General features: G+C 45.4%; 1 long non-coding RNA gene across 1 annotated transcript; it reads right to left on the bottom strand.

The window, feature by feature from the left end:
- Positions 1–8,576: 8,576 nt before the first annotated feature.
- On the bottom strand, positions 8,577–105,940 carry LOC146844054 (uncharacterized). The gene is made up of 5 exons (XR_014981118.1): positions 105,848–105,940; positions 79,212–79,276; positions 77,315–77,407; positions 22,626–22,724; positions 8,577–9,181 (listed from the first exon to the last, which is right to left on the bottom strand). It is a non-coding gene; the product is annotated as an uncharacterized LOC146844054 (long non-coding RNA).
- Positions 105,941–144,179: the final 38,239 nt, after the last annotated feature.

Consider the following 144,179-nt stretch of genomic DNA (forward strand, 5'->3'; position numbering starts at 1 on the left):
TAGATCTACACAGTATTACAATGAGGACCATTATATTGAAGGCGAGAATGAAAGTCTTCATGCTAACTAGGACAACCATGGACAAAGTAAGGGAGTTGTGTCGATTCCAGTAGATCAGAATGGACCGTATGTTAATGTCACTACAATGGGTGTTTCAGAGCCATTTCTTTTAGATACTGGTACAATGAGAAGTTCTATCATTCATTCTAAACTCCCTGGGGCACCTTTGTCTGGCTTAACAAATGTATCTGTAGGATTTTCTGGCGCCCCGGTTCGTAATCCGGTCTCTAGCCTTTTGCCTATTTCAATTGGCCCTTATGATTTGGAAGCTCCGCTTCTGTTGACGAATGGTTGTGGTGAAAATCTGTTGGGTTTAGACTTGTTGAAGAGAAAGCATGCTACGATATATTGTTCTCCTTCTGGTGTACATCTCACTTTAGGACAGAAACTGACTTCTCCAATGTATTTGTCTAAAGACCAATTCCCACCAGAATTGTTTTCTTTGCCTGTAACGCTTTGGGCTACAGGTCCAAACGATGTTGGTTGTCTTGAGATTCCACCGTATGTTGTCACTCTCAAACCTAATGCTGAATTGCCACGTATTCCTCAGTATAGAATCTCTAGTGAGGGTGAAAAAGCGCTTTTGGAAATCATTCATGATTTGATTCAGAAGGGTGTGGTTGAAGAAACGAGAGGAAACATATGTAACATCCTATTCTTCCTGTTCTTAAACGCACTGATCCTTCTCAACCTCCTGTTTACCGTTTTGTAATTGATCTTCGAGAGGTAAACAAAATTGTTGTACCGCAGTTTCCTGTTGTCCCAGATATCACTGCTCTGTTGACAATGATACCTTCCACAGCAACTTGGTTTTCTGTTATCGATCTAAAGAATGCCTTCTTTAGTAGTCCTATTGCAGAAGAAAGTAGGGATATTTTTGGCTTCTCTCCTGGAGGCCGAAGTTTCCGGTTCAAGCGCGCACCACAAGGCTATTGTGAAAGTCCCTCTATCTATAGTCAAGCTTTAAAATGTCATCTTGATGCTTTTCATTTGCCGTCCGGTGCTGCTCTTATACAGTACATGGACGATTTGTTAATCGCTGCTGATTCAGAAGACATCTGCAAAGATGTGACTGTTGCATTATTACAACACCTGTTTGATCTGAATCATAAGGTTTCACCTTCCAAATTACAATATGTCCGCCGAGAGGTTACCTATTTGGGTCATCTCTTGTCAAAGGAGGGAAGGCGATTAACACCAGAACGAATCCAAGCGATTGCGCAAATGTCTGTGCCATCCACACAAAGGGAGGTACGTGCCTTTCTGGGCATTACTTCTTATTGTAGGCAGTGGATCCCAAATTTTTCTTTGTTGGCTAAACCCCTATTGGCACTTACTCTGAAAGATACACCTCAGCCCCTTCCATGGACTGACGAATGTCAGAAGAGTTTCACTGACTTACGTACTGCCTTATGTTCTGCTCCTGTGTTAGGTACCCCTGTCTACAGTAAGCCGTTCATGCTATATGTCCATGAAAGAGAGGGTTGTGCATTATCAGTATTAACGCAGCGTTTTGGAGATAAACAGCGGCCGTGTGCCTATTTCTCAGCTACATTAGATCCAGTAGCTAAAGCATTGCCTAGTTGTCTTAGAGCGACAGCAGCAGCTGCAATTTCTATTCGACAATCTGCTGGAGTGGTGTTAGATAACACTCTTATTGTTATGGTGCCACATGCAGTAGATACTTTATTAAACAGAACAAAAACACAACATTTGACTAGTGCTCGTTTGTCTGGATATGAGCTGACGCTTTTAGCTAGTCACGTACACATAAAACGATGTAACACTTTGAATCCAGCTACATTGTTGCCTCTTCCCGAAGAAAATAGTGTTCAAGAACAGCATGATTGTTACCTCCGTACTGAGGAAGAGACAAAAGGAAGGATTGACTTGAGAGATACACAGCTAGAAAATCCAGATGGAATTCTATGGGTGGAGGGTTCTTGTTTCAAGCTTCCTAATGGAGATACGGTTTCAGCCTATGCTGTTACTACTTTGCGAACAGTTGTAGAAATAGCACGTATTAGACACAATTCAGCTCAAGCAGCAGAATTAATAGCTTTGACAAGAGCATGTGTGTTGTCGAAAGAGAAAAGAGTGAACGTATATACTGACAGCCAGTATGCGTTTGGTGTGGCGTTCAATTTTGGACGCCTTTGGAAAGAAAGGGGATTCCTTACTTCACATGGCACTAAAATACAACATGGCGAGTTAGTAACTAATCTTCTTGAGTCACTTGCTTTACCTGCTCAGATAGCGATTGTGAAGTGTAGTGCACACACAAAGATTACAGATGATGTTGGCCGAGGAAATGCATTTGCAGATGAGGTAGCGAAAAAGACAGCGAGAGATGTGACGAGTCGAATGTATGTTGCAGGTCCTGCTAATTGGGTCAAAGAGAGAGGAATGTATGAGGATACAGTGGAAAGTGTGAAAGCGATTCAGGAAGAGGCTACAGAGAAAGAATTGAGCAAGTGGAAAGAAAGTACAGGGATGTTGGATGTGATGGGATGTTGGGTTGAGTTGTCAGAGCACCAACGTTGGCTGTTACCAGACGCCTATGTACTACCAGTAGTTACTATGGCGCATGGTCCAGCTCACCTAAGTGCAAAAGGTATATGCAAGCTTTTGGCTCCAGTATGGCAAAATGAAGGAATTCCAAAATGTGCAGAGAACATAGTGAAACATTGTATTGTCTATCTAATGTACAATCCAGGAAAGGGAACCCCAACTCCAGCAGGTCACTTTGCTCCTCCGACATATCCATTTGAAGTATTACAAATTGATTACATTCATATGGAAAGGTGTAATAACCTCAAATATGTTCTGGTGGTAGTTTGTGCTTTTTCAAGATGGATAGAGGCCTACCCTTTAAAAGACAATACAGCTTTATGAACTGCTAAAATTCTACTGCAGGAATTCTTTCCTATGTTTGGTTTGCCGCGCATTGTCTGGAGTGACAATGGGAGCAAATTTGTGGGCCAGGTTTTGCAAAAAGTTTGTGCGGGACTTGGCATAAAGCAAAAGTTCCATGCGGCAAACCATCCACAGTCATCAGGTTTAGTAGAATGCTACAATGGAACTCTAAAACTTAAGCTTGCAACGGTGCAGGCTAGTACAGGACTAAATTGGCCCGATGCTCTACCATTAGCTCTTCTATCCACCAGAACAGCAGTACATTGTCGTTTGGGGCTTAGCCCTTACGAGGTGGTTTTCGGGCGCCCAGCAAACATATGGGGAGTCTCTCGCCCTAAGAAATATTCAGACTTGCCATATCCAATGTTGGTTGATTACTTGCATGACCTGACGATTAAATTGCGTGTTCTCCATCAACAGGTTCAGAGTGCTTTGCCGGAGGCTTCCACAGACCCAGGTCATACCATCCAGCCAGGTGACTGGGTCTGTATATAGAATTTCCAAAGAACGAGGAATTTGGAGCCCACGTGGAGGGAACCTCGATTGGTCCTTTTGACCACGAGAACAGCGGTGAAAGTCGAAGGAAAGAAAAACTGGATTTACGGCGTGCATTGTAAGAAAGTGCCTTTGCCCTTACCATTTGATCAGTGGGTACGTAAGGGCATTAGTGACTGAGAAAGCGAGAAGGTTCCACGTTTTGTACCTTTTAGTGATGCACGCCTGAATGGAACGTTGTCAGAGAAAGAGGACGACGACATTCTCCAGGAAGCAATACCATCACATCGTTGTTTAAACACTACAAACCCACGAACATTGTTTCAAGAACAAACGGTCCCGAATAAAGAAAGATATAACCTGAGATCCCGGCTAAACAAGAACACTTAAGATTCTCTCTCCTATGTAGTCTTCTATCCCGGTTGCAGGGTCACGGTAGGAGTCTTAGTCGCGACCTGAGTAGTGGCAATAGGCCTGCAGGACTTGCAGTGTCATAGGACGGCAGACAATCGTGACTTAAGTGATTGAGGAAGATTGCCGTGAGCATCCATTTAGAAAGATGGAAGCTACATTAGGTGAAAGAGAGAGAAAGAATAAAATCAAAAAGAAACAATGTAAAATTATGTATAGTCGTCTTAGTATAACTTTATGTGTCTTTATATTATTATGTATTCTTTCGGCGTGTATTGTTTGGATTGTTCATGCCATGCAGCAAAAAGTTGTCCCTCCTTCTATCTCTTTGTCTTCTCCTGTCTCTCCGCATCTATTTCATACACTTCCTAATCATGAGCTCATTAGACGAACTGAGTATTATAATAATTCATTCATTCAATTATTTCATCAACACCAATTAGCGATAAATACATCCAACTGTTGGGTATGTGGACTCATGCCACATACCACAGAAAAAGGGATGCCATATTTGGTTCTTCCATTCTCCTATGAGGGTTCTGCTTGGGCTTACTTCGTTATATTCTCTAACGCTTATCAAAGAAAATTTAGGTGACCTGTTAGCTCATATATTGGTGGACCAGATTTCAGCCATAGTTCATTGATAAAGGGTATGGTGGCTATGGCTAAAATCATGGAAAATAGTAAAATTTCTATTGATGAAAGAAACGCATATACCAATTGGAACATCACGCATTATGTCACCAGCCTTAATGATAAGGTTAAACAGAGAAATTCATCACCAATATAGACTATACCTCATCAGGGCAATTTCTGTCTACAGATAAATGACCGGTCTGCTGACACCGAACACAGAAACAACTGTTCCTACACATACGTCTACTCTTCTCAGAATTCACCACCGTTAGTACCATCACAGGGCACGTATTTTATCTTCCACAATAGGGCTTACACGTGGTTGCCGACTGGTTGTTCTGGTACTTGTTATGTAGCTTTTCTTCTTCCCCCTACATATACTGCTTCTGCAAATCATCATCGGAACAGGTATGGCAGAGGGATTATTGATTCAAAAGACACAGCAGGACAAGAGGGAGGAGATTTTCCTCAAAGGATTTCTTCCTTTTTGGGGTCCTATGGCCAATAGCAGAAATATAAGGCAACTGGTTCGTGTCGTAGAAACCACCATAAACATCACTGTAGGAGCCTTAAGTAATATCACGGCAGAACTACAGGCGGATCGTCTTATGACTTTGCAAAACCGAGTTGCCTTAGACTTTATTCTTGCAGATCGCGGTGGAGTATGTAAATTGATCGGGTCAAGTTGCTGTATTTTCATACCTGATGACGCTCCGACAGTATACCTAGCCATTTCTAAGTTACATATAATCTCCGAGTCAATTCATCAGGACGAAGGAGAATGGTCAGTATTGGAATGGTTTTGGGGACTACTGTCCAAATGGGGTTGGAAAATATTGACGTTCCTTGGAGTAGTATTAGCCATCATATTCTCTTGTTGCCTTTGTATACACTGTGGGCCCGCCATCTGTGACCTTTGTGCTACCGTATGCATCCCTACACCCAAGCCACAAAGAACAAAGAATATTAAAATGATGCTACAGCAACAGCTGGATGACCTCATGGCCATCGATATTGACTCAGATTAACCTGAGTCTATGTATCTTGCCTGAGTTCTGGCAAAAGGAGGGTCTGAGGAAATTCGATTTTCGATCGTGATCGAATCGACCCGCCATTTTGTGCTCCGCCGCCATTTTGTGTTGTCCTCACTCAGGCAGCACGGCGAACGAAGTCATTTCTGCTTTTTCTGCAACATCGTGTCGAAATAAGCCTTCTGCCTCTGTTTACGAAGCTGGTGTCAGGGACCAGCCGAATGCACTAATCCCTGTCTGGTTTCCTTAATCTCAACTATCTATTGGTTTGCACCATTCTTTCCTGACTCTATCTTATCATCTGGCCTTCGCTATCTTCTGCTAGTATTCTCTCGTTTCACAACTGTCCTCTAAAACACACAAAGGTGTCTCGCCATCTGCAAGTCAGTTACAGACCCGGTTAATACCTTAACCTGTGGGAAGGGGTGACAAACACAGTTGGAGGAGTGGTTTCTTCGAGTTACATGATACTTTTGTTTTTCAACTCTTTCTATTGGCTCTGTTCTGTTTTCTGACTCTTCTTACTGGCTCTCGCTGTATGTTTTAGGTGTGTTCTTAGTTAATGTATATGTCACCTATGTACTATATAAGATTGTGTGCCACGGAGTGAAGTGGCAGTCTCCTGAGAACCTACCTTGTGTACTTCTGGGATAACTGTACTAGCTGCAGCTAAATAAATCCGATCTTTTACGCCTGACAGAGTGTCCCGTGTCTCTGTGTAGCTGAATAGGAGAACCCCGAAGATTAAGGCGTACCCTGCGCCGCCAGGCCCATAAGGTTCTGGTTCTTCAACCTAACCTAAGCGTTTATAGTGTGTGTGTGTGTTCTGCCATGAATCTCCATACTGGATGATCCAGCCCCATTATCTGATAGGAATTAATATAGACCCTGTCTTGGTCACGAGCTGGACTTATCAACAGACTTCTGGGCCAAAGCATCAATGTGTAGAGACCCTGCAAATAACTACAGAATGCTCCTCTGTCAACACCCGAAAATTGATGTTTTTTATAACAAAAGGCATCTTTGCCTTGGACTGAGATCTTGATCAGGCTGCATTGTTTGTATGTTATAGATAGGTATGTCACCAAATGTTCAAAAACAATAAGAACATGAATACAATGTGTGTATAAACCCTGTACATGGTGTCAAGGTAGCATGATAGTGTTCTTGTGAAGCTGATTCTGTAAGCAAGTATAAGCAAGTATAGTTTCCGAAAAACTAATTCAGAATTTCATGGATGCAAATTTGTGTCAGAAATCATAGTGTGAAAGTGAAGGAAATTCAGGAACTTCTATATGTAAAATGGCAGTATTTCCTTCCAGGCCTAACTAGGGGGCTGATAAGGATGGCGGGCGGACTTTAGTCCGCCCGCCATCCTCGCGGTGCTGGAACCAGCCACCAGACGTCTGGCAATCCTGCACCGCTAATTAGGATGCGACCGCCACCCTGGTGGTCGCATTCCGCATATTTGTCATTGCAGCGGGTGCTGCTGTAAGCAGCAACCGCCGCAATGCCAAAGTGCCTTGTTGTGCATTCCCATGGACAACGTGGATGGTGGTGACTGCCACCTTGGTCATGGCAATGTAGGGGGTACCATAGGTACCTCCCAATTGCAGTCGTCCACCCCCCAGCCGGCCAGGAGCCCTATAACAGGCCCCCAAAGCAGTTCTCTGCAATTCTCTGCCAGACATTCCATGGCGGCAAAGCGGCCATGGAAAGTCCTGTCAAACCCAGCCTCCTAATATGGATGGCGGTGCCTGCTCGGCACCGCCACCATTTTGAGGCCCAGGTCCGCCCAGCTGACAATCGGGACGATTGCCGACCAGCGGAAAAGTGGCGGACGGACTTTCTGTCTGCTGTGTTGCCCCCCGCCATTGTAATCTGGCGGTGGGTAAATCAGGTTACGATGGCGTGACGGTCGCCACCGCCGTGTTATGCCATCGTAATCGGCCCCTAGGACACATGACAGCACCCTTGCACCATGGTGCAAGGTGTCTCTGTTGCAGGGAGCATTGTTTTTGTGCCTGAAGGGGTACCTTCCCCCACAAACACAATCCTAAGAGGCGCATTCCTCTTTCTATGTGTGCTGCATAATGCAGCGCACATGGAAAGAGGAAAAAATTAGGCAAAATTAACATATTTCTCCTTGTCACACCTCACCTTGTAATGCGTATGGATTTGACGCTTCTGGAGGTTTACATCACTTTGTAAATCTAGGGCAGCATCAAATTCCTTGGGTGTTGCACAGGAAAACCCAACACGACGCCCATAGAACGTCTTCTGGGCGCAGAGTAAGACAACTCTGTGATTTGCGCTGCATCAACTTACTCATGATTTATGAGGGTGGCTTTCCATGGCTTCCAAATCTTTATGAGAGCCCTGCATCACACATGTACCACTTTACTATGTGCACACATGAAGCAGGGCTCTCATAAATAAGCCCCCGATTGTTCTCTCACCTTAAAGTGAAGCAAGGGAGCCACAGGTTGTTGGGCTCGAGTAATGCTAATTTATGGCAAATCTCCAAATCCTCCAAACCTTAACTATCACCCACATCCTATCCTTGCCCATTATTTAACTCAGGGATTAACAATGTGAACTGCGGTACCGCACAAGATAATGACACTTCCAATAGCACTAATGTTGGTGTGAATCTGAACAGATGCTCTAGGTTTGCATCATGGTAGTCAGTCTTTATATACTATGGGCATTCTTGGCACTTTGGTGCCCTGTCCTGCTATGATTATTGAACTAACATAATATTGGTAATTTGTAGTATTTTATAATAAACTGCTGGGAGAGGCTATGCTTATACTCAGTAATCCATCCATCAATTTATGGTCACCACTTTCACCCACCATGCATCCATGCAGTCACTTCTTCGAGAATTCATCTATGAATTAATTCATGCACTCACTCACAGGCTCTCAGTTAGATACTTATCCTTTGACACTTTCTTACATTTCCCACTCATCCATTCATTCAACCATGCTACCATGTTCAAATAGTCTGAATCAAGACAATGACTTTCTTTGCAGGTTAATAATGAGAGTTTAATCACAAAAGCTAAGTTTATGGAGAAAATATAATTTGGGGAAAAATACAAGTCCTATATTGTCTAAGCAACTGCGCAGTCAGAAAGAACTTTCAAGAGTTAAAACTGTTACAGAGAAGAAGCAGAAAAGAAGTGTAGAAAAATAATCATTCAAAATGATAGAATTGAAATTTGCAAATTTCAAGAAAACAAGCTGAGGGCTCTTTGAAGAAACATGCTAGATATATTGTTGACATCAGCTTTATCAGCATTATAAGGCTTTCTATCCCACTGAAAAGGAAATGCCAGGAATAATAATAATTACAGGAAAAAACAAGGGAATACTTATTCAACAACGTAATTTCTGTGACAAGGGAAAATAGATAATTGTATTCGTGACATGAGGGCAGAAATATATCGCACGCTTGAGTTAAACTCGGAGACCAACTTGTTGAACTGTTGTCGTTTGCTCCGAATCTATAATGGCTGTTACTTGGAAGTGCCTCTTTGCATCACCGTTTATCGTTGCACAAGTCACGAGAACAACACTTGGTGCGAAATGAACAATCTGCCCTCGTTCCGCAATTCTTCAAATCAACTGTAAAAAAATAACAATCTAATTAGTTCTATTTTCATTTGCTTCAACAAGGAAAGGACATGAATTGGGAATGAAATATGGTATTTCCTCCTCTTCTCCTCCCTCCTCCCATTGCTTACTTAATGAGTGAATGTGCCCATTCTCAAGTGCTGCTCACACTTCCTACAGCTGTTTTCTCTTTCTATCCCTGGAATAGGGATTTACCCATAAATTCATGGCTTTTCCCAGAACTGTTCTTTTGTTGTGCCCTTGTCAGTTCCTGAGGGCTGTGGGGCTTTGCAAGGGGGTACTGAGGGGTCGATTAGGATGGTGGAAGGACCGTCACCGCCAGCCATGCGGTGGCGGTCCTCCCATCTGTGAGTTTCCCCCGCCGCATTAGGATGGCGGGGGGAATCGTCTCCTGACCGCGGCGGACGGAAAGACCGTCCGCCACTTGTCTGCCATAAGCAATCATTCGAATTGCCTGGCGGACGGTCCAGGGACCATAAAATGGTGGCAGTGCCTAGCAGGCACCGTCCACCAAATTATGATGGTGGCAATTGCAGGTCTTTCTTGAAAGGCATGTAGGGATTACTTAGGGGGGTCCATTGCGGGCCACCATGTGTTGGGGGAGGTGAGGGTGCACTTGGGGGGTACCCATGGTACCCCCTACATTTCACAACACTACTTGGCAGGCACCGTGTGGTGCCTGTCACATAGTGCAATGAAATGCACAACATGGTTTTTCACTTTGCGGCGGGTCCTGCTGTGAGCAGCATCCGCCGCAATGTTAAAAACCATGGTGGCAGTCGCATCCTGATTTGGTATGCGGGACCGCCGCATGTATTGCGGACGGTCCCAGTTTACCAAAGGATGGCGGATGTACTCAAGTGCGTCCGCCATCCTAAAGAGCCCCTGAGTCCCCTATATCGCTGACATTGTTTAGTGGTAAGAATGTTCTATTTTATGTTGTTAAACTTTGCTCCTAATGTTTGTTAAGGGCTGGTTTAAATCTCCCCGCGGTGGCAGTACACCGGCTCATGGTTCAAGAGTCCTCTTCGCTCCCCTGCTGTGGCTCTGAGGGGATGGTGGGCTACAATCCGCTTCTCTTACTTATGTCAAATACAGCCTTCGTTCTTCTGGGAATTGTATAGTGGTGCTGCATTCTAGATAGTTTCTTGATAGCCAGGGGTGCCACGTAGTAGAACATACGTCTCGGTGCAGTGAGCAGAGGGGTAGTGTCTGAATATGTGGTCCCTATGGCTGATGTAGCTTCCTTTCTACTCTGTTAGAGTTCTAATATGCTCCTCTTGAAAAGAAAAAGTAAAGAAGGAAAGGGAGGGGAGGGGACGAGTAAAGACAGTTCAAATACAAATAAGCTTTATTTTGGTTACATGCGCAATCATACAAGTACATCAAAACATCTAGAGTTAAGAAAATAAAAGAAATAATCACAATTTGAACCATTGAGCAGCTACATTGCAAGAGCAAGGGTGATATATGGCACTAGAAAGTGACAGTGCATGAAAACTATAGTGAGCTAAACAGGATGAGCTATTCTACAAGATCAAGTTCTAAGGTGACATAAAATTATATCAATACAGTCACACCATTAAACCAGTACAATATACAGAATACATCATAAAGAAAGTGGCATCTTGGCAGCTAAAACAATATAGATTGCCTTTTTGCAAGTAAAAACTGTTAAAGGGTGAAACCTTGGCTTTGAGTGCTGGGCAGAATATATGCATCAGAGTAAACCCTGCCCATTGGGAACTTACAGAGTCTCTCTTTTAAGAGAAACCTTAGGGGTCTGGATGTTTGCGTGTCATTTAATATTGATCAAGCACTTGGTGGGCTTCTCAGTTATGGACCCAGGTGGGTATTGAAGTGGACTGTCTCACCGGTGCCTGCTTGTGGTTATAATGGGGAAGCATCTCAGGAAGTCTCCTGTCACTGAGAGATACCTACATTGAGTCAAGAACAGGGGCGAGGGATCTCGAGTTTCCTCTGTGTCTGATAAGGATCTGAAGAATATTTTGAGGTGCCTTTTTGAGACACATAAACGCTGCTGCAAGAAGATTTAATTGCCTTGGGATTCTCCTGTCTCATCGGAGATCCTGCTTCTAGGTCTGTTCTCCTGCTCCTTCTGGGCTCCTCCAGAGAATGATGAAGAAGTGGCAGGTTTTCTGGTTGATCTGTCTGATCCTAGATGGAAATGTATTTTGATAGAGAAGCTGAAGTCGGTGGTCTCCTACCTCTCTCACAATCTTCAGCTGCCTGTGGAGGAGGATAAGTGAAGCACAAGTGGGGAGCAGCTTCATCAATTCCAAAGGCCCACTTCTCCCAGGGTGCCTGTGATTACTAGTTTTTAAAATATCTTGAAGAGAGAATGGAGGGACCCTGCCAGAGTCTCAGTTCCCATATTCATGGGGGAAACCTGATCCTTTGGCAAAAGGAGAGACTATACTGCCTCAATGATGGGTGGTGGACCTCCTTCTAGCGTATGTATTGGGTAAGCCATCCCTACTCACTGAGAATTGTGGCCTTTCAAGCCCTGCAGATTCGAAGGCTGAGAGCGCAGGCAAGAGACTTCATACAGGTCTTAGTCTTGCTTTAAGTGTGGGGATCAGTTGGATATATGTCTCTTAATCCTTAGGCAAGGACTTTTAGTTTCTCTCGCTCATGCTGCATTCCAGCTGGTAAGGATTTCTCAAAGCTATTGGGAAAAATTGAGAACCAGTTCCATTTATTGTTGGATGTTATGCTTGACAACCTACGAGCATCGGTCATGGCTTTAGAAAGCTCAGTTGCTGCCAGGCATCAATTGCACCTTAGGAACTGGTAACAGCTCAAAAGAACTGTCTGTTGAGAATTCCCTTCTTGGGGATAAACTCTCTGATGGTAAGTGCTAGGAACTTCAGCTTAAATCATTTAAGAGTCAGAAGCAAATTACACCTTTTTGTCACAAACAGAAATCTTGGAAAAGAGGCAGGAAGAAATATGAGCATGAGTCAAAAGACTGACTTCTACCAGAATAAGAATTGTTTTCAGCCTAAGGAAAATCAATCAGCCGGGAGAGGCAAAAATAAACCACTGAGGTCCTGACTATACCGTAACCTCTACGGGGCCAGTGGGAGGTCATCTACAGTTTTGTTATCAAATATCAGGAGATTTAATATCATATATGCATATTCAGCAGCTTGTTTCTTAGTGATACTTCATAGAATTACTTCTAGATTTTTAAGTCCCCCATTTTGTTCAGACGGTTTTGCCCAGGAATATGATAAAGATGGAAGCCCTCTGGGACAGTATATCCTTTGTGCAGGTCAATGGAAGCAATTCACTCTGTCTCTGGATCTGGTTTGCTACCACAGGGCTTTGCTTGTTCAGAAGGCTTCAGGAGAATTCCGAATGATTATAAACTTGACATTGCTGAACCTGTATATCCTAACTATGAATTTCAAGACGAACACACTGAAACAGGTCAGTGCTCTCATATCCTGGGGTAATTTTCCTATACAAATCAACTTACAAGATGCCAACCTGCACATTCCCATAGCTCTGCCCCAAATAATGTTCCTCAGGTTTGCTGTCGGGAGCCATCACTGGCACTTTCAAGTGTTAAGTTTTGGGCTGAAGACCTGTCCCAGAGGTTTTACAGACGTTTTGGATCCTGTTTTATGTCATCCCCTTGCCCTGGGGTGGTAGCCCACCCATATCTGGATGCTCTTCTAATCTAATCTCCAACTCAGAGCCAGTCAATAAGGGACACCGAGTTAAAAGGCCAGATGGTGGACAACTTTGGGTTCCTAATAAAGTGGCAGAAGATGTCCCTCTGGCCATCTCAGAGGTTGGAGAATATAGGGATCTTATTCGACATGATCCACAGGATGGCATGTCTTCAGTAGTCCAGGAAAGTCAAACTCAGGAGCCTGCTGCAGATGTTGTTGAAGAGACAAAAAGCCTCAGCGAGAGTGTGGTTTCAAGTACAAGGAAATATAGTCAACTGTAATTTTCTTTTTTGTGATTTTCAGGAAAGTAGAGTTATGTATTTCTTTCTTTTCTTTTTTCCTTTCACAGGCAGCAACTCTAAGTGTTGCTCCTAAGGCACAACAACTCAGGTCGGTGGTGCTTCACATTCTCAATCACTGGTTGCCTCTCCAGGGACCTAATTCCAGTACCTCCTGCTGTCCAGGAGAATGTTGCATGGTGGATAATGTCAAAGGACACACAGATGATGGACGGAATGCATAGCAAATAAAACAGCAAAGCCCAGTTAAGAGCTATGTGTTAAATCCATCGTTCTTTTGCCCACCATGCCATCCCAGTTTAGACCCAGCCATATGCAAATCAGTCTTGACCCTGTGCCTCATGGGAACAGTCCAGCCTGAACGGCCAAACCAGGTCCTACCTGGACCGAAAAAAAGCATCCTGGGACCGGATTCAGGGCTTCACCCATCATCATCCAGGCTAGCTTGAATTCAGTGGCACAGTTAGCGCAGGACCCATGTCTCGGCATACCAGGCGTACTTAGGGCGAGAAAGCAAAAGACACGCAGATGATGGACGGAATGCAAAGCAAATCAAACACTCACCCCCAGTCAAGAGATCTGGGTTAAATCCATTGTTCTTTTGCTCACCATGTCACCCCAGTTTAGATCCAGCCATATACAAATCAGTCTTGACCCTGTGCTAATGGGAACAGTCCAGCTCGAACTGCTAGGCCACATCCTCCCTGGACCAAAAACAAGCATCCTGCGACTGGTTTTGGGGCATCTCTCATCAGTCAGGCTAACTTGAATCCAGTGGCACAGTGAGCCGGAGCCCCACATATGGGCATACCCGGCGCACTTAGGGCAAGAAAGCAAAATACACACAGATGATGGATGAAATGCAGAGCAAATCAAACATTCTCCCCCAGTCAAGAGATCTGGGTTAAATCCATTGTTCTTTTGCTCACCATGCCACCGCAGTTTAGACCCAGCCATATGCAAAACAGTCTTGACCCTGTGCCTCATGGGAACAGTCCAGCCCGAACTGCCAAGCCAGGTCCTCCCTGGACAGGAAACAACATCCTGTGACCGGTTTCAGGGCATCACCCCTCATCTGCCAGGCTAGCTTGAATGCAGTGGCACAGTGAGCCAGGGAACCGCGAATGGGCATACCAGGCCCACTTAGAGCGAGAAAGGAAAAGACACACAGATGAGGGATGGAATGCAGAGCAAATCAAACATACACCCACAGTCAAGAGAATCTGGGTTAAATCCATCGTTTTTTTGCTCACCATGCCACCCCAGTCTAGACCCAGCCATATGCAAATCAGTCTTGACCTTGTGCCTTACGGGAACAGTCCAGCTCAAACTCCAAACTGCCAAGCCAGGTCCTCCCTGGCCTGGAAACAAGCATCTTGGGACAGGTTTTGGGGCATCACCCCTCATAAGCCAGGCTAGTTTGAATTGAATGCCAGAGTGAGCCTGGGTCCCAGGTCTGGGCATACCCGGCGCACTTAGGGCGAGAAAGTCTGCAGCTTCGAACAGGGGATCTCTTTTTGCATACTCCAATCCAGTGGTTTCAGCAAGGTTCAAGGTAACAGCTTTTTCCAAGTTCTCTCCACTTTTTGCCCCCATTTGGACTATTAGCTGCTTGTTTTTTATATGAGACTGCACTGAGGCCTGCTAACCAGACCTCAGTGCCAGTATTCTAACTCTATACCAAAGATATGTTAAATTTGCTACACCCAATTTGATAGTACTGACTTACTTATAAGTCCCTAGTATGTGGTACCCAGGGTACCAAGGGCATGTAAGGCAGAGTGTTCACCCAGGGCTGCAGCATTGTCTGTACCACCCTGCACGTAACATATTAAAATGGACCCCAGACTTTCACTGCAGACTGAATGGGCAGTGTTTCACACTGCCAGTTCGACTTTGCCATTACACCTAATGACAAAGCCACCACTACCCTTAAGAGTACATGTTGCCTCCCGTAAAGTAGGCATATGAAGCCCATGGCAGGGAGCCATATATATTTAAGTAAGACATATGAGTTTTAATATGTCTTAACAGCAACATTTTTCAATTGTCCTTTTGCTTTTCACTCTGTACTCCAGCTAGTTCAGTGACCTCACAAGGGCCCTGACATTTAAACACATTACTGACCACCTGGGGAGATGTGTGAAGGACTCTCAGGCCCGGGAACAAAGGAAGCTGCTGCAGAGTGAGGTGTTACCTCCTCTCCCAGTATGACCAATCAGGGTGCTAACCCACAAAACAGGTTTAAAAGGTGAATGTGCCTTTGAAGGGCAGCTGGTAACAACATCCCTGACCAGGATGCCTTTTGATCTTACAGAGAATTAGGAGACAAAGCTAAGTAAGGGAAACATGTGTTCAAACCAGTTTTGCTCTGGAGCTTGCAGCCTTCTGGCAGCCACACCCCTAGGGTGGGCTTCCCTGTGACCCATGACATGGAAAGGGTCATGCCATTTTGAAAGGGTCCATAATGGGGTACTCGGAGATTGCCAGGTGCCACACATCACAGTAACTTGGTTACTAGAAAGGAAGGGAACCAGTAACCCATTAGCAAGTGACCATGTGGTCTTCTAGGTGCTTGTTTCTGGAATAAATATGGCACCCCTGGTACCCTGCTCCTCATTTACATTGGAAAAGAAGAGAGGAATGAAGACGGACTGCCCTGCTGCCCTAGAACCTCACAAAGAAAGGCTGCACCATCAAGATGACTGAACCTGCTGCACTTTTGAGCTAAGGAGAAGTGTGGCGCAGCAGCCAGTATGGCTGATTCTGGAGCACAGGGCTCACGGTTCGATCACCGACAGCAGCCCAGCACCATGTGACCCTGGGCAATAGCTCACTTAATTTCCCCCTATTCCCCCCCATCGCCTTGGGACCCTTAGGGGTGATTAGCTTTGTGCTTTACAAATACCGGATTATGTTTATTTTTTTTATGCCAGCAGCAGGCGTTGGTCAACAGTGGTGCAGGCTGAAAAACCCAGAGTCTTTGGCAGGGTTCAGTACTGGAAAGATGCTGCAACAGGGCGAATTAACAGATGTCTGTAGAGCAGGTCAGTGCTTTGCACGTGTGTCGAAGGGAAGAGCTCTGGTGGCTCATACTGCCAATACAGTGGCAATATCCTACTTGAACGGTCAGTTCGGTTTGGGTTTCATCTCTCTGAAACAGGTGGTGCAATAGATTTGCACATGGAAGGAGTTTAATCTACTTGATCTCAGAGCCATTTACATCATGGGATGTCCATAAACACTCAGGTGGATTACCTGCACAGAATGTTTCCAAGTTCCCGGGACTTTGTCCTCAGCACCATAATCTTCTGGCAGATTTCAGAAGGTGAGGGTGTCATATAAGTCACCTATTCGCAACTCATCACAATTCTCAACTCCTAAATTGCCTGTCAATGTTTCAGAATCATCCAACTATGGCAATAGATGCCCTGGACAGCCCTTGGCCCTTCTGTCCAATCCATTGTTTCCAAGCCAGCTGACAAGACTCCAGGGGGAATGATGTTCGTTCTGCCATTTCGGACAAGGAGACGGCTGTTTCCTCTCTTGAGGAGGTTGGCATTGGGGCATTAATGTATAATGCCATTGAGCACTGCTCCCCTGTTGCAGCCACAACTACCCCTGAATTCTCAGGCATAATTCTGTTTTTCTGGATAAGGAGAGGGAGGGTTATTGAATTAGGGCCTCTCTTTTTCTATTCCCAGATCAGTACAAGCTGCCAGAAGATGATTCTTCATGCAGAGAGACAGATGTTTCTCTCCAGTTAAGACTTCAGTTCCTATTATCCTCCAGTTCCTAGGGTGATTTGATGAGGAATGTCTGTGGCCACCCTCAGATTGCAATGATCTACAATAAAGTCATTTAGATGCCTGTGGAATGAGCTGTTTGCAGCTAAACCTTTAGTATCTAGGCTTTCTAAAGATGTTGATGTCATAACACAAGACTTTGAAACCCACATAGAGCGGAGTCTTACCGGAGAGGCGACAACCACCTGCAAGGGCCAGGGGGCTATGGAACATGCCTTCCGTAAAAGGAGATGTAGGATCGCTGCTACCGGTAAGGGCCTAAGGCCTGAGCTGGCCTCATCCAGGTATAGCCAAGCTGTCCAACAGGACATCCATTGGAGCTGTGCCTCTTGGAAGTATGCTTCAAGGCACTGGACCCAAAAGACTTTTTGGTCTACTGGCAGCTGCAATTTTGTCAGGGCAACATGCCAATGCCTGGATCCCCATGTTTACTGTACAGAGGAGAGTGCCCGTTCCCTGAAGAAGGAGCCGGGGAGTCTAACCTGGAGATTCACAAAGTAGTACAGAAGACAGGGCAGTATATCTATTTTCGCCAGGACGATTTTACCATTAGGTGCCTTTTGGAAGGGACTGCCAGAAGTGCAATTAGTACCGGATACCCACAAGGCCTTGTGGAGGTTCCCCCTAATAAGGGTCCAGGAGAGTGTGGTAGAGACAGACCTCCAAGTACTGCGTCGTCTGTGCGTACAAATTTAGGCAGGTGTCACCAAGGTATATGTCCTGAGGCGGTTGCCCATGGCTGTGCAGGTATATAGCTGACTTCACCCAGTTAACTCAAAGTCCAGCTGTGGTGGCATAGGCCACTAGCGTATCTCAGTGGGAAATTAAGTCGGCTGTTAGATCCTCAGGTATACGAGTAGATCATCTGCATATAAGGACACTGCATGTGTCCTACCAGCAAACGGAATGCCCAATTCCTGACCTCTCTCATTTAACTGCACAGCCAGAGACTCCAATACCAGCACAAATAGCAGGGGGAGAGGAGGCATCAGTACCTCGTCCCTCAACCCCCGGCAAGCAAGCTGATACAAAATGAACTAGGCGGATCTTGGACGTTGGTTGGGGTACACTAGTTTTGTTTAAGCTAAAAGCTAGGGTCTGATTCAATTGTGAGTGAGCACTGCAGACAGGTAATGCCAGGCCATGGTATCGAATGCCTTTTTTAAATCAACAATGAGGCAAGTCCCCCATGGGAACTACCCCCTTACCTGGTCCTTCAAATTGAGAGGCAGCGGATATTCTGAGAAGTGCTAAGGCCCGGAGTAAAGCAGTTTTGACTGGGGTCCACCAGCTCCTGGAGGATCTGAGCATATCGTTCAGCTAGAATTTGGCATAGGAGTTTAGAATCCACCCGCGAATCGCAATGGGCTGAAAGAAGCTAACTGTGTGGGTTCCCTGTCTGGCTTGGGGAGGGACAAAAGGATGGACTCACAAAGCGATGGAGGAAGATCCTCACCCCCTAGAACAGCCCTGCACATATCCCTCAGCCCGGGTGCCAGGAGTGATGAGAAAATATGGTAATACTCAAGGGGGAGGCTATCTAAGCGAGGTCCTTTGTTCCAGGCAAGGTCAGAGATCACTTTATTTCGGCCTTTGTTTTGATAGCCGTGTCCAAAGAGAGTCTTTTGAGGATCGAGATGCGAGGAGAACAATGCCCACCAGCAACATGTCCACGTGTTCTGCCGGAAGCGCTGGGGGTTCCCGGTAAATGGATGAGTAATACTCATAGAATGCTGGCAGCGTACCAGCCTGGTTGCGGACTGTAACACCTGAAAGATCGACCACTTCGGTTATGGGATGAGTCACTGACACCTGTCGGACTAGCGAAGCTAGGAGTCTGCCAGGTGTGTTGCCTTCCCGATGGACTTTACCTGCGTGTGCTGTGGCATTATAGTGCTGTAAGTTTTCAAGGAGAGCAGCGTATGCAATTTTCACGTCTACTAGCATGGGATCAGTGTCTATTGATTAACCTTGATCAGCTAGGGCCCACTCAGCTGCCCCTATGCCACTCTCCAAGGTCCTGTGGATTACTGCTATCTGCTGGATACAGGCTCCACACACCACCACCTTGAAGGCGCCCCATTCTGGACTAGTGGACGCTGTAATTGTGGTTTTCAGCAGAGTACTGCCTGATGCATACACCCTGCTCTTCCTGGAACACCGGGTCATTAAGACAGTCTCACAGCAGTTTCAAGTGGGTGTGGGAGGCGGGAGGGCAATTTGAGGTCCATGACATGCACGTAATGATCAGAGACTTTACTTCCCAGATAGTCCGCATACTGAATAAGGGGTAGGAGCTAAGGAGAGCCAAGGAAACGGTAAAGGTGCATGTGCCGGCTATGCGGAATGGAATGGAAGGAGTAAAGCCAGGATGTAGGAAGTCGGGAACACTATCCATCTGGAAGCACCCAGTGTAGTATCCAGGTTTGAAAATTATCCACCTGTACGTGTGGAGGGGATGCAGCTGGGGAGGATGGGATCTATCTAGTGCTAGGTCAAGAATGCAGTTATAATCTCCGCCAAACAACCATGGTGACTCAGTGGTATGGGCAAGTGCAGAGGAGAGAGTATCCCAGATGGCCCCTGCTCGGCCTTGGGCGCATAAACACTTCCAATTAGAACTGGCCGGCAATCTAGGTGGCCCTTGAGAAGGGCGTAATGCCAATCCCTGTCTACTGTCCTACTGGTTTCCTGATAGGGGACCCCAGGATGAATCCACATGGATACGCTGCATAGGTTGTGGTGGAAAAAAACCCCTTCAGTGCATGCTCAAATGGTCCAACTCCCCGGCCGTGACATGTGTCTCTCGAGTAAAATACCCTGCGCCTGCTAGCTTTTGATGTAGGAGCAGACAGCATAGCATTTTCTAGTGGTGTGTATGTCATGAATGTTTAAGGTGAGGGATCGGATGTCAGTGCTGTGAGCCATATTGATGCGCAGGTGGTGCGAGCACGGGGTGCCTATAGTCAGCCCCAGAACTGCCAGGTCCGAGCCCTGGGAACCATTTGACTTCTACATGCCAAAATGTTGTGGTTGTGAGAGAGGAGATGGTTAAGGGGAACTGTGTCAACTGGGGAGGGAGAAAATCTTAATGCTAAGAGCTTACCACAACAGGTGGTGCACCCAAACTGAGCATATAATTGTCACAGTGAATTTTAACTTCCATAGGAATCAAGAGATTTTTATCCATTACTTACCTCCAGATAATACCAATAAGGACCTTGGATGCATCTCCTGAATGTTTAAGTGCTATAAGAACTACCTTAAGAGATAGAATATGGGCTCTCTGATGCCCCCTTTATAAATTTCAAACCTGTTAAGAGAGGGGAAAAACAACTTCTTCCACTAAGGCACAATTGATATGATCAGTTTGCTCCACAGCTTATCTGGGTTGTGGGAAGATCACTGAGAAAATGAAAACTCAATCATCTAGTGGAATGATATCTTCCTGGGCTGAATGGGCAGAGGTTTATTTTAGAGAGGCAGCAACGTAGGCCAAACCTTCAACATATATTTTTCACGATAGATTGCATGTTAATCGTGACTCTGAGTTACACTTTGGGTTAAAGCTTATTTTGGGATCTATTTCAGCTTGTTGACATGTTTTGCTTTCCTTTTTTATGTTTGTTATGGTACCAGAGATCAGATAAATATTTGTACTCGACACAAATTTATGTATGACTCAAATGCATCAGGAGTATGGAATGGGTATTAAGGGGTCTATTATGACCCCTCAGGCAGATCGCCACCGCCCGCATGGCAGTGACGATCTGCCTGACAAAATCCCCCGCCCGCCTCTCATTTCCCTCGCCATATTATGATGGTGGGGGGTACCACGGCGGACGGGCAGACTGTCCACCGCTTTTCCGCCCCGTCGACAAGTCGACCGGGCGGAAAAGGGTTGAATATGGTGGAGGTGTCTGCTAGACACAGCCATCCATATCACAATTTGAGCGGGAAGCAGCCTTTCCGTGGCGGAAACGGCATGCGGATTCCACAGTTGGGGGCTCGTTGTGGGCCCCCAGGATATTGGTACCCCCTGTATAGGTACCCCCCTGCACTTGCATGGACGACATGGTCGGCACCGCGCTGTGCCTACCACATTGTGCCTGCAAATGCACAATGTGCAAGCAAAACTTTGTGGCGGGCGGTGCTGTGTGCACCGCCTGCCACAATGATGTGGATGGGGGATGCCACTGCCACCTTGGCGGTCGCATCCTAATTGCTGGTGCGGGACAGCCACATCACTGGCGGCCAGTCCCAGCACCGCTAGGGTGGCGAGCGGACGTCCTAATAGGCTCCTATGTAAGATTCTTCCAGCTTTATTCAGCTTTAATTCTTTTGTTTGTTCTTTTGACTGATGAATACTCGAATTACTTATGAGTAATCTTCATTACTATGATTCTCCCTTACTCATCCTATTGCTTACAAAACCTTCATCCCACCCTGGTGTACTTCATCTGCCTTTTTGGCTGAGGGCTTCATGGCAAACAGGCTATACTGGGAGGAAAAAGGGGATTTATGGGTAAATCATTATTCCAAGGATAGAAAGAGAAAACATCTTTTGGAAGTAGTTAGCAGTACTGGAGAACAGGCACGTTATATAAGTACTGGGATGAGTAGGAAAGAATTGGAGTAATGAAGATTACCAGTAAATAAGTTGAGCACTACATTGCATGGGAAGGAGAAGGAGTGTGTGTGTTACACAATTCATCTCTTCCTGGCTTTGCAGGCAAATTAACCAAGGCCACATTTGTATTTTCTAGTGACCTCTGCCTCTCAAAAATTATTTAGTATTCTTAGACTTCTTTTTTATTCTGTTGTGTGTTGCATGCACCATGAAATGGGAGGACAAGGGCTGGGGGCAGGAGTTTTTGCAGCCCCTATAGCATCACATAAGGCTCTGATTCCAGTGGATCCAGGAATTTACATGCCCAGTATTTTCAGATTCAGTAATATTAAGCTCCGAACCACCAGGATACTTAGAATGGACCATAGTGGTATCTAATTGAGTCATACTCCTCCAGACCTCTTGGAATGAGAGCCTTAGTGTAATTGTTAGATACACAGATGTCAATTAGGGGTAGTTCATGGTAGCAACTCCTACCCCTCGCCCTACCTTTCATATCCATGTTACTGCCATTGGTAATTCTTGCTTGGGGAAATGGAAGAGGTTCAAGTCCTTGCCCTCCTAGCAACAAATTGTAATATGTGTTGTAGCTGTGGGTGGGACATGTGGCCAATCCTGCAAAGGGAGCAGGATGTCACTTCTGACATTGTTTTGAACTGATGTTGACGATCTGATACTGAGGAAGTCTATGTCAAGGTGTACTTAATAAGTTTATTTCTTAAGCACGAGTGTATTGCGGAGCTCTTTCTGATCACACAGCTAAAGTCTTGAACCAACTCCCTCTGCTGGTTAGGTTTCAAACCAACCATATTATATTTAGGACACTTAAAAATGGGGCTATTCAAACAATATCCTTGCATTTGAGTATTTGGGGAATTTTTGTCTTTACAGCATTATCAGCTGTCTTAGCTTGTATCAATCAGTGTCAAGAGACCCTTCTGGTCGCTGTTTGTGCTTTATAAACTTTTCAAATAAATAAAATACATAAATACTCACTTCCCCAAAACTTGATGTGTAAACACCTATCCATCTTAGGATCACAATCCACGATCTTCTCTTTTCCCTGGCTGTAAGAGTAACATCTGAGGGCTCCACCTACAGGGGTGATGTGAGGAGAGAAGAGGCGAGGAGAGGAGAGGAGAGGAGAGGGAGAGGGGGAGGGGAGGGCATGGGACGGGATGGCATAGCAGGGCAGTGGAGTGGATTGGAGCAGAGAAGGAGACCAAAATGAGACATATGTCAACCTCGAATGAGTGTGAGAAATGGGAAGACATAAAGGAAGTGTGACAAAGAAGGATTCCCTACAGAGTAAGGAGAAGGAAGACTGAAAGATGTCAAGAACATTTTTGAAAGTGAGATAAACAGAGACAGAGAAAGTAACATATGAAGAAGACATTAAGGGGCCGATTCCGATCCTGAAAAAATTCTCCCCGTACGAATCGTATCCGGATTTTTTTCTGTACGAATCGTACAAGTACCGTACAAACTGCCAAGTATGATTCGTATGGGAAAAAGTCCATACGAATCGCATTGGGAAAATTCCCCAACATGTCCTGGGGTCGGAAAAAGTGTCCGACACGTCCCCGGACGATTTTCCGTACGAATCGGAAAACTGAAGTCCGAGCGCGCAAGTACGATCCGTCCTGTGCGTCCGAATGTACAACCGTATGGAAAAAACACCGTACGGAGTGAACCTCTATAGCAAGCATGGAGACATGTGCCTGCATACGCGCCGAACCCCCCCCCCAGCCCCCGTAAGTACGCGCCAAACCCCCAGCCCCCCGCGGATGGACGCGCCGAACCCCCACCCCACCAGTGTAGGTACGGAGAGTACCCCCACCCCACCAGTGTATGTACGGAGTGTACCCCCACCAGTGTATGTACGGAGCGTACCACCACCAGTGTATGTATGGAGCGTACCCCCACCCCACCCCACCAGTGTATGTATGGAGCGTACCCCCACCCCACCAGTGTCTGTACGGAGTGTACCCCCACCCCACCAGTGTATGTACGGAGCGTACCCCCACCCGTGTGAGGTTCCGTGTGGGACGGAACGACACTTTTGAGTGGTGACGAATATGGATGAGTTGGGTATCTACGAACCGCAAATGACGAGTATAGTGGGTGTACGCAGTTTCGCTACGCAACCACGTATGGTTCGTCTTATTTTTGGGTTTATTCATCTGAACCCTCGGGTTCCATTTTAGATACGGCATCCATTTTGTTTCTTGCCCTCAAGTAGCCAGCGAACGGACTTTTGTCCGCTTCGTGACCCTGGGACTCTTAAGCTTACACGAGAGACACGTGTTCCTTTGAGTATGACTTTTATGATGAGGGAAACGACACGACGAAGGCAGATGGCCCCGCTCGAGGCTCATCTTGCCGTGCCGGTCTATTGTTTCAGCCATGCATACATTAGACACGGTGTCTCTGATCCCGTTATCAAGTTTCCTTTATTACTCCTAACACTCTTCTTTAACCTGTTGTGCATCCTTGTTCTTTCTTTGCATCTGTTTTTGTCCCTTCTCCTAATGTGTTTACGATCAGGATGGAATGTGTTTTATTGCAGAGAAGATATGCTTTTACAGTTGGGAACTGGCAATACTGTGGTAATCATGTTCCGGCCTCCTGAAACATGAACGCGACCCTTTTGAAGTTTATTGTGGGAACTGAGTTGTAATCTTTGTTCACCATATTGTTCTATGGGAAAAACGTGTATAAAAGGAGCGATCCACTTTTGCAAATTGAAGCAGTCTCCGAGAACCTACACGCTGTGTACTTCTTGTGACCTCTGTATCCCTGCAGTAAAATAAACGCTGATCTCTGACGTCGCTGGAAGTGTCCCGTGTCTCTGTGTTTGGTACGCCAGAACAGGTAACCCACGAAGGTTTCAGGTGTTGTTCCCTGGCACCGCTGGGTCTTAGAAAAACCCAGTCCTTCACGTGTATGTACGGTGCGGACCCCCAGCGCATAGCGGGTCCGTACATACACTGGTGGGGTGGGGGTACGCTCCGTACATACACTGGTGGGGTGGGGGTACGCTCCGTACATACACTGGTGGGGGTACGCTCCGTACATACACTGGTGGGGTGGGGGTTTGGCGCGTCCATCCGCGGGGGGGCTGGGGGGGGTTCGGCCCGTACTTACGGGGGCTGGGGGGGTACGGCGCGTACCGGGCCCCCAATTCCGCTCGCATCACGACGAACTTCGCTTTTCCGGCACTTTTTGGGTGCCGTAAAAATATTGCCGTCTGGACTGCTGTTGGTACGAATCGTACTTCCTGGTTCGTGAAACGCAGCCTGAATGCGTCCCGACGTCACGTCGGCGCTGTCCCGGATCACATTGGTATGTATTTTTACAGTCGGTCTGTGTTTTTTCAGGATTCGTACGGAAATGGTGTTTCCGTACGAATCGTACTTGCAAGTTTGTAGGGTTTTTTTCCCGGGTACGAGTCGGACAGAGAAAACGCTCTGACCGACGGTTCGTACCCGGTTTTTCCAGGATCGGAATCGGCACCTATATATCCAGATCTATGAACTGAAAAGTAGGAATTACAAAAACAGGGTATGGCAAATAAAAGAGAAATTATTAATAAATACATTTTTCATCCAGAATTTTTAGCTCCTTCTTTAACATACTCTTCACCTCTCCACTTTCCTTTCACTGATGAACCAGGATAAATTATGTTGGGAGATGGAGTTGTTGATTAACATATCAAACACCCTTCTGAATTAGCTACAATGATCATCATCCAAAAATACATTATTTTGGTCATAAACCTTAAAAAGTTATTAATAAATAAAACATACAAGAACACATAATTTGTTTTTGTAGTATTAATAAAGTGCACCATAGCATGGGGTCAGAAGAAGAGAAACTCCACATTAAATTGGTTCAGAGCACAGTCCAGTGATAAAAACCTAAAATCGGTCCACTAGTCATCTGACTGAGTTTAAAAATCTACCGATAGAACCTGTAGATCTAGTGTTGTAGAGGCCACCACTCGCGTGCACAAACATATGTGTATAATAGGCAGTCAGTAATGATGCACCGAGTTGCACACAGCACAAATAAAATACAATGAGGAACATCAGACAGTACATTCACAATCTAAACTAATATGCACATAACAAAAAATAAATTAAATAAAACATCACTTCAATGGCATCAGCATATGCTAAAAAGATTTAAAACGTTTTACCTTTCCTCTTTCCAATTTAGAATACAATATGCAAAAATCTGCTCAGGCCAAAAACAATATAAGGGGAAGAATTGGTCAAAAATATTTCAAAAGCTGGTTGAAAATTGTGGAAACCCAAGGTAAGGCACAGAGGTCCAATCTATTTGCGTCATACATTGGATCGAAAAATAAAACATCTTTGATATTTTCAATAGCGTAATTAGTCCACAGTTCACATAAGGCCCCATTATCGTACCCCTATTTCTACTTGGCTGTATGCATATTGATTTAAGGACTCCAAAACAAAACTTTATAAACAAGGACCTTGCCAATGTGTAAGGGGGATGTCCATGAATTAGGGAATTAAAAGTGTTTTCTGGGGAAGATTACTTAATGACCGCATGAAATTATTTTTTTGAACAGCTAGATGGTTTACAGATAAGTATCCCCAGATTTCAGTCCCACAAATATTTTGCCTTTGGCTCATTAGACCTCAACGGCCAGTAAATGGCCCTAGATGTGGCTGCCTTAAAAAATGTAAAATAGCAGCTTACCTATGTGTGAGTGTGGCCTTGCTCCTCTCTTGATGTTGTCGCCAACAAAGTCTGTCATCAAGCTTGGTTACCAGATACTTTGACCTAGCAGCATTGTCTAGCATCTTATCTCTCAGTCTCATTTACCCCTTCCAGCTCATATGGGGGTTGAAGATCATTATCCTTGACTTAAAGATGTTTATTTGCAAACCCTTAATTATACAATGGGATTGAAAAGAGGCCAATACATATGTCCAGGTTACTAGGGGATCTGGAGATCAGGATTGTATCACCGGCGAACAATAACACCGGAACAGTTAGCCCATTTAACTTAGGTGAATCATTGACGCAGCCATTATGCTGGTCAAATACATAATTTTTATATAATGTACAAAAGCGTAAGGGCCAGAACACACCCTTTTCTCACCCTTCTTCTAAAAGGGATGTATTGCGAAAGTTCACCATTGCTGCCCCATCTGTCCTGGGCATCATTTTCCACGTGAAGCCTCACTATGATGTTAAAAAGGCAAGGTGGAACTCCTATAGACTGAAGTGTTTCCCACTGGAGAGTTCTCGGTACAAGATCGAATGCTGATCTCAGGTCCATGAGGGCAATGTATAAATGATCATTAGTTAGTTTAGTATGATTCCATAAAATGTATGTAGAGCGAAGACCAGTCGACCGTCAATATTGTTACTTTAAAGTCTGTTTAAAAGGGTGACAATGTGCTGTTTTGAAATATCAAATCCTCCAATTCATTAAGGATCTGGTGAGCGAAGAAGGTTATCAAGAAGGCTTATGGTCTTATGGTTCAAGGGATGCCCTATGCTCCTTTTTTTATCGACTGGAATTATTTCAGTCCCTAACCAAGATTATGTTTCTGGAGATCTTTGGATAAAATAATTTCCACAAATGTTTCTATAATTCATCAAATATTTGCTTGTTAAGCTTAACTAATTGGATCTGGTCAACTGGACTATTAATTTAAAGTTCAAAAAGATTGTTAAAGCTTTGGTACATTAAAGCTACCGTGGTCTGATTTCCTACAATTCTAGGCCACTTGACAAACGTATGGTTATTCTCAACCTGAGTGACAGGGTGAACAATCCTAGAGGAATTTAATTATCTTTCTAGCATGGGGTAAGACAACTGCAAGTTCAAACGGATAATGATCACTGTCGGACCTAACATCGACTTTAAAATCAATCAATTCATGCCAGATAGAAATATCAAATAAAATATAATCTTGCAGACTAAAATACAAGCCTCTGATAAATATAAGTTATCCTTCATGGTCAGACAATGACCTTCCTTTATAGGCACATAGGCCATGTTGCAAAGTTAAAGAAAGTAATTGACTGGCTTTGAAGGTATGGGGAATGCATGAGTTGGAGTTAATAATAGTAATGCCCCTCTGTTCATCTTCCTCGTCTGATATTGGTTACATACATTCAAGGGGTTTGAAAGTTATAGTAAAATCAACCCCTGTAAGGCAAGTGGGCTTAATTACACTATTCTTTAAATAATAATCCAAGGTTACAAGAACAGGAGATGTCTTAAGGCTCACTGGTGGACAATTGTACAGATTACATTTTTGTACAGTTTCTTGCCCAATCCGCACTAGTGATATACCCAAAATGTCCTTACTGATAAGTGATAGTTATTTAAAGTTAAATTTTGAAAAGATCTAAGCCCAGATCAATAATCCTCCAGACCCTCTGCCAGAGGTGAAAAGCTCAGCTGTAGATAAAATAATTTTAAAAAAGTAGTGGGGCAGAATGCTGAATGAGTTAGTCAAGTCTCTTGAACAAGTCATGTGTGGAAATCATTCACATAGGTGAGCCAACCCGGTTCATTTAAAGGTTCGCCCACCTCTGTAACAGTAATAAAAAGAGTACTCTGGGCACTGTATAAAGTTACTCTAGATGGAGTTGGACCCATCTGTAATTTGAAGTCCTGTTCAAGTATTGGACTAGATTCAATGCCAATCAAATGGGAACGATTATTGTGTTTATCTGGCTGGTGGTAGAATCAGCTGCTTGGACAAGACAATCCTCGCTGCTGTGTTTCCTTATGTTAACATTGACAAGCCAATCAATATTGTTTAAGCCTACCAGCGGTGCTGAACAATTTTAATCCTCTTTCAGACTCTGGACTAATTTCCTCTCTCTATGCAGGAAGTCGGATACAAAAAAACAAGCAGTAGGACACCATTATTTGATCTTATTCCTACATTGGTTTACAATGTAACGTACCAAATCATGATGTTTACAAATTATAATAACACAATCTCCAGGAACACTATTCTTGGCATACCCAATCCACCCCACTCTCCTAGCCATCAAATGTCATTCCAATCCCTTTTGTTAAAGTTGGCAAGATGAATTAGCCAATGTCATATCTATTTTTAAGTTGTGCAGGTGACTCGCTCACATTGGTACACAAGGATGGAGCATTGCAAGTATAACTACACATGTGTAAGCATCGGGAGGCAACTTAATGGTGTCACAAGACTTATTCCTTAAGGGCCTAACTTTTATAGCGGTTTCTAAAAGTCACCCCTTACCAGCATTCCCTATCTGATTGCTAACGCTACTGCTAGGTTAGTTTTTGCCTCCAGCTTGAAAACTCTGTGCACATCATTTGGCAGGGGCAGAAGTGGGAGCTCTGTATGAAGAGCAGCCTCTACTGAACCCTCTCAACAGCCAGACCAGAATAAGGGAAACAAGTGGGGCAGGACAACCAGGACGAACAAATGGAGTGGGAATTATTTTTTAAACGCCTCTCTAAACCCATGAGGTCCTCCCCTAGGGTAGAAAGTTCAGCCAATTCTTTCTCAAGCGCACCTGTGCGCTCAAATAGAAGGATAAAGGAAGTTTCAAGCAGAGATTTAAGACTAGTGTATAACACATGCCAGTTCTGGTTAACACGATCCTATGCACACGTTCTTATTATTCTACCTTTAGTTAGTTCTATAGTAAATAAACTGGTTATGGTATCAGACATGCAGACAAAACAGGTTTATATCACAAGTCGTAGTCTTGGAGTTTGTTCTTTTGTTCTTTTATTTTGATGGTTTGCCCAGCCAACACATGTTTCGTCGTGGGTGAGTGCCCGCTCGACTTCTTCAGGGCTGTCTAGCAAGTGAAGACCTTTTCTATTGTTCTCCCCGCCGGTTTTACTTCCGTCCCGGCTGTCTTAAATCTGTCCTTGTTCTGTTTGAAATCTCGTTCCCCAGTGTGATGGTGAATTCTTGTATTCGGTCATCATTTCCTAAGTTTCAAAGAATGGCCGCAGGTGGTCTCCTGTTGTAGGTTTCTCCGCGTGTGCGCTTCGGATCCCCACCATTTCGATTTCTCCTGATGACTTGAGCATGTGTAATAGTTCCATGTCTGTGGCTAGGGTACAGGAACAAACAGCATCAGTGCAATGGAAATATGATTTCTTTTATCAGGCGTTAAATTGGCGCGGTATAAGATATAGAGTTGTATTAATTTGAAACAGGCATTGTCAGACACAATGTCCCAATGTCTATGCATTGCAGTGAGAGGAAGGGCTGTGTGTGTGCATAAGGCACTGGCCAACCAATGGGTCTGAAGGACATTCATACCTAAAACACGTAAATATTGAATGACAAGATGCTGCGGGGATTCCAGCTGTATCTCACCCCATGACTGGCTCAGCACACCAATAACAGAGGCGTGTTTTAATAAAAAGATATAATTAAAAAAAACAGAGGCGTGTAATAACAACTGTCTAGGCGAGAGCTTAAAGTCAACTAGTAAGTCCTCCATTGAGAGGAGGGTTCCATCAGGATATAGGCCGTCCACACTGTGTAAACCCGCTAAACGCCAGGATGTTAATTCCTGAAGGGAAGTAGACACGCATTCAAAGGGCATACCAAGAAGCGGAAATGGTGGAGCGTAGAGTAGCATCGATGAGGTAATAAACAAGGCCCGATTAATGCATCGGTAACCAACCTGGAAAAGAGACGCCCTCAGCTGCAAAGCCTTAGCGAGGGGATGGAAAGTGGCACGTATCTGGTCAAAGTCCCAAAAAGGGAGAAGTGTTGATGTATTCGTTAAATTGCCACCCGCAAACCAGTGTGACACCCATTGGAGTTGGGAAACCAAATATTAATGTTCAAGATTGGGAACATTGAGCTCTCGACTCTCTGTTGGAAGATAAAAATTGAGCAGCGCTACTCTGTGATTTGTTTTGCACCAGATACGATCACCGGTGCAGAGACAGAATATCGAGTTGGAAATGTCGATTTGCACTAATATCGAGTTGGAAATGTCGACTTGCACTAATATCGAGTTGGAAATATCGTGACACAGAAATATCAACAGCAAGATTATCGTGGTCAAGAATATCAACTTTCAGGTAAGAAATAGCGTTTGAAAAAATACCGGTCATTAATATAATTTGCAAAAATATAGTTGTGTAAAATATCGATTTTTAAAACAGTGTTTTTGTAAAAGTATTGCTTTTGTTTCTGAATATATGTGTACATTTTTTAGTAGTTATTAATTTTATTTTAATTCAATGTTGCGTTTTTTAGTTCTGTAGCAGGTTGTGGGTTTATATGGGAATAGGATGGGAAGTAATTTAATTATCAGAAATAAATTATTATGTTTTATTTATTAGTATTTATTTAATTTAGATTATATAGTGTTAATTGTGAGAATTAATTTAAAAATAATTAATTATTAATTGATTGTTAATTATTAATAAGTAATCGCTTAGTTATGTTATTTGTGTCATTTTTTAAAGAGCAGGTTGTGTGTTTATAGAGGAATAGGGTGGGAAGTAATTGAATTACTATACATTTATTAATATTTCTTATTTATTAATATTAATCGACTATAGATTTAATAGTGTTAATTTTGGGAATAAATGTATTGATAGCTATTTATTCATTGGTTGCTAATTATTATTAATTATTTAATTTGTAATTGTGTCATTTTTTTTAGGAGCGATTTGTGGGTTTATGGGGGAATAGGGTGAGAAGTAATTTAATTATAATACATTTATTAATATTGTTAATTTATTTAATTTATATTTTATAATGTTAATTTTGGGAATTAATTCATTAATAATTATTTATTAATGTATTGTTATTTTAATTGATTGGTAATTATGTCAATTAAGTCATTTGTTTTAGGAGGGGGTGGTGGGGTTTATAGGGGTAAAGGGTGGGAAATAATTTATTTTTAATAATTATTAGTTAATTAATGCTAATTAATTAATTAGAATTTAAATTTAGCAATTGTGTAATTAATTTTAGATGTGAATTGTGGGGTTTATAGTGGTAAAGGGTGTGTAGTAAATTCTTTTTAATTCATTAATAAGTTGTTGTTAATTGATATTAATTTATAAATGTAAAATCAAATATGGAAATTGAGTAATGATTTTTAGGTGTGTGTTGTGGTGTTTTTTGGGGTATAGGGTGGAAAGTAATTTATGTTTATGTTTAATTAATTAATAATTAGTTGATGATTAATATTAATTCATCAATTGATAATTAATTAGGGCAATTGTTTATTTTTATTTTGTGCATGGATTTTGGTTTTAGAGGGGTAAAGTTTGGGGAGTAAATTAATTTTCATTTGTTTTAATTTGTTTTTTGATTTATACATTTTTTAATTGATAATTATGTTAATTACGGAGGTACTTTTTTTAAAATTTACATGTGTGTTGTGAATTGTGTGGTGTTTTAAGGTAGGAAATAAAAAAGATTACATTTATGTAATAATTAATGTTTTTCTTTATATATAATTTTCTATTTAAAAATAGTTATTTGTTTGTAAAATACTTTGTAAATGTTTCAATATAATCATTGTAGGTATTTGTTATACCTAGTTAATATTATAATATGTTTCTATCTTTTGTAAATTTTATCTTTCTATATATGTTTTATTTTTTTGTTTTTAAAAATTGTTTGTGTTGTTGTTGATATTTTGTTTGTTATTCATTTTGTACTGACTCCAGTGGATATATTATTTTTTACGTCTCTGCTATCCAACACTTTCTCTACTGTTGCACTAACTGGAGTGGGAATAGTCATTTTTACCCCTCCGCTATCCAACACTTTCCCTACTGTTGCGCTCACTGGAGTGGGAATATTAAGTTCCACCACTCCGCTATCCAACACTTTCCCTACTGTTTCACTAACTGGAGTGGGAATGTAATTTTTACCCCTCCTCTATCCAACACTTTCTGTACTGTTGCACCCATTGGAGTGGGAACAGTAATTTTTACCCCTCTGCTATCCAACATTTTCCCTACTGTTGCACATACTGGAGTGGGCATATTAAGTTTTTCCTCTCTGCTATCCAACACTTTCCCTACTTTTGCACTCACTTTATTGGGAATAGTAATTTCTACCCCTCCGCTATCCAACACTTTCCTTACTTTTGCACTCACTGGAGTGGGATTAGTCAATTTTACTAGTCTGCTATCCAACATTTTTAATACTCAAGTGCAAAAATTTACTTTGAGGACTATTAAATATGTTAATGTTTTAATTTATAATATATTGTTTTTGTTATATTCTAAGTGTATGTAAAAATTTATTTTAGTTTTGTATATTTTTATATATTTATAAAATTATAAAATAGATTACAATTAATAGTTTATTAATTGTTTTAAAGTATATATATGTATGTTTAAATGTTTTTTTAATTGAATGTATTTTTTATATTTGTTAAAATGTATATTAGGGTGCCGATTCCGATCCTGTAAAATTTTTCCCCGTACGAATTGTATCCGTATTTTTTTACGTACGAATCGTACAAGTGCCGTACAAACTGGCAAGTACGATTCGTATGTGAAAAAGTCCATACGAATTGTATTGGGAAAATTCCCCCACACGCCCTCGGGTCGGGAAATGTGTCCGACACGTCCCCAGACATTTTTACGTACGAATCGGAAAACTGAAGTCCGAGCACGCAAGTACGATCCGTCCCGTCCGTCCGAATGTACAACCGTATGGAAAAAACAACGTACGGAGCGAACATCAATAGCAACCATGGAGACGTCCAAACATGTGCCCGCATACATGCCGTACACCCCCCCAGCCCCCTGTCTGTACGCGCCGTACCCCCAGCCCCCCCGTATGTACGGTGCGTACCCCCAGCCCCACCCCCGTATGTACGGTGCCACCCCCAGCCCCACCCCCGTATGAACGGTGCGTACCCCCACCCCCGTATGGACTGTGCGTACCCCCAGGCCCCCGTGTATGTACGGAGCGTACCCCCAGCCCCCGTGTATGGACGTAGCGTACCCCCACCCGTGTATGGACGGAGCCTACACCCAGCCCCCCGTGTATGTACGGAGCGTACCCCCAGCCCCCGTGTATGGACGGAGCGTACCCCCACCCGTGTATGTACGGAGCGTACACCCAGCCCCCGTGTATGTACGGAGCGTACCCCCAGCCCCCGTGTATGGACAGAGCGTACCCCCACCCGTGTATGTACAGAGCGTACACCCAGCCCCCGTGTATGGACGGAGCGTACCTCCACCCATGTATGTACGGAGCATACCCCCAGCCCCTTGTATGGACAGAGCGTACCTCCACCCATGTATGTACGGAGCATACCCCCAGCCCCCGTGTATGTACGGAGCGTACCCCCAGCCCCCCATGTATGTACAGAGCGTACCCCCAACCCCCGTGTATGGACGGAGCGTACCTCCACCCATGTATGGACGGAGCATACACCCAGCCCCCCGTGTATGGAAGGAGCGTACCCCCAACCGTGTATGGAAGGAGCGTACCCCCAGCCCCCCGTGTATAGACGGAGCATACCCCCACCACCTATGGACGTTGCAGACCACCACCCTGCCCGTGTCTGTACGAACCCTACCCCAGGCCCCTACACCTGCACCCTCACCCAGCATCGTGCATGTACGAGTCGTACCAAGCCATAGCAAATGTCAGCACTGTACAAGAACAGGGCCTATGTACGCACCTTACAGACGCCAAAAACACACGTACTGAACCAGGACACTGCAAAACAACACAAGGAGAGTCAATTCGAATCGCACAACATCACTAAACATGTCCAACAAGCCAAAATACATCCAATACACTGACCTGTAACAGCCAAACAGGTAAACAGAGGCCCATACCACAACCACTCCTCATAACACACCCACCCAAAGTTCAAACACAGCACACCCACAAATGGACCAATAAAAAGGGCCCACACACACAAACCATGAGCCTTTGCAACAGATCCACTGCTGCCAGACCCCAGAGACAACGCACTGCACCATTCTTCAACCTTCAATACACATTACACTTGCACACCTTCACACAACCACATTCACAAACACCCCCTCATCACATTCACACACACACCTTCACAACCACACCCACACACCCACAACCATCCACACCCACACCCCACACCATGCCCACAAACAAGAATCCAAAGTTCACAAGGGAGGAGCTGGACATCCTTGTCAACGAAATCATCAGAGTCGAGCCACGGCTCTATGGAACATTGGTCAGACAGACCAGCATAGCAGAGAAATCTGCCATGTGGGAGAGGATCGTCAATAATGTGAATGCTGTTGGGGCCACCAGAATGACCAGGCATGAATGCCAAGCCAGGTGGTATGATCTGCGGAGGACGGTCCGCCGAAAAATGACAGATGAATATAACCAGACCAACATCACTGGAGGAGGGCCGCCCCGCAGACCTGTACACTACCATCCCTGGGAGGAAAACGTGATGCGCACGCTGCCGCCGGTGGGAGTACACGGAGTAGAAGGAGTCGCCGAGCCTGGTGAGTACACAAACAACACACCTCACATGGGGGGAACGCCATCCACAACCCAACTCCCAATTATGCACGCAACTACCCCAAAGCCATCACCGGACACAATCACACTCCAAAAACACGCACATGCCACTAGCGGCTCCATGCCCCATGCACCAAGCAAGGCCATGCCAAGTCACAGGCCACACAAAACACCAACACAAGACAGGATGTCCCTGATGTCGGGAGGGTGGCCCTCAAAAAACACATTGTGCAACTCAGAAGCAGACATCAATGCCCTCAGCCCATATGGCCTAGGGCAGAGCTATACAAACAGTGTGTCCCCACACAGTACTGTGTCGCCTGCAAATGGTGGCCGCGTCACAGGATGACATGGGTAGGAAGGCCCAATTTGCACATAACAGCAGCTAATGAAGAGGCATCACATTGAAAGAGTGTCAGCACACACCGCCGCAGCAGCGCACACTCAGACACTCCGCACAATGGGGGCCGGGAGATTCTAAACAAAGCCACATGAACAAGCCGATGGCCTTTGAAAGACCTGCAAAGTGTGTGTGCCCAGGAAGCTGGGCTGAGGTGACAGAGGGTGACAGACAGAGGGAGGGAGAGGGAGAGAGAGGGAGGGAGACAGAGGGCGACAGAGGGGGACAGAGGGAGACAGACAGAGGGAGGAGGGTGACAGAGGGAGGGAGAGAGGGAGACAGAGGGAGACCAAATCACCCGTGGGTGGTGTGGGCATGTCCGCTCGTCAACAGGTGGACTGTGTGCATGTAGACAAGGTTTGGCAGTGCGTTAACCACCCCTTTTTAGGTCTCGCCTGACCCAGCGCATGTGCCGGTCTGGCGAGACTTATTGAGAGGGCTCCAAAAAGTGCTAGCAGGCCAGCCTAGTGCCACAGTGCATGTGCGCGGGCGCGCGCGCCGCGCTTCACCGCGATTACTTTCACTTTCGCAGCCGCGCGGCCGCTTTGATGTTTGATCGCAATCGCGATCACTTTCACTTTCGCGGCCAGACGGTCTCGCTTTTTGGACCTTATAAGTATTTAGTCATACAACTGTTGCATGGGTAAACACTAATAAGGTCCCAAAGGCGATACCTATTGGCTATGCCAATGCTTGTTCGTTTTGAAATCACTGGGCCATGTGTCAATCTGTACACGAGTAGATCCTTGCTGCAGGCACAAACCTAACCTTACACCCAGTATACCCAATCACTGTGTTTGTTAGAACCCAGTCACAAATGCATAAGTTACCTACCTGCATTCTCAAATAGATATTAAAAAGCAACATTTGCCCCCGTACAGTGCAACACGTAAGGCCGTTCTGCATCGCTTGCTACGCCCGCTCGCTACACTGCTTACTGCATTCCAAAATGATGCATCAACAAAGAGTGTGTCACACATAGGAAAAGCGTTGAAAGCTGTGGCCAAGGGACATACCCATGCACAAGTGCACTGTGAGAGGAATGCTAGACATATCCAACTACCCAGAGGAAATGTGCCAACTTGAATATGTATGAAACATGGATGTCGCATGTAACACAATTAACATTGTCTCACTCTCACACACAGGGCAACGTCGTCGATCTCCCCCCAACACTGGGGGGGAAGAATCACAGGACCAGTCTCCACGTGAAGATGATCCCACCGGCAGCGACGACTCTCACCACTCCGTGGATGACCCCGACCAACCTGGCCCCTCTGGTGCTCAAGCACCTGCAGCACCTGCGTCAGGTACAACTGTGCCAACCACCACCCCCATTCCTGCCACATCCCAGGATACACCCAGGAGCCCTGCTCGCACACAACAATGCAGCCAGTCTGACCAGGAGGGACAAGGTACTCCGGGCACCCAGGAGGAGGCAGGCGAACCCGCAAATGCCATCCCTCAGGGGTCCCGGAGACCCGATGTGCCCACAACGGCAGGCCAGGCTCAAGTGGGCACGGGTGGTGGGAGTGGAGGACAGCGGAGGCGCGAACCTGACCAGCCAGCTGAGGAACCGGTAATGTCACACGTCCGCAACATCCTGGACACATACCGGCGTGACACCAGGGGCATCAGCCAGGTAGTGGAGACCCTCAACGAGATGAAGACCCTGGAGGCCGAGCAATATGCCAGTCAACAGCGACACCAAGGACGGATGGAGGACAGACTGGCTGAGCTCGAGGTGGTGCAAACGGACATGAGCCGTTCACTCCGTTGGATTGCCGAAAACATGGGCAACCCTTCCTGTGCTACCAGGCGAAGATCACCACCAGCCACAGGGAGGGATCAGGAGGAGGAGGATTCATCCGACGGAGCATCACAGACATCGTCACGGCCTGCTTCTGAGGGTCCCCGGAGGAAGGTGGGTCGTCCACGCAAAATACAGTGAGAGTCAGCGGAACATCACCATCTCCCAGGTCACCTGGCCTGGCACCTGGCCCTCTGGCCCAACAGCAGCACATCATCAAATGACATTCTCTGCCACATGGACTTGCTGGTCACTGTCTGACCAATGTTGACAAAGACTGTGGCCTGGACTCTGATGACTTCCAATGCAAGGATACCAAATCCCCCAGTGAACTTTGGATTATAGACACCCGGCGAGCACCTCTTTTCATCCCCCCGAACACGTACAACACCACTAATAAAAATCATCACAATCACGAGATGATGCCGTCATATTGCATTATTCCATGACATGTGTGTGTTGTAATATCAAACCATGCCTGAGTGTTGAAGTAACTCCAACCATCCATACCCTGAGGTCTGAGTCTGGCACAGGACACACATGGGTCACAATGTATCATCCAATACAGACATGGAGCACCATACTTACCCGTGATGTGCAAAACCAGCTGAGGGGGTGCCTGCACAACTGTGCGGACAGACCTATTTCGAAGAGCAACAGTCATGCGCAGAGGTCAGGGCTCATGTGGAGTGTCCTGGGGTGGGAGTCCCAGGTATGTGTAGACAGGTGGCAGAACTATGTCCTGCATGCTTGAGTCAGGTGGATGTGGAGAATGGTGGCCAGACCAGGGTTGGATGCATGGAGATGGCACAATGGGGTCTTGGATGACAGTGCCACAAGGTTGTGTTGGGGTCGTGGTCGTGGGCTGCATCCTGAGTGTGGGCGTGGATTGTGAAGGTCATCCTGCAGCTGGCAGTGATCCATTGCAGCTATCTCTGTTGGACGGTGATGTGGCTGGGTCGCCGGATATAGAAGCTGAGCTGTGCAGATGCACCCTGGATGTGGACAAGTATCATGGGAGTTGTAATGTACTTGTCCGTAGAGTGCAGGGTAGGATTAGACACGGATGTTGTAGTTGACCTGGGGGATGGTCTGTCTTGCCTTGAGGTGGATCGAACTGTGGATCTTGTGCATAATGCAGAGTGTGCTGCAGCCTGAGGTACAGATGCTGGTGATCAGCATAGCACATGTGAGCAAGCAATCCATGATGAACACCAGCTCATGTGCGTGGACACTGTGTGCCTGTGCAGGGCCCTTGCAGGTGGGACACAAGCAGTTGAGCCACCTGTAAGGGGACAATCCGCAGATGAACACCTCAGTCCTGTACAAGTCTAGCATCAGGTGGCTGATGTTCAGCCATCTGCCAATGGATAACATGCATTATTGAATATGAGAACTGGCAAGGACTGCGTCTTTGGGGAGGGTGAGGAGCACCGGGCTGTCAATGGGGCACCAGATGATGATGAGATGCAGTGCGCATGTCATGGTGTAGAGGGGGATCCTGGACACATTGTAGACTGACACGCTGAGACATGATAGCTGTGCCATGTGTACCACAACGTCACCATACTACATACAGAGGCCTGGAGTACCACTCCCTTGGCCTAGTAGGGGTACAGAGCCGGTGGGGAGTAGGAGGGACATGACCTGGTTGTTGTGACAGGGCCTGGAAGGCATGCCAGTGCTGTGTAGCCAGTTGGAGTTGCACACTCATTATGCAAAGGTGTTGTGTGGCCGATTAGTGCATGCCTGAGTGCATGCAAACAGATGTATTGGATGGTCATTGCTTGGTGGGTGGCCTCAACATCATGGTGTAGCGTGATGTGGCACATGCAAGGACATCAGGCACGTGCAATGCGCACGTAGCATGTGTAGACGGTCCAGCCTGTGCCACCGCAACTGTGTCACACACAAGCAGATTACACCCAAATCAATGGGTGGAGGGAGGAAGGGGGGTGCGTCTTAGAGGCGTGTGTGTGAGGCTAAATATAGAAACTCTGTGTGCCCTTGCTGCAGGGCCTGCAGCAGCAGGCGCCATGTCCAGAAAACCATGCCACAAGTTGCACACAAAGACAAGGATGTCAGAAAGGAACCATGCAAAAGGTGTATGTTAAGGAATGAGTGTCTGGTTCAACATGGCACACACACAGACAATGGATGCACATGCAGCACAGTGGCCGTCGTGGAGACTGACATGGCTAAATACCTACACAGCCATGTACATCATGCACAATACATTTTATAATCCCTGACAAACAGCTTGCAACTTGCTACTCTACACATAGACTCATATGCACAATCTCTGATAACTATGCCAGACATGCCGCATGCACAGTGGCAAGAGACCAACATTGACAGAGATGAGGCACCTTGGAGGCTGAGGGACACCTTTATTATTCATGTGTGCCGGAAGGCAAATGCATCTATATTAACAGATGCACAGGTCATGTGGATGAACATGTGGGACCGATACTGGCACCCCCCTTTGCACCACAGATGCTGGAAATCCATAGAACTGGCACACAAGTGACGGGTTTGAGCTAAACACCCCCTGCTGCTCACGGAGAGGCTGCTATTCACCATTGAGCCCCTAATGGGGATGTCCCACACTATGTCAACCCGGTGCATCCCGTATGTTTCCGAGGGCAGTGTCACACACATTGATGCCTTCATCACAATCCACTATCCCATTACAGATGACTGTCACCAAGTGTGACTATCAATTCAGGTGAATCCTGCTCCATGTCATGTGGCCCATGGTGATTCTACATGTATGCAAAGTAAACAAACAGGAACAGGAGCAGTGCACACACATTCCAAAAAAATACCACACCCAAAAAGACGTGCTGCATCCCTTACCCTAAGGAGAATTTTCAACATGTCCGTGCATGTAACGCTGAATCTGCACACGTTGCTGTGTCCATGAGGAATAGCAGGAGCCCAACAATGCCACCAGCAGACAGCATTTGTAAATAGCTGGGGATGAGAGACACACAAGAAGTCAGCCAAAAGAAGCACATCCGCATGCATTGGCATGTACTTGACACGTATAAGGTTGTCAACATGCTAGGTGAAAATGATGTGTCAGGAAAGACATTCTTCTATTGCACCATCACTCGAGTGACACATCCAAACACACCTCTGACTCACTTGGCATACATGTTGATGGACACACACATTGCAACACATGCCACACAAGGCTCAATGCGTGCACACTCAGACACTGGAACTCACCACTAAGCAAAGAAGTTGCGAATGAGCCGACTCCGGATGTCCTCTTCCTCCTCCTCCTCCACATCACTTGCCTCGTCACCAAGCCCTTCATCCTCCACGGGTGGATGTTCCTGCTCATCCGGATCCAGGATGAGTGGCACAGCTTTCTCCACTGCCATGTTGTGCAGCATGCAGCAGACGATGACGATTTTGCAGACCTTCACCAGTGCATATGGGAGTGCGCTGCCGGTCTTGTGGAGGCAACAGAATCGGCTCTTCAGGAGGACAAAAGTCCTCTCTATCACTTGCCTGGTCTGCCCATGGGCGTTGTTGTAGCGGTGATCAGCAGCCGTTCTGGGGTTGCGGAGAGGCATGATCAGCCATGGCATGTTGGGATAGCCAGAGTCCCCTAAATGGAAACATCATGGGCAGAAGTGGGTCAGGAGAAGCAGTAAGACATAAAGATGACGCTAAATACAGGACTGACAGAGTATACCCACCAACAATACATGCTCGTTCGTTGCGCAGCTGCAGCATCATTTCAGGCACCCTGCTACGCCTCATGATGTAGGCATCGTGTGCTGATCCTGGAAAACGAGCACAGACATGGGAAATCACCATGTTGGCAAGACACACCACAAGGGCATTAATGGAGTGGTAAAGTTTTCTGTTCCTATAGGCTACCTCCTGTGCCTGTGGTGGTACCAAAGCCACATGTGTCCCATCAATGGACCCAATGACATGGGGCATCCCTCCCAGGGCATAGAACTCACCCTTGACACCTGTCAACTGCTCAGGAGTTGGAAAATGGATGAACTCATCCAGGTGAACCAACATGGCCTCTAAAAAATCATGCAGGACACGGCTGAACATGGTCTGGGACATGCCACCAACATGAGCTATGGTATATTGAAACGTACCCGTGGCAAAGAAATGGAGGGCTGCCATCACCTTCATCTTGGGTGTCAGTTCAGTAGGATACCTGTGTAGTGGTTGGAGGTGTGGTGCCAGCCTTGCGGTCAAGTTCTCAATCAACGGTCGGCTGAAGCGGTAGCGGCATATACAGTCACGTTCCCTCAGGTCAGCCAAGTCTGGCATTGTTCGGGGGAGAGGCGGAGCCCTGCAGTAATTTGGAAGGGACAACGAAGAGTGAGTACAGTACAACAACAATGTCAATGTACTGAGCACATGTTCAGCAGGCAATACACATATGCTACATACAGAGTCCGGTCTGTGCAATATATCCTGGACACGTGTGGCAGGCAGGTGACACTCCTACCAAGAGCCATCTACAAACGTGGCTTCTGAAGCTCAACCTGACATGCCATGAAACTAGGTGTGGGCCAGTGTAAGTGAACAGGCAGACGCATTACAGGAGTTAGAGACATCCACATATGTGCAAAAGAAGGATGTTTATCATACAGACAGGTTGCGGAACACTAGAGGCACAAGTCACATGTCCTTGAAAAAAGGACAGACCACACACCTTGCCATGAAGGGGTACATGTCAAGACTGATCACACATACATTGAGACTACGCAGATATGTCCTTGTCTCGCAAGTCCCTGTTCGATGCATACATACACACCTTACGTCTGATTCCACATATGGCCTGGTGTGCGTAATTGTGTGCCATGCCCATCTACACACAGACACATGTTGGATGCAGCAACTGCAGATACATTTGACGGAACAACAACAGCAAGCTTATGGGAACACATGACACACACATGACATAGTCACATCGTGCAACGCTGGTAGTGACATGTCAGGTGTAATCATCCGTGTACCTGGCATCAGGGGACAGTTGCGGGTGTTGGTGACTGTGCCATGCCAGTGACGCATTGCTCAACAAGTCTGTACTACATGCACACATGTCCAAGGAGTGAAGGGGATGTGTGACACATAGTGCACCATCACACATGGCATGTGTACACAGCTCATCACACATCTATTGGCTTCAAACATGAGGAGATATGTGCCACATCACAGCCTGACACACCTAGGCCCGAGACAGGTAGGACTGCACTGACAATGCCTTGATGTCCAGCCTTGGCCAAGTATGACAGCTCAATTCCTTTCTGTGTGCCGCATGTCACCAGTGTAAGGTGTGAAACACACCTTACACACGCTCTGAGGCCGTGTGTACGGTCCCTATCACTATGGAAGTGCTGCCGTAGGCGTACGCCATAGTAATACGGACCGTACACACGTGTGTACGGTCCCTATCACTATGGGAGTGCTGCCGTAGGCGTACGCCATAGTAATAAGGACCGTACACGCGTGTGTAGGGTCCCTATCAATATGGGAGTGCTGGCGTAGGCGTAAGCCATAGTAATACGGACCGTACACGCATGTGTAGGGTCCCTATCACTATGGGAGTGCTGGCGTAGGCGTACACCATAGTAATATGGACCGTACACGCGTGTGTACGGTCCCTATCACTATGGGAGTGCTGCCGTAGGCGTACGCCATAGTAATATGTGTAGGGTCCCTATCACTATGGGAGTGCTGGCGTAGGCGTACGCCATAGTAATACGGACCGTACACGCGTGTGTACGGTCCCTATCACTATGGGAGTGCTGCCGTAGGCGTACGCCATAGTAATACGGACCGTACACGCATGTGTACGGTCCCTATCACTATGGGAGTACTGCCGTAGGCGTACGCCATAGTAATACGGACCGTACACGCATGTGTACGGTCCCTATCACTATGGGAGTGCTGCCGTAGGCGTACGCCATAGTGATAGGGACCGTACACACGCATGTACGGTCCGTATTACTATGGCGTACGCCTACGCCAGCACTCGCATAGTGATAGGGACCGTACACACGCGTGTACGGTCCGTATTACTATGGCGTACGCCTACGCCAGCACTCCCATAGTGATAGGGACCATACACACGCGTGTACGGTCCGTATCCCTATGGCGTATGCCTACGGCAGCACTCCCATAGTGATAGGGACCGTACACACGCATGTACGGTCCGTATCACTGGAGTAGTGGTGCCCTAGGGCCGTGGAACACACCGTACCTGTGAGTGAATAGTGAAATTACATAGGGGACACATGAGGGACAAGTATAAGGCCCTAAATGCATGCTGATTGTCATGGAGACCGAGTTTCAAGTTCAAATTTTTTGATCAGGTGGCCAGCAAAAGTCGGTTGGAGACAATATACTATGTTGCAAAGTGGTTGTTGACTTGACATCATGCTCAATTTTGAAACCATGCACACACTGGGGTAGGTTTAAAGGGATTGGAGGAAACGTAGGATGCAAATGAGATTGACCAATCACTCTGTACTCCTGTAAATGAAACAGGCCAGCAAGGTAGATATAAGGCAGCCAGGCCCCATGAGAGAGCACTTGCCTACACAACCTTTCATTCCACACCACTGCTGCTGCTCGTGATTCCTCTGGCACCATGTCCAGGTCTGTGTAGAGGGCCCAGCCATTCACACAGGAGGAGAACCATGCCCTGCTGGATGTGATCCTCCCACAGTACCCCAGCCTGTATGGGAGACCAGGGGAGCAGGTGAGTGCTGAGTCCACTAGCTTAAACTGTGCCCCTTTTTTGTGACTGTCACTTCTGGCAATGTGTCCAGGTGTGACAGACATGCAATGTACTTTACAGTGGGTCCCAGGGGGGGGGATGCCTCATGTCTCCCATGCAGAGCATGCTGTAGTGCATGTCTGCTCTCCTCACTTGCATAGTGCTTACTGTGACAATCACTGCATGGTGCATGCCACATTCAGCCTGGCTAATCCTCTTGGGAATGTTGTTTCTACAGTCCTGATGTGATTCTGTGGTCCCCCCAGTGTGACAGGTGACTGTACCCACAGATGTGTGTGAGTTGAGTGTACCTGTGGTGAGAGTGTCCAAATGATGTGTTCGTCCCCTGGACATTGGTGTGTGTGAGTCCCCTATCATGTGGGTGAGTGTCTATGTTGAGTGTTGCACCCCAGCTGCATGAGGGATGCATATACCCTACCCATCTGATGTGAGCAGGGAGCAGTGCTGTGTGTCTGCCGTGCTGAGCCAGCCCCACACCTGTGACACCCCCAATCTAGTGGCACATGTGCAGAGTGAGGTTTGTACCCGCAGTTGCCAATGGCAGGTGATTGTCCTGTGCCTGTGTGTGTCTGTGTACCCTGCAGAGGTTGCGTCCGTGGCCTGGGGCATGTGACTGCTTTGAGGTGCTGTACATAATCATGGTGTAGCTTGTGATGCACAGTGTGAGCCGGGATCAGTGATTGTGTTGCACCCCTCATGCCACCTGTGTACTTTCAATGCCATGTAGTGCATTTGGCCTTCCCCAGAGGATAATGTCACTATGACAAAGGTGCAATGAGTTAGCTGCATACTATGCCCTGTTCAAACCAGCAACATTGTTCAAATGTGTGTCTGTGTGACATGTAGCAGGTGTATTGATGTTGTCTCACTTTTTCATCCTCACAGGTAGGCCCCTATGCCAAGGGGGTGATCTGGAAGGAAGCCGTCAGTGCCGTGAGGTCGGTGGAGGGTCAGAAGCGGCGCCTGGCCCAGGTGAGGAAACGCTGGCAGTACATGCGGTGCTGGATGAGGAGGATTGCCCGGGTCCTACTGGGGGACTCACCAGAGAGCCACAAGAACCGTAGGCGCCGGCACCTGACCCACATCATGAAGCGTGTGCTGGCGGTGGTCTTCCCTGGCTTGGATAGGCGCCTACAGGAGAAGCAGCAGCAGGAAGGGGGTAGGTACATGTGTGTTTGTTGTGTGTCACCAGCTTTTGGAAGTGCACAGTTGCATGGATAGACTGCCAGGGTTTATATGTGCACCGCAGATCCTGTTCCCCAAAGTCAACCCGTGCAGTTCTTCCTCCCTTCCCCTCCTTGACATGTGTTCCCTGGTCTGTGTGTAGTCACTCTTGCACAAGATAATCTAGGCTGCCAGTTTATCCAAGCGCCCAATGATTGCAGCATCATGTGTGAGGGTGGTGTGTAACATGTTTTGGGACCTTGCCTGTGCCCTGTCCTGTTCAGTCATTGTGGGGTACATGTTAGTTGGCACTGATGCTGAGTCCCGACATAGGAGTGTGTCTTAAAAGTGTACTGCCTTACAGCATGCATGACCAATGTTGTGCCCTCAGACATGATGTGCTTGAGTGTGAGATATGCATAGTGCAGGGACGGTGGCTTCTGTTGCAGTCATATCCATACAGGACCATGGAGGAGTGTGGCCACTACAGTCCCCTGGGGCACCTTTTCATAGGTATCATGTGTGTCAGCCAACAATGTGGTCATTCTCTGTGTCTTCAGCATAGGTTGCGCTCTGTGGCATTGTACCCTGGCCTAATTAGTATTTACGTGAAGTGTGCTACATGTGTCCACTGTACAGGGTGACCCAATTTGGCTTGTGCCTACTCACAGTGGCCAGTGCCTGTGTGTTTTGGTACAACTATCTGATGATGGTTGTTTGTCAATTATATGTGTGGACAGGCGCACGGGGGGTAGTTCGTGTACATTCAGGTTTCATCGAAGGGCATTTTAGTAATCCCTGAGTAAGAGGTGTACGTACTTCCTCTGTCTCAATCACATTGTCTCAGGTAGGGGGGGGTTTGTGCAGGCAAGGCCTACATGTCCAAACCGTATGTCTCCTTGACAGTTCTGGCCTGTGTGTGATGATTGTCTGAACATACACTCAACATGCAGTGAGCCAGTCATGTCGGGCATGGTTTAATGTATTTGCTGAGCAGCATGTGCCAAAAGTTAAAATACATGGTTCCTGCTCATCCCTTGTTTGGCTATAGTGTGTGGTCCACATGCTGTGCTCGACGGTCCCCAGAGACTAGCTCCTCTGTCTAATTTTATATCAAGTTATTTGCTGTTGTGTCATGCTCTCCATTGTTTCTCTGTGGCATGGTGGGTCAACCAACTGTGTGGTGCAGGGCCTACATATGTGCCTTGTATTGTAGATGTTACTCATGTTGCTTTTCATGCTATGCACTGTGACCTATGTATTTTTGAATCATGTGTCATATGTATACAGGTGTCTGATTATTTCCTGTCTCTTCACCTTGCCCACAGCATCGTTGGGGGACACCGAGGGAGACACTGGCATGGACCTTGAGGAGGGATCCAGCAGCGGTGCCACCAGTTCGGGGGAGTCTAGCTCAGCGAGTGGCACGGAGGCCGAGCGGCGTGAGGCAAAGGACCTGTCCAGTCCCACCACAGACTATGACGCTGACGGGTCCGAGGCTGAGCTCCAAGAGGGGGCGGAGGCTGCTCCCAGAGCTGAAAGCAGCACTCTATCTCTACCCGCCCCCTCCATTCCCATCACCGGCCTCCCACTTGCTCGGGTCCCTTACGTCCGTGCTAGGCGACCACATGTCTCCTTCGTGCCAGGTACCACACCTCCTGCCCCTGTCTCCCCTGCTGCCGTCAATACAGAGTCTGTGGACATCCTGTGGCAGTTGCAGGTTGGTCAGACATCGCAGCTTAATGTCCTCCATGGCCACACCAGACTGCTGACACAGATGGTGTCGTACATGGAGGGCATGTCAGCTGCGATGTCTGACAAACACATGTTGCTGAAGTCCATAGACTCGTCACTGACTGCAGCAGTGGGTCTCCTGCAGCGCTCCGTCCCCCCCCTACCCCTGCACCATTCACACTTCCCACTCGCATGCCTGTCCCAAGCACACCCAGACGTCCCCATGCACGCACCCCACCAGACGCAGACAGCACACCACCAGGGAAGGCCAAACGCACACCTCCTGTCACGCACGCACATGGTGAAGTAGGCACACCCACTGGGTCGGGGGGCAAACGGAAGACACGCAGCCACAGTGGGAGTCCGCAGTCCTCACGCCCCACTTCCTCCAAATCCACTCCCCTCAGCTCTCCTGCCCAACAGTCGGACAAGGAGTCCTTCCTGGCCAGTCTGTCCATCAGCCCAAGTGTGGCACCACTCCGCAAGCAGTGGAGGCAGGACCCGCCCGGGCAGGGTAGTTGAGTCCCCCCCCTGTCCACACCCTCCCCCAGTAGCGCTGCAACCCATCCCTCCAACCCCCCCCTCCTTGGGGCCTGTCGTTCCTTTGGGTGCAGGGGAGACGCTGGGGGACCTAGCAACCGTGTGCAGCGCCATCCTAACCACCACCTTTGGTGCTGCCCCACCCCCTGTGGTGGAGTCCTCCGTCCCTGCACCCAAAACGCCTACCCTTGCCCCTCCTGTCCCTGCGGTGCCTGTTCCTTCCCCCCCTCATGATGCCCCCCCCCCTGTGGATGAAAAGGAACTCTGAACTGTGCAGGCAAGCTAGGGGACACACGTCCCAATGTGTCCCCCACCAGGATTTCTAATATGGACTGGCCTATGGGCCTTGTAAATAGTGTACATTTCCAATCCTATCATTTTTAATGCTGAATAAAGCCTTTTGTTTTCATTTTCACACTAATGCTTTTCTGGTATTGCTGGTGGTGGTGCTGCTCCATGGTTTTGGGTGGTGATAATGTGTTAGGTCTCTGGGAAATGTAATAGTGTGCTGCTCATGGGGTGGACCCTGGTATCTCTGTGCCATCACAAGGTCTCTGCAAATAATCTTTGGTCATGTACGCTCTTACTGTATGGTGCCATTGTCCCAAGATGTGTTCCTTCCTCTGTGGACCCTGACATCTTCCCTGCAGTATGTTTCCCAATTGTTGTGCTGAGCTGTGTCTACATTTCCTGGGTGTGTGACGGATCCCTTCAACTTTGGCCATGCATGCTCAGCAATGTCTCCACCTGCATCATTTGTGGCATCCTTGATGGTCACTGTACTTGTGTATGGAGTATATTGACATGACTTCATGTGAACATGTTCCCTTTTACGCACTATGCATGTGTGTACTCCCAGCCTCGCACACATGTGTTACGTGTTCTGCAGGGTCTTAGGTCACCTGACTGACAATTGTGGCCATTGTATCTGTGGGTACTCCACCCTTTTCCTGCCATGGGAGACATCAGCTTGTTGGCTGCCCCAGCACCTGTACATTCCTATGAGTCCTGGAATGTGCGTGACAGTATGTGTTCCCTTTGGGTCTCTTAGTTTAGTAGGGTGGCACATGAATATACAGTCTTGTTGCATGCTCTGATTGTGTGTATTGTGCTGCCAGCGGCTGGGGTGGGTATGCATGTGTAATTGGTCATCACACCCACATGCGGTTTGTCATGCAGTGGGGGATGGACATCCACCCTCATGGGAGTAGGACACTGCTGTCAGTGATGTGTTGGCATGCCACTCTCAATATAGTCGCACTTTGTGTATGCCTTCATGCACCCATGGAGTTTTGCTAATTGTAGGATGGTGTATACACCACCATGTCTCTGTCCACTGCTGGGGGGCCTCTGCACCCACCCCTCCTATGTCAGGGCACTGCTGGGGGGACTCTGCACCCACCCCTCCTGTGTCTGGGCACTGCTGGGAGTGATAGGCACCCACCCCTCCTATGTCTGGGCACTGCTGGGGGACTCTGCACCCACCCCTCCTATGTCTGGGCACTGCTGGTAGTGATAGCCACCCACCCCTCCTATGACTGGGCACTGCTGGGAGTGATAGGCACCCACCCCTCCTATGTCTGGGCACTGCTGGGGGGATTCTGCACCCACCCCTCCTGTGTCTGGGCACTGCTGGGAGTGATAGGCACCCACCCCTCCTATGTCTGGGCACTGCTGGGAGTGATAGGCACCCACCCCTCCTATGTCTGGGCACTGCTGGGGGGCCTCTGCACCCACCCCTCCTATCTCTGGGCACTGCGGGGAGTGATAGGCACCCACCCCTCCTATGTCTGGGCACTGCTGGGGGGACTCTGCACCCACCCCTCCTATGTCTGGGCACTGCTGGTAGTGATAGGCACCCACCCCTCCTATGTCTGGGCACTGCTGGGGGGACTCTGCACCCACCCCTCCTGTGTCTGGGCACTGCTGGGAGTGATAGGCACCCACCCCTCCTATGTCTGGGCACTGCTGGGGGGACTCTGCACCCACCCCTCCTGTGTCTGGGCACTGCTGGGAGTGATAGGCACCCACCCCTCCTATGTCTGGGCACTGCTGGGAGTGATAGGCACCCACCCCTCCTATGTTTGGGCACTGCTGGGGGGACTCTGCACCCACCCCTCCTATGTCTGGGCACTGCTGGGAGTGATAGGCACCCACCCCTCCTATGTCTGGGCACTGCTGGTAGTGATAGGCACCCACCCCGCCTATGTCTGGGCACTGCTGGGGGGACTCTGCACCCATCCCTCCTGTGTCTGGGCACTGCTGGGAGTGATAGGCACCCACCCCTAGAAGGTCTGGGCACTGCTGAGAGTGATAGGCACCACAACAATGGCGGTACTGCCCGTACCCATGCCTGTGGGACGTGGGTACGGTCCGTACCACCATTGTTGGGGTGCCGTAGGGGTACGGCTCGTACCCATGCCTCTAGGACATGGGTACGGGTCGTACCGCCATTGTTGGGGTGACGTAGGGGTAGCCATGGTACGACCCGTACCCAAGTACCAAAGGCATGGGTACGGTCCGTACCCCTACGGCACCCCAACAATGGCGGTACGGCCCGTACCCATGCCTGTGGGACGTGGGTACGGTCTGTACCGCCATTGTTGGTGTGCCGTTATATGTATGGCCCGTACCCATGCCTTTGGGATGTGGGTACGGGCCGTACCGCCATTGTTGGGGTGCTGTAGGGGTATGGACCGTACCCATGCCTCTAGGACGTGGGTACGAGTCGTACCACGCCCACCCCTACGTCACCCCAACAATGGCGGTACGGCCGTACCCACGTCCCAAAGGCAAGGGTACGGGTCGTACCGCCATTGTTTGGGTGACGTAGGGGTGGGCGTGGTACGACCCGTACCCACGCTCTTAAGGCGTGGGTACGGTACGTACCACGATTGTTGTGTTGCCGGTTCGCGTCCATGTCGACTTCCGTTGTTGCGGACACAGGCCTTGGTGGACACGCCCCCACCCCCGAAGTGACCAGGCCCTGGGTGTCAGGTATGTACAGGGCATGTATGATTTGTGACTTGGGTGGGGGTTAAGTTTCCTGCCCCTACCCCCCCTTTGCCCCTGGGTTTTGTTCTGACCTTCTGCGGCGTCTGCGGCAGTTCCTGTACACCAGATGGACTGCTATGAGCGCCAGGATGACACGTAGGTTGGGGTCCATGGCCGTCCGTCACGTACAGGTGCTCCTTCTGCACGTCGTCCTGATTTCCCGGCAGTTTTTGGCTGCCGGAAAATATAATCCGTGCGGAGTGACGTCGGTACGAATCGTACTTCCTGGTTCGTGAAACGCAGCCTGACTCCGTCCGGAAGTCACGTCCGCGGTGTCCCGGATCAGAATTGTGGCAATGTTATTGTGGGTCGGTGATTTTTGCGATTCGTACGGAAATGGTGTTTCCGTACGAATCGTACTTGCATGTTTGTAATGTTTTTTTACCGGGTACGAGTCGGACGGAGAAAACGCTCCGTCCGACGGTACGTACCCGGTTTCTCCAGGATCGGAATCTACACCTAAATGTAAATAATTTTTTAACATAATTTTATTATTTAATATATTTAATATTATGTTTGATATAAATTACAAATTCTATATTTTGTACATCTATATTTTTACATCGATATTAAAAAAAAAAAAGAATTATACTTACAATTATAAATATAGGATGTTGATATTTTTGATATTGGTATTTCTGTCTCGATATTTGTGTATGGGGATATTTTGGGGGTCGATATTTTTGTCAGTGACCGCGATCACCTACCGTGCGTTCAAAAGAATGAAAGAATGGCTAGTGTATAAAAAGAGGAAGATTGACAAAAGAACATAATAGCCTCCACAAGACCACCATTTTCGTTAGAATCACCCTTATGCCACCAACAGTGGAGTGGTTTGCAAAACAACATTTGTGAATGCAACACAGAGATCACACAAACCAGATTAGACTCCAGAGGGTCCTCAGGTTTGTGGTAAATACATATCCCCAAGTAAAGAAATATGGATAGCTGCCATGTAAGTTGGAAGCCATGCATACTAAACTGCGAGTTTGGAGTTTCAGTGCTGAAAGGGAAGAGACAGGGCTTAGTCCAGCTCCATAAACGGTGGAAAAGTCTGGCAACAAGCTAGTAGTAGTGGGAGGTATAGACCAAGCATCATTAAGACAGAGCAGCATGTCATCTACATAAAGGTAGCCAGAGTGTAGACAGTTTCATAATAGCATCCCCCAGGGCACACAGACAATGTGCCAAATGTTCCAGAGCCAAATTAAAAAGTAGAGGAGACAACGGGCATTCCTGTCGGGTACCTCTTTATGTTGCAACAGGATCTGAGATATGGAAACCAATTTTAACTCTGCCCGTGGGATTAGTGTAAATAATTTAATCAGTCGTAGAAAGCGAGGTTCCAGTCTATATCAGCCAAGCACTTGAAATGAAAAATGCCATTTCAGAGAATCAAAAGACTTGTGCAAATCCAGGACTAGGCATCTTGAGAGAGGATATTGCTGTGGAGCATGTGCAAGAACCCGAAAAAGACAGCGGAGCATCAAGCAGGTATTTCTGTTAGGTAAACAAACATTTTGATCTTAGTAAACCAGCAGCGGATCCATGGGGGCTAGTCGATCCACCAGAACCTTTGTCAGAATTTTGTAATCAGTATTTAGCAATGCAAGTGGTCTGTAGGATCCTAGGTCAAGCAGATCCCTATCCGGTTTAGGCAATGAGATGAGTAGGTCATCACAATGCGAGGGCGGCAAGGCCACTGCAGTAAGTGAAGTGTCATACAACATTGTCAGATGTGGTGCCGGTAATGGTGCATATACTTTTTAAAATTCAGACTGTAACCCATCAGGCCCCGGGGTTTTGCTTGTGACAAGTGCACGTATCACTTCAGGCATCAGTGATTTCTTCATTGAGTTCCTCCCTGCACTGCAGCGAGAACTGTGGCAGGACCACATCAGTCAAAAAGTTGCTTATGGCTCTCAAGACAGACACGGATGTATGCAACAGGGTGTAATGACATGTAAAAGCAGAAAGTATATCCCTCTGTGTGTGGAGTAACTACCCTTCATCTGAACGAATACACAGGAGAGAACGTCTGACCACTTCCTGATGGCTCAGCAATGCCAGCAGCATACCCGGATAGTTTGCATCAACATGCGTTCTTTTAATGTGTTCAACATAATTAAGACAGCATAACCTTTCCAATAGTGTAAGATGTTCACACTGAGACTGATGGAATCATGCCAGGGCAGAGTTATAAGACCGAGCCAGCTCCTCATGGCCCATCATGTCCAATTAACCGGGAAATGTCTTTAGTAAGATGAGAACTCATATTAAGGGCGTTACCTAAACATTGCCCTCAAATAGATACGTTGAATGCATCCCATTCTATCAAGGGAGATGAGGCTGAACCAGTGCTAACATTGAAGTATTCTGTAATATTATCAGTGATGGAAGCAGGAAACGAGGGTCCTCAAATGTGAGGCTTGTAGTCTCCAAGTAGGTATAGGTGCAAATGGAGCCGGTTATGGCCACATTGTGTTTGGCCGAGATAGTCTATACGTGTTATATGTGGAACAATGCCCTGCGTAAAAAAAAACCTTTCAAGGTGGACATGAAGTCCATGTGCACGTGAATAGTAGGAATACACTCTGGTATTGGGATGTCGGAGGTGCCATACATCTAGTGAGTCCCAGTGTTTTAAGCATATAGTGAGGATAAGGGCATTGGAAGTGGACAAAGTGCGAGGTCAATCCAGGGCCAAGCATCTTTAGGGTCAGCGAAAAATGACTTTGTGCCATCGATCTGGACAGAGAGATGGACAGGGAAGAGAAGTGCATATTGGATCTGATGTTCCCTCAGCTTGTGTTCAACCTCAAGGATAGTACAACATTTCCGCCGAACCACTAGAGTGTAGTCCAGGAACACCATTACTCTGACACTGTCAACTATCATGTTTCCCTGCTTCTGTGCCTCATTCAAGACAATGTCTGTCTCTGTAATGAAACAGGTATGCTGTCAATGAATGGAGTGGGGCTCCAGGACAGAGACTTCACTCGGGACCCTATGTTCCACAGAAATTAAACTGAATATCCAGGTATCTATAAATGTCTCCACATCATTGCCCTCAACTCCCTCAAGACAGCCCACCACTCTAATTATATTATGCCTAGACCTGCCTTTGACGTCCTTAGCACAATCGTCCAGGATGTGGACCTTCTCCTGTAAAGTGGCGAGATGGGATTGCAAGTCCAAAGTTTACGGTTCAAGAGCTGCTGCTGCTTACTTCTGCAGACCATACCCTTTCCGATATTTTCCGATGGTCATCTTGCAGTAGGGAGAGGTCTGTGGTGATGGCATCAATATTCGACTCCAGAGTTATGCAAGACAGTTCAATGGCAGCAAGTATCCCAACCAGTTTGCCAGTAACTGACTGTGCAGCCTGGACGGTCAGTGGCTTGCTGAGAGCCCGGTGGTGGTGTGGATGGGCATGAGCGTGCGGAAGAAGCACCAGTTCTAGGGTGCACCATTGTGACATTTCCCTTTTAGGAGGGGTGCAATAAAGGGGTCAGTATGTTACGATTATGAGCTCACTTGTGAGTGCCAAAGCAAACCACAACAGCTTACAGAACGAGCAGCCCAGTATGGAGGACAAACAGCAAGATATAGGGAAGAGCACAGAGTAAGTAAACTTTTGCACGAGTGGTGCCACATATCCCGAAAGGAATAGCAGGCAAAGTCAAACAAGGAAAGTGCCAGGTGTGGTAAGTCTCATGACTGAGAATAGCAATGCAGGCAGTCAAGGGAGATTCTTAAGAAAAGTGTGGCGACACCGCTTTACAGGACACAGCAGCGGATTGTGCACACTGGCGAGACAGCACTCATGAAGTTCATGGGAAATTCAGAGACCTGAATGTGGTGGTATTGTACATGGCACAAAGTCAGCATATAACAGTTCTAATACACGAAGAGAAACCCAAGGATGTGGGCACTGGAGTCGGAGCACCTAGGTGACAGGAACAGCCAGCATGTGATTTAGCAGACAACAAAATGCGTTGCTTTACCATCAGCGCATCCAGCCCACAGTGCAAGGGTCCCCAAATTAAAGTCACAGATGGCACACATCAACAATGAGAGCGCTAGGGTCAGCAACTAGCAGGGGGTAACTAAGGCAGGAAGGGAAGTAGGAAAGTCCGTGCAGAGGGATTGCTTGGTCGTCTCGGAGCCATGCTGATTTCCAGTAGGGAGGCAAGCTGTATGTGGTGCATGCCCCCAGGTCTCAGCAAATCATATAGACAAATCCATCAAGTTACCAAATTCTCTAATGGGCATATCCACTCCGGTCTGCAGCGATGCCAGAGTAGACATGAGGCCCCCAGAGAGTCAGTGTCCTCCAGTGTAGCAGCCAAAGCGGGCCTCTAATGGTAGGTCTCCCTCGCTGGGCCAGTAGTGTACTGAGGTCCGGAGGGCAGCCCCACAAGCTTAACGCCTCCTGTCAGGTTCAATCACTTTGGGGACCGAGGGCTCCGTGCAGCAGCAAGTTCGGCTTATGCACCATAAATCCCAGGATCTAGAGCGAGGCATTGATGGAGGCAAGTCTCCCACGACCCGGCAGTGTCCAGAGTCGACCAAGATGGCTCCCAGCAGAGCCCCCAGAGATGATGGAAAGCCAGCGGACTCAATGATCGCACAATGAAAGACAGTGATCAGGGCCTCATGGTCCCATATTCTTTATCATAGTCACTAAAGCAAAAAAACAATAACAGGTATCTCTAGGGCCCCAGCAATGTATGAAGGTCAGTTGAGCGGTGTCACAGACTCACCACCGATTGTCGAACTCAGGCTCACTGTCGTCCAAAGACTTCGTTCAGTGGTAGCGTCAGGCTTAGTATGAGCACCGTGTGGCCCAGCATGGGGCACCAATGAAAGTACGGACCCTGGAGCCCAGCAGCTCCCCAAAGCAGCTGAGCCTGGTACCTGGCAGTTCCTTCAGTAACAGTAGGAAGTTGGGGGTCCAGATGGCCACCCTCCGATGTGTATTGGTCAGAATGACGGAAATGCGGTGCAGAGCTCATTCAGCTCGTGTCTGCCATCTTGGCATCCTCAGCCATGCCCCCATGTACTCAAATCTAATTATCCTGTATTCCAAGACAAGACAAACTATCCTGCATTCTAAGATCAAAACAGCCAAGAAAAATGATCAGAATCATAAATCTCACAATGCAATACAAACATTTGAAAGGTTGTTTAAGAATTTCAAAGTTTCATGGACTCATACTTCAAACGTGGTTGATAATTTAAGAATTACATTTAAAAATGGAGAACACTGAAAAAGGTATGTCAAATCAAGTGACACAAAAAAAGTGCAAGAATCAGCTTCCTTTGACTGTGACCACCTTTGGCTTTGAGGTGACTGGGTAATATGTTTTTAAGACTAAAACAGGTTTCTGGCTCCTGAGCCTTATGCTCAATCCTCATGGTATTGACAAACAGCTAAAGCTAAAAGAATGATTCTGCTTGATCTCTCTGCGGCCTTTGATACGGTTAGCCATGAGATCCTAGTAGACCGGCTCCAGAACCTGGGGATAAAAGACACAGCAATAAATCTCCTGAAATAGTTTCCGCCAAATCTACAACAAAATATGGCAATGGCCAATTTTGTTTCCAGGCAGTTTTCTCTACTGTGCGGAGTTCCACAGGGATCAGCAGTGAGCCCAACGCTTATTACCCTCTATGTTACGCCACTTATGTCAATCATCAAAAATGCCAGTTTTATCTTGGCATCATATGCAGATGACACCCAAATTGTGGTGTCACTACCTAATGGTTAGTGACACCTCAGCACCTTGGTTTAATACCGAACTCCGGATGGAAAAAAGCCATTGCAAAAAGCTGGAGCGTACCTGGAGAAAAGACTATGAAACTTCAGCTAAAGAGATTTACAAGGCAGCACTGAGGAAATTTCACACCCTCAAACGTAGGACCATGAGAGACTTTATGGCAAAACAAATTGCGGAGGCAGAAAACTCTCCAAGGGAGATCTTTAAGATAGTGGAGAGTTTCATGAAACCTCAGTCTCTAAAAAGTACTGTCCCGACGTCTCTCTCGTTGTGTGAAGAACTGGTTTTGTTCTTCCACGATAAGATTATGACCATTTATTCTACCTTCCCCAGTACTGATAAGCAGGCTGTGCCATTGGATGGCATTTCAGGTAAATGGTCAGACTTTCGCCGGTTTGAGAAGGAAGCTTCCTTGATGGAATTAATGAAAGTCAAGTCTGGTTGCCCTTCTGATCCTTGCCCGGCCAGAGTTCTTAAACTCCTAGCCCCTGTAGTTAATAACACTCTGAACTATGTCTGGAATACCTCCCTGGTTACGGGAATCTTCCCAACTGACTGGAAGAAAGCCTTTGTTCGTCCTATCCTTAAAAAAGAGGATGCAGATCCGACAGAGCTGAAAAATTTCAGACCTATCTCTCTGCTCCCGGCCCCAGCAAAATTTTTAGAAAAAGAGGTCCAGAGGCAGCTCTCAGATTTTCTAGAATCTAATAATCACCTGCATGACTCTCAGTCGGGCTTTAGGGCAGGTTACAGCACAGAGACGGCTCTTCTAGAGGTTGCAGAGTCAATACGGGAAACGATGGATAAGGGAAACTGCGCCATGCTCGTGCTGCTCGTGCTGCTTTCGGCGGCTTTTGACACGGTCTCCCATAAGATCCTTCTTAATAGGCTCCACCTACTAGGAGTTACAGGGACCGTGTTACGTTGGTTTCAGTCGTTTCTGGAAGACAGATCACAACAAGTCTTCCTCCATCCCCATGTCTCCAGTTCTAGGGCAATGCTACAAGGGGTCCCACAGGGCTCCGCTCTGAGCCCGTCATTGTTTAATGTGTATTTGGCCCCTCTGGCATCTATTGTGGAAAGATCAGGTGTCCGTGTCGTCTCGTACGCTGACGACACTCAACTTATTTTTTCCTTCAAAGAGCAGAGCAAGAATGCCTTCACTAATTTCAGGCAGTGTCTTCTGAATATCTCATCTTGGATGACAGATAACTGCCTGAAACTTAATACTGACAAGACCGAGATACTATTTTTTAATCAGCCTTTCCCCCCTCAATCTGAGCTCTGGTGACCAGTAGAATTAAACCCTCCTCCAATTCCGGTCAACTCAGCCAGGAATTTGGGTTTTAGATTTGACATCCAACTAACATGTAAGGCCCAAATATCGCACATCTCTTCACAGTGCTTCTGGAAACTGAAGGCACTGCGCAGATGTCTTCACTTCCTTCCTATGGATTGCAGGAAGACGGTGGTCTATGCTCTCATCACCGCTCAGCTTGATTATGCCAACAGCCTCTTCATTGGTCTCCCAGACTATCTCATGAGGAGACTTCAACGGATCCAAAATGCAGCAGCCAGACTAATTAGAAATGTGCCCCTACGATATCACATCACCCCCCACTTGCAAAGCCTGCATTGGCTGCCGGTGAGGAAGAGAGTGATGTTCAAGGTTCTGGTCCTAGCCCACAAAGCTCTAAGAGAGGTCGGCCCACTTTATCTGAGGCGTAGGCTCCAGAAATACCAGAACGCCAGAACTCTCAGATCCAGCAACCTGAACCTCCTGGTTATTCCGCGCTTTAGAAAAGCGAGGACGGGAGGGCGTGCCTTCTCTGTGAGAACGGCTACGCTGTGGAATATGATGCCCAATTCCCTGCGTCAGATAAGGGCGGAATTACCTTTTAGGAAGGCCCTTAAAACGTGGCTGTTTGGCCTCTCTAATACTGTCTAACACTGTAGGCCTCTCTCTCGGTCCTCCCCCCTCACTGGATGGATGCTAGCGCCGGGACACCTCCGTTGGAGGTAGCTGTTGCGCTCTACAAATGCTAATAATAATAATAATAATAATAATAATAATGGTGATAACAATCCAGGTGAGGCATTCAGCTCATGTATGAGCAAGGTAAGCAACTGGATGGTTTGCAATTGCCTGAAGCAGAATGCCTCAAAGACTGAGGTCATCGTCTTCGTCAATAAACCCTCTCTCTGGACACCGGATTGGTGGCCGCCTGAGCTGGACTCACTACCTACACCCTCAACCAAGGTTAAGAACCTAGGAGTAATGTTAGACAGTGAACTGACATTCAAAGTTAATAAAATTACATCTGCATTCTTTTGCTCTATAAGGTTGATAAGAAAAATTGAAAAAGACCTGCCCCCAGAACTTTTAAAAACAGTGACCATGGCTATGGTCCTTATGAGGATTGATTAATGTAATAGCCTCTACCTCACTCTAACTTCAGGCCTTATGAATAGACTCCAGATTTTGCAAATTGCTGCTGCCCGTTTCATCTCTAAAATTCCCAAATACGAATCAGCGAGAAAAGCTATTAGAAAACTGCACTGGTTTACAGTCAGACAATGTTGCAAGTTCAAGACCCTCTGACTGGCATTTAACTCTCTGCACATACTCGGGCCTGACCAGTTTAAGAAAAAACTTAAATGGTACATACCTGCAAGAGCATTACACGCAGGCTCCGCCAGGAACATGTTGGTCTCCCCCTTTAAAAAGGCCACCTGGGGGGAGGAGTTTTTACAGGACCACCAAAACGCCCTGGAATAATTTGCCATTGACTCTAAAAACTTTTCCTTGCCTACTCAGCTTCAGAAAAGCCTTAAAAACCTGACTTTTGATACAGGATCGATAAAAGCACCTTTACCCCTTTGCTTTACCCGTATTGGCTGTTTCTGTTACCCTAGATCAGACTCTATAGCGCCAAGATGCCCCTGGGCATGAGCTGCGCTTTATACATTACATTTACATTTCATTACTGGATTTCCTAATTATTGCAATATTAATTGTATACAGAAATCTTGGAAAATGACTAAATCACATATAAATAAATGTGCACGGTTTGAGAAATTCTGTTCATAAAGTTTAAAAGGGGGGGCCAAGTCGTGGTTTACTTTTTTTGGTAAGTACTAAATTAGGGTTTAATAGGGAAATAAATATTGATGAATTCCATATATTTCCTTATGGTTTAACTTCTGTTTTACTAAGACTATTGCTTTTCGCAATAGTTACTTATAATCAATTTGGCCTCTTCATAAAGGCAGTTTAAAACTTGAGTAAATCTTCATGTGTACATTTACTCTTAAACGTTGTAGTAACGTTACTACTTTTAACTATTCACCACTTCTAAGTCTAAAGACACTAGCACAGTGATTCTTAACCGTTTAACGGTCTATGGACCCACACTGAGTCATTATTGGAATCCAGGGACCCCCACTGAATCATTGTTGGGATCTGGGGACCCACACTGAGTAATTACTGGAAGCCAGGGACTCCTGCCTAAGCATGTTCGATGATTTCAATCAATCATGGTTTATAAAGCGCGACTACTCACCCGTGAGAGTCTCAAGGTGCTGAGGGGGGAGGGCTGCTGATCCTTCTGAGCACTGGGGTTCAGTCAAAGAGCCAGGTCTAGAGATCCTTCCTGAATTGGGTCAGTGACGGGGCTAACCTGAAGTGGAGGCAGGGTGTTTTAGGTTTTTGTTACATGGTAAGTGAAAAATCTTCCTCCGGTCCTGGTCTTGGTCTTGCTGATCCGTGGGACTGTGGACAAGGACACTTGGGTGGAGTGGAGGTGTCTGGTGGGTACGTGAAATGAGAGGCGTTGGTTCAGATATGCTGGTCCTCCTGGGTGGCTTTGTAGGCGTGTGTGAGGAGGTTGAAAGTGACTCTTTTGTTGACTGGGAGCCAGTGGAGTTCTCGCAGGAATTCAGTGGTGGGCTGCATCGGGGGATGTTGAGGACCAGTCTAGCCGCGGCGGTTTGAACGTTCTGTAGTTTCCTGAGTATTTTCTGGGTGACACCTGCATGGAGTGTGTTGATGTAGCCGAGTGTGCTGCTCAAGTGCGTGGTGACAATCTTTCTGGATTCTGTGAGGATCCATCTGAAGGTCTTTCGAAGCAGGCAAAGTGTGTGGAAGCATGATGAGGAGACAGAGTTGGTCTGATAATTCATTGTGCTTGAGAAGTCCAGTGTGATGCAGAGGTTTTGTGTGTGGTCCGTGGGTGTGAGGTGTGTTCCTAGTGTGGTCGGCCACCAGGAGTCATCCCAAGCAGAGCGGATAGGCCCCAGGAGGAGGACTTCGGTCTTGCCCAAGTTAAGTTTGAGGCAACTCTCATCCAGGTGGCGACGGCCTTCATACCTTTGCGGAAGTTGTTTCTGGCGGCTGTGGGTTCGTTGGTGAGGGAGAGATTCGGGTGGTTGTCATCTGTGGTTCCTGACAAGGGCTTTGAATGGGGCCATGGAGACGTTGAAGAGGGTAGGGCTGAGAGAGGAGCCCTGGGGCACTACGCAGCTGATCTCTGTGGGTTCTAAGAGGAATGGTGGTAGTCTGACTTGCTATGGTCGACCGGTAAGGAAGGAGCAGAGGGCAGTCCAGGGATTTGTGGCAGATGCTGGCGTCATGGAATCTCGTGCTTAGGGCGGGTGGGAGACGGTGTCAAAGGCAGCCGAGAGGTCCAGGAGGATGAGGGCTGCTGCTTCGCCCCATTCGAGGAGGAAACAGATGTCGTCGGTGGCGGCGAGGAGGGCGATCTCAGTGCTATGGTTGCTTTGGAATCCAAATTTGGAGATGTCCTGGAGGTGGATGGCTTCGATGAACTTGGAGTGTTGGGTGTTGATGGCCTTCTCGATGACCTTGGCTGAGAAGGGGAGCAGGCAGATGGGTCTGAAGTTCTTACGGTCTGTTGGCAGAGGGCTTCTTCAGAAGAGGGTTGATCTCGGCATTTTTCCAGTTGTCGGAGAAGGTGGCAGTCTCAATGGAGTATTTGATGGTGCGGGTAGTTTCGGGACGATGGAGGTGGCAGCAATGTGGAAAAAGTCGTGCTGGCAGGGGACCGAGGGAGCCTCTGAGTGGATGATCTTTTTGGTTTTGAGGGTGTCATCCGTGGTGAACAGGGTCCAGTTGAGCAGGGTGTCGTCATTGGGTGCAGTGCTTGTGGGTATGGTGGGAGCTTCTTGGGTCTCAAAGCTGGCGGAGATCGACTTGATCTTGTGGTGGAAAAAGGTGCCAAGTTTGTTGCAGAGGTCTTGGGAGGGTGGGACGTCTGTGGTCTGACTGTTGGGTTTTGCAAACTCCTTGAAGATGGCAAAGAGTTCTTTGCTTTTGTGTGCATTGGCGTTGATGCTGTTGTGGAGGGCCATTTTTTTGAAGTTTTGAGAAGGAGGTGGTGTGCGGTGACATCAGCTTTGACGGCGGCGTGGGCTACCAGAGTTTTGTTGTTCCTCCGTCTCTTCTCTAGCTGTCTACAGGTGCATCTGAACTAACCCATAAATAATTTGCACACAATACAGACACAAGCTTTACTCAAACAGACATACATATTATTAAATATTTTATTCAAGTCACAAATAAATTCATAAAAAAAATAAAATTCCAATTTTATTAGGAAGATTGGAGCTTTTCTAAATTAAGTTGAGGATACTCATCGTCCATGCTTTATTCTGTTTGATGCCCCTGCACAGCTCCCACAAATCAATCTGAGGATACTAACCTAATTTTAGCCTCAATTTTTAAACATCCTTCACATTTACAGCACAGTTTAACATTTTCAATTGTACATGATGCTTCTTTAATTATATACACTTTATTAATCTGCTAATATTCATAATTTTTTTAAGCAGTCGCAGATCCCCCTGAGCAGACTTCACAGACCCCAAGGAGTCCCCAGACAACAGGATAAGAATTACTGCTATAGAAAGTGTAGATTTACATGTTTCCGCCCCCTGAACTGAGGAGGGTTGAGCCTAATTTCTGAATGCAAAGCTACTATTGGGAAGTTTTTACATGTAGGTGAGGTCTCGGCCACCAGGGAAGAGATCTCCATATGATAAAGAGCAGGGAAATTGAAAATCGTTTATTAACCGTAAAACAAAACAAAATGTAGCATATTAATATAAATCAATTTTATATATTTATTTTAAATGTAGAAGAAAATAACAAATGTCACAGCACTATTAAATTATTTCTGAATTACATGTTTGATTGATGTAAATATATGACTTAAAAATATTTCTAAAAAGTTATAAAACAAAAACACACCTACATTAAAATGTTTATATTTATTCATTATGTATTTAAAATTACTAAATCTTCTGTATTTTCAGTTATGTTTGAAGAAATAAAATTGCATTTATTTTTAAATAAAAAACATTTAACATAAAATATTATTTCCAGTTTTCATAAAACAGCATGTCCCTCCCTAAAACCCTTCTTACATGTCTCTAAACCCATACCTACACCTTTCCTAAGTCCTCGTATTTAGTAGATTTTCCAGCTACTTCCCTTGTCCCTCCCACATTTACTTCTAAAACCTAAGTGTATATGTGCATAGATCTCTGTAGTTGGGGATTTAATCTCTGCACAGAAAAGATAAGAGAGGCGGAGACCTCCGCACATAGGTTAGGGAATGGCATTTTGTATAACGTGAGTAGTACTACTGTAGTCATACTAAACATACTACAAATGCGGTTTGTAACAAGAGACCAATCTGTACATGCCACCATTTACTTTTAAGTGTAACGTGATGCGGAATTCAATTTTGAATTAGATTGATACTCTAGTAGTGAGGTATCCTAAAACATTTGAGTTGATTACTGGCAACTTTGTTGAATGCATGCTTTATGAACCAGCTATATTTGGTTTATTGCGATTCACCAGATTATTGATATAAGATTCCACCTGTTTGTCATCAAAGTAAAAGGGCTTTTAATAAATGCATTTGTGTGTTTTTATATGAATTGGTTGTGATCCTTAAATTGAAATCTGACCATTGAGTGCAATGTACACATTTTCCTTTGGTTCAAGTATAGTAGTTCACTATTAACGTAAACATTACTGATTTTTGTTTATGTGAAGATTTTGAACTAATACCGCAAGCTGCAATCAAATATTGCCCTCAAAATACAAAAAAACTAGGGAACACAAATTACTTCAGAATATATGTTGTTCCATACGTGACACGAATATAGTAATTAAAGATAAAAGAATATGTTAGAATACTTACTTGTTAAAATAATTTGTTCATTTATGGTCTCAAAAAGTTGCATAAGACCACATTATAATATATTGTAGTAACTTGCATGATAAATCTACATCTTTTGGAGCACTTTATGTCAGTATTAAGTTATCTGATATCTCACCTTAGTAGAAATAAACTTCACAATAAATATCATTTCATGCTTCTTACAAAGAAATGTTTGGCTACAAGATTACTTCTAAAATTTTTAAAACTACAAGCCACTAATTTACAAGATCTATAAATAAAGCAGTTGGAAGAAAGATGGAAAAACCTTATTTTAATTTGAAACAAAGAAGATCAAATCTGGTGTGATCTAATTGATTCCAAAACATTCAAGGATTCTCACAGATTCCCTCTGGTTGGATTTGTAACTAACAATTTAAAAATGTCATAAACTTACCATAGTTCTTATAAAGGGTGGTACTTTCTCATTGCAGATTTATATGCTGCTTGTCACAGTCCATCATTTAAATTGTTAAGATATGAGCCCTTCTTTATTAAAATTTCCATAGACAATGTTTTCGCATTAATTTAAAGCTCCTGTCCTTCATAAGCTCCTGGTCCTAATGGTATTGTTTTATCTGTCCTAAAAGCATATCTCCATGAATGGAGTTAAACATTGAGCTTATTGTCTACAAAATTATTTATAACTAGGATAATTGCATCATCCTGGAATGGCTCACTTTAACAACCTATGTACAAATGAAATTCATTGTCTGATCCCAGAAACTATCATTGACTGCCATTCGGGGATTCAGGTGGCATGTTGTTTGCCAATATAATGTTGCAAAAATGGGCATAGTTAGAAATGAACACATTTTACATGGTATTCCTCCAGATTTTCACCTTCATACCTTATTTCTTTGCTGAACTTGTTTTGTTGGCATTAAGATTCTGTTCAGTTTACTCCCGCTATGCAGTGGTAAAGTGCTTGTTCTGTCCCTTTCAAACATAGTAAGATTGGTCTACACCCAATTGGCACAATTAATTTAACTATACATCCTAGTAAATTATACTATATATACACCCAAGACCTTTAAATGAAATGCTGCATGTAGGTTGCAGCACTCATTGTACCACCCACTGAAGTAGTACTGTAGAACATGTCTCATGCCTGCCACTACAGCCTGTGGTGCATTTATATAGATGTTATTTCATTCTGACATGATAAATCTTATGCCATGACTAAACCTTCCTTTTTAATACTTATATGCCACCCATGAGGTAGGCCCTAGTAGCTAACAGGGTAGTCTGTATAGTATTTAAAAAGTAGGGCATGCACACTTTAGTTTTCCATGTCATGGCAGTGAAAAACTCTCAAAGTCATTTTTTACTGTAGCAAGGCAAGATCTCCCAGACATTACACTTGGTTGCTTTATTACACTTAATAGGTGATTGCTTTGGAAGCAGATTTCTCTATCTGCTCCGAAGCAGTTTGGGATCAGATTGAGAAATGTGTATTCCACTCATTTTTTATTGTAACTAAAAATCCTCTTTAATGGTAAAGATGAAAAAAAAAAAGGTAAAGTTGCATTTTAGGTGAATGTGCAGAAAATGCCACTGTTAAAAATTGAGTTTCTGTTTGGCAGAGGTATGCTCCCTTTCCAAGCAGGAACCACAATCCTAGTCAGAGTGAGTCACAACACACCCTAAATTATGCTGTGCTCTCTCTCTGGTAGCAGTCAGGTTTAAGTTAAGAGTCAATGTGTAAAGTATTTGTGCAACACTTCAAACAGTAACACAGTGAAAACACCACAAAAAGACTCCACAACAGGTTGAAAAAATAAAGCTTAATTGTATAACCAAAACAGGACCAAACAACAAAAATCCGACAAGTAGACGTTGAGATGTGTGAATTTTTAAAGAATGCATGTAAAGTAGCACTTAGAACAAAAGGTGGTTAAATGAGATATCTGGTCATGCCGGACCAGGCCAAAGTCGAATGTTCAAGCTCACCGCGATGGAGTGCAGACTGGATACAAGGACCCACTTAGGCCAGCTGAACAACAGTACCTCGATCTAGGCCTGTGTCGACATCAAAGAAGATGAAAGCTGCAGCCAAAGTGATGCGTCGGTGTCGAGCCATGCAATGGGTAAGATACGTCGAGATTCTGCACGCAATGGTGGCGATGCGTTGGTTGCAATTGCGAGGTGCAGGTTCCGAAGGCGATGTGTTGCTACTGTTTCCACAGCATGCAATGCGTCAATTCCGAATGCGATGGGCTGGTTCCGATTGCAATGCACCGGTTCTGTTCCACGATTCAATGAGGATGCGCTGGTTTGAATCCTTGCAAAGATGTGCCAGCTCTAATGAAGATTAGAGTGTTCTGGTTGTAGTAGCACTGTCGGCTTAAATTCTAAGGGTCCAAGGCTGGGGTGGCACCACTTAGGAGTACAGACTCACAGCTTGTAGAGTTCATTTGAAGGTGCAGGTAGTTGAAGTATTTGATATCTCTGAGACTTAGCACAGGAAGCAAGCCAGCAAGCCATTGTAGTCACTCTAAGTTCAAGTGATGCAGGTCCAGTTCTTCTCACCCAGCCAGGAGAATAAGAGGTGGCAGGGCAGCTCAGGAAGGCAAGAGCACAGCAAGCAGCAGCCTAGCAGATTGGCAGTCCTTGCAGTAGCACAGCAGTTATTCTTCCTGGCAGAGTGGTCACAGGTCCAGAAGTGTACTGAAGACTTGGTGTCAGAGGTCCAGTACTTATATCAAGTTGTGCCTTTGAAGTGGGGAGGCTTCAAAGAAAGCTTTAAAGTACACAGAGGTCCTCCCTTCCTGTTATGGCTCCAGACTCACTACAGTTGATATGTAGCCCTTTGTATGAGGCCAGGACACAGCCTATTCAGGTGTGTTAGCTCCTCCCTCCCATCCTGCCCGGAATGGCCAATCAGGATGTAGATGGTCCATCAGTCACACCTAATCTCCATTTGTGTGTGGCTGTCTAGAGGTAATACACAAAGCCCAACTTCAACCCACCCTAGACGTGTAGTCAGAGACAAGCAGCAGGTAAATACAGGCTAAAGTGAGTAAAAACACAATCTTTCCTAAAGTGCCATTTTCAGACGTGCAACTGAAAATCTAATTTCACCATCATGTGATTTTAAATTGTGAGTCTAGAGGCACCAAACTTGAAAAACCACTCTCTTCCCAGTTAGGAATCACACTTAAAAGATGCAATACGGTAACCTCAATGTTATTCTATGGGAGATATAGTCCTTGCAGTAGTGAAAAAAGACATTGGGAGTTTTTAATTACCAGAAAATTTTAAACTTAAAAGTGCATTTCCTGTATTTTCAATACATTCCACCCTGCCCAGTGAGTCATCCAGGGCCTACCTTAGGGGTGATGTATATTTATAAAAAGAGAAGGTTTAGGCCTGGGAAGTGCTTTATCTTGATGGGTCAAAGTGGCAGTGCAAAACTGCACATGCAGGCTCTGCAATGGCAGGCCTGAGTCACGGTTAGAGGGCTACTTAAGTGGGTGGCACAATCAGTGCTGTAGGCCCACTAGTAGCATTTACTGCACTTTACTAGGAGCTTATAAGTATATTAAAAAAGCCAATTGGGGTTAAACCAATATTACCATGTTTAGGGGAGGGAGCTCAAACACTTTGGCACTGGTGAGTAGTGGTAAAGTACACATAGTCCTAAAGCTAGCAAAATCGAGGTCAGAAACTGGAGTGAGACAGGCAAAACGTTGGGGAAGACCACCCTAAGGCTATCAAGTCTCACAACCACTTTTAGAAAGTTGGCATTTTTCTGCCCTAACCAAATGTGCCTTTTTGCCAGTGTCCTTGGTAACAGTTCTATTAATTACCGTCCTGTAGTGTGACGTGTAGTCCTTCAAAACAGGTGTCAAAAGGACCTTGGGTTTGTTAAGGGGTGTTCTTTCCCTGAGCTGGATGGCCTGGGGGTTATGCTCAGCCCTTCCTGAGATTCAAAGTGTAGCTTAAGGCTGTGCTCATCCCCTTCCTGGCTTCTTATTCTGCCTGTACTGTCACTGGCATATGCAACACACACGTGGGCCTGCCTGCCCTTTGTTACCCTAGACAGATTGGAATTAAACCTATTGAAGGGGTAGAACTGACCAGAACCATTTAGGGGTAGGCAAAAGGGGCGACCCACAACACTCAGGCTGGCACTGGGTATAAAAGTAGCACCCTCAGGACCTCTCATTAGAACACTCCTGGACCAGTGGAGAATCGAAAGAAGGACTACCCTGCTTTCTGAAGCCTGAAGGAAGAGTGGACCTGCTTGCATTGAACCCGGAATCTCAGAAGTGCCCCAAAGGGTCAGCTGGCTGATCTTTCTTTTTGAGCTAAAGTGACACAACAAGCTTCCGGAGGCCTCCCCTGCAACTGACCAGATGATCAGCACCAACTGAGCCTGCCTGGACCCTGCTGCTAACTTTTGCTGGAGTGAGTCCTGACTACCCCAAGAGGTGCCTCCCCAGCTCCTGGAGCCTTGGAGGGTTATTTATGAGAGCCTTTTGCACCACGTAAAGTGGTACATGGGTGACGCAGGGCTCTGAATCAGATTTATAAAGCCCCTCAAAGCCACCCTGTGTGGCATTGAGTGACCTCATATATCTTGCGTGAGGCGACGCAGCTCAAATCGCCGCATCGCTTTACTCTGCACTCAGGAGGTGTTCCTTGGGCATTGCGGTGGTTGCTTCCACAACACTCCCATGGATTTTGACGCTGCCCCAGGTTTACAAAATCACGTAAACCTGGAGAATTCTTTTGCCTCCTTAGATGAGGCATAACGAGGAGAAATACCTTTATTTCTCTTTGTTTTTCCTCTTTCTATGTGTGCTACATTCTGCAGCACACATAGAAAAAGGAAAATGTTTCTTAGGATTGTTTCCGTGCAGGAAGGTGCCCCTTCCTGAGCAAAAACAATCCTGCATGCAGTTGAGGCACTCTAGCACCATGGTGCAAGGGTGCCTACATTGGTGCTAAGTGGCCGAAATGGTCCCAGCACTTGGAGACTGGACAGGAATGAACTGTACTGCAAAATACGGTGCATTCCTGACCTTTCACTTTGGCGTAGGGCAGCGCGCAAGGTGACTTGCTGCGCAACACTATGCCAAATCCCTGTAAATTAGGGCCTTCGAGTGTACTCCTTCTGCCTCACATCTGCAAAAACTGAACTCCAGCTTAAAATCTAGAGGTCCTTCAGTCATTGGTTTGGTAAAGAATCATCCCCTGTCTCTTCGTGAACTTAGATGGATTTCACTGAGGCCAATATGGGACCAGCATACGATGGGCAACAGACTCCGAATTCACTTACAGCGTGCTCTTCACATTACCAACAACTGTCCATGATTCCCACCACTCTGAAGCTCTAACCAGCAACCAGCTCTTTGCACCAAAAGTGATCCCCTCACTGTCAAACATTGACTGGTGACCGATTGCGCCACCATTGCAAAGCTCTCGCTGAATCTCCTCACATGGAAGTGGACTAGATGGTAATCTTTCCGCTGGGATAAACCTGCTCGATCACGCTCGGTCTGAACTACTGACTCGGACGTGGACTAGCTTGACCAGATAGCTGTGATTGGCACTTTTTTCTTCTTGGTGCTATATTTACATAAAAGTTTAAAATGCACAAATCTGGTTGGATTTTTGTTGCTTTGGTGTGGTTTTATTTATTAAAACGTGCTCTATATTTCTAAATTGGTTTGGACTTGTGCATGTATTGTGCTTTCACTTTATTACTGTTTGAGTGTGGCATAAATATTTTTCAAATTGCCTCTAAGTTTAGCCTAGCTACGTTTGTGACTAGCTACCAGAGGGTTAAGCACAGGTTTATTTAGCCACTTTTTTAGTTCACCCTGACAAGGACTGAGTTTATTATTTGAGTGGGGCTCTCACTCCTCAACTAACAGCCCAGTTACTTACTGGCCTTACACTAGAAACTATTACAAATGTTCTCAAAGGGGCTTCATGGCTAATTGGTCCACATTGGATGAGCGCCCTGACTGCTTTAGCAAGCAAAGCACTGGATAGAAGTGGCCACAAGCTTTGTGCTTGTAATAACAGCTAGTTTACAGCTTTTTATAAAGTTGACGGGAACCGCCACTGGCCAAATTGTACTCATGGGGAATTAACCGTTTCTTGCTCCAATTGTAATTAGAATTTTATGGTGATACTTGGGTGCAAGTGAAATTATTAAATGGAAATGGCCTAACACCTAAAATACAAAAAGAACACAAAATGAACTGAAACAGAGATATATGATATATATCTTAGCTGTGTTTTATGGGTTTTTTATATGGCAGATTTGCTTGGTTCTTTGCATCCATTGAACGATCCTGCTCTGGAGCTTGGTGGGGTGAGGATCACAGACCTGGCAGGTTCTGAGGACCTGATTATTTAATCAATGACCCAAATTGTCCTTCAAAACAACTAAATCATTTGTGCAAATATAATATTGCTAATGTTCTTCAAATCAAATTACCTAAAAGAAATATATGGCCTTTGGATCCCGTACACCAGCACTCAAATGGGTAATAAACCCTTCTCCTACTCATTATGCCACCAACTATTAATATCTAGGCAATATAATAAATCACAAAATGTGTTGGAATACCAATGTCTCTAAATTAAAAAATAGATGTTTGTGAGTCAATTATGCCATTAAAACTGTATAAAATAATTATGGGAACGAGCAACTGGTCCTACCAAGGTGGTTCCTCATTTTTAATTAGTTCCTATTTAGTTGTATGGCTTTCAATTGTTCTCAGCCAACAATTATTTCTGTCTTTCTTTGCAATCTCAGTTCTGCCGTCTGAAAACTTAGGGGGTTATTTAAAAGACCCTTGCGCCGCCGGTACATCACTTTTTCCCATGTCAAAAGTGGCTCACCGGCGGCGCAAGGGGCTTGTAAATAAGAGCTGCTTGATTGAAGAAGAACATTTTTGCCAGTACTTTATTAGAAGCCATTTTGTTCTCTTTGAATAGTTGATATCCGTTTAATGGCTGTATTGTAAAATTCTTTAGATTAGCTTTTTATTCACTTACAATTGACAAACAAATCATTATGAATGTACATGTTTATGGTGAATTGTTCTGTTGCTGTGTGGTTTTGTTGTGTACATGTATGATGTGATCACTGGAGCTGTGGCCATAATCTCTTGTAATTATGGATATAGTATTTATTGTGGTTTTTTGTTAACCTTCAGAATATACATTCTTCAGCCATTGATTGTTTGACAAGTTCCATCACAGTTTGTATCAGTTCACAGGGGTATTCTGCAGTGTTTGCAATGGTAGTTTTACATTGATGGGTCCAAATGGCTTGGGATCTGTTTCATTTGTGGCTATCTCTGGTCAGAGCGAGGGGTGGCTTGTTACAGCTACTCTGCAAGCTGTAGTTGCAGCAACAGATAGCGGCAGGTTGCTGAGAAAGAGACCTTTTTGCATGTTCTCCAACTAGCCCTGGAGTTCACCACTCAGCTGTTCATGCCAGAGTGTAGAACAAGCTGGGTGCTGATTATTAGATGGAGGATGATAGAGATGGAGGTGGCCTGCTGGATGCTGACTAGTACATGGAGGACGATAGAGATGAAGGTGGCCTTCTGGGTGCTGACTAGAAGATGGAGGATGATAGAGATGAAAGTGGCCTGCTGGATGCTGACTAGTACATGGAGGACGATAGAGATGAAGGTGGCTTGCTGGATATTGACTAGTAGATGAAGGACGATAGAGATGAAGGTGGGCCTGCTGAGTGCTGACTAGCAGATAGAGGATGATAGAGATAAAGGTGGGCCTGCTGGATGCTGACTAGTACATGGAGGACGATAGAGATGAAGGTGGCCTGCTGGGTGCTGACTAGAAGATGGAGGACGATAGAGATGAAGGTGGCCTGCTGGGTGCTGACTAGAAAATGGAGGACGATAGAGATGAAGGTGGCCTGCTGGGTGCTGACTAGAAGATGGAGGACGATAGAGATGAAGGTGGCCTGCTGGGTGCTGACTAGAAGATGGAGGATGATAGAGATGAACGTGGCCTGCTAGGTGCTGACTAGAAGATGGAGGACGATAGAGATGAAGGTGGCCTGCTGGGTGCTGACTAGAAGATGGAGGACGATAGAGATGAAGGTGGCCTGCTGGATGCTGACTAGCAGATAGAGGATGATAGAGATAAAGGTGGGCCTGCTGGAGGTTGACTAGTACATGGAGGACGATAGAGATGAAGGTGACCTGCAGCATTTTTCAGGACCAGCCAGTGAGGTCGAGCTATATATAGAAGGTAAGTGAGTTGCGTTTATATCATAGTGCTAGTAAACATGTTTTATATAAAATGTTCATTGGGCTTGGGGAAATGTTATTTCTTTTTATGCTCTTTCCTCTTCTAATATTCAGCTTAATCTAACTTTGACAAGGAAGTGACAGAGCAGCTGCAGGTGGGCTGGCAGCATGCAAGTCACAAGACAGCAGATGGCCTTCAGATCACATACAACAGGAGTTGTATTGATTTTGCATGGTACCTGTCATTCCTTGTCAGGCTCGTCTCCAATCTGCTGCATGCAGCACCTTTTCGCTCGCTCATCTTTCTCTACCTTTGTGATGCATTGATGAAGTCAAGCTGCCCTACCAGACCTCATCAGCTGCCCTACAAAGAAAAAAATAATTAAATTCAACTGACAGAGTGGCTTCTCTGTAAGCGTGTTCGTCTACCTTTGCTGCACATGGATGTTATATACATTAAATGCCAGTATTGCGTTTACTCAACACCAACATAAGTCAAATCTGTGCCCGTGCATGTCATTAATAGGACTATGGAAGCCACTCATAAAGAGAACTTACTGTAAATAATTATCACATTTGAACTAAACCTGTTGGATTTGTCTTTTAAGATGATTAGGGAATAAAGGTCAAATGATAATATTATTAGAGCACAAGGAGTAAAACATTTAGTGATAATCTCAAATAAATCTATTTGTGAGTGTACTGGGCTAAAGTGCAGCTTAATAAATGAATGAATGATATTAGACTTATATAGCGCATGGCTACCCTGAGGCCTCCCAGCGCTGCAGACGTGCAAATAAGGATAGTGGTCAGAAAGCTTAAGGGGAGTCCTTAAAGAGGTAGGTTTTCCAAAGTTTCCAAAAAGTCGATAGACTTGGCTCCGTCCGAAGATTGTGCGGAAGGGCATTCCAGAGATTAGAAGCATTGAAAGAGAAAGAACGACCACCCCATCTAGATCTTCGTATTTTGACAGCAACAGACAACAAAGAGGAACTTGAACGAAGATTACGCAACGGATGGTAAGGAGTGATGAGAGAATGGATAATGGCCGGGCCCTTACGCCAAAAGGCTTTGTGTGCCAAGCACATGGCCTTGAATTGTATTCGTGCTCTGAGAGGGAGCCAATGAAGGCTCCTCAATACGGGTTCAGTCGATTGCCTGCGAGGGATCTGAAGAAGCAGGCGAGCCGCACAGTTCTGGATCACCTGGAGCTTATGTGAGGTAAAATGAGGAGATCCCAGGTAAAGGGCATTACCATAGTCCAGGCGAGAGAGAATCAGGGCATGGACCATAATCCTCCTCACGTGGAAGGGAAGAAGAGGAAGTATCTTACGCAATAGCCTCATAAGGCCAAAACAGGTGGCTGAAAGCTTAGTGACCTGGAAATCAAAACTAAGAGCACTATCAAGCCATAACCCCAGGCTCTTAATCTGGGATGTAGGATCTGGGGCGGGACCAAGACAGTCCGGCCAGAAAGAAACAGGGTTGATGGAGAGGGAGCTGCCGAGAAACATGAGCTCGGTCTTATCCCCGTTGAGCTTGAGGTAAGAAAGTTCCATCCATCCGGCAACTGCATCTAGGCATGGACCCAGAGAGCCCGATGACCTCTTGGGGTGGTTTAATGCCACCACGAGCTGAGTGTCATCTGCATAGGTGACCATTTTTATGCCGAAAGGATGGACAATCTCAGCTAGGGTGCTCATATAAACATTAAACAACGTGGGCCTCGGGGACGAGCCCTGAGGTACCCTGCAGCTTAACGGCAGCTGGTTAGACACTACGATCAGTAAGAAAGGATCGAAACCAAGCTAAGGCCTAGCCGGAATTACCAAGGTGTTTAAGACGGCACATCAGAATGTTATGATTGACAGTGTTGAATGCGGCACTAAGGTCAAGAAGAATAATTGCTGCCGTGCTGCCCCGATCTACAATCTTCCTCGCCTCCACAGTTACAGCTAAAAGGGCAGTCTCCGTCCCCAACTGAGGACGAAAGCCAGTTTGAGAGCAGTGAAGAAGATGATTGGACTCCAAGTACTCTACTAACATGGTGTTCACATGTTTCTCAAGCAACTTGCTCAACCAAGGAACAAGAGATATGGGACGGTAATTGGTCAGATTGGACTGATCAAGAGAAGTTTTTTTAAAAGCGCCTTCACCCGGGCACATTTCCAAGTAGGAGGGACCACACCAGAAGAGATAGATAAATTTAGTATATCAAGGATGACGGGACGAATAGTGTTAGTGACCAGGGCAAGTGACTGAGGACGAGAAGGATCAATGGGAGAGCCAGAAGTTACCTTGGACATGATCAGGTCAAGTGAGGTGAAATCTAGGAGAGGAAATTGCTCTAATGAAAACTGAGGTTCCTCGACCAATTCTGCCATTTGACAGGCACTTGAGTCATTATGAAAAACTGGAAAAGATAGATAGATATTCAGAATTTTTTGATGGAAAAATTCCGCAAGATTGTTACGGCGGGTTTGTGCCCCCTCTAAGATTTGGGCTTTCTGAGGTAGAGTTACTAAGGTTTTAGCAATTTGGAAGCTCTCCTTAGGAGAGTTTGAGGCTGAGGTAATTTTCTCCTCATAGAAAATGCTGTCACATTTTACAATAGGGGAGGCGCAAAAGAAGAATATTCCTATTTATCCTGATGTGAGATGTCAGCAGGCTTCAAAGTGCATCTGGTAGCTGATTATTGCTTCCTCTGACTTTCTAGCGATCTGAGGTATTACACACCCTTTGCTGAGTTCAGAGGACCCTCCAGGAACGATTTAATTCATTGTCACGAAGTAATGACCTGAGTACTGCTCCATTTGTGCTGTCTTTCGAGGGACATCTAGTAGGGATGTGTGGTACAGCACCTGTGTGCAGCTGCAGCAAGTGTGGGATGGAGCAGATACATAAATCGCTGAGGGCGAAAGACGGGGATGGGTGTAGTGGTAATGGCATACACACTGCTGGGATCATTTAGAGCTGGAAGGGGAGCTCCCTTACTCTGCCTCCACCTCCATGCCCCTCGCAAAGGACATCACATCCTCTTTAGGTGAGCTCCACCTTGTTGGGGTCTCTCTGCCTAAAGTTTTTCCATCTGTGATTGAGAAAACTGTAAGGCAAAATATCGAGTTTATTATTGTACTATTAAAATACTATAGCAATAATATAGACAAACAAAATGTAAAGAAGGTGAATATGTTTCAGGTAAGTCTAGATTTACTATGCTTATCTCTAAATCTGTGTTCTTTGGAGAGATATATCATCAAGGAATACTGACAGAGAGTAAAAATGAGCACACATATTCTTAGCCATCTACTCTTCTCTTGGTGTTTTGGTGATTCATAATTTTGATACAATATTAAGGTAGCACGAAATTAAAGACTCAACATTCTGGGACCATACCGCTTGGGATGCACCATCCTGCTCCTTGTGGGCCAGTGGGTTTCATCATCCTTCGGGACAGATCTTTGGTAGTCGTCTCATACCAGAGCTCAAGAAGCGGTGGAAGGGAGCTTGTGGGCGGCGTAATCAAGTGTTCCTTTCCAGGATACATTGCCACATTCACATGCAGCATATCTAGAAGTGTTGCTGGTGTTCTATGGTGTTTCATATTAACAGCAGGGGGTGAGGGAGATGTAGCAATAAGCCTACTTTCTACCACTCCATGGGAGTTCAAAGAAGAGTGTTGAGTTGTCTGCAGGTGAAATCAGGCTCTAGGCCATGTTGTGAATTTCTCTTCCCTTTATTAATGTACATTTAGCAAAATATTCAAGTTTCAGTACATTTCAAACTCCTGCTCAGGTAGATTAATGGTAAAGTGAAACTCATGTTTCCAAAAGGAGGCTTATTTTAGTTCTTTGATCACGTGGTCAAGCCAGGCCGAATTAGCCATGCAGTGATTCTTGTTTGGATTCTGCATGTGGTGAAGGTACCAGGGAAAATGATAGATTTAGCACTTTAATTTGAAAGGAAAAGAGAGGCTTTGAGTTCAGACATACCTCATGCTGCCCTGCAGTGGATAGAACATAGAAAACAATTTGTGTGCCAGTCCGTAATGTTTGTTCACCTAGAGTGGAAGAGATTCTGACGATAGATAGGTAGCAAGGAATCTCCTGGTGCTGGCACAAGAGGTTCCCATGAAAGAGAGATAGGTGATGTAGCAACACATAAAATGATGGACGGAATGCTGAACATTTTCAGACATTCATCCTAAGTCACAGATCTGCATTAAATTCATCTTTTTTTTGCTCGCCATGCCACCACAGTTTGGACCCAGCCATATGCAAATCAGTCGGACCCTGCTCCCCCATGCCTACAGTCCAGCCCGAACTGCCAAGCTAGGTCCTTCCTGGGCCAGAAAATAAGCATCCTGGGACCAGTCGTCCTCAGTGGCAAGGCTGTGCCAAGAAATGGGTCACATGCTCGCTATGCCACTGGATTCAAGCTAGTCTGACTGATGAGGGGTGATAGTCCTAAACTGGTCCCGGAATGCTTTTTGTCCCAGGAGGACCTGGCCTGGTAGTTCATGGTGGACTGGATGGTTCTCATGGTGAGCAGGGCCAAGAATGATTTGCATTTGGATGGATTCAAACTGGGGTGGTGTGGCGCGCAAAAGAATGATGGATTAAACCCAGATCTATGACGGGGTGAATGCTCGACAATGTTCAGCATTCCGCCTATCTATGTTGCTAGATAGGTGATGTAACCATCTCATCCTGTGTGTTTACCACAGATTTGAGATACTGTTGGGCACATGTCCTCCACATTAAACAGTTTAAAAGATGAATGATGTCCTTGTATTCAAATGCCATTAAAAATGTCCCTGGCGGAATGGAAAGTGGTTTCCGTTTGATTCTTTGACAGATTCCTTTGTTGAAATTAATAGCATACTCTATATCTGCCAGAAAGCCTCCTGTACACTGTTTTCTTAAATGTGTCTTAAACATCATGCACATAAGACAGAGACTGTGTTTCAAGTTCCTAATATTGTAATTAGCCCTGGTTATGTACAGCTCTATTAATAATGGCTTTGTGCAGTGATGAGCTATAATTTATATCAGCAATCCCCCTTGCTACTCAAACAGGATTACGGACCATCTCAATACCACACCTTGTTCACCCCTATCCTTTGACCTCAATGTGTCCAAAATACTGTTGCACATATGTTTGTACAATGGCGTTTGAGCAGAAAATAACACTCAAAACATACCAAGTAGGCAATGAATTAAGGTGTGTTTGGACAGTCAAAATTCTAATGACTGGCCAAGTATTTTCCAAATTATCCATTGAATTCCCACAGCTGTAATTACCCAAACCCTATCGGAAGCACACAATTTACGATTGACAGATAAAAACTGTACTTGAAAAACAATAGTTTTGCATCAAACTTACATGAGCACACATAGACTCCAAGGAACAGAAGAAGAATAGCAGACTTCATTGTTGTGTTGTGGGTGTTTATTCTGGTTCTTCACAACTGAAACCCTGAAAACAGAATAACAAACATTTTGATGCTCTATGTGCATACTTCTTGGTAAAAATGATAGTAAGAAAGCTAGCAGGGTCAGATTAATTAGAATTCTTCAGTATGTCAAGACCATTCAGTCTGAAGTCTGCTCCCTATTCTTTCTGACTCTGTTATCTGCGTTTCTTAATTTAAACTCTTGCCGCAAATGGAAGACCCAGTCACCAGAATGTGGTAAACTATGCTTTGAAAGTCCTCCCATGTCATGATCACATGCTCAAGCATGCTACAGTCTTCCACTTTTTAAGGAGCTCAGAACAAGAATAAGCACAATTCCAAGACACCAATTTTGAGTACATATCCATAAAGAGAAGGGCTGCAATTTAAATAGACTGTGTCACTGGTGAGATTGCGTCATACAGGGTGGATGTACTTTGCCATTCCATTGAGAGTGAATTCACTGTACTTGGCACTCGGAGGAGCATGTTTTTCCTTCTTTCAAAAGTAGCCATACTCCTCTTCACATTGCCGCACAGCAATGTTGATGAGGAATGGGAATTTTCAAGAACAACAAAAAATTAAAACATATTTCATTCTAGTTTGTCTCTGCGTAGAACACTGTCTTTTATGAAATGAAATGAAAAAAGCATTTTTTAAACGCACTTCTACCCGGGGGTGTCTAGGCGCTGGACCAAAAAGGAGTAGAGCAAAACTACTCAATAGAAGATGATAGGTGAAGATCAGTGTTTCTATTGGTTAAAAAGCGAAGTTTTAGTGCCTTCCAAAATGCCAAAAGATCAATGGTACTTTTAAGGTTGAGGGGCAGAGTGTTCCACAGTCTGGCCATGCAGACTATAAAACTGCTCACACCCTAGGAGGATCTCTTAAACCTGGGAATCACAAGGATATGAGAGGATGCCGATCGCATATATAGAAGGGATATAGGAAAGAAATGTGTTTTTGAGTTATATAGGGCCAGTATCATGTAAGGACTTAAATGCAATGCATACCTGATCGGAAGCTAGTGCAGCTGTTTTAGAGATTGCGATACTGAGTTATATTTTAGAATACCCAGCAGTACTATAACACAAAAACTCCTTGGGTCTAAGCTTACGATGTGTGTTTGAAGTGACAGATTATGTTAAGGTATCGACTCTCACTAAAGGAGAGAAATCCCTTTAGGACGATTACCCTCACTCACCAATGCTTCATCATTTGGGAATCTCCTCTCAGTGGAAAAACCTAGTTCCACTAAGGGCTACACAACCCCCTCACTGTGAGGGAGGAGCTCAGGGATGTTTTAAAGTAGAAGCTGCTACACTCTCTGGGATCCTAAAGTCCCGTGGTGAATAAGGTAAAATGCAAAAAATCGCAGCGCAAAGTAAAAAATAAATGTGATTTAAAACGACCTAGTGAGTAGCAAATGGATTTAAATTTATCGGCTTGCTCCCACTGGCAGGCATAAAAAGCAGTGCAACAGCAGTATGGAAATTAGACTGCTGATTGTGAACACACGGTCAACATGTTTCCGCCCCTCTGATCAGAAAAGTATCCGGGTTTTCGTCAGGGCCATAGAAATATACAAAGCTGCTGCTTAAGTGAAAAAAACAGTAAAGGTGCGAAAACAAAATATTGTTGTGATACTAAACCATTTTCCAGTGTATTCTTCAGTAATACTGGAAATACCTAAAAGAACAGAAATTAGGCATCTGTCCGGTCAATAACCCATAATTTGTGAATAACAACACACAACAAAATAAGTTGATAAAGGGCCTTATTACATGTCCCTTACATCACCAATTTCAAAGGTGGAAAATAACTCACCCAATCTGATGGATATTTATAGCCTCACCTCAACCTGGCGACAGCTCAGGGAAGAGGGCCGCGCTCTACAAAAAGAAAAGTATAGAACTCTGTGTCATGTGTCTGACTCATCAAGTGCCAACAGATTTATACATAAAAAAAATAATAATAAAAAACATAAGAAGACACGTACTGCTCAAGTTCCTGAAACAAAACATTATCTGCAGACTGAAGATAATGGCACAGAAGTGTATTCTTAAATTTCTGTTCAAATCTCTCTCTTCATATGGCTCATTTTAGGAAGTCATAACTCCCTTCTTAAGCACGAGGTAAGGTCATGTTGCAATACAAATTGCCACAGGTATCGATAAGCCTATGTAATATCATGCTTAAACCTATTGTAATATCAAACAAAAGTAGAGCAATAAAAGTTGTATCTCTACCCTAGGTAGATACACAAAGTAAAGGACCCGTGGCCCAACAGACGCTCAAATATAGTAACAACAAAAACAGAGAGTGGAGGGTCCAAGGGACTGAATTTAAAGACCTGGAAGGAGGGTGTCCCCTGCTTACAATATACTATAACACAGTATGTTGTAAGTAGGGGACACTATATTTCAGCGGCTGTTGGGCCGCAGGTCTTTTACTTTGTGTATCTACCTAGGGTAGGGATACAAATTTTATTGCTCTACTTTTTGACAGAGGTCCACTTGCTGCTCGTTTTTGTTAGGATTCATTACTCTGCAGATGTGGTGCTATACTAACATGGCAGAAATACAAGGCCTAGCCTTCGATGAGGCATGGCCCATGATATATTGACTACACCCAGCATTTTAGACAGTACATCCAGTATAGTACATAGAATGCCTACTTATGTACAAGACACCAAGGACCTATTACGCCTTTTGGCAGAAACATCTTTTGATATTGAATGGGACTATTTAGTCTTGTTCGATGCCGAATCTTTATACACCTGTATACCACAAGATAAGACTCTGTCAACGATTGAGAAACTGCTCAAGAACACCACCATGGATAGTATAACACCGGTACATTTTATCATGGCCTGTGCCACACTGGCCATGAAGGAGAATTTCTTCAAATTTGAAGAAGAATTGTTTCTCCAAACCTCTGGTACTTCCTTGGGCAGTGTTTTCGCTTCCAGTTTGGCTAATCTCTATGTACACAATTTTGAACAAACAGAGATATTGCAAGAGAAAAATCCCTATGTACAACATATCTAAATATGTAAGCGTTATATCGATGACATTTTTGTGGTCTGGAGGGGTCCTCCGAACTCATTATATCATTCCATCAATGGTTGAACACAAGGAAGAGTTTCTTAAATTTACTTTTGAATTCTCCAGGACTAGTCTACCCTTTTTAGATGTGCGGATCGTCCCAGAATTAAACAATCTGGGCACTGAACTTTATCGCAGGCCTACGGCACGTAATTCACTACTTTCATATCTGAGCTTTCATCCAAAAGCTCTCCGTGAGAATTTGTACTTTGGGCAATTCTTACGTGTTCGACGCAACTGCACATCCTTGACGAAGTATGAGGAACATTCTAAAGAACTAGTTCTTCAACTGAAGGAAAGGAACTATCCGGCAAGAACCATTCGTAACTCAAAAAAAAGAGCAGCCAATAACAACAGGCAAGATCTAATTGAGATTATTCCACCCAAAGAAGAACAAAAGAGACTTACGTGTTAATACTTATAGTGGGAATTCCAATGACACAAAGAAGAGCATTCTGAAACATTAGAAAATTCTCAATATTGGGTTCTCTCCTACACCACCACCTCTATTTGGTTTTAAAAGAAGCTCCAATATTAAGGATCAGATTGTACACACAAGACCCACATTGAGAAAGACATGATACCAAACAGCACTATGGGATTTACCTCCTGTACGGGGGCATTTCCTTTGTGGTTCCTGTGCTACGTGTGTACAAACTAGACACAGTACTGAAATAGACATTGGGACTGACCGACCATGGATACTGTCAAAGCACTCTAATTGTAACAGTGAAAAATTGGTTTACATGATCACATGCCCATGTGGCTTGCACTACGTGGGTGTGACTACACGTAAAGTGAAAACGAGAATTCGTGAGCATAAAAGTACTATCTGCTGCAAGAAAAGGTCAACAAAAATGACCAATCACTTTATAGATCTTAACCCCTTGTATGCCCATGACGAGCTGGACTCGTCATGGAGCACAGTCGCGCTGTGCCCATGACGAGTCAAGCTCGTCATGAGTCATGAGGCATACCCTAGGGAATCCCTCTGGTACGGGCACCAGAGGGATTCCCTTTCTGCACAAATAGCCTCGGGAGCTGGGGAAGAGCTTCCCCAGCACTCGAGGCCCCCCCTTCCCTTTCACTGCAATGACGATCGGCGCGCACGTCGCGCCGACGTCATTATAGTGAAAGTGAAACTGAAATGAGCCAAGAGGCTCATTTCAGGTTTCACTTTGTACGTGCTCAGGGGGCTATCTCAGCCCCATGAGCACGTACAAAGACGGGAGAGGTATCGTTGGAAAGGGGAGAATCTCCCCTTTATAATGGTACCCCTCCCCAGTGAATCCCTGCTTGGGGATCACCACAGGAGGGCGATCCCCAAGCAGGGATCCACCCACTAGACACCAGGGAGGGGGGAGCGGCCCCTTGGGCAAGAACCTTTGCTCCCCCCTGTGTATTTTTGGGCATTTTAGTCTTTTTGCCCCCCCTGGGGGGCAGATGGGGCATCAGCCCCCAATCAGCCCCCCCGGGGTGGCAAAAAGCCCGCTAGACACCAGGGAATTGTAAAAAAAAGAAAATAGGGGTGGGGGCTGCCCAAAACGGACAGGCCCATCCCCCCACCCCCCCCAATTACTACAGTCTTTTTGCCCCCCGGGGGGCATATGGGGCATTGGCCCCTAATCTGCCTCTTCGGGGGGGCAGAAAGCCCACTAAACACCAGGGATTCGTTTTTATTTTTATTTTTAGGGTGGGGGCTGCCCGCAACGGGCACGCCAATGCCCCCACCCACCCACCACCATTACAGCCTTTCTGCCCCCCCTGGGAAGCAGATGGGGCATCGGCCCCCAATCTGCCCCCCCGGGGGGGGGCAAAAAGCCCACTAGACACCAGGGAATTGTTAAAAAAAAAAAATAGGGGTGGGGGCTGCCCAAAACGGGCAGGCCCATACCCCCACCCCACCCCACCCCACCCCCCAATTATTACAGTCTTTCTGCCCCCCCAGGGGGCGGATGGGGCATTGGCCCCTAATCTGCCCTTTCGGGGGGGACAGAGAGCCCACTAAACACCAGGGATTTTTTGGGCACAATTGTTTTTAGGGTGTGGGCTGCCCGAAACGGGCACGCCAATGCCCCCACTCTCCCCCCCACAAAAATGTCAGTCTTTCTGCCCCCCAGGAGGCAGATGGGAGCTGTAGCCCCCAATCTGCCCCCCCAGGGGGCGCAGAATGCGACTAGAAACCATGGATTTTTTTGTTTTATTAGTGTAGGGGTAGGGGCTCCCCAAAATGGGCAGAACAATACCCCACCCCACCCCCAGAGTAATTCCAGTCTTTCTCGCCCCCCGGGAGGGCAGATGGTGGCAGTGGCCCCTGATCTGCCCCCTGGGGGGGGGCAGAAAGCCCAGTAGGCGCCAGCGAGTAAGCAGGTTTTTTTTATGCGTGGGAGTGGGGGCTACCCAAAATGGTCATACCAATGCCCCCACCCCCACAAAAAATAGCCACAGTCTTTCTGCCCCTTTAGGGGCATATCAGGATGAAACCCCCTTCCCCGATTCCCCCCCAGGGCGGCAGAAAGCCCACTGGGCTCCGATTTTTTTTTTTAGCAATGTGCATACCTCTGGATTTTGGGCCCTAGCGCAGTTGGCACGTAGGCAAACCTAGCAAAACTGTACATTCTTTAAAACTAGACACCGAGGGGAATCCTGGATGGGGTGACTTCACTGGCTCTCACCAGGTTCTGTTACCCAGAATCCATTGCAAACCTAAAAATTTGTTCAAAATTACACTTTTTCCTCACATTTCTTTGTCGGAAAGTTCTGGAATCTGCGTGGGTCCACAAAATTCCACCTACCCTGCGTTCCCCAAAGTCTTCAGAGAAAAATGGTACCTCACTTGCGAGGGTAGGCATAGTGCCCGCGTCAGGCAAGGGCCCAAAACCTATTGAGGAGACATCAAAATTACCTATCACAAAACAACATGGTTTTGCAAAGGGGGTCCTATGAGTTTTTGGCCCCCACACGAGTGAGGCACCGTTTTTATCGGGAGACCCGGGGGAACGCTAGGTGGTAGGAAATTTGTGTCAGCCCGGTGATGCCACAACTTTCCCACACAAAAATGTGTGAAAAAGGTGATTTTTTCAGCAAAATTTGAGGTTTGCAGGGCATTCTGGGCAAGGAAACGTTGGGGATCCACGCAAGCCATACCTCCCTGGAATCCCCCGGGTGTCTAGTTTTCAGAAATGTGTGGGTTTGGTAGGTTCCCCTAGGTGGCCGCCGAGCACGGGGCCAAAAACCCAGGTGACCCCCCTTGCAAAACCAGGTCGTTTTGAGGTAGACAATTTTCATGTCGCCTCAATACGTTTTGGGCCCTTGCTTGTCGCGGGTTCTTGGGCCTCCCACACGAGTGAGGCACCGTTTTGATCGGGAGACATGGGAGAACGCTGGGTGGTAGGAAATTTGTGTCAGCCCGGTGATGCCTCAACTTTCCCACACAAAAATGTGTGAACGAGGTGATGTTTTCAGCTAAATTTGAGGTTTGCAGGGCATTCTGGGTGAGGAAACGTAGGGGGATCCACGCAAGCCATACCTCCCTGGAATCCCCAGGGTGTCTAGTTTTCAGAAATGTGTGGGTTTGGTAGGTTCCCCTAGGTGGCCGCTGAGCACCGGGCCAAAAACCCAGGTGACCCCCCTTGCAAAACCAGGTCGTTTTGAGGTAGGCAATTTTAATGTCGCCTCAATACGTTTTGGGGCCTTGCCTGACGCGGGTACTTGGGCCTCCCACACGAGTGAGGCACCATTTTTATCGGGAGACCCGGGGGAACGCTGGGTGGTAGGAAATTTGTGTCAGCCCGGTGATGCCTCAACTTTCCCACACAATAATGTGTGAAAAAGGTGATGTTTTCAGCTAAATTTGAGGTTTGCAGGGCATTCTGGGTAAGGAAACGTTGGGGGATCCACGCAAGCCATACCTCCCTGGAATCCCCGGGTGTCTAGTTTTCAGAAATGTGTGGGATTGGTAGGGTCCCCTAGGTGGCCGCTGAGCACCGGGCCAAAAACCCAGGTGACCCCGCTTGCAAAACCAGGTCGTTTTGAGGTAGCCAATTTTCATGTTGCCTCAATACGTTTTGGGGCCTTGCCTGTCGCGGGTACTTGGGCCTCCCACACGAGTGAGGCACCGTTTTTATCGAGAGACCCGGGGTAACGCTGGGTGGTAGGAAATTTGTGTCAGCCCGGTGATACCTCAACTTTCCCACACAAAAATGTGTGAAAAAGGTGATGTTTTCAGCTAAATTTGATGTTTGCAGGGCATTCTGGGTAAGGAAACGTTGGGGGATCCACGCAAGCCATACCTCCTTGGAATCCCCCGGGTGTCTAGTTTTCAGAAATGTGTGGGTTCGGTAGGTTCCCCTAGGTGGCCGCTGAGCACCGGGCCAAAAACCCAGGTGACCCCCCTTGCAAAACCAGGTCGTTTTAAGGTAGGCAATTTTCATGTCGCCTCAATACGTTTTGGGGCCTTGCCTGTCGCGGGTACTTGGGCCTCCCACACGAGTGAGGCACCGTTTTTATCAGGAGACCTGGGGGAACGCTGGGTGGTAGGAAATTTGTGTCAGCTCGGTGATGCCACAACTTTCCCACACAAAAATGTGTGAAAAAGGTGATTTTTTCAGCTAAATTTGAGGTTTGCAGGGCATTCTGGGTAAGGAAACGTTGGGAGATCCACGCAAACCATGCCTCCCTGGAATCCCCCGGGTGTCTAGTTTTCAGAAATGTGTGGGTTTGGTAGGTTCCCCTAGGTGGCCGCCGAGCACGGGGCCAAAAACCCAGGTGACCCCCCTTGCAAAACCAGGTCGTTTTGAGGTAGGCAATTTTCATGTCGCCTCAATACGTTTTGGGGCCTTGCCTGTCGCGGGTACTTGGGCCTCCCACACGAGTGAGGCACCGTTTTTATCGGTAGACCCGGGGGAACACTGGGTGGTAGGAAATTTGTGTCAGCCTGGTGATGCCACAACTTTCCCACACAAAAATGTGTGAAAAAGGTGAGTTTTTCAGCTAAATTTGAGGTTTGCAGGGCATTCTGGGTAAGGAAAGGTTGGGGGATCCACGCAAGCCATACTTCCCTGGAATCCCCCGGGTGTCTAGTTTTCAGAAATGTGTGGGTTTGGTAGGTTCCCCTAGGTGGCCGCAGAGCACCGGGCCAAAAACCCAGGTGACCCCCCTTGCGAAACCAGGTCGTTTTGAGGTAGGCAATTTTCATGTCGCCTCAATACGTTTTGGGGCCTTGCCAGTCGCTGGTACTTGGGCCTCCCACACGAGTGATGCACCGTTTTTATCGGGAGACCCGGGGGAACGCTGGGTGGCAGGAAATTTGTGTCAGCCCGGTGATGCCTCAACTTTCCCACACAAAAATATGTGAAAAATGTGATTTTTTCAGCTAAAATTGAGGTTTGCAGGGGATTCTGGGTAAGGAAACGTTGGGGGATCCACGCAAGCCATGCCTCCCTGGAAGCACACGGGTGTCTAGCTTTTAAAAATGTATAGGTTTGCTAGGTTTCCCAAGGTGCCCGCAGAGCTAGGGTTCAAAAACTACTGCTAGACATTTTGCCAAAAAAGGGTCATTTTTTACTGCGAAATTGAGGTGTGACCACGTTGCGTTTTGCACCGTTTCCTGTCGCGGGCGCTAGGCCGACCCACACAAGTGAGGTACCGTTTTTCTCATAAGACTTTGGGGAACGCGGGGTGGGTGGAAATTTGTGGATCCACGCAGATTCCGGAACTTTCCACCACAGAAATGTGGGGAAAATTTGTTTTTTTTGTCAATTTTTTAGGTTTGCAAGGGATTCTGGGTAACAGACCCTGGTGGGAGGCCGTCAAGTCACCCCATCCTGGATTCCCCTGGGTGTCTAGTTTTCAAAAATGTATAGGTTTGCTAGGTTTCCCGAGGTGCCCGTAGAGCTAGGGTTCAAAAACTAGAGCTAGGCACTTTGCCAAAAAAGGGTAAAATTTCACTGCGATATTGAGTTGTGACCACGTTGCGTTTTGCGCCGTTTCCTGTCGCGGGCACTATGCCTACCCACACAAGTGAGGTACCATTTTTATCGGGAGACTTAGGGTAATTCAGTTTTTGTAAAGGAACTGTTATTATCTATTGACTTTCGATGCATTTCTGCCTTCCAAATGAAAGATATTGTGTAAAAAAGAAGTCATTCTAAAAAATGACTGATAATTCTCATTCTAGTATGAGTATCCCCAATTTCAGAAATGTGCAAATATCTACTGTTTCTAAACTCAATATTTTGTTCCCATTTCAGAAATACATAGGTGTCTTTCATACCGATTTTTCCATGTACACATTTTTACAGAATAATTACTATATACCCGGTACATAATAAAAAACCATTGCAAGTTGCTGCTCAGTTTTTGGCTCTGGGTTCGTCGGGTTCTTGGTGAACCTACAAGTCCTATATATCCCCACAACCAGTAATGTCCAGCGGATGTAATGGTATATTGCTTTCAAAGAGCTGTCATAATTAGAAGAAGTTACAGGTGAAACGTTGACACAAAAGGCTTTTTTTTTCAACTAATTTTCAATTTATCCTATATTTAACTGTTAGTTTCTATAAAAAAACCTTGATGGATCTACACAAATGACCCCTTGCTGAATTCAGAATTTTGTCTTCTTCTCGAAAATGTATAGCTTTCCAGGATCCATTATTGCTTTTGTACCCATTTCTGCCATTAACTGGAAGGAGGTCAAAAGTACAAAAAATAGCAAAATTAGGCTATGTCCCAGAAAAATGCCAAAACTGTGTAAAAAATGTTGGGTTTCTGACAAAAGTCTGGTATCCCCGAAAATCTGGGAAAATGGTGATTCCAACCCCACAAACCCTTTTTTGATAACATTTGCAGGGAAAAACCCAGATGCTTTCATTTGCAGCCCGTTTTTCAAATTTTTCCAAAAAAACCCAAAATTTTGCTGTATTTTGGCTCATTTCTGTGACTCCGCTGGGAGAATCCACAAATCCTGAGTACCTTTAAAATCCCCATGATGTTGGAAGAAAAGGACGCAAATTTGGCGTGGATACCTTATGTGGTCAAAAAGTTACAGGGGTCTAAGCGCGCACTACCCCAAATAGCCAAAAAAGGGCGTGGCACAGGAGGGGAAAAAGCCTGGCAGCGAAGGGGTTAATCATTCAGACACTGATTTGAGCTGGGTAGTCCTCGAGCAACCTTACATTCCACAACATATTATGGAGTTTTCCAAATTTTTGCTCAATCGTGAACAACGCTGGGGGTTTAGGCTTCATACTTATACTAGAGGCCTGAATGATGATATTCCCTACTATCTATAGCCAACAAGTGTTACTTCTACTAATAGAGGGCTATATAGGTTCTTGCCTTTTAGGGTTGTATTCATTATTGGGGCATAGGGAAGCCAAATTTGTAACACTGACAAAATGTTACAATTTAAATCATGGTGTTTTATTATCAATTTACAAATCAACTGAGGTATGTTTAACACGCTTGTCTGGCCATGAAAGTGATCCCTCCATTTTCATCTTAGGACTGAATTCTGGACTTCATGCAATATGTTAATTGTGCTAATGGTTATTGAGCAATCCTGCACAGGCACGTAGAGATCAGTGTTTGGTATCAACATAAACTGCGCTCATGATATGTAGTGTTTATTAATATGTTTTTGATCAATCATGTTTTTTAGACAGCTCACTCGCGGTCCATGTTTTTAAACCATTGTACGATTTTCAATTGGACGCGACATGATAAAAAAATAATAATAATTCCCCCTGAAATTGACTGCACATGCGCGCGATGATCAGCATTAGCAGGCCGCGCAGACGCATATATGTCTAACTTCCCCCTTCTTTTGATCAGGCACCTCACGAACTACTATGGGGTCCTTTACCTGCTACGGGGATGGAGCAGCAGTTTGCAAACACTTTAAATTCGAGCGGCGCCTTCTGATCGGTGCCTCCGGTCACAGCCTCAGTCTGCGACGGGTTACCGATGGATAGGTGAGTACACGCTGCTTAATTGTTTAGGTGTTCTCATAGCACATACTACCGTGCAAGTATGGTTGATTTGTGGCGCTAGGAACACTCAGTAATTTTTTAGCAAGTGGGACATTTGCTTGATATTACAATAGGTTTAAGCATGATATTACATAGGTTTAGCAATACCTGTGGCAATTGGTATTGCAACATGACCTTACCTCGTGCTTAAGAAGAGAGTTATGACTTCCTAAAATGAGCCATATGAAGAGAGAGATTTGAAAAGAAATTTAAGAATACACTTCTATGCCATTATCTTCAGTCTGCAGACAATGTTTTGTTTCAGGAACTTGAGCAGTACGTGTCTTCCTATCTTTTTTAAAGTTTTTTTTTAATGTATAAATCTGTGGGCACTTGATGAGTCAGACACATGACACAGAGTGCTATACTTTTCTTTTTGTAGAGTGCGGCCCTCTTCCCTGAACTGTCGCCAGGTTGAGGTGAGGCTATAAATATCCATCAGATTGGGTGAGTTATTTTCCACCTTTGAAAGTGGTGATGTAAGGGACATCTAATAAGGCCCTTTATCAACTTATTTTGTTGTGTGTTGTTGTTCACAAATTATGGGTTACTGACAGGACAGATGCCTAATTTCTGTTCTTTTAGGTATTTCCAGTATTACTGAAGAATACACTGGAAAATGGTTTAGTATCACAACAATATTTTGTTTTCGCACCTTTATGGGTTTTTTCACTTAACCAGCAGCTTTGTATATTTCTATGGTCCTGACAAAAGCCCGGATACTTTTCTGATCAGAGGGGCTGAAACATGTTGACCGTGTGTTCACAATCAGCAGTCTAATTTCCATACTGCTGTTGCACTTTTTTTTTATGCCTGCCAGTGGGAGCAAGCCAATAAAGTTAGATCCATTTGCTACTCACTAGGTAGTTTTAAATCACATTTATTTTTTACTTTGTGCTGCGATTTTTTGCATTTTACCTTATTCATCACGGGACCAGAGAGTGTAGCAGCTTCTACTTTAAAACATCCCTGAGCTCCTCCCTCACTGTGAGGAGGTTGTAGCCCTCAGTGGAACTAGGTTTTTCCACTGAGAGGAGATTCCCAAATGATGAAGCATGTCACCTTTGGTGAGTGAGGGTAATCATCCTAAAGGGATATCTCTCCTTTAGTGAGAGTCGATACCTTAACATAATCTGTCACTTCAAACACACGTCGTAAGCTTAGACCCAAGGAGTTTTTGTGTTATAGTATGTTGTAAGCAGGGGACACCCTCCTTGCAGGTCTTTAAATTCAGTCCCTTGGACCCTCCACACTCTGTTTTTGTTGTTACTACAATACCAGCAGCAGCCTAACACCTGCGTTATGAATGGCCTGTAGCGTTTACAGAATTCTTTTCTGAATGTTGATAAGGTGTTGCAGGGATTCTGCTTATACACAGAACTATGCGTAGAACCCCAGGACCTCAGTGAGTTGTGGTGTACCAGAAACTCACCTCAGAACCCAGAACTCAGTATCCGGCTAGCATAAGTGTCCCATTCGTTATCCGAGATTTAGCTCGGCGGTCCCAATGAAAAGACAACCCAGAACAAGCGACTCAGTGTACTCTCAGGAATGGTGGGAATCGGAAATACCTGTTCGTATATTATTCTCACATCAGTCCACAACAAGAATCAACAGAGACACGGTGAAAATAAAAAGAGTTTATTTTTATAGACCACGTGTCCTAATATGCAGTACTTTGGCTAATACAAGCAGACAAATGATTAAAATTAAAACCATCAACATAGTTACAATTCCATAGAATATAAAAGGGGTAATCATGTTATAATGACAGTGGATACTACCACTTTCCCTTTACTAAGAAGCTAATATTATTATTATGCTAATAGAAGGTCTCTTAGGCTTGAATAGGGGACCCCATACCTCAAAGATCAGCTTAGTGAAATCACATCACAGGAGCATCAGGAGTCTTCTCGCAGGAAGGCTCGTCTTCGGTCTGAATAATAAACATGATGTCTGTGATATTAAAAGCACCAACTTTCAGGTATGTGCAGCTGCTCGTGTGTTATGACTAAATAGTGGGTCGATCAACCTAGAGTGGAAAACATGCATTGTCTAACAACTCAGACTGTTTGTCACATCGTGTGCAGACCAAGGTCGCTGCGCAGAGCTCGGGATGGTAACAACAGATTGCTCTCGTGTGAGGCAAAACTCGAGTCAGCAGTTTGTTTAAGCAATAACATGTGAATGCAGTGTCGTGTGCAAAGGCAGCAAGATGGCTTTCTAACTTCTAACGTGGTTATGCTAACTTAACAATGTATTTACGTATTAAGGGAGTCCTTACTACATGCCCCCTTGATCGAAGCACTACTTAGTATGCAAGAAAAGAGAGAACGCAGAGCTCAAGCGCGACAGAGCAGAACAAGGCGTATCCAATTTAAAAAACACTGACCAGTTCAGGCAAAGTCCGCATAGGAAAAAAACCAAAGGTGGAAAGAAAAAACAAAAAACCTCAAACGTGCCGTGGGGGGTGAAAAAATGAAAAAACGCCTCACCGGGCAGAAGTGCTGTCGTACAAGGACCATTCAAGACACGTGAGGAAAACACAGTGGACGATAGTTCACTCAATCCATGAAAGTATATGCAGCATATGTGGCCACTGCTTCCAGCAGAAAATCATTGGCACGGCCACTGAAGGTTTCAGCCATCCAGTTAATCAAAGAAAAGGAACATACATGTTCTTCTATTAGCGGAGCCTCTAGCACCATCAGAGGGCAACCAGCGTGTACTTCCAAATAACACATATCCAAGAAGTCATATGCCGCTCTCACGATGTCCCAATTACCCAGGATACCATGCGCCGCACAGCAGGCCATAATCCGAACACCAGAACAGGCAGACTCGTGAGACACTAAGGGCCTCATCAGTCGATCATAATCCGGGTCCGGAGACACCATGTTGGTTAAGCACAAATCCATAGGCCATTCAAAGGGACAATCTAGGCAGTGGAAGACAGGTTGCACGCAGGTGAAGTAGGAATACCGGAAGGATAATCCATATGCCAGGCTCAAAGTCGCCAACGGCAGGACACCATATTAATCAAGCATCCTGTCACGAAGAAGCTGCAGGCAGGACAGGCTGTCGTGTGGCACAGAAAGAGCATCCATTCCGCAAGATGAAAAGTAAAAGTAGCACACCTGCCACTAGCGCCAGAATTAACGGGACACCTCCAAAGACGCTCGAGAAAATAGAATGAAAAAATGCCGGAATCACACCAAAAATAGTTTGGAAAGAGGTCACGAGGCCCGAGCCCACAAGTTTAAAAAAATGAGCCAGGCCAGTCGTGGACGAGGCATTGAAAATTGTTTGGATCAAAGCTCCAAAATGCAGGGGGAGGTCAGTATTCAAAAGTGCCTGTACCTCAGTGCGCGTATTTGCTACGTGAAGGACAAATGTTTCCCGGGAGGAAGTCAATGGCACCTCCTTTTGGGACAATAGCGCTCTTATTCTGCTCATCTTGTTGAACTCTGCTTTCAAGGTTGGAATCGAAGGCCAGATAGAAGCAACTAGCCTCCCATGCGGGGGTGGAAACAGAACGTTATTGCAGCAGACAACCCTCTGTGTAACAGTTACTATATACGGGATCCCTATTAACATCCCGCAGCAAGCTTCATTATTTAAAATTAAATAACTACCGTTTGCAAGCAGCGTGAAAGATGGCGTAATCACTGGTACCGGGATACCTTTGAGGACGCAGGCCAAATTCGGGGCGTGTACATTGCAAGCTCCGTGCAACTGAATGTGCTTACATACAACAGAATGATCAGGTGACGTTGTACATTCTTCACCCTTCAGATAAACCTCAGTACCGTCCCTTGTACATCTATACGTAAAGGGGAGGGACCAGACTTCATGTATGAAAGCGGTACCCAGCTGTTCATATCTACCCAGAGCATAGTGTTTCATACAAGAGGTAAATTTAAAAAGTGCGAACGGTAGAGTTATCAATCCGTGTAAGAGCCACACAGCGGAATCGACTTCCGCAACAGAGAAAGGTAACGGCTCCAATTTTTCAATATGCAGCAAGGAATATGTAGCATCCTTCATGGACATGAACTGCTGTTTGTCAGTAAGGTTAAAGGGAAGAAATAAAGATGTTGTATTCAGATAGTCCCAAGGGACCTTCCCTGCCTTCAATGTTTGTAATGTCCATGCAAACAGCATAACAGAACGCAACTGGTTTTGACCATGATACAACACAGACATATCATCCTGCACAATGTCCACAATTGAAGAAACAATATTATCTAATGTATAAATGCGAGAAGACAGAGTGCTAATGCTGTTATCAATAACTGCCAATACTTTTTCCATATTAGCCTGATCAATAGCTCTCAATCTTGAAGCTGCCTCAACTTGCGACAGTTTCCATACTTCGTTGTAAATAGCATACGCCCATCTCCTGGATCTGCCACCCACAGGACCTTTAACAAAATCATTCAAATCTATTTTGTCATGTAATTTTGATAAATGAACTTTGACAGATGCCAAGGTGGAATGTCGCAGCCAGGACTGACACAATTTCCCTACAGAGTATGTAGTTACTGTATGTGACGACTCAAACCGGGGGTCCACGCGATCTTGAGTAAACCCCGGTTTTAGTCCTAGAAAACGACGTTGACAGGTATCAGAACTGCTTTGCCAAATTAACCATCCCTCACTATTAAATTTCGAAATATTGAAAGATGAATTAGAAACTAATAACTGCAAAGCAGGAAGGGACAGATCTGTGTGATTATTCCAATTAGGGTAAGCACCCAGATCCGGCACAGAAGGCGAATTTAGTTTTTTAGAAGTGGCCAATCCGAAACAGGTGGTTTGGAAGATGGTTGCATTTAAAAACAACATATGATTTGGTACTAGACAGGCACGGTGTAAAGCTTCAGTTCCCTGAACCTGCCACGGTTTGGAACCCCAAACCGACTTAAGATCAATAGTAGCCTTCCATAGATCATAACCTTTGATTGACAACTCATCCATAAAGGACTTAGAATATAGCAATTTGGTGTGTGTCAGTCGAACCTTAGAGGCAGACTCAGGCATAACTTTAAAATAAAAGGATGCCGGGGCTGAAACACTGAAATCAGTAAAATAAGTAAACTTATCAACTAATGTATGTGAACTGCCAAACGAGGGGGTGGGACAGTGTTCCCACTGGGTAAAATTTACAAAATTTCTAAATGTATTCGCTTTATGCAGGAAGTGATTGCCATAATGTTGAAAACAATACTGTTCCGCATAATTAGCCGCATTCTCATACAAATCTTCAGCATCAAAGGCGGCATAATATTTCAAATCTGAAAACAGTGCTTCAATGACGTGTACATCCCAATAGTCAGAACGTATGTTCTGTTTAACTACATCACCCATAGAAACACGAAATACATTAGGCACATTAATGACCTCTGTAGGCCCATGAATTTGAAATTTCACTGCATCCCATGCGATTCCATCCATGACGGGCCAGGCAGTAATATTCACAAAAGTCTGGTCCCTTTTCATGAAGTGGGAAGAGGAGTGGGGGGCCAAAGTTCCATTGATAAGTCTAATTGTCGATCTCTCTTTGAGATAATGGCCATCCACCAAACGGAAGAAAACTACAACAAATCCAATGGACATGAACAAAAAAATACTGAAAAGCAGCAACCAGATGTATGTCCAAGGGGCTATCAAAAAATGTCTCTTAAACCAACTTACAAAAACAGCAATGTTCGATGTGGGAGTTGCGGGCAAAGAGTTAGTGTCAAAGGAAAAACGGGACTGGTCAAGTGCCGTAGATTGTAAAACAGGCGAGGGTCCACGTGTAGGATAAGCATACTCAGTCTCTTCGGGCAAACCACCAGCCGGTGCTATCAGCAAGGGATCAGTAACTGAATGCATCTCGATGGCAACATCAGACAAGGTGTTAGAAGCAGGAACCAACATTGAATCTCTTTGTATTGTCTGGCATGAAACTGCCGGAGTCACACTAAGAAGTATCGGCCACTCGCTGAAGTTTGACATTGTCAATAGAGATGTACCTGTTTTCTTTGCGACCAGGAAGTGGAGGTAAAATGACTGTTCTTGTACCCTGCACTCCAAGCACTGGAACCGGTGCACGATAAGAGGGGCTGAACTCCTTCTTGTTCTCCACCTTCTCACGGACCAGATCTCCAACTCGGGGTAGCCAGCCGACTACCGGAATCTGAACCTCAGCTTCAGATGTGGAGGGCAAATGTTCTTTCGAAAGAGAGTCTCTGGCTTCTTGTAGAGTCTGCAAAACAGCACAGTGATCATCTACGTCAAAGGGTGCGGTCGACGCCGCAATGTCTAGACCATCAAGGTCTGGAACAAACATTCTGATTCCGAAGAGCATCATGTACGGGGTCCGCCCACCCAGAGACCTTCTAGGGAGATTATTAAGTGCACGTTGAACGTTATACAAATGGGCTAGCCAGTTCCGGCCTGTGCCTAAAACACGTGCTGTCAATGATTGCTTTAAGTCACGGTTCATTCGCTCCACCACACTATTACCCTCAGGTCGGTAGGGAGACGAAAATTTGACTAGGACCCCCAAATTTCTCATAGCCTCCTTGTAAGCCTTAGAGGCGAACGCAGGGCCCTGGTCAGAATGGAAGGTACCACACGCAAAAGTTCCCACAAAGACACGCAAATCCCTGATGACAGTCCGCGAGTCAGCACTCCTTTGTGGCCATACCCATAGAAAACGTGTGCACGAATCCACTGCAACCAAGATATACTTGTACGCAGTATCAGAAGAAAAAGGACCGCAGTGATCTAAATAAACACAACCAAATGGCTTATTAGAGATGTACAGCTGTGTCTGTGGCGGGCGCGCAACAGTAGAAGGTTTAATCTGTTGGCAAATGTCACAATCAAGAACATAAGCGCGCGCTTGTTTATATAAACCAAACCACCAGTAACGTTGTTGTAGCAGAGATATTGTAGCTGACACACCGGCGTGGGCTGACGCCAACCCCTCGTGCGCAGCTAGGATCAGTGCTGGTCTGCAGTCCGCGTTGGGAATAATTCTGTCACCAACGTCGTTAATCCTCACTAATGGGACGTTATCAGGACTTAAATGATAAATATACCGAGAGGGAAAACCCTTCGGGTAATCACCTCCCTTCTCTGTAGCAGCAATAGCTGCCAAGATGTCATCATCAATCCTACTTTTGGATCTTGTAACCGCTGCCACTAAGTATGTAGCCACTGCTGTTTTCGCTGCCTCGTCAGCTAAGCTGTTGCCGACAGCATGGACACCAAGCCGCTGGTGACCAAGAGTGTGAATAACACTCACGAGAGGGAGACTTTCTTTAAAGTCTGCCACTCGAACCCATAGCGTTTTATGCTTAATTGTGCTACCTTTCGTGTCTCGATAATCATTCTGAGACCAGAAGTGTAAATTGTCATTGTAGGACTGGACACAGTAGAAGGAATCACTAACAATAAGAGTAGTGACTCGGGGATCAGCAAACTCCAGTGCAAGCACCAGAGCCCGGAGCTCCGCTAATTGCGCGATACAATCACCCAATGACTGCGTATGCACTGCATCAGATTGGAATTCACCATTTACGAATGTACCTACGACAATTGCGCAAGCCGCTGAATAAGCGTGCTTCGATCCAATTGCGGGTTGCGCAGACCCGTCAGTGTATATGACACAATGGTATTCTTCGAGCGGGCGCAAAGACAGAGGTGCCGGATGAACGAATTCATACTGCAAGTACTCTTGAGTCTGTAATGAGGCATCAAAGATGTAAGTGACATCTGGCGACGTCAGTGTTGTGGCCCATTGTATCCACCGTGGATGCAAAGCTTTAGAATTTGGTACACTTGCTTTAGTCACTGCCTCTAAAGCAGGATATGGTGTTACAACCAGAATCTGTTTCCCATGCGACAGTGCGCGTTCCTTGAGGATCGCCATCTGCACAGCAGTCAGAACTTTTTCGACCGTGGAAAAACGTAATTCAGCAGAGGTGTACAAGTGGGATTTGTACGCAATGGGGACTGTGTCGCCCTCATTAAACGTTAAGTACGTGAACCCCACCGCGCCTGGTACTATCCTTATTACCAGGTTAGTGCGGTTATCACGTGTCAGCAAGTATTGTGAAGCAAGAAGGTCAGCCTGTAAAGACTGTAAAATTGCAGAGTGTTCTAGCTGCCAGCTAGACCTCGAAAACGAAGGTTGTACCAAGGCGTAAAGCGGCTTGATACGCTGGGCATAATCACGAATGTACGTACGGCCGAAATTCAGAAAACCCAGCAGAGATTGTAATTTCTTCAGTGTCGTAGGAGCACTTAAGCGTGCACACTTCTCCAGAAAGGGGGGGGCTAACCCCTTACCTTCATTGTTGAGCTCGTAGCCCAAAAACAACACCGTATATTCTGCGATGTGTGACTTCGCAAAATTAAATTTGTAGCCATAGTCTGCAAAACTCACGATAATATTGTCGACCCGAGACAGATGTGGCTTAAGCTCATCATCCGTAAGATAGATATCGTCAACATAGGAGTATGCTTCGGGGTCTATTCTTTCTAAGAGAGAAACCACGCGAGCAGAAAAGACGCCAGGGCTATTCTTGTAACCCATGGCCAATCTTGTAAACTGTTTTTGTTTGCCGCCCGAAGTAAACGCCGTCCACTGGCTACTCAGTGTGGACAGGTTGTGGCTAAAAAAGCCATTGGAAATGTCAAGTGTCGTTTTAAACCTTTTACGCACGAGACTGTCGACCAAAGCCGAGCTATGTGTATTTTGTACCGCGCAGGTCCGGCAATGGGAGTTTAGGTGCCGGTAATCCAAAACTAAACGGTACGAGCCGTCAGGCTTCGTTACAGTGAATAAAGGGTTATTCATAGGGGACACACATGTTTCAATAACACCCTGATATTCCAATTGTTCAAGGATTGCCGCGACGTGGGGTCTCGCTTCACGACGCATAGGATATTGAGGTTGAGGCTGGGGCATAGACCGCAATGGAATCTCATGGCAGGGGGACAATCTGTCCCATCCCACCTGAGTACGATACACCGCCGGCGCAAGCGCAAGCGCCCACTCCTCAGCATACACTTCAGCTTGGTCCTTAGGCACTGTGTGCGCAAAGGATGGGAGGATTACTTCCTCCCCTCTAGGAGCCTCTAAAATGAAAGCTGGGGGCCAATCTGCCTCCGCCAGGAGGATATCATGGGTGGTGGTCAGATTATCCCAAAAAATCCCCTTTATTGTACGTTGTATGTCACCCTCAATTAATAAGACTATTTCATAAAGTCTGTCAGGGGGTGCCACTCTGGTGTCAGCTGTTTCAACAGTAACCGATATATCAGTTGCTGTCACCGCCAGAAATGGACGCAGAGCTTGACGGACTATGGTAATTTCCGCTGCGCTGTCCAGGAGCGTCAGCGCCCATGTCCGGTTCCGAAGCTGTGTCCGCACTATCTGAGGCATACCTTGCCGTCAGAGCCGCCACTTTCTTCTTCTGAAACGGGGGTCTTTGTCTTGCAAATTCGTCCTGCTTGCCTTTACCTTCAGTCTGTCGGGGTTGGTCACGCTGTTGTGGAGCACCCCGACCTTTGCCACCGCCTCCGCCACCGGACTGTGTAGCCGATGTTTCCTGTGAAGAACGAGGAGAGCGCTGTTCAGAAACCTGAAATCTATCAGGAGACTTTATAGTAGCACGATCGCGCAGATCATAAGTGCGTTCACTACTTGACTGTACGGGAGAGGCAGGCCGAGAGCCCTGTTTCTGTTGCTGCTGCTTTCCCTGTTGTTTAAACTGCCATTTTTGTTTTGGAAAAATGGGTCGTTCGTCCTTACCAGACGTTTCTGCCTTACCCTGCTGTTTTAGATCGGGATTCTTTATGACAGGCTTAACTCCTAAAGAGCTACGACCTAAATCCCGATATGCCTCTGCGATTATTTTCGCAAATTCCTGCGGTTTGTCCTCCTCGGCAACTCGCTTCAGTTCATTACGAACCTGGAAATGCAAAGCATCCCCCTTTAGGTTTCCAATTATCATGGTAGCCACCAGGTCAAATTGACCGAGGAGCCGCATCCCTAACTCTATCGCAGACTCCGCACCATGGTTCTCTTGAACTCTTTTGATAACGGAGGGCAGCTGCAACATAGACGGAGTGCCAAAGCACTGCGCGTACGTCGCTGCAAAGACCTTGCCCCAATTTACACAATCGTCTATGTGGGGGACTAAGTCTTTAGGCAAACTAATGGTGAGGATCCTGTGTTTCTCCACAGGAGTAGTATTCGGGTATACCGCTTCTATTTGGTCAAATTTTTCAGCAAGCCAAAAGGGGAAATCATCCCTATTTTGGGGGCGCTTGCCCATAACAGAATTAACCATAACAGGACTAATGACCACCGCGTGGTGATCAGTAGGCTGCCCCGCAACAGCAGGTGCCCCGCCTGCACATTGCGCGACACGTACTGCACCAACGCCCTATATACCGTAATTAGGGCAGTGTGCAGTACACGCAACTCAGCCACCGTCACTGTGAGGTAACGGGGATGAGGCGTAAATCCGGCTAGTACCGGCCAAGTGGCCCCCGCAATTGATAAAGGGCCCATTCTCGGCGGTATAACCACATGGGGAAGGGAGCCATTAAACCAAATAAGATGCTGCCAAGCAGATATTGGTATTTCCTGTGTCCTATACGGCGCATAGTTCGCTGGCACGGCAGCGGCAGTGTAAGAATGAAAGGTGTTATCATCCCCTACCGCCGGAATCGTCACCCATGAGTAGAACAACTCATAGGGATGAGCCGCATCGGCTCCCACCACAAAGATGACGTCCATACCAGTGTCCGGCACCCCATACTGCGTCAAATGACGTTTCAGAGCTGCACGGCTATGCGCCGCAATATCTACAGCCATAAGGACAAGCCACACTTGAGTTATCCAGTAGCACAAGGGTTCAATAACCTTTTTAATTATCAAGCTTGAAGAAACCTATATCAATAGAAACAGGTAGGTTTAAATCCGTCAGACTTGTTATCCGGAAACAAGAATGAGGGTGTTGTGGACAAACGCGAGCACTACTAAGGCGTTTCAACTCATAGACCAAACGTTAGGTGCGCCATGTTGCAGGGATTCTGCTTATACACAGAACTATGCGTAGAACCCCAGGACCTCAGTGAGTTGTGGTGTACCAGAAACTCACCTCAGAACCCAGAACTCAGTATCCGGCTAGCATAAGTGTCCCATTCGTTATCCGAGATTTAGCTCGGCGGTCCCAATGAAAAGACAACCCAGAACAAGCGACTCAGTGTACTCTCAGGAATGGTGGGAATCGGAAATACCTGTTCGTATATTATTCTCACATCAGTCCACAACAAGAATCAACAGAGACACGGTGAAAATAAAAAGAGTTTATTTTTATAGACCACGTGTCCTAATATGCAGTACTTTGGCTAATACAAGCAGACAAATGATTAAAATTAAAACCATCAACATAGTTACAATTCCATAGAATATAAAAGGGGTAATCATGTTATAATGACAGTGGATACTACCACTTTCCCTTTACTAAGAAGCTAATATTATTATTATGCTAATAGAAGGTCTCTTAGGCTTGAATAGGGGACCCCATACCTCAAAGATCAGCTTAGTGAAATCACATCACAGTAGCATCAGGAGTCTTCTCGCAGGAAGGCTCGTCTTCGGTCTGAATAATAAACATGATGTCTGTGATATTAAAAGCACCAACTTTCAGGTATGTGCAGCTGCTCGTGTGTTATGACTAAATAGTGGGTCGATCAACCTAGAGTGGAAAACATGCATTGTCTAACAACTCAGACTGTTTGTCACATCGTGTGCAGACCAAGGTCGCTGCGCAGAGCTCGGGATGGTAACAACAGATTGCTCTCGTGTGAGGCAAAACTCGAGTCAGCAGTTTGTTTAAGCAATAACATGTGAATGCAGTGTCGTGTGCAAAGGCAGCAAGATGGCTTTCTAACTTCTAACGTGGTTATGCTAACTTAACAATGTATGTACGTATTAAGGGAGTCCTTACTACAAAGGATGGCATTGCAGTAGTCTAGCTTTGATTCAATGAGAGCGACACAGCAGTTTTCTGTAGTTTCTCGGAATAAAAGGGAGAACGTTCCTAAACAATTTCAACATGTAAAAAGACGCAGGTGTGATGTGATGTGATTATTCTGACCTTCAAATTGATTTGAAAATTTATAGAACGCGCAATTGCCCGGAGGCGTCTTGGCGCTAGGGGTCGATTTGACAAAGATTGCCGAAAAGGTAATGAGCTGACTTAAGAGGAGGGTGCCAAGTTCATGGGGCTTTCATATCGGAGACCACAAGGAGGAATTCCTACCAAATATCATGATTTCAGTTTTAGAGAAGTTTTGTTTTAAGCAGTTTTTGCTCACCCATCTCCCTATGTACAGAATGCAGTTATAAAATCGTGTGTCAATGACGACTGGGTTTCTAGCCACCAACACCACAATTTGGGTGTCATCTGCATAGGACACAAGCATGAAGCCATATGATTTGATCAGAGTCACCAGTGTGGAGTCGCATGAAGGTTAAACAAGGAAGGGCTTAAAGCCGAGCCATGTGGGACTCCACAAGGCAGGGTGAAAGGGGGTGAGCTGAGATTATCCAGAGCCACCACCTTCTGTTGTCCTGAGAGAAAAGATTTTCTGTAAATTTTTCAAAGTCTCAAGCCTTGTGGTGAAGCATTTTACAGATATTCTCCATCCAAAAAAAGAGTTTCATGGGAGCACAAATTAAGATGTTAGCTTTGTGTGTTATTTTATAACAAATGTAGTCACTGGTATGAAATGCCAAAAATGTAGGAACATAGAACAGTCCCTGGTTCATGTACCTCATCGCAGTGAAAGCTTTGATTGTGCTCTTATCCCTAGATCTTGCCTTCTTATTTGCTATTCTCTCCAATGGTCAAACATTACACTTAGTCTGGATTGAATTTAGTTACTGCATATCCTTGGATTAACAGTGTCATGTGTATTTCTATAGCTGTAGTATTTCACATCTAGGTCTGTTTTGTGTATTGAAATTAGGTGGCATATACATATTGCTGATACAACTTTAAGAAATGTAAGTACTTCTTCTGAAAGTCCAGTTTATTTTTTACTATCATTGTGACACAATTGTTTACAGTGTCCTCATGTTATTGACCTTCCATTTCAGGAGTGTTGAAGCAGTTTCAATGCTTTTTTTAGAGTGTCTCTTTCCAAAGGGGTTAATTTCTGATATTTATCTATTTACATGAATCTCATTGTGTGTTTTTACTTGCTAAAAGTGTCATTTGAAGTGTCACACATTTGTTGACAGTAGAATGCTTCTCATACAATACACGCATTGAATCCATGGTAATGTCACACATAAGCTATGGCAAGGGCATGCATGTGGTTTCAGTGGTCTCCTTTTTCTAGGTTTTCTCAGAGTTCTGTGGTGCTCTGAAGATGAGAGAACATTCCTGCAAAAGATGTCAATTAATAGAATACACGGGGGCAGAAACTGCTAGAGTGCTTGACATCAACAGATGCATTTTGTAGAGCGCTACCATCAAGCTCTAACCTTAACAAATGCAGCCCTTTAGTTTCACTTATGAAATGCTTGATAGTCACTGGAACGCCAACACTAAATGCCAAACGCAGGAGATGCACAGCCATATATTAAAATATGAAAAGAAGTAGTGTTGGACCTTTTTGCCTGTGCGAAGGATGGACACGGTGTAGTGGAAGGTGGAAGACCCTCTTGCCAAATAAAGAGCGAGAGAGAGAGAGAGAGAGAGAGAGAGAGAGGGAGACAGCCTGAATGCCACATTAACACAGAGCTGTGAGGTCGTCAGTAGGAACAGTGGCAATAGAATGAGAGGCGAGAGGCATGGTAGAGCACATCCCCAAAGATCAAAATTAACACCTGCCTAAAAGGAACCATGCTGTTTGCAATCTCAGGGCATGCAGAGCTGCAGAGACAGAAAAGTAGCAGCTTGATTTCCCTACACTCGTGGGATATTAGGGGAGAGTGCCCTGCCTGTATTATGGTGACTCACAGGCTGAAATAGAGAGGTCTGGACAGCTAGGATCAGAACCCAGTGTGTCTTAATCCCTATCAACGAGGTGCAGGCTGGACTGAAAGCAGCAGGTAACAAGGATGACAAAGATATTATAGGGTTCCCAGCAAAAACAAGTAGGAAGTAGTGCTCAGGTCCCACACCTGGCTCATTACTATATTTAGGCTCAGCAAGAGAAGGGGGTTGTGTAAATCTAAGCTAGTGTTCACGAGTACATGTAATGGTATTTCTGTTTCTGAATGACTTCCATGACATAGGACGCCTTACTAAGAGTGGAGAAGGCTATATGGTCCTGGTGTAATATTGAATGAATGATAGAATAAAATTGGCAATCCGAAGGGGTAAATCCATCTCAGTAGCCATATATGAGGCTGAACTGGACCTGCCAGATAGTAACATCCGGCTGTCATGCCCTTCATTGGCAGCAGGTTGTAAAGTATGTTTGTAAAGAAGCTGAACTTGCAGGTCACATACTCCTTGATAGCTCATGGGTTTAACTCACCCACAGACAATCTAGCAAACTGCAGGTCAAAGGTTCTACTCTCAGTAAGGCAGTGCATGCAGTTACACCTGGCATCTGACTGATTCTGCCCCAGCCATACCGACATCTGAGCCATATGACTATATCTAAATGTACAAATTTCTAGCTTTGTATAGTGACCAACACAGCTTTCTTATGAGTGCTAAGAAATTTCACTTTTGGAAGATCAGATGCCTGAGGCACATAAAGTACACAGCTTGCTCAGATTTACTCATATGGCAAAGGTTGTGGAGTAAAAGACGCAGCTGCCAGCCACGGAGGAGTAGTATGTTGGCATCGAGGGGGGATTGTGACTATTGTTAAGAGAGAGAGGAGAGATGTGTGGTGGTACCACGGACAACAGAAGAGAAGCAGGGTGGGAAAGACGAACACCATGGACAATCAGACCTGCCAACTCACACGGTGAGAGACTCCTTTCACAAACATTGCTCCCCTGTCCACCACCGACAGAAAGACTGATGGTCAGTCCCCGTATAACCACTGCCTGCCAGTAAAGAGAGCCTTTCAGCTGCTGCCCTCCCCAATGCCCCTCACTACGTCTATGCCCCTAGGTCGGCAGCGCGAGGAGCTCAGAGCAGACTGCAGACTGCTGCAGCTGCTTTAGAGAGTGAGACACACAGCTCTCTACTGAAGAGCTGAGGGGGCCCCTTCATCTACTCACACTGGCAGTCCTCTACCCAGAGCCTGCTGGCTCTCAAGCGATCGTACTTTTAACACTTCTGCCCGCCAAAGCTGCTAATTGCTACCAACCTGTTCTGTATAAATTACTTTCCTTCAAGAAATCTCAAAAGAGATCAGTGGCGAGAGATGTGCGGGCGGCACCAAAAGGACAATGGAAGAGAAGGCGGGTGAGAGAGGGCAACACCATGAACAAAGGAAATGAAGGAGGGTGGGTGCATACAAGGGGGCAAGTTAAGCACTGATACTACGCAAATTAAGCGAAAGCAGTCCATTAGAAACCTGGTCATCATAGAGCCGGCTTCTGCACAGGTAATGCCTTGAGATGGGGATCCTGCAAGAGGAATGGATATGTGGCTGGGATACGCAGCTGAGGCCCTCCAATGACGGGAAGGTGCCAGCTATTCTGGCATGTTGGACTAGTGAAAGTAGAGAAAGTTTAGGGATAGCGACCGTGGGGGCAGGTGCATGAAAGTGTGAGGATGACAGGTGGCCAGAGGTTGATGCAGACCAGCCAGCTCACACAGTGCCACAATGTGTTACACAATATCAGCTCCCTTCACACAGTAAAGAGCAAATATCACACTGTGAAAGGAAAGACAAGATGGAAACCACCGCAAAGAGTAGATATCTAGCTCATCTTTCAAGGCTTTGAACAGGCACCAGCCTCAGCAAGCTTTTTTTAATTTTTTTACAAAAGGAGGGTTTGGGGGAAAGGGGTGCACATTGGCACTTCTTGGCACCCTCTAAGGTCCCACCGCCTTCTCACACAATGACTTTTTTCTTAGTTCTTAGTTGGCAGGTCTGGGCCATGAATGCCAAATGCAGGTGGAGCTATGTATGCTTCGGTGACCTGCGGTTGATTCCCGGCAGGCTCCATCAAAGGTGTGTCTGGACCATGGATAACAGAGGGCTGTGGATGAATGTATGGTGGGAAGACATTTACCAGGGCACCAGTAAGGGTAGCTGAAATTATATGCATAGGGTAGTGCAGTTCAAGCATTGGGGCATATTTTATGGCCTGGTAAAGATGGAGTAAGGTAATGCCTTGCTCTGCATGGAAGGGGCGTTCCATGGATGTTGCTGTGAGTGACCCCCCACGCAAAACCCCTGGCTTTTGACACTGCCCCAGATTTACAACATAGCGTAAATCTGGGGAGTGCCAAAACTAATGTTTTGCCAAAGCATTTCTCCTCATTTTAAGCTCTTTCCACATGTGCTGCATTCTGCAGCAGACATAGAAGTAGGAAAATGCCTCCTTTGATTGTTTCTGTGCAGGAAGGTGTCCCTTACTGCACAAAAATAATCATGCCAACAACACAGACACCCTAGCACCATGGTGCAAGGGTGCCTGCATTAGCGCTCAGCTGCAGTTTGGGCCCCGGCAGAAAGGACAGGAATGTGCTGCAACTTGTAGATTCGCTGCATTGCTGCCTTTTTCCTTTGCCGTGGTGTGGTGCAGCTAGAAGGCTTGCAGTGCTGCCCAACGCCAAAATATTGTAAACATGCCCTTCATCTGTATCCACATCTGCCAACCCTGGATTGAAAAAGGAGGAATGGAGGCAACAATTCCTTCTAAACATGAATTCCTCTTTTCAGGCATTGAGGGTCACCAGCAATGAGAAACTCCTATGCAGCCCTTCACTGTCAGGGGCCTGCCATTATAATTGCTTTAATGGTAATTACATTATGGTAATTACAGTGGGTTGCCCCTGACAGTGATCTTCAATGGAACTATTGCAGCAGGGGAGCTCTTGTGTGACAGTTGCTTTGCTTTGAAGTAGACTGTTTGGAGTCTTGGCAATGTATGTAAATTATTGCAGTTAGTATTAAGTTTGATACATTGCCAGGCCCCTCACAGTACTTCAAAATACAAATGTGCTTTTTGATTTTCTTCCTGCCCACAGAGCAGCGGATCAGCAACAATTCTACTCGGGTGGGAAAAAACAGGCTAAATGACTGTGTTCTGCTTACCTCAAGGGAATTTCACCCACCTCTAGTCACACTGTCTTGCTGCCAAAGCCCCCCTATTAGTGCTCACCTGTGCGTGTCTTGTGGTTGTCGTCTACTGTCCTGGGCTCTCTCTGAATTTCTCACTGTGCCAGAGGCCGCGGCTTATATAAGACTGTAACTGATGATGAGGGCCAGTGACAAATAAACAAGACACACATTTTCAATAACACGCACGCTGGCATCTCAGTCTACCCAGCTGATCAGGTGGGGACGCTAGAAAGACGCTTGAATGCATCATCATTCCTCTTCTATTTGTGCTTCCCTATCATGTGTTTGAAGATGTTTGTTTTCAACGCTTCTGTAATATGCATATCTGGCTCAGTGAAATGGCCATGTGTCTTAGCGGCTATCACCACCATAGGTTCATGCCGGTATGTCTTCTGGAAACTAGAAAAGACGATCCGGACTCGTTTTTCTTCCAGTGCTCATCATAGGAAATATTCTAATTAAATGCTTATAAAGTAACAATTTGTAAAGTTTTTCCAGCTGAATTACAAATTAGAACCCAACAACCTAAACCAAAACCTATACTTTACTATACACCTAAACTGAAAACCTACACCTAAGCTTAACCTAATAATTTTACATTCAACGCATTTTCTCTACTTTGTTATATGTAAGTTTTGTTTTAATATAATATCTATGCTTTGGATTAGGTGTTTTGAAATATAGCCCATACAAATACTTTACAAAGTAGTTTAATCCTACCTTGCAGGCCTTGCTTGAAGTGTGTCAGCACTAGAGGTGACACATACAGTTCTGACAAAACACTTCAGTGTGATCCTGGGGAGCCCTCCACATTCCAACCCTGCTTTGACTATGGTATTGCAAACTTGTCCAATGAAGTTTGCTAAATCAACCAGGCAGTCCCTTTGGTGCTCACTCCCTAACGCAATGGCACGTTCTGTCCCTAACTCATTAACTTACACATTAACTCACCCACTCCCTCCCTCACTCACTTTCTCATTCCCATACTCACTCCCAAGCTCACTCGCTGATTCACTACGTACACACTCCATCGTATTGGACAACATATCTGACCCCTTACATCAAGAATAAACAGTGTCCCACAGAAATATAGTTTACTTCATTTATTATCAAAATATATTTTTTTCATTTTGTAAAAAATCTCATCACAAATGTATATACAATAAATGTGTCACTAAACAAGTATGGATGAAATACATACATTACATAAGAGCCCCAAACATGTACAGAAAGAATCATACAGAGTCTGTACATGTCTCCACACATAACATAAAGAAAATAACCATTTAATGTGAAAAAACACAAAGAAATGTCACATTGAACTTCAAAGAAAACACAAATGACAAATTACACACAATATACATACATAAACAACGAAGATTCGCCGACACGCGTTTCGGGGGTACCATGTACTTTAAACCATCCTTCATCAGGGCGCTGAGTTCATATTTTCATTCAGTGGTAAGGAGCCGTCCGTCACCATGAATATATTATTACGGGCTCTACACAATGTAAAATACTATATTCTGTGACAACAAGCAGACATAGTCAATCTATATATAATGTCTACATTTTATAATTAAAAAGAGAAAGGAGCAAGGTGACTAGAGGTACATCACAACCGCCTGTGTATTGTAGTACAGGAGAAACCATATCACCCAACATGCCATATAAATTGAAACAAATTGTGACAATATCCAAATCAGTGATACTTAGAAGAAAACAGATCCAAGATGAGCCCAATACAGAGGGGAAATCAAGGAGATAAAACAGAAAATGACCTACTTTCCAAAAACGAGCTAGTCCATATAAGTGAGACTAAATATGGAACACGGAGTCCTCGACTCAGGCAAGGGAGACTAGATATGGAACAGGGAGTCCACCACTTAGGCAGGACTGCCTTATCAAAATTAGGGTATCTATAGAAAATAGAGCAATGAGTTGAGGACCTGAGGGCCTGGTGGCACACTATGAAAAACGAAGTAGAGAAAAATAATACATACTATCTCTTTGGTGTCACATCGAGTGCCCTGGATACGCCTAGTCCAATGCGTGACGAAGAGGAGTTAAAAGATGAGGACTAGGGGACAAGAATGGACAGAATGCGATATGAATTGGAGATTCTACATGGTTCATGCAAAAGAAAAAAACAACTGCAATGGCCTTACATAAAATTCACCAGCAATAGCCTCAGGGCATGTCTCATAAGCTGCAGTACATCGTAAAAAAGGTTCTCAGGTGACTACCCGCTTCATAAAGACTGAGGGAAATTAAAGATATATTTAAGTATACACCCAAATGTATTGAACACTCCAGAAAACTGAAACCCACAATCTAAATATAAAGTCACACTTACATAAGATCAACTGGCCAATCCCAAGTGTGGGGAAATATAGTACTCTAAGAGATTTCCTTCGTGGACGCTGCCAACTCAGAGCATCAAATATATACAGCAAATGGAAGGAGCTGTAGGAAACAGGCAGATACCCAGTTAATTCTACACCGATATACACATAGTTCTAACCAAATAGAAGGAATCACATAGAAATGTGTCCCCTCCACCCTCTAAAGATCTAAGAAAGTGGCACGATCACTTACATCAAGCGGATTCCGCCAAGAATACGTATAACGGAGTCTAGGTGTGTGTCCTCCGAGGATACGATCGAAGTGCTAAGTTATCATCTGGCTTATATGCGGTCCCCAATGGGGTCACGGGGTGTAAATAGGCTCTAATTACAAAAACCTGCACCATGGACTACATCAGCGGCTACTTCGTAGGACAAGAGTATCCAAATGGCCACCATATTGGAGAGGTAAATATCCCGGACTGAGAAGGCTAACCCTATAGAGAAATAAGTATCCTCCTTCTATAGATTGGTCACAGCGATGATACAATAATAAAATAATGAAGGGATAATACCAGTCTATACGGGAACAAGTGTAAGTTTGTATATAAATAAATTCGGAAGTCCATGCTTATGACGTGTGTTGATACCAGTTAGTGGTCCTATATTTCAGAACAAAGTGTAATGAATCCTGTAAAAAATATATCAAAGGTTCAGCAACCAAAAAACAGCTAACTCACTCTCAGGGTAGAACAAGTAACTTAAGTAAGGTAGCTACTGTTCATAAGGGGGCGGCCATGTTGGAACCAGGCAAATGGACATGATCACAGAAGGTCTCACATTTTAAAAATGAAAAAAGTTAATAAGGTAAGCATAAAGTAAATAATGTGACTTGTGAAATTTCTTCTGAATAGAAAATGTATTCAATAACAGGAATGAGATCCAGCACATAGTAGGCACCTGGGACCCAGCAGGGTCAAAAAAGGAAAAATGTCAAAGATAAGGAGATCATATAGTAGGTATCTCCCAGGGGAGGGATTCATTAAGGTCTGTCTCGGCCGTCTGTAGGGTATAGATCCAGAACACCTCCCGTTTTCGTCTCAGGGCATCAATGTTGCCATCCTTAGGGTAATGTACTCATTCCAGAATAGTCCATTGAAGATCCTTTATTGAATGTTGGTGATCAAGCCAATGTGTATCCAACGGCGCTCCAATGTACTTGTTATTGATGGCAGATTTATGTACACTAAATCTCACCCTCATTTCCCTGCTGGTTTCCCCGACGTAGCTCTTTTTACAGGGACATAGGATAAGGTACACCACATTAGTGGTTCTACAATTCGTAATTTCTTTTAGCAGGAATTTTTTCTTTCCCCATTCCAGTGTAGTAGTAACTATGGCAAGGTCACATGCATGGCAATTGCCACATTCGTGTGTGCCAAGGATGAGATTGATTCCAGTAATGGTACGTTGAACAGCTTCTTTCCTGTCTGGCAGTATAGATTTGACCAAATAATTCCTTAGGTTTTTGTTCCTACGGAATGCAAAAATGGGTTTAGGTAGAGTACTAGTATGGCTGCCTGAATTAAGGATGTGCCAAGAAGAATTGATAACCTGGCGTAACTTATAGTTAAAGTTAGAGGGCCCGATTCACAGAACTAACTTAAGACAAATTCCTAAACTTACTACCATTTTGGTATTCACAGAATGCACTTACTGCTTTTGGTATTCACAGAATGCACTTACTGCTTTTGGTATTCACAGAATGCACTTACTACTTTTGGTATTCACAGAATGGATTTACGACTACTAACTTTACGTCCGCACTCGCGCCGGAAATTCCGGCCCGGAGGCGGAGCTTCCAGCCTGGAGGCGGGGCTTCTGGGCTGGAGGCGGGGCTTCCGGGCCAGAGGCGGAGCTTCCAGCCCAGAGGTGGAGATTTTGCCCATGGCTAAATCTCCGCCACTGGCCGGAATCCCCACCTCCGGGCCGGAAGCTCCGCCTCCGGCCTGGAAGCCCCGCCTCCGGGCCGGAAGCTCCGCCTCAGGGCCGGAAGCTCCGCTTCCGGGCCGGAATTTCCGGCCCGAGTGCGGACGTAAAGTTAGTAGTCGTAAATCCATTCTGTGAATACCAAAAGTAGTAAGTGCATTCTGTGAATACCAAAAGTTGTAAGTTTAGGATTTTGTCTTAAGTTAATTCTGTGAATCGGGCCCTCTTGTCTGGTGATGCAAACCAGATTGTTATCATTCCTCTTGATTTTGTTTTGGAGAATGCTATCTCTTTTGTAATATTTGGCCCTCTTGTAGCACTCCTTGATTAATCTATGTGGATATCCTCTATTGAGGAGTTTCCTTTTCAATTGTTCCGCATGAAAGTCATATTTCTGGATAGAAGTGCAATTTCTGCGGGGACGCAGAAATTGGCTGAAGGGTATGCTGTCCTTCTAGATACGCGGATGATAACTCTCATATTGAAGGAGAGTATTTTGTGCAGTATGCTTTGTGTACAGCGAAACCTCAATAACTCAATCAACCACCTGAATCCAGATATTCAAGAATTCAATCTTGTCCTTGCTACAGTTAGGACTAAATTTAAGATGGGAGTCACATATTATTGAATGTTGGTAAAGTAATCCATGGTTACATTGCAGTCGGGGTAGTGACCGCGTTGTAAAGGCATGTTGTTGTTGTGAATGTGGGGTAAAGGATGTTTCCTATACCTATAATAAGAAAAAGATATATCAGAACATAAGTAAGATTAAATAATATTTTCCCAAGGTCCATGTCCTCTCTATTATGAAGACAGATTAATTTGTCTAAGTCCTCCGGAGATCCAAAATTCAAGGATTTCTCCTTGTAAGTAATGCTCAATTGGCAATTGTGCACCAGGCCATATCTAGCATTCATGGAACGTAGAGCAATAAGTAGTAAAAGAAATTCCTTCCATTGAGCAGCTGTTGCTCTTGAAACAACCTGTGAAAAAAGGCCTTCTGACCAGACCACAGCATTCGCTTTCTTTGTTTAGCCACCGAGAGGACACTCATCAGATCAGAGTACTGAAAAAAGAAAGAACGATAATGTCTCTTGGTCGTCTGATGAAGATGAGGTTGAAGTTTTAGGGTCAACGCAATGTGCTCTTTGGAGATTGAGATAGGCGTCATCCTTCAGGCCAACTGTTTTTTGAAATGTGAACCTTGAGAAAGGAAATCATATCAGAACCCTCTGCTTCCTCAGAAAATTCTGTAGATGTGTTGTGTCTATTATGGTTTTCCAAGTCTTCAGTAAATTTCCTTGGACATCATCTCAACCTCATCAGTCATATCTTGGATGTCACTAATTCATTGTTCTACCTCAGACACCTTAGAATCCAGGCTTGACCATTTCTCCTCAATCCGTTTCCATCAACAACAGCTTTAAATTATTTCTTTCCTCCGTGAAGTTTTCTACTGTTAGATTGTCTTCGTCGGAGAGGTAGGATCCTTTGTTTGCCTCTTATTATGTTACTGTTAGAGACTTTGCAGTGAAGTGGCATGGTCATAAGTAATGACACTGGTTTATATGTAAGAGGAAGAAGCATAGTCTGTACTCGAAGACATGAGGAGAGTGTGATTATGGCCTGAAGGAATTTTGCAGCCTCTAATATGATGCCCAAACAAGTAAGGGGACTCTTGACAAGCCAATAGCCAAGACTATAAATATATGATAAGGAATAATAAATAGCAGTCTGTTTTTGATGAAAATCAGCAATGTTACAACTACCTGTCGATACCTCTCAGTCAGTATGTCATATGGAAGAGGAGTACCTTATTTTGCCTGAGCAGGGACGCAAAACAACTTCTCCATCTCCAGATGCATTGTGCAGTCGCCAGAAATAATGTCCTTAATACAATTCTAATGTGAGGGCGAGCAAGCATGACCTTCAAAGCACTACGGCAGGCCAGGAAAGATAAAAAATGGCAGCCGTGGCAGCCCGACATGAGGGAGTGGGAGTGGAGCGAAAACACTATGCAAAAAGCCAGTCAAACGGTCTGTAAAGGAACCTACTCACTCCCTGCATGCTCCACTGCCGCCATGGCATGCCTCAGGTAAAATTTAGAGGCACCCTCTGGTGAGGCTCCAACAGGTGTATCCAAAGTGCCAAGAGACTCATGCCATGATGCCCATCTTGTAGGCAGTCCGGCCACGCCCTCGTCTCGCCTATCTTTTCTTTGAGGAGATCTCTGTCCCGAATCGGGACATATCCGCACATGTAACGATACATTTTTGTAGTAAGTGGGAGAAAAAGAGGGAAATGACTGTAAATTGGAGAATACTTAAGACTAATGGGTTAGGATTGAGGGAGGTGTTTAGGGATGGTTATGGAGGAGTTTAGAAAGGAAAAAACAACCACCCTCAAATGAGTAACCCCCTAAAATATTCACAACCTGCCCTTCCAAAGTTACTACAGTTAAAAAGGAGCCAAACTTTCATAAATATACTCCAGCTCAGGGCTGGAGGGAATCCAGCACTAGACATGGCCAATCACTGGTACTTCAATACCCCCCAGATGAAACATTTGGAGTTAGGGACCACGCAGAAAATTATGTTAATAAATACTAAAATATGTAAACTATTAAAAAATATAAATGCATTTTATTTAAGGTTGTCTCTAAATAAATTAAAAATGAATTTAACTTTAATATTAATTTATTTACATTTATTGCAATTAATTTCATACCTCCCTTTAACGATTGTTAATACATCATCAAGAAATATATATATATTTTTTTAGATGGGTATCTTTTTGTAATTTCAACTTCAGAAAAATATTTTTATTTTAAATAAATATATTCAAAATAATATTGTTAAATTTTAAAATTAGGTTAACAATGCTGTAACTGTTTTATTAATTATGAATAGCAGGACCTTTTGTAGATTGCCCATAACCATATCCCCTATTGGGGTTGTCTTTAAAAAGAAGCCAGGGAATTTAGACTGATATAGGATCGTTAATCCATAAATTATTTTATTTCTGAAGGGATGAGCATAATGCATTATGCCTTGGAGGACTCAGCTACTGCAGTGATCAATAAATTTGGGCTAGGTGATCTGATGGCGAAATGCGATATTGATTTGGCTTTTCATTTGCTGCCTGTTCATTCGGATGATTTTGAGTTGCTCGGAATCCAGTTTGCAGGATGTATATTTGTTGACAAAGCATTGCTGATGGGCTGTTCCGTTTCTTGTTCATTGTTTGAAGCCGTTGGTGCATTTTTACAGAACTTGTTTCAAATGGGTACTAGTTCAGACACTATGACACATTACTAAGATGATTTTTTTTATGTGGGTTCTGCACAGTCTACAGAGTCTGCAGACATGCTGACCAGGTTTCAGGAGTTGATGCGAGGCTTGAGGGTCTCTATTACCCCAGTGAAGACAGTTGGATCAGTGGAGGTTTTGACCTTTCTAAGTGTAGATCTGGATTCCAAGAGAATTAAGGTTTGGGTGCCCTCAGAGAAAAAAGAAAAGTCGATGGCCTTGCTAATAAAGATGCTAGATAAAGACAAGGTGAAAGTAAATGAGATTCAGGTTTTGCTTGGCCATCTGAATTGTGCTTGCAGAACTGTCAGCTCAGGCTGTACATTTTGTAGGAGACTGGGCTTGGCCCTGTCTGGGGCGTCTCTCCCTCATCATAGTATTCAGTTGAAAGTGATTGTGAATGCAGACTTGAGTAATTGGTAGACCTTTTTGAATGAGTTCGACTGGGTCCTGATGGCAGAGATTGGGGGGAGTAGTTTTTGGAGATCTTCTCAGATGCAGCTGGCTTCTCAGGTTTTGGAGTTTTCTGACTTGGGCATTGGTGTGCTGGAATCCAGGCCAGAGCAATGGAAAAGGAGTTGGCCGCAGCATTGCATTTTCTGATTTTTTCAGTAGTGTTGGTGGTTTGCCTGTGGTACACATTCTCTTCAACATGTAGATAACATGGCGTTGGTAAACATTGTCAATGGACAGTCAGCCAGAGATGTGCAAGTTTTGAAGTTGTTGAGAGTTTTTGTTTTAGAATGTCTGCGCCCGAACGTTATTTTTAGGGCACGGTATATTGCAAGAGTGGATAATAGCATTGCAGATGGTCTCTCTCGTCTCCAGTGGCAGAGATTCCGTGGTCTAGCACCCTGTGCAGAGGAGAGGAGGACACATATAAAGGGGCTCCTGTGGACCATTTGAGAGGGCATATGATGCACCTGGTCAGAAGTTCCTTGTGCAACTCCTGGTGGCAAGAGTACAGTTAAGGTATGGATAGAGTTCAGGCTTCTTGTGCTAAGGGGAGGAGAGTAGAGGATGGAGAGGAGTGGCGCTGGGCGGATGTGGTAACATTCATTACGCTTTTGATTGAACGAGGTCTATCTGCTGTGACAATTGCTGAAAAGCTGGTGGATTTGGCTTTTTTTGGCAAGCTGTACTGGGGTTATGAGCCATCAGCAAGTGAGTTGGCAAAATAATTTGGGGAGGTTTGACCAGAAAGAGAGAGGACCTATGGAACTGATAAGGAAGCTTGTAACTTTGCATATTCTGAAAAGATTGGTGGAAGTCCTTCCGCAGGTTAGTCCTGTGGAACAGGAGTGATACTTTTTTCTGAACTGATGGTTTGGCTATTTTTGCTGGCTTTTCATGTGAGAAAGTTTATTTGGTTCCATGAAGAAGGTCGGCACAATGCTGCAGGGGGAAGTGCTTCAGAGGGAAGTGATGGTATGGCTGCCTCGACCCAAGATGGATGTGTAATGGAGAAGAAAGTGTAATAGCCCTTATGCGTTACTTGGATGAAAGTTTTTGCCTGCTGCATTGATAGCAGACGTTCACAGGGATGGGAGCCTCTGGAAGGTGAAGTTTTCAGGCATGCAACAGGAAGCAGACTGTTATAGTCTCAGGTTCTAGGAGTGTTGCGGATGGCTTTGAAAGTGATGGGGATGCAGGGAGAGGAGTTTGATACACATCTTTTAGAATAGACATAGCAACAGACGCAAAGATGCATGGTTGGCCAGGGCATGACATTCCGAGGGTGGGGAGGTATTAGTCTGAAAACTACAAATGTTACATGAGATGGGGTTTGACATTGTAGAGAAAGTTTATCAATGCTTCCTGTTTGCTGTCGGTTGCATGGCAGGGCCTGGGCGTGTGCACATTGAGGCCTGGATTAACAGGGCGAGGAACAAACATAACCGAGGCTTTGAAGATGTATGCACATGGTTGTGAGAGAGGGTAGTCCTATATTGTCTCCCCTAGTTAGGTGACCCCAAGCACCACAAGCACAATGGGCAACACTTACATCACAAACTCCATTTTAAAGGGGGTGTGCTTGATTTATGCATGTAAGCATTGACGTATCTGTCGAAAGGGGGTGGCACACTGCTCTCCTGTTCCTCTGTTGGCCCTGAGACTTACCTCATGCGGCCAGTTCTGAAGCATGAAGGGTAAATACATAGGATACTTTCTCTGGCATTACTGGGATGACTGGGATTATACTGTGGGATGACTGGCTTTCTGAGTCACCAGTAATCTTTGTTGGCCTGCAAAATTACCCTGCAGCTAATGCAAATCATCTGGAGACCTTAAGACAGTGGTTCTAACCTTTGGTTCAAGGACCCCAGGGGGTAAACAAGCCCTACTCAGCGAGTCCGCAGATGTTTTATAAAATGAAATACTATTAAAAATAATACATTTAAATAGAAAATGATATACAAATTGTTAGACCTGATACCATTGGTGTGAGTCTCCCTTCCAATTATTTACTGATTGCCTCCTCTGTTTTTGACATGTTTTGCTGGTTTAGATACTTTGGGCACTGTGCCACTGCTATTTAGTGCCACAGTGCAAGTGCTCCCTTTGTAAATTGATGTAATGAATCAGGCACTCCATGATTGGCTTATTTGATTTACTTGTCAGACCCTAGTACAGTGCACCATGTGTGCCCAGGGCCAATAAATCAAATGCTGCTGGTGGGCTTGCAGCACTGGTTGTGCCACCCACAAGAGCAGCTTGCAAAGTGTGTCTCAGGCCTGCCATTGATAGACCTGTGTGCAGTCTAGTACTGCTACGTTGTCTTGGTAAGTACACCCACTTGCCAGTCCCTAAACCAGTGGCGGCTGGTGACATTTGAATGTGGTGACACATAAAATTAGCGGTGGAACACACCCCGGCGAGCGAGCGTAGCGAGCAAGTCCATCGACCTAAGGGGGATTTGGGGGGGTTCACCCCCTGCGCAAATTTTGAAAAATGAGTGGGCAAATGGTGCAGTTCAATTGACATCTTTAACACTAAACCACAGACATATACGGCATGCGTGAACACGTCAGTTCAACTAAGAAACATATTTAATGTATTGCACCACGCTAATATTTAGCCAGATAAATATGCACTTTTCATGACTACACGCTCACACAAACATAGAACTACACAGTTGCTCTGCTCACCAACGCTGAACTAGTCACATTCAAACGTGCTATATGTGCTTCTAGTGACATATGCTCACTAAACAAATAGTGGTACAAAACGTGAGACACGGCATTCCTTCAAAGTATACACAGTGCTGTTTCAGACACACACCCTTACTAATGTAGCCTTTCAACTGCAGACGCACTGCTGTCAAACCATGGCCATAAGCAAAATGTCATCCTTACAAAATGATTCCTCTGCCACAGACAACGCTCCTATGGGCTACAGGAAAGACTGCACGTCATACGCTCGGGAAGACACCCATTTCCTGTGCTGTGAAACATGCATGATTAAAGTTACACACAAGCATGCACACGGATGTGCGCCTGGAATCTGCTTCCTGTAGTCTATCGTATACGTGTTCACAGCTAACCATGGACTTAGGCATGCTCACACACTACATACATGTGTACGTCATATGGTCTGGAGTTTGAGGAAATGAGTTCTGTGAATCAAAGCTGCAAATTAATTACACACAAGCCATTTTAGCATTTTAACAATGCAATAATACTAAACATTTGTTCTCATTAGGATGCAAGTCACCTTGAAGTACTGGGTATTTTAAGCCCAGCGGTGCAGGGGAGCACACCCTATGACTTCTGGGTTACTCCCTGTTTCAGACCTACAGAAACACAGAGTCTTCTGGGTGAAGTCAAAGATTCGTTTATTGGCTGCAGACCAAATACAGGTATCCTAGAAGTACAACAGCGTGTATGTTCTCAGGAGACTGCTAAAAATCATAGAAACGGACTTCTTCTTAAATACACTTTTTCCTGCCTCAAGCATACATTCCTAGGTTTACGATACGGCAATATACAAGTGTACAGTTCAAACGAAAGAGCAGAGTCATGATGACCATCCCACATTCCAATTAAGCCAGCCCACAATTATTTACACAGCAAGGTTTAGATCCCACATTAGATATCGATAGGCCCCAATAAACATGAGCATCTCCTGTTTTGGGAAACAAGCCATAAAGCAGGAACAAGCAGGTGCGAAAGTGATTAGCCGGAGGCTTGTGTGTGATGAAAGGACTTTATGGTGCGTTGAGCCCTGATGCTAATCACAGGTGGCCGGAGGAAGGGGAGCTCGTGAGACCAGTTTGACCCGGGGCAGAAGAGTCAAGGAAAGGCACATGCATTGCAAGGCCCGTAGTTGCTTCATCATAGCCTATGTGAGGGCAATCACAAGATGGCCACCGCGTCCAAGATGGAACCCGCGTAGTGGTGCAAAATAACGTGTACACAGTGCATTCATAGCTAGAACGTTATATAAAACACTCGTACATACCGCATTAACCATTTGCGGTTTGCTAATACCAGGATAGACAGGGGTGGGGCCCTGTCCCCTACGCAGTCCCAGAGATTAAAGTACGACAGACCCTCCTTTTGCCCTTACATAGGCAATCACTATTCTCATCTCAGTCCGAGTCTAGGTCAATGTTCACGAAGTCATGGAGATGTTGCTGTAGCATCATCCTATTACTTAGCTCGTCTCTCGATACAGGTTTCCTTACACATAAGGTAGCACAGAGGCCACATATCGCAGGAGCACACTGTATACATAGACAGAACAGGAAAAGAATCGCTAAGATCATTCCAATGACCATCAGAACTTTCCAACCCCAGGCAGATACCATTTCCCAGAACCACCCCACCAGTGACCAGTCTCCCTTATCCACGTGTATGGATTCAGATATTTTATGGAGTTTGGAGATGGCTTGATAGACTGTTGGAGCGTTATCTGGTATGAAAATGCAACAACTAGATTGGAAAACCTTACATACCCCACCGCGGTCTGCAAGGATAACGTCTAGAACCATGCGGTTCTGCAAAGTCATGAGGCGATCCGCTTGGAGCTCAGCTGTCAAATTACCGAGGGCACCAGCCGTTACATTGACAGTGGATTCAACCACACGAGTCAGTTGTCTCAGGTTCCTACTATTTACCATAGGTCCCCAAAACGGCAGGAAACCCAAGAAGAAGTCTCCCGCTTCCTGACCGGCAGTATCCTCCTTACTAATTACGCCCCTCACAACTCCAGTCTTGTGATAGTCAGAGGCAGCAGTAAATGTTGGCGGTAGCAAGTTCGCAATATAACATGTGCCCGAGAAATCAGGGGGCAACCATGTATATGCTCGGTCATTGCAGATGAAATATGTGCCCTTGGCAACCAAAAACGCAGGAGAAAACTGTGATGGGAAAGTGTACGTTTCAGTATAGTCACTTCTCCCCAGTTGAGCTCTAGGATTCTGACCATTACCCTGTAAGCAGAACCGACCTATGTGGGGTACGACCCAGATTGGGGATGAGATTTTTCGCTGTCTTTCACCCAGACTAATACTGTACCCCGTTGCGTTCCATCCTACATAAGGTCTCAATTCTTCCTTGGGTATGGACGAGTATGCATCGATATCTCTGCTCATATCGGCAACTCCTTTCATCAAAGCCTTATTATTGGTGATAGGTCTGAAGGAACGCGGTTGTCGCGGGGAGTACGTATCTAGAGCATAGAGAAACATGGTCTGGAATGCCCATGACGATCCATTGTAACTAAATGGCAGCACCAAATAGGGAATACCCTTATTAATGGTATGTGGCATTAACCCACACACCCAGCAATTGGTTGTATTCATTACTAGTTGGTGTTGGTGCAGGAGCTGAATAAATGAGTTATTTACAAACTCTGATCGTCTGGTTTGTTCATGTTCAGGCAGAGGGTGAAAAGAGTGTGAGGAGGTAGTAGTAGAAAGAGGTATAGGCTGTACAGTGGGTGCAATGGGCTTTTGAAAGGAGAAAAATACAAATCCAACGATGAACATTATTATACTACATAGTATAAATAGGCACAAAAATACAAAACATTTACTCTTTATAGTTTTACACATCCTTGCTTTAAAGTTCATTTCCTCAACGGGTCTCTCCATCTTAAAAAACTCCATCCTCTAATCGGGCCGCTCGCGGCGGATGAGTTTCTTCTGCTAAGGAGTACGCCTGTCAGTCCAGGGAAACGCCCTAGACCAACCAGAACCGTTGACCTAACGTCTTCGGTCTGTACCCCAAAGTCTTGGCACCGCGACCCTGCGGCTGAACCCGGATGGTGGTTCGAAAAACAAAAATCAAGAAAGTCCTTCAGATGGGAGAGCTTATAATGTCAAAAAGAAAAGATAGTAAGGAAATCTTTATTTGTCCTTAGGCCTTGGTCTCAAATTATAGCGGAGACGGCCAGGTGCTGTTTGATCCTGGAACAAAAGTTCAGGCTCTGTAGTGTCCAATCGACTTGATGGTGGCACAGCTTCTTGCAAAATATCGTTACTCTCTTGGTCTGAAGCTGTGCCTTTTATGCGTGCGTCACTGAATGGTACAAAACGAGGTACAGTGTCTGCTTCAGAGTCAGCGATACCCTCCTGGACCCACTGGTCATATGGCAGGGGCAAGGGAACTACCTTGCAGTGGGCGCCATGGACCCAATTCTTTCTCCCTTTCACTCGAACCGCTGATCTCGTTGACAGAAGTACAAGGTGGGGGCCGATCCAACGAGGCTCGTCGTTGCTCTTGCGCTGGAAATTTCTAATCAGCACCCATGTGCCAGGGTCGATAGGGTGTCCAGGAGTTTCAGAAGCTTGGGGAAGAGTATCATGCACCTGTTGATGTAAAACACGTAGTTTAACAGTCAAATCATACAAGTAATCGAGTAGTACTGGTTGCTCGATCTCACTGAATTTCGTAGGCCTTGGTACACCCCATACGTTGGCCGGGCGGCCGAAAACCACCTCGTAAGGACTAAGTCCCACTCGTGAGTGTACGGCCATTCTGGTGGACAGGAGTGCTAAAGGCAGAGCATCAGGCCATTTAAGACTGGTGCTCGCCTGGATTTTGGCCAGTTTAAGTTTTAGAGCGCCGTTGTAGCGCTCTACTAATCCAGCTGATTGGGGGTGATTTGCAGCGTGGAACTTCTGCCTAATACCTAGCCCCTCACACACATTCTTCATCACTTTACCCACAAACTCACTTCCATTATCACTCCACACCATTCTTGGCATTCCAAACCTAGGGAAGAACTCTTTCACAAGGGCTTTGGCTGTGGATAGGGCAGTGTTATCCTTTAGAGGATAGGCCTCTACCCATTTTGAAAAAGCGCAGACAACCCCCAATACATATTTCAGGTTGTTGCACCTTTCCATGTGGATAAAGTCCAGCTGCAAAACTTCAAATGGGTATGATGGGGGTGCAAAATGACCAGCTGGAGTTGGGGTTCCCCTACCAGGGTTATACTTCAGACATACCATACAATTCTTGACCACGTTCTCTGCACACTTGGGAATTCCAGCATTCTGCCATACTGGAGCCAACAACTTACAAATTCCTTTCGTACTGATATGTGCCATTCCATGTGCCATTGTAACTACTGGAAGCACATATGCATCAGGTAACAACCATCGCCTATGTTCTGTCAGATCAATCCAACAACCATTCTCATCCAACTTACCCATACTTTCTTTCCACTTGCTAAATTCCTTCTCTGTGGCTTCAGCTTGAAGCGACTTCACACTCTCTATCGTGTTTTCACACATTCCAACATCATCAACCCATCTTGCGGGGCCTGCAACATACATTCTAGTCTTCACATCCTGTGCTGTTTCTTTTGCGATCTCATCAGCAAACGCATTCCCACGTCCAACATCATCTGTGATTTTCCTGTGCGCACTGCATTTCATAATCGCAACTCGCAACGGTAGGGTCAGTGACTCAAGGAGATCATTCACCAACTTGCCATTCTGAATTTTAGCTCCATGCGACGTCAGGAACCCACGTTCTTTCCACAATCGCCCAAAACTATGAGCCACGCCAAAGGCGTACTGGCTATCGGTGTATATATTCACTCTCATACCTTCAGACAACACACATGCTCTTGTGAGGGCGATTAATTCTGCTGCTTGGGCCCAATTATGTGGCACTCGTGCAGTTTCCACAACCGTGTGTAAGGTCGTGATAGCATATGCAGCAGTCGTGTCACCATTAGGGAGCTTGAAACACGAACCATCCACCCATAAAGTACCATCACACTCAGTCAGGGGAGTATCTTTGAGATCTACTCTCCCTTTCGTCTCTTCCTCTGTTCTGAACAGACAATCATGTTGCTCAATCTCATCTAGGTCTGCTGGAATTGGCAATAACGTAGCTGGATTCAGCGTATTGCATCTCTTTATGTGTATGTGGTTTGCTAACAGTGTGAGCTCATAGCCTGATAATCGCGCACTAGTCAAGTGTTGTGTCTTGGTTCTGTTTAATAATGTGTCTACAGCATGTGGAACCATAACGATCAATGTGTTGTCCATTACCAGACCAGCAGATTGTCGGATAGACATAGCTGCAGCAGCTGTCGCTCTCAGACAGCTTGGCAATGCCCTCGCTACAGGGTCCAAGGTTGATGAAAAATATGCGCATGGGCGCGGTCTGTCACCAAAAGGCTGTGTTAACACTGATAATGCACAACCATTTTTCTCGTGAACATACAATGGAAAAGGCTTGCTGTAGTCAGGGGTACCCAACACAGGAGCTGAACATAATGCATTGCGTAATTCCACAAAACTTTTCTGGCACTCTTCAGACCATGGGATAGGATTCGGTGTGTCTTTGCATGTTAACGCTAACAAAGGCTTTGCCAACAGTGAAAAATTAGGGATCCAGTGCCTACAGTATGAGGTAATGCCCAAGAAAGCACGCACTTCTCTCTGTTTTCTTGGCACACTCAACTGTGCAATGGCTTGAATTCTTTCTGGGGTCAGTTTCCTTCCCTCCTTCGACAAGAGATGACCTAAGTAGGTCACTTCTTGTCGACAATATTGCAGCTTTGAGAGAGACACTTTATGATGGAAAGCGGATAAATGACGCAACAATGATAATGTGGCTTCTTTGCAGATCTTCTCAGTATCCGCGGCAATTAGTAAATCGTCAACGTACTGAATCAGTATAGCGCCACTAGGTAAAACAAGTGCATCAAGCTGCGATTTCAAAGCTTGGCTGTATATGGATGGACTTTCACAGTAGCCCTGGGGAGCGCATTTAAAGCGGAAGCTGCGACCTCCTAAACTAAAGCCAAAAATATCTCTGCTCTCCTCTGCAATTGGGATGCTAAAGAAAGCATTCTTTAAATCGATCACTGAAAACCATGCAGCAGAGGCTGGAATCATCGTTAACAAGGCAGTTATATCAGGGACAACTGGAAACTGTGGCACAACAATCTTATTAACCTCTCTAAGATCAATCACAAATCTGTAAACAGGTGGCTGTGAAGGGTCCGTTCGTTTTAAGACAGGTAAAATCGGACTATTGCAAACGTTGCCTCTTGTCTCTTCAATTACACCCTTATTAATCAAGTCACTGACAATGTCTAACAATGCTTTCTGGCCTTCATTAGAGATCTTGTACTGGGGAATACGTGGCAGTCTGACATTAGCCTTTAAAGTTACCACATATGGCGGTATCTCCAAGAGGCCCACATCATTGGGTCCAGTAGCCCAAAGGACATCCGGAAGGGATGACAATTCAGGCGGCATTGTATTTTTAGACAAGTACATCGGGGAAATCACTTTCCTACCTAATGTAAGTTGTACTCCTGACGGTGAACAATATAGTGTAGCATGCAATCTTTTTAACAAATCTAACCCTAGCAAATTTTCACCACAACCTGTTGTTAGGATCAGGGGTGCTTTCAGCTCGCAAGGTCCAATAGAAAGCGACATGGGACTAGAAATCGGGTTTCTAACTGGGGCGCCAGAAAAACCTACTGAAACATTTATATCGCCAGACAAAGGTGCGCCAGGGAGTTTTGAATGCATGATTGAACTCTTTGCAGCACCAGTGTCTAGCAAAAAGGGCTCCGTTACATTTGCTGTAGTCACCTCAACATACGGTCCGCTCTGATCCACTGGCACCGAAACAACTCCCTCTCTCTGTCTACGGCTGTCCTAGTAATCATTATTTTCTGCATTGTCATCTTCTGCATAATAATCATTATTGTAGTACTGAGCTGTATTACTAGTCGCGTTGGCTTGCTGATCAAAGCTATTTATGGTATTTTGAGGCGGAAGAGGACGCACGTTCTGGGGGACATTCCCACGCCCTCTAGGAGCTTGCTGACCACCCCTACCTCTTGCGCCATACGCATTACCGTTACGCTGCATCAATTTAGGGCAACTATATTTAAAATGACCTTCCTCTTTACAGTATGAACATTGGTTGGAACCTACAGGGACACGTGGTTGATAATACCCATTCATTTGCTGATTGTTCTGAAATTGTTGAGGTTGGTGATAGACACCTTGGGCTTGCCTATAATTATTCTGGCCTCCACGTGGCGGATAGGCCTGCTGTAAAAGGACCTTTGTTTTTAGTTCTTTCGTTTTCTTTTCTGTTCTATCTTTCTCGTCTTTATCTCTGTTTTCATAATACTGTGCAGTAGCCAGTATTTGCGCTGAAGAAGAAACAGCCCAAGAACTTTCTGAATCTTTTAACTTTTTACACAGGTCAGGAAGTAAATTCTGCACAAATTTGTCCACAAATAACCGTTGGCCACCCTCAGTACTCATATCTTGCCCACTGTGGTCAATAAACGTTTCTTCAAACCTGGTAAAGAAGTCTGACACTGTCTCATCTTTCTTCTGCTTGCATGCAGATAGCTTGTCCCAATTTACGCGCATCGCGGGCATTATTGTCTTCATATACGTGATGATTCTACCAGGGAGTTCTGCTATTAAGGGCTCTGGTTTCGCGCCACCAATCTGTCTAGCGTCAGCAGCGATGATGTTAGCCCATGTGTCCCCTAGTTCTGCAGCATGATCCATATTACGAATGGATCCCCACAAAGGCTGTGGAACCACATTCCCAAACAGCATATCTATGTCAGCCAGATTCATTACACAGGATTCTGCAGTTTGTGACAACTCCTTATAATAACCGGTAGGGTTTTTACGGGGATCAGGCAATGTCTGCTTAAGTGCTAACACCTCAGATCTTTTCCATGGAACATGTACCCAAATACGCTGAAAATGTGCTACGACAGGTGGATTAGCATTTGGTTCAGCAGGTCTCCAAACTGGGGGAAACTCACGCATCGGATATTGGCGTGCTTTTACCCTCTTTCCCACAGGGACATCAGGTTCAAACAACGACTGTTGACACTCATCATTCCTGAAGGATAATACAACCGCAACTGCTTTATCTACATCGCGATCCACAATGGTACCAGTTTCAAAATCAAATCTCACTTGACACAACTCCTGCGGGCTTGGGTCTTTACCACTATCATCCAATTCCTCACAGAGAATTTCGCACATTTTCTCAAAGACATACCTCTGTTTTGGGGCATCCCATTGATGGAAAACGTTGACAACTGATTCCACATCATATAGTGAAGGGAAAACAATCCATCTACGCGCCATGCGATCTATTACCTTTTTCTCATCGGGGTGAGGCAATTGACTGCGCAATTGCTTACGCTGTAAGCCAGGAGTCGCACCGGATGACTCAAAGAGAGGTGACATTAATGTAGTAACCACATTAGCTAAACGCTGTCGCGCTGAAGGAGAAGCTGAGGCAAAAACAGGGGGATAAACAGAGGGGATAAAAGAGGATGTAGAAACAGGTACTGGAGTGGTGCAAGGAAGAGTGTCAGGGGAGGCAGCTGCTGAATTCGAAAAAGTCGCAGGAAGCGCGGGGGCAGTTGGAAACACAACTGGCGGCCCTTGAGAGGGCTGCGCTATAGGGATAGGAGCCGGCTGCGAAGCAGCTGGCGGTAGCGGCAAGGCTTGCAGTATATTAACTGGAGGTAGCATATTCACAAGCTGGGGAGGCGCTGTGGCATTTTGAGCATACGGGGGTGGTGAACTCAACAAATGCGACATCAGGGGATCTTTCTCCTTTTCTTCTAACTCATTCTGTTTAGAGTGCGGTAAAGCTGGGTAACATTTGTCGATCCCTAACTTACGCTGTCTGTGCAATTGCTCATTCATCTGCTCCTCCTCATTGTCTTTGAATTGTACAGCTGCTTGCATTACTGTCATACCTTTCTCTCTCCTATTCTTTTTCGCTAGCTTAATTTCCTTCTGTTTGGCTTCCTTCCGCCATAAGCGGAAAGAATCAAACATCGCCGGCCGGGCTTTCTTTTTAAACAATTTAATTTCCAAATTATCTAAAATATCGGTATCAAAACTACCATTTTGGGGCCATTTTAAAACACCGTCTTTTCTGGTGTAGTGAATCCATACTTCGTTATATGCAATGGGGCCTACACCATGTTTTACATAGAGCTCATAAGTTGGAGTTCCAACCGGAGGAACCGGGCATGATTCCTCCAGCTGGAAATCTCTTCCACAACCCAAACAAAACAATCTACCAAATATTCTAGAACCAGGCATCTTTTGCTCACTAGTCTAGATCCGAACGTCAAAGGATTATCGATTACGATAGTCTCGTGAATACACGAGTCCTTTGGCTTTGGCGTTTGCAAACTCCAAATTTCCAAATCAAAACGATCCCGAGGGATACCAAACAAATGGGAGACGCTCCACTTATACTTAACTGAATATTGATGATCAATGGCGTCACCAGAAGACTCTCTCGATTGTTTCGCTCTCTCAAACTCGTCAAGGGTCCAAAACAGGTCGATTAATCAGGGCAGCAGTCCTTCGTAGCCGTCGGGACGCGGAGAACCTCGCAGAAAAGACTTTCGGACCACGTCGACATGCAGGGGTCGATGAAGTGGCGGCCTTCCTCCGGAATTTCCACACGAAGCTCCTCACGAACCTCTGGCTTGGACTGGTACCGCTGAAATCGCCCCACGTTGGGCGCCAAACTGAAGTACTGGGTATTTTAAGCCCAGCGGTGCAGGGGAACACACCCTATGACTTCTGGGTTACTCCCTGTTTCAGACCTACAGAAACACAGAGTCTTCTGGGTGAAGTCAAAGATTTGTTTATTGGCTGCAGACCAATTACAGGTATCCTAGAAGTACAACAGCGTGTATGTTCTCAGGAGACTGCTAAAAATCATAGAAACGGACTTCTTCTTAAATACACTTTTTCCTGCCTCAAGCATACATTCCTAGGTTTACGATACGGCAATATACAAGTGTACAGTTCAAACGAAAGAGCAGAGTCATGATGACCATCCCACATTCCAGTTAATCCAGCCCACAATTATTTACACAGCAAGGTTCAGATCCCACATTAGATATCGATAGGCCCCAATAAACATGAGCATCTCCTGTTTTGGGAAACAAGCCATAAAGCAGGAACAAGCAGGTGCGAAAGTGTTTAGCCGGAGGCTTGTGTGTGATGAAAGGACTTTATGGTGCGTTGAGCCCTGATGCTAATCACAGGTGGCCGGAGGAAGGGGAGCTCGTGAGACCAGTTTGACCCGGGGCAGCGGAGCCAGCTGCCCAGGTCACAGAAGAGTCAAGGAAAGGCACATGCATTGCAAGGCCCGTAGTTGCTTCATCATAGCCTATGTGAGGGCAATCACAAGATGGCCACCGCGTCCAAGATGGAACCCGCGTAGTGGTGCAAAATAACGTGTACACAGTGCATTCATAGCTAGAACGTTATATAAAACACTCGTACATACCGCATTAACCATTTGCGGTTTGCTAATACCAGGATAGACAGGGGTGGGGCCCTGTCCCCTACGCGGTCCCAGAGATTAAAGTACGACAAGCTGATTTAATAATCCACAAGACAATGCCAGCACACTCAGCTTTAAAAGTATGGTTTTATGTGAAATATTAATATGCAATAAGTCTGTGCAAGTACTGTTCACTTCCCCAGCACTTCTGTGTTAGGGGATGAAATGCTACACAACTTAAAGCTGTGGCATGTGGCAAAACCCACATTGTGCAGCTACAGTAAGCACACTGCCATGGCATTCGAAAACCCCTGAATTATTTTATATTGTAGGCACATGCACCTTCATGCTGGCGACTGTCAAATATCCTGATTCCCAATGGAGGAAAACAATTAGGGACACCGGTTCGTGGTGGAGGCCACATCGGACGAGCAATGTCCACCCTGTCTCACACCCGGGGTGGCATACAGACAGGGTCACAGTGGGCACCCATACACATGCCCTTCACAAGGCAGCCAAGCCAGTATACACGACTACACCAATAATATATTGTCCTACTAACCTTTTGCAGTCGAGTCAGTCGTGGCACCGGGCCGGCAAGCAGCAACTGGCACTAAATGATGGACTGTCTCGGGGCACTCGACTCGAGTCAGAGAGAGTCATCTCTGCAGTCCATGTCCTATCTGACGCAGTGGTTTCCAGACAGTTCAAGTGCAGCCACGCGGGAATCAGTGTGTGGTCGAGTCGGCGCAGACTCTAATCCTCGGCTTCCCGCCTGCCACACCCCTTTCCCAACTCATCACAGGGTGGGTCCCACCACGCCGTGTAATGAGTTGGGAAAGGTGTGGGTGACAGTCTCCACCCTCTGACTTGACATGGTTAGCGATACTGGGCTTAGACTTAAAACGCCCAAGGCTAACTTTCCCTCCACCCCATCAGGGGGTGGAGACTGGGCCCTGATGCTAGGTCTTTGCCGAGCTGATGACATCACAGCCTTCGGGGCTATGAGGTTGTCAGCCCGGCAAACACTTAGGCCTCTTTGGACCCGCAAGGGGAATCAGTCACGTCACGTGACATCCTTCCCTTGCAGTCAAGGTGGCGGTATTGGTGAGTGGCTGGGGCTGCTGTGGCAGACAGTGCCTGGCTGACAGTGGCTGTGTTGATTGTGTAACACTAATGGAGCAAAAATTGGAAGTTAAAAAACGTATTTAAAAAAAAAATGATTGAGCATCTTTTGGGAACTGGGGCGGAGCCTCGACGCCCTTGGGGAGAAACCGCCACTGCCCTAAACCTTCCCTTTTCTACATATCAGATACCCCTAGGGGCAGGGTGCATTGTATGTAAGAGGTAGGACATGCCCTGATGTGTGTGGCATGTCCTGATAGTGAATTACAGCCATTTTCGTTTTTCACTATTGCAAGGCTACCTGTCCCCATAGGCCAGAATGGGCAGTTTGATTATAACATCTTTTAATCATAACTATACCAGGGAACATGGTATAAAAACTAATTTAGTAGGCCTGAACTCAGAATGATAAAATTAATCTTTTAGTGAAGTTGGTTTTAACATTCTGTGTTTGAAAATACCACTTATAGAAAGTGGGTATTTTCTTGCCTAACCATCCAGCCTGCCTCTGCTAGGTTGTGTATTACATGTTTGGTTTGTGAGTGACAGAAGGGTTTGGGCTCCAGTAGTCTGATGGGTCAGGGCTTGGCTGAATACGACCTTGGCTGAATAGAGAGTGGGGGGGTGGAGACATCCTTTCAGTGCCCCCAGCCTTTATAGAATAGAGAGTAGGGGGAGGAGATTTCCTTTCAGCTACCTGGGCCAGGTCTGCCTTAAGCAATGCTGTCTCCACCTCCTGCCAGGAAGCTGCACAGAACTGGTTTTGGATAGGTACAGGCACCCTCTGCCTTCAGAGGACAAAGGATTTACTGGTATAAATATTGGTGCCCTGACCACAAGACTTTAGATCACTTCTGGGAACAAGACGGACCTTTACCAAGGAGAAGAACCAGAGAATCTGAAGGAATTGAACTGCCCCTGTGCCAGAGTGCTATTTTCTGGATTTGGCCTGCAGTGGTTTCTTGATTGCCAAGGAAAGGGGAAAGACTTTTATTGAAACTTTCATCATCTTGAAGAAGAATGTCCAAGGGCTTGAACTGTGCTTGCCTCCTACTGAAGTCTCAGGGATACAAGACTTCACCACCAACTCCCACCTTAATTCCCTTGCTGTGGATTCTGTCTGCAGAATCCTGCGTGTCGCTGAGAGCTGGAAGCGTGACTAAATGAGAAGAAGCATGTTGCCGCCGCAGCTGTTGCCTTCGCATCACCGGAGAAGCGTGTTGCCGCCACAGAGGCCACCGTTGCATCACCGAAGAAGCGTGTCTCTGTCGCAGCTGCTGGTCGTCGCACCACTGGAGAAGCGTTGCGTCACCGCAAGGGTCGCCGTCACATCACAGGAGAAGCATGTCTCCACCGCATCTGCTAATCGACGCATTACTGGAGAAGCTTGCCGCCACCGCAAGGGTCGTCGTCACATCACCCAGAAACGTGTCGCAGGGCCTGTCGCGGCTCTGAATTTACAGAGTTTGCCGTACGGGCGTCAGGTGTGCATGCATCGCCTTCGCATTGTTGGATCGCATCAAGGGCGGCATCTTATCGCATCGCACCATATCATTGCAACGTATCGAAGCGCCATCTTGTCACATCGTAACCGGAACGCAGTAAGAGATGGACGCATCACCTCCTCTGCGATAAGGAACAGACGCATTGCTTACTTTGCACAAGCACTGTGGAACAGAAGCCTTGCCTCCCCCAAAGCAAGGAACCGATGCATCACCCTCCCTGTGACCCTTTTGTTTGTTTTGCAGTACGCATTTAAGGTACAGTTGTGAAAAACGTGTCGTATTTACCATCAACTTGAACTAAGCTATTTCTACCATCTTTTAGTCGATTTTTGTTTACAGTATTGTGGATTTTTGTCGTTTTGGTCTTGTATTAAGTCTATATAAAGAATACTTATTTTTATAAAACCTGTGTGGTGTCCATCTGTAGTGTTTTCACTGTATTACTGTATGTGTTCACAAATGCTTTACACACTGCTTCTGAGATAAGCCTGCCTGCTTGTGCCAAGCTACCAAGGGGGTGAGCAGGGATATTTAGGAGTGTAGACCCCTTACCCTGACTAGAAGCAAGGCTCCCTACTTGGTCAAAGGTACCTACCTCTGCCAACTAGAGACCCCCAGTTCTAACACAAATAAAGGAGCAAAATATAAAATTTGGTAACTTGTTCAATATTTGGTACTGAATTAAACAACATTTTTAAATATTTAAGCATTTGTAATGTGCATATTGGATTTTGTATTTTTCTGTATTATTTTGAGGTTCAAATCATGGAAACTGCTTAGGCCAGGGGCTTGGAATTCTAGTAATGATTCGGTGAGGGTCCCAAGAGATGATTTAGTGGGGGTCCACAAAAGTCAAAAGGTTAAGAACCACTTCCTCCTCTAAATGTGATCTTCTAGGTTTAGGCGAAATCGTCATTTCTGGGTCGTGGCCCGTTAGACTATATAGCTGCATTTGCTCTGAACATTTTATACCCACCTATTAAATAGGCTTTACCTGTAGCTTGGGCATGCCAATCTCCACACTCTTTCCTTCTCTGGCTCCCAGCCGACCTCTAGCTCCGGCTCTAATTTCTCACTGGAATAGGGTCCAGGCAGTTATACTATCCCCAGAAGTGGCTGCGTAGATTTTCACTACATAACTCCACCATCACAATGGCCTTAAGCCCTACAATCTTCATCCTCCCAGGGCGCCATCTCCTTCATGAAGGATCTCAACTGTGCACCAAGGTCATATCAAACTTGTCAAGAGAAGTCATAACAAGTGATAAAACTGAAAAGCATACAGACTAGCTGCTAAGAGATATTGAACAACTGGAATTATAAAAATAAAAAATTCTGGTGTATTTACAAGAGCGGGAGCATCTCTGTTTTGCTGCAGCGGGGCGTAAAAAAAAAGTACTGCCATGGAATGACAGATTCCAACTGCATGTCTCCATCATATTTGTAATATGAATACCATGGCTTTTGGAAGCAGCCAGCGTCGTAAAAACTGATGCTGTTGTATGCGCCGTGACTTTAGGAAATTCTACGCCAATGCTGCAAAAGTGACGTTTGGCCAATTAGCGTCTAGAAAATAGACTCTAGCCATCCAGGCATGACTTGTGTGGGTCAAGCCATAAAAACAAATGTAAAAAACGCTGCCACATGGAAATAAAGTGGCACACTTACCTGAAAGCAGCAATGGAGCAACCAGCAGTGAGCACAGCCCAGGACAACAACCCCAGCACCAGCCATTGTGAACACCTTCCTGAACATAAACAATCATCTCTGGAGGGCATCATGACGTAAGTGTGCCTGCATTGGCGCACACCTTCTTTTTGCACCGACACTAGGGTGAGAAGAGGGGTGCCTCGTATTCCTGTAAATACGATGCATCCCTTCCTGCACATAAACAATCATTAATGGCGTTTTGCAGAATGCAGCACACATAGAAAAAGCAAAAAACTAGGAGAAATAAAAGAATTTCTCCTCATTGAGCCACTCTACACCACCTTTTGAAAGGCATTTGTTTTTTGCGAAGCCTCAGATTTACAATTTTTTGTAAATTTGGGGCAGTGCCAAAAAGCAGTGGCACCACCTTGTAAACATGGAGCAGGGCACTGCGTCAAAGGAGCATCGTAAGAGGTGATGCTCTGGTGGCACAATGCCCTTGTAAATATGCCCCCATTCATTTAAAAAGAAAATATGGTGTGTGGCACTGGTGGGTTCTTGCTAGTGCAGTGCTTAGTAGGTAGTGCATGTCGAACTGCCACTCTGTCTAAATGGGGAGACATTGCATTGCAAGGAGGTGAGAAGAAACATGTGTTCTGCAAGGCAGCTTCACAAATACACATGCAATGCTGTGTCTGACTGGGTCACACTTGTGTAGCTGCTGGTTAGGGATGACAGACAACAGCCCATTGTGGTACTACATTCTATATGTCATGTGGACCTGGGTGAAGTTGTAGTATGTGCCAGGAGGGAATTTGGTCCAAAACTGTCTCACTGTGCCACATACATAAGTCGGAGGATGTCATTCAGGAAACTGTAAAGGGATAGGGCGATCTACTTAGCCACCACAAAGTATATGAGTCTGGGAAGGTTAGAAGCTGAGGTGGATGGGCCCTGTTGTCTTAGAAAACTGGGTAGACAGTCGTCACCATTCCTAGCACTACTAACATGTGGGGTACTGCCAGACCAATATCACTGTATAACAGCCTTTCATGTCAGTCCATTGGACATGGCCATGCATAGTGTAGGTGTCGTAGGCACATGAGAGTCAATATATGATCTGGGTCCCATCATTGTGTGGCAGTAAGTCGGCTGCCAGGACCAAGCCGGGAACAGCCAGATGAGACATGTACACATACAAGTGCTTGGGTCTGACTAAAACAATGTGTGAAACCCTGCAGCTAACAAACTGTGGTGATGATGAAATGGGTTGAACAACATTGATCGTAATTTGACTAGTATGCCAGGGCCCATCCACTCAGAGTAGGCACACAGTGGTAGTGAGAACAATGCTGAGATCCAGTGCAAAATGCAATGCAAACCCTTGCGCAACAGGTGTCCTATGTTTCAACCTTGATTGTCAACTGGATTACTCATGTCAACTTCTAAGCACGATCAGCAATAGCATTTCTCCATCTCATTGCAGAGGATGAACCCTCACCTCGTGGCTAGCATTTGTGGTTCAGGACTTCAGCGATGATGGGGATGACAACATGCAAACAATTGACTAGGACATCCTCCAAGAATCCCTGAACTCCAAGACACCATCTCCGGACACAGGGAGGGTCAACAGCGTAGTGGGGTCTCCAAATCCCCCGCCAACCAATCAACAGGCATCACCTGCCACCCATTTCAGAGCTCTGAACTCTGAGGACTCACAGATCACTTTCCAATGTACTGCAGTAGGAGTAAAGCTGGAGATGGTAGCGTAGGTGTGGGCAGGGATGGAGACAGTGGCGGCCACCCAAGAGGGAGTCCATGGGTGCCTCAGTTCTAATAGATGCAAAAAGAACAAATGATGGACAGAATGCAGAACAATGTCATACATTCACCCCAGTACAGAGATCTGGGCCTAAATCCATCGTTCTTTTACTCACAATGCCATTCCAGTTTGGACCCAGCCATATGCAAATCAGTCTTGATCCTGCCTCCAATGGGAACAGTCTAGCCAGAACTGCCAGATCAGGTCCTCCCTGGACTAGAAATAAGCATCCTAGGACTGGTCTCTGGCTTTCAGCACTAACTGGGGTGGCATAGTGAGCAAAAGAATGATGGATTTAACCCAGATCTCTTGACTGGGGGTGAGTGTTTTGATTTGTTCTACATTCCATCCATCAATTGTGTGTCTACTGCTTTCTCGCCCTAAGTGCGCTGGGTATGCCCAGACATGGGTCGTGGGCTCACTGTGCCACTGGAATCAAGCTATCCTGTCCGAAAAAGGATGAAACCCTGAAACCGGTCTTAGGATGCTTGTTTCTGGTCCAGGTAGGACCTGGCTTGGCAGTTCGGGCTGGACTGTTCCCATGAGGCAGCGGGTCAAGACTGATTTGCATATGGCCAGGTCTGAACTGGGGTGGCATGGTGAGCAAAAGAATGATGGATTTAACCCAGATCTCTTGTCTGGGGGTGAATGTTTTGATTTGTTCTACATTCTGTCCCGTTCTAATAGAGACAACACTGCGCCAATATGAGGCACTTACTCTCTACACCGTATCCTTCAGCAGTCCCTTGCTGGCATCGCTGGTGTAATGAGGTTTGAACAAATGTCCTGCCAAATTGCCACCAGCGAGGTGGCCACCCATTTGTGGGCAATAAGAACCATCTTTGAGTCCATGCAGCGGAAGCAGGACTCACACTTTGCTGCAATGGCTCCTATGCCTGCCTATCCCCGCAACGCTATTGGTGTTTTGGAAAACCAGCAGATCCTCCTCACTGCTCTGCTGCCTCATGTGTTGGCGCAGATAAATGCGGCTGCAGACACAGGATCCACATCTCCAGCCCCGGATGTGTGCCTCACTCGGCTGCTGCACCTACAACAACCCCCTCACGGGAGACCCCACATACATCAGAAGAGGAAAATGTGGACTGCACATCTTTTTCACAGAAAAAGGTCCGGTAGCATTCGTCTGTGCCACATACCCAGTTTCTCCTTTGCCCTGTGCTTATGAACAAACCAGCAAAAGGGGTCTCCAGGCAGCTACCTAGCGCCGGAAGACCTTGCTGCGTAGCTGTGCGCTCTATAAATCTACAATAAAAATATTAATCAACCCCCACCCCAGTAAACAAAGTACCCCGACCCACTAACGTTTTTTCATCCCTACAAAACCCTTAGAACTACAACCCATACACTATAACTACACTAATTAGCCAACACTAAGATATAAAACCATTAAGAACAACATTAAAATTGTGTACGGTGGAAGGGCAGAAAGGCTCCTTGTGGCTGGAATGCGGCTATGATCTTGCCAGTGCCCGCTTGACTTCCTTGGACAGTGTAATAGCATGGTCCATCTTGTGCTCAAGCACCACCACCCTCAACTTGAGGTCCGACAGGTCCTTCTTAATGTCTTGCTCAAATGAGCTAGCCCATCCTGTGGTTTGAGGTGTAGGGACTGGCGATTGTGAGAGTTTGCTAGTGGAGGTGCTGGGTACTGGTTCTTTGGAGGTACCTTGGCCTGCCTGAACATCTTTTATCTTGCTTGTCTTGTACAAGGTCGGTGGTCCCAGTGGGACGAATTTGCCAAGAGCCCTTTCCTCCTCATGTTGCATCCCCATTTCCCTGTGAGTCTTTGCGACTCATCTTCTGTGGTGGTACCGGTCCTTCCTGAGGTTGTGCTTCCTCACCTGCTCTTGGGTCATGTTGTCTGTTTAAGCAAAAAGAAAAACTGTCAGTCACAGGGTGACTGGGAACGGGTACAAAAATCATGAACCAATAACATTTTCGCAACCTCAAAGGTAGCAGCCCCTGCAGCCTAAATTCATCTTGCAGCTTACTGTGAGCATAAACATGCCTATTAATTATCTTTCATTTCAGATTTACTAAGGCCAAAGTATAAGGGCATTGCAATTGTCGCACAATGCAATTGCACAACCTTGTCACATCTAGGTATGACCATGTCAGTACATAGTATGCTTAGAAACAATGCTGCTTTGCACCCATGATATGGTACACATGTGATCTTTACTGAACATTAGTGTGCCTTCTGCATCCTCCAAAGGCCTTTATGCCATTGGCATGCACCAAAGTAAGATGTGCAATGTCGGCAAAGTACATGTATTGTCTCACAATGTAGTGTATCTGATATGGCAAGGACCTATATCACCACATTGCTAACTATACTGAACGCTTGGCTGGTATTACAAGCAACTCACATCACACAGAGACATATAGAATCTCTCCTATCTGTACTGTTGTAAGACCATCGTGGACCATGCCACCAGTCATTACATGATCCCAGTGTCATAGCATGTGTAACTGACATACATTCCGAATTATTCTCCTCCATGGCTATGTTCATACGTGTATCCACTACCATATATTTTCACATATTCTGCCACAGTGATCATAGCTCCCCTGTCAAGCCTCTATCATGTGATCCATCCTAGAATGGCAACGTATTCTGCTTGACATTTGTCAGAGGCTGATGCAAATGCAACAATTGCCATTCACTTTTCCTGACCTATTATTTATTATACAAATGTGTCTTAGTCCTAGGGATGCACATTGAACCTCGAAATTTACACAGCATCTGACATCACACTCAATCCCTGCACCACACAATTAGCATTGAAGGAGGCACTCACTGGTGATGTTTGAGTGCTTGAAACCATCCACATCACCAACTGTTTATGATGCTGGTCCAGCTAAAAGACATAACATGAAAAAGATATCAGTTAACTTAGAACACATATATTGTATGCAGCAGAAGCACAGTACATATGCAAAGCTATTGGCTATGTAACCCTTCAGGTTGTAAGGAATCAAATGGCACTGTTGACATACCTGAATAATAGAGGAATCAAATGGAGAGCGAGGAAGAACAGCGGGGTGCGTCCTCTTCCCCTGATTGACAATAAATGCAACAACGTGGACATAGCCACTAATTAATCCTTTAGTTTTACCTCGAGATCCCGGCGGAAAGACCGGAGTAGGTTTGAAAGGCGGGTGGTCATCCTTGATTAATGTATGACTACAGGAGACCCCCTCTTCCAGGATCCATTTGATCTTTTATTTTCAGCTGGTATTTCAAGCAGTAGGTGGGTCTGTAAGTACGGCTACACCACCACATACACAACACACCTTAGTGTGTGTGCTGATAATTATTCACAAAACCTCCTGTGGCTATCTCCACTTTTGTAGCCACCTCACAACTCACATTCCTTTGGTCCTGAAGAAAGCCCCATTACCATTGGGGCGGCTCAAACATGTCGCCAAGTACTTAGGGGCTATTGAAGACCCATTGTTCATCTTCATTACATCCCCGCTTTGTTTTTAGACGTGTCCTAGGACCCTATGAATTAATCTTTTCCCCGTTGGGCATCCTAGAGACATTTTTAACCTCACCACTTTTTGAGCACACTACGCACTGATAAATCAAAACCCACTCAGCTGTAACTCAGGCGTTTAAGCACAGCTGGGTTGCATGCAGCATCCAAGCTGGGAACCCGATGATGAAGCAAGCCACCAACTAGGTTGGTGGGTGAGAGCTCTTCTTACAAATCCATTGGATTTGTGGGCTCCCGTGCTTGGCACTGAGTTGGTAAAACTAAAGGATTAATTAGTGGGTCCGTCCACGTTGTTGCATTTAATGTCTGAATAATACACATCGATAACGCAGGCTGAAGTATACACACATACAATTAGTCAAAGCATGTACCTTGATGTACCATAAAAATAAACTAAAGGACTATACCTACCAATAGTCCCAATACCATTACCAAATAATCAGTCAGTGAAGAAGGTTCCAAACAAAATACTCTATAGAGGAGCTTCTCCGAACCTCACCCATCAGGTGCGCTGAGAAGACTGTTGGCTCGTATTCAAACATGAGGTTATATACTTTTCAGTTCAACACATATAATCACTGTAAAAGGAAAAACACCAGTTGTCCCTCGAGCTCCAGGGAAGGACCATGTATGGCACACATCAGACCAGTACAAAGGCTTGACTATCTATTACTGATGAGGTCAGGAGGGGTGACTCCCTTTCGTCTTGGTGCCTGGGAGTGTAGACACGGCGCCTCCAAGAATGCACTTATCACCCCCAAAGCCAGATGCGACCTTGAGTCTTAAAACAGTCGAGTAAACAGCCTACCTTCAGCTGCTAACAGTAACTCAGATGAATTGGGGCCTGACAACTGCACGTGATCAACGTGTGATCACGACCCGTGCTCGAGCATATGTTCAGAAGATGGTGTCCGTATGGTTCTCGGCCTACTCTTTTAGCAATAGATATACAGGGAGGAAATAAACGAGTTTCCTCCAAGCAAAAGCATATAAATCAAACGGGGAGTGTATGTATAGATGCATCATGCTAACATAACATGGGTCCGATACTCCTTATATACGGGAAATCTACCTTTTTTATCCCTCAGAACAGCCCTTTTAGCATGATGTAGCTAACTAAAACAGTTCAATCTTCAAATATTCCTCCTTCAATCTGCATTAGGTCTTTGAGCTCCTGCTGAACTAGCTGAGCTTTTACCGCTGTTGGGGATGGACCATACACAGAGGAAGTGAGTTTTGTCGCGCAATAAGAGCAACATGCAGGTCCACATTGTACACAAACACAACACGTGAATATGATACCGGCTATACATGACAGCACCATCAAAACTTTCCATCCCCAAGAAGACAGCAAACCCCAGAACCAACCAGACAGAGACCACGTACCAGTTTCTACATGTACCTTGGAAGCTAAACGATGTAGCTTCTGTATAGCCAAATGAACGGAGGAGTCAGGAATATAAACACAGCAAGAGCTGCCGATCACACAGCATGCTCCTCTTCGATCTGCTAAGATAACATCCAAAACCATACGGTTTTGAAGCGAAACGAGTCTGGTCGCCTGTAGCTCTACTGTTATATTGGTCAGTAATCCTGCAGTAGTGTTAATTACCCTTCAACTACTCTAGACAAACATCGTACTTCTTGGCTAGTAATGATAGGTACCAAAAGGGTCACACTCTCTTCATAATGTCGGTGAAATGCTGCAGTGGAGTATCGTCTGATCTATATCAGTGGTATCTATCACTCTTTTATTTCTCTAATAAGCACGCTACGTTTATCTAGTCGGTGATCCTTGTGATAATTAGAAGGGGCAATATAGACTGGAGGGTACAGGAAGGAAAGGTAGCAACGTCCAGTCCAACTTCGTGGAAGCCATGTATAGGCACTTCCTCCACAGGCAGAATATACATTAGGAGGGGTTAACAACGGAGGGCTGCTAAAGGTAAGCAACTGATAAGTGTAATTACATCGGCTTTCTCCTACTGATATGTACCCTGCTCTTTGAACACAAAACGTAGAGGTACTGTTTAATACAGGCACTGGAATAGCCCTATCTTCAGTATCATTACGGTCCTGAAAGTGTCGATAACATTGAGTGAAATTGAATTCAACAAAGTCCAAAATTTCATTTTTCAACCAAGTGGTATTTTCGTGTGTTATATACATATTCATAAAGGCATTCGGATCTAAGTTTCCATCTCCATTATTCCCATCAGTGTTGAATCCTTGATGAACCTCAATATATGCTAAAATCATTTCGTAATCTCTCTCTGAAAACCTTCGAGCATCCACAGTGTAATGCATATACATCATAGAAAGCAATTTGAACCAAGCCTCGCAACTTCCCAGATGAGACAAAGGTAAGGATATAAATAAGTTGTGCTTGTGCATAACAGATGGTAAAAGACCACAAACCCAACAATTTGTAGTATTGGTGGCACTGTGTGCTTGATGAAGCATTTCAATGAATGCATTTTTCACATAGGTCTGACGATGCCTTTCCTTATAAGGGGCTAAAGTTTGAAACACATGTTCCTGAGGTGGGGTAGTTGTTCCTAAAACAGTATGCATAGGGTGGTGAAATTCTAAATATATGAATACTCCCAGTAATATAATTAGCAATATTGCTACAGTAGCTATAAATGCAATTTTAACACGATTGGTCCAACTAGAAAAAACAGGCATATATGTAGGAAAATAGTGCGGTACAAAAGGACGTTCCTCTTCAGGAACAAAACGAGCAAAGGGATACATGCTAACTAAAAGTCCGACAATAAACTAGGGCAATGCAGTCCAACCTGCCAGAGGGTACTTCTTTCCTGTGTCCGTTTAGAGCCTCACAGGCAGGCTCCTATCGTTCATCACAGATAATACCAAAACAAACTTCTCACTTTAGAGTTATGTTCTCACACAACCCTTGAAGAAAACACAACCTGGGCCCCTTTGAACATGAAATTCAGTCTTTCTTTCTGAACAGAGCAAACAAATGTTCAAGTCTCTCAGCGCGTTCAGTCCAGTGTCTTGCTCGGTACACCAGAAGCGTATCTAACAGACATTCATAGCACAGGTCTGTACCCTATCACACAAGTCTCTCCCTATTTCCTACCATGTTCACCAGGTGTACCGTGCTGTTTTCTGTGCCGCAGGTTGTATCAAGTATGGCCAGGCACTTCTTGATCAGAGAACAAACCAGAGGATGACGAATCCAGTGAAACTGGGGTACTGCGAGCCTCTGGGTTAGCTGTAGGAACAATAGGATCTGGGGCGATCAATTGTGCTGATGACAGAGCCCCTTCCGAGCCCGGTTCACCTTCTCCTTCCCCTTCTCCTATTACCTGGGCATCAGAAAAAGGGATGAATCGAGGAACTCGCTCACTTTCCTGAGTCAGAGCCCCGTCCTGGATTCGCTGATCATATGGAAGTGGGAAGGGTAGTTTTTTCAGATGTGACACATGAATCCAGTGTCGCTTGCCGTTCACTTTTACCGCCGTCCGCGTGGCCAACAAGACTTGAAATGGTTCAGACCAACGAGGATCAAAACTGGATTTTCGCTGATAGTTATGGACCAGAACCCACTGTCCTGGTTCCAAGTGATATCCAGGACCGTCCGGCAGGGGCTGCAAAAGTGCTGAGACCTGTTGATGAATGGAACGAAGATCGTTAGTCAAAGCATACAAATAGTCTGTCAGCATAGGATACTCTATATCACGAAACGTTCTGGGTCTCGGGACGCCCCAAACATTAGCAGGGCGCCCAAAAAATGACCTCATACAGAGACAAACCAGAACGAGAATGTGGGGTAACTCGTATTGACATTAATGCCAGCGGCAGTGCATCTGGCCACCTTTATCCAGTACTTTCTTGAATTTTAGCTAATTTGAGCTTTAATATCCCGTTATACTTCTCGACCAACCCAGCGGACTGGGGGTGTCGAGCCGCATGGAATTTCTGTTTAATCTGTAGTCCATTACACATATGTGTGATAAGTTCTGCATTAAAATGTCTTCCGTTGTCACTCCAGATCACACGAGGCAATCCGTAGCGAGGGAAATATTCCTTTACCAACGCCTTTGCCGTTGCCAAAGCAGTGTTTTCTTTTGTCGGGTAGGCTTCTACCCATTTACTGAAAGCTGAAGAACCAGGGCCTTATGGGCCTGGCGGCGCAGGGCACGCCTTAATCTACTGAGTTCACCTGCTTTGTTGAACAGAGACACAGGACACTCTGTTGGGCGTAGAAGATCAGGTTTATTAGCTGCAGCTAAGTACAGTTGTCCCAGAAGTACACTCGGTATGTTCTTAGGAGACTGCCACTTTACTCCGTGGCGCACAATCTTTAATAGCACATAGATTCACCAAGAACACTCCCAATGCATACATGGTTAACCAATGAGAAGAGTTTGAAAACAAGATATAACCAATGAGAAAAGTTTGAAAACAAGATATAACCAATGAGAAAAGTTTGAAAACAAGATATCAAGTAACCCAAATAAACCTCTCTTCCAACTGTTTTTGTCACCCCTCCCCTCAAGTTAATCAGTGGTAGTATCCACAACTCAACTTGCAGGTGGCAGGACACATTTGTATGCTTTGGAGGACAGTTGTGAAATAAGAGAATACAAGTAGAGAATAGCGAAGGCCAGAAGATAAGATAAAGTCAGGAAAGAATGGTGCGAACCAACAGATAGTCGAGACAGGGATTAGTCAAACCAGATGAGGATTATTGGACTAATCAGTTTCGTAAACAGAGGCAGGAGGTTATTTGACACGTCGCAGTAAGATCAGCAAAAAACTTTGTTCATTGTGCTGCCTGAGTGAGGGCAACAGAAAATGGCGGTGGAACACAAAATGGTGGCTGAATACAAGCAAGATCGAAAATCGAATTTCCTCAGACCCTCCTTTTGCCATAACTCAGGCAAAACACACAGACTCACGTTAATCTGAGTCAATGTCAATAGCCATGAGGTCATCAAGCTGTTGCTGCAACATCATTTTAATGTTCTCTGTTTTCTGTGACTCAGGTCTTGGGGCACACAAAGTGACACAAAGACCGCAGATGGCGGGGCCACACTGCATACAGAGACAACAGGAAAAAATGATGGCCAAAACCACTCCAAGGAAGGTTAGTACCTTCCATCCCCATTTAGACAGTAATCCCCAAAACCATCCCAATAAAGACCAATCTCCTTTGTCTTGATGAACCGATTCGTATGTAATTTGGAGATGGCTTGGTATACCGTAGGGGCGTCGTCAGGTATATAAATACAACAGCTAGATCCGATCAATTTACAGACCCCACCACGATCCGCAAGAATAACATCTAGCGCAATTCAGTTCTGCAAAGTCATGAGACGATCCGCCTGAAGTTCAGCTGTGAGATTACTCAAGGCTCCCACAGTGACATCTATGGTAGTCTCAACAACACAAACCAGCTGTCTCATGTTTCTGCTGTTGGCCATTGGGCCCCAAAAAGGAAGAAGTCCTTTGAGGAAATCACCTCCTTCTAGTCCTGCCATGTCTTTGGAATCAATAATCCCTCTGCCGTATCTGTTTCTATGATGGCCTGAAGGAGCAGTGTATGTAGAAGGGAGAAGAAAAGCTATATAGCACGTTCCTGAAAAATCCATTTGTAGCCACGTATAGGCTCTATCATGACAGACAAAGTACGTGCCCTGAGATGGCACTAACGGCGGTGAATTCTGAGATGTGTAGATGTATGTTTGGGAACAAAAGCTTTTTCTTTGTCCAGTGTCCGTAGTCTGGCCATTCATTTGTAAACAGAAATTACCTTGATGAGGGACAGTCCAAATTGGTGGAGATTTTCCCTGTTTAGTTTTATCTGTAAGGCTAGTAACGTAACGAGTCACGTTCCAATTAGTATATGTTTGTCTCTCGTCAACAGGAACCTTACTATTCTCCACAATTTTAGCCATAGCCACCATTCCCTTTATCAGAGAATTATGACTAAAATCTGGCTCATTACCACATGAACCAACTGGACGTCTAAATTGGCTCTGATATGCATTCGAAAACATTACAAAATAGGCCCAAGCGGACTAAATATAGCATCCCTTTATCTGTGGTATGAGGCATAAGTCCACACACCCAACAGTCGGTTGTATTGACTACTAATTGGTGCTGGTGCAACAATTGGACAAATGAATTAATAAAATATTCTGTTCTTCTGATTAATTCATGTTGAGGGAGCGTATGTAATTGATGTGGGGAGATAGTAGAATAAAGAGGCAAGGAGATAGAAGTAGGGACAACTTTTTGCTGAATAGCATGAACAACCCAACCTACACAAGCCAATAGGATACATAAAAACATAAAAACACACAATGTTACGCCACATCGACTGTACAATATTTTACAATATTTTTGTCTCATCTCTTTCTTCTTATCTTTCTTTTCCAATTTAACATCCATCCACTAAAATTGTTGCTCACGGCAATCTTCCTTACTCACTTGGCTGTGATTATTAGCCGTCCTATGACACTGCAAGTCCTGGGGGCCTAGCCACTATACAGGTCACAAACCAAGACTCCTACCGTGACCCTGCAACCTGGACAGATGATAAATTTAACAGAAGAGATGGGAATCTTAGGTGTCTTTAATCAGTCTAGGTCTTAAATTATATTTAGTTCTATTTGGTGTAGTTTGATCTTGAAACAGTGTCCGTTGCTCTGTAGTGTTCAAGCGGAGATGAGACGGGAGAGCTCCTTGTAAAATGTCGTCATCTTCTTTCTCCGACCGAGTTCCATTCAGGCGTGCATCACTGAAAGGTATGAATCAGGGGACCTTTTCGCCTTCAGAATCATCTATACTCTTACGAACCCACAGATCAAAAGGCAAGGGCAAGGGCACTTTCTTGCAGTGTACACCGTGGATCCAGTTCTTTTTCCATTCAACTTTCACTGCTGTACGTGTGGTTAGGAGCACTTGTCGAGGCGCCTTCCAACGAGGTTCCAAATTCTTTGTCCTCTGAAAATTCTTCACACAGACCCAGTCTCCAGGTTGGATAGAATGACCTGGGTCTGTGGAGGCCTCTGGTAAAGCGTTTTGAACCTGTTGGTGAAGAACATGCAATTTAGTTGTGAGGTCATGTAAATAGTCAATCAGCATTGGATACTGTATATCGGAATACTTTTTAGGGCGAGGGACTCCCGAAAACAACCTCATATGGGCTGAGTCCCAAACGAGAATGCACAGCTGTTCTGATGGATAGGTGAGCCAAAGGTAAAGCATCGGGCCAGTTAAGACCTGTACTAGCTTGTACCTTTGCAAGCTTGAGTTTGAGAGTACCATTAT

The sequence above is a fragment of the Triturus cristatus genome, chromosome 4_1 (assembly GCF_964204655.1).
Source record: "Triturus cristatus chromosome 4_1, aTriCri1.1, whole genome shotgun sequence".
Taxonomy (NCBI): Eukaryota; Metazoa; Chordata; class Amphibia; order Caudata; family Salamandridae; genus Triturus; species Triturus cristatus.